At 43.7% G+C, this 144,179-nt stretch overlaps 2 protein-coding genes and 2 long non-coding RNA genes across 6 annotated transcripts; 1 reads left to right on the top strand and 3 right to left on the bottom strand.

Moving 5' to 3' along the window:
- Nucleotides 1-30,294: 30,294 nt before the first annotated feature.
- Nucleotides 30,295-81,902, bottom strand: LOC108443837 (cytosolic phospholipase A2 gamma-like). Of its 3 annotated transcripts, XR_001859182.2 has the most exons (16): nt 81,836-81,894; nt 80,631-80,672; nt 80,459-80,486; nt 42,457-42,568; nt 41,512-41,654; nt 40,463-40,664; nt 39,862-39,967; nt 39,606-39,746; nt 38,879-38,956; nt 37,676-37,825; nt 37,276-37,425; nt 36,257-36,343; nt 35,000-35,154; nt 32,687-32,849; nt 31,326-31,572; nt 30,295-30,313 (listed from the first exon to the last, which is right to left on the bottom strand). XR_001859182.2 is itself a non-coding variant. In XM_017724706.2 (15 exons), the coding sequence occupies exons 3-15, from the start codon at nt 80,482-80,484 to the stop codon at nt 31,397-31,399; spliced, it is 1,689 nt and encodes a 562-aa protein (XP_017580195.1). In that variant the 5' UTR covers nt 80,485-80,486; nt 80,631-80,669; nt 81,836-81,902; the 3' UTR covers nt 31,203-31,396. The 3 variants fall into 3 exon arrangements, 2 of the variants coding, with proteins under 2 accessions (XP_017580195.1, XP_017580194.1); XM_017724706.2 differs by lacking the exon at nt 30,295-30,313 and having other exon boundaries at nt 31,203-31,572; nt 80,631-80,669; nt 81,836-81,902; XM_017724705.2 differs by lacking the exon at nt 30,295-30,313 and having other exon boundaries at nt 31,203-31,572.
- Nucleotides 81,903-91,583: 9,681 nt separating this feature from the next.
- On the bottom strand, nt 91,584-105,620 carry LOC108443836 (cytosolic phospholipase A2 gamma-like). The gene is made up of 7 exons (XM_017724704.2): nt 105,609-105,620; nt 105,268-105,373; nt 104,992-105,132; nt 104,570-104,647; nt 97,003-97,157; nt 95,559-95,724; nt 91,584-92,868 (listed from the first exon to the last, which is right to left on the bottom strand). Exons 1-7 carry the CDS (start codon nt 105,618-105,620, stop codon nt 92,690-92,692), a joined length of 837 nt encoding a protein of 278 aa, XP_017580193.2. The 3' UTR covers nt 91,584-92,689.
- A 3,980-nt stretch (nt 105,621-109,600) lies between these two features.
- LOC119263883 lies at nt 109,601-112,236 on the bottom strand. The gene is made up of 4 exons (XR_005130603.1): nt 112,173-112,236; nt 111,023-111,064; nt 110,851-110,878; nt 109,601-109,687 (listed from the first exon to the last, which is right to left on the bottom strand). It is a non-coding gene; the product is annotated as an uncharacterized LOC119263883 (long non-coding RNA).
- Nucleotides 112,237-124,355: 12,119 nt separating this feature from the next.
- Nucleotides 124,356-124,934, top strand: LOC108440901. The gene is made up of 3 exons (XR_001858884.2): nt 124,356-124,426; nt 124,527-124,695; nt 124,809-124,934. It is a non-coding gene; the product is annotated as an uncharacterized LOC108440901 (long non-coding RNA).
- The last annotated feature ends 19,245 nt before the right edge of the window (nt 124,935-144,179 follow it).

Below are 144,179 nucleotides of genomic sequence, written 5' to 3' on the forward strand. Positions count from 1 at the left end.
AATATGAAAAGCATCCACCTGAGGAAAGATAGCCTGAAAGAAACATACATTATGCAAACAGATGGAGCCAGAAGCCAATAAGACAGAAATAAGTTATACCCAACAAGATCATGTTAACAAAGCAAAATGTCACCGTATTTCACTGCTAACTTAGTTTCATACTGAAAAAATGGCAAAAATTTTTAGAAAATTTGGGATGATTTTGTTCACTGTTTGAATTGAAGCAGCTTAGTGGAATGTATTATTTTGCCATGGAAGCTTTGAAACTGTCACATTCAAAAATGAAACTGTACTGCAGTCTTTAGCAAATGTGTATAACAGCACTATACAGTAAAAAAGGCTCATCAGTTGAAGCATTTGAACTAGACTAGTTTTAATAAAAACTCAAAAAACTACATTGAAAGAATCATTAGTTTAAATAAATCTAGTCAATTTACTTGCCAATAAATTAATTCATTTACTACCAACTGTAGTACAATTTTTTAACATTGCAGTCTTAAAGCTGCCATGATTCAACTCAAAAATGCCATCTGAGTGAATGAAATAAAAAAAACATTCGCTTTACTTGAGTAATATGCATTTTCTGGTATTTATATGTTAATCTGTACTGTTAAAAATGGTTCATAAATTCAATTTAAAAATAGTTTCATGTAGTAACAAGTACCTGCTTTATTCAACCTAAAGAAGTACCTTGAATAAAGAATAATTTGCATCAAAGTCATTTTTGAGTTCAATTACCAAGTCATTTTTTACTATGTGGATTTAATAATAATTTATCTGTTTTAAGAAAACAAAGTATCACTGATCGGACAGTTAGCATGCCATATTTGAAGAAGAGAAATCCTCAAAAAATATCAAAACTTACCAAGACTACCAAAAGCCAGATGGCAAAGTCAACAAAACAAAGAAGCTGGGAAGTTTATGATGTTGTGCTGCTGGTTAGAGCAAATACAACACTGTTGTGCTTTTGCTTTCCTCTCTCTCTCTCTATCTCTCTCTCTTTCATTTTCATCGTCACACGTCACACTGACATCTTTCTTGATTTGTTGATTGATTTACTAAAATATGTCAGTAACTTAAGATCCATAACAATTATAACACTATATGATTATATGATCTAATGAGTGATTCATTATTGCTTTACCTATACTCTGTAAGATTGTGAAAAATGGGAACAAATATCCGTTGTGGTGTAAAACAACCAGGCTGAGTTTTGGCAGTTTATTGGACGAAACCGCTGGACAAAACAATTGTATGATATTGAAAAAAAATACGGAAGATAAAAATCAAGACAAAAAAAATCATGCTAAATATGAAAAGTTTCGCAAAGGTGAAAGGAAAAAAATGACGTTGGCTTGAGAGCCTTTTTAAGCGCTTATCACCTCATCTGCTGCCCTTCCGTCCCTTCCAACCATTAGTCAGCATTAACCTCCCAAAACCACCACTCTCTGTCTCTCTGAATTTATAACTGGTGTATCCGAAATGGCCTCTTGGCCAATCGGCCACGAGACAAGCCCCTCATCGTCAAAGCAGATGAAATGTCAACTGAGGTGAAAGGTGCCCATGTAATCTGTATGTGCATGTGTGTGTGCGTGTGTGTGTGTGCGTGTGCGTGTGTGTGTGGCAGACCCAGCGGAGTCTCAAGGCACACAAAGAAACATCTAATCTAACACACAATAGCTGGCACATTGAAATTCATGCATATATGGACACTTAAAATAACACTCCTGTAATGATCATGTTTCTAATTCTTTTAATACCACTGGATAACATATAGCTGGATGGGCAAGTTCCCCAGATCACCTACAACTCTCTTAGCCCAGAGCAAGTAAACTGCTTGGCAGAAGAGTTCAAGCCTGGCATTCAGAATAATCAGGAAAATCAGTAAACTCAGCACATCACTGACAAAGTTTTACTGCATGGGGGCTAATCTGATTGTGTATCCAGCGAGGATATGATGAGCAGTAAAGTTTTCGTTGCTCAAAGAGCTGATGGTGAGACTTCACAAGCTGAGGTGGCCCAGCTGCACATAACTGCTGTGATACGGTGTCCCATGGAACAGGGAGTCTGCAAAGCCGGGGAACACATGGAAATGCATACCACTACTGGAGTCAAATGGGTCCTTGCATATGCAAAAAGGAGTTTGAGGCAAATAGTAAAGTGAGTTTAGGAGAAACTGCTAACAACTGTTAAAGCTTATCCAGAAAGTAAACCCAGTTTTTATAGTATTTATAGTCAACTACATATGATCTACACCACAGATTATTGTAACCAGTATTAGGTGTACAGTACGGTAAGTGCAGTTCTTAGATATAGCAAAGTATGTATATAAGAAATTCAATTGGGCCAATCAGAAGTTTCCTCACTAGATTTGACTACAGAGCCAGAGCAACCAAACCACTGAGACCACACTGGACTACTAAAAGTATAATTGGAAAAAGGAATTGTTCAATTTAATACAAAAAAAACACAATTCAATGCATACAAAACATGTTACCCGGGTAATTGTGAGAAGAGAAAAAAAACAAAGAAAATAATAAACACCGGTCACGTTCAGAAAATGGAAATTAGAGAATCCTGGGACTTAGACGTCCTTTAGTGTTCTGATTCCAATTGGAAATGTGTTCGCATACCACAGTCCATGTCCACAAAATTAAGTCGAGCGAATGTAGGATCCTGCGATTTGTGGGAGTGCAAGTTTAGCCTACCAAGCTCAGAAGTGAATAGGCTCAGTGTCAGTGTGAACGTGGAATCAGAGTTCAGTTCAGTTCGCTGCATGCAGTAAGGTTCCTTGGTTCAGATAGTCGGGCTCGGCTCGCCATCCAAATCACTGGAATTCAGTTCAACTTCACCTCTCTCAAAAAACCTGACTTTGTTTTATTTCCGATTAGCTGGAAAGATCTGAGCTCCAGGTGCTCGCTCTACCGCTGTCTGCCCTAGTGTGAGAAAAACGCCGGGAACCGCGTGTTCACCCGCCGCACACACCTATGTTGTGCAACCTCATTGGTCAACAAACCTCCCTAGGCCTGCAAGCCAATCAGAAACCAGAGATAAATCCCATAAAATAAAATAAAATAAACCATTTTTTTTTTCTTGTCATTTATTTAAAGTAAATATGTGTTTAACCTAGTTTCTTGTGCAAATAAATTATTTAATTATTTTTATTAATTCCACTATTGCTGTTCTTTCTAAAAGTTTAACAACTAAATGACTAAATTATTAGTCTGGGCTACACCCTCCCCTCTTGAAATCATGCACGTCCCTGTGCATGGGGGTGGCTGCTTGGTTGTAAGCTTAGGGCAGGAAGTAAGCAAATATTCTGAATCTTGGGCATCTTGCAGAACATCCGTAAAGGCTGTACTCAACCCTTGGAACAAGGACTGAACAATGGATATTAGTGGATGTCCCAGGCGTGAATACTGTAACCTGTCAGGTCTTTCTCTGTTTCTTGTCGATCGTCTAATACCATCAAGTGTTTCTGTGGCGGCATCGTCACTTGATACAGCATTGCTCTCTTCCAATGGGACGTTACTAACTTCCTCTGGTTGTTCATACATCCGGATGCTCTGTTCAGCCATTTCCTGAGGTTCAGCCTCATCTGCCGGCTCAGAAGAATTGGCATTGGAGTCTGCCTCGGCTGGTTCTGCAACATTTGTGTCAACTGCAAAAGTCAGATGAAGCGACTGACTTTCAGGCTGATCTTGTGTCTTTTCTCTCACAGGGGTACCTGGAGTTAGGTAGTCATCTTCCACTGGAACTACAACAGGTAGGTCATTTTTGTCTACAGGACCATCGGCAGGTAAGTTACTTTCATTCACAGGATCATCACCAGGTAAGTTACTTTCATCTCTCCTAGGTATCTCGTAGACAGCCGTAAATCTCGTGGGCGTCATGGCAGGCAATCTCCCATGTCTGTGAATCTCAAAGTCTTCCTCAAAATCAGAAAACACATCTTCTGTGTTGCACTCAGCAAACTGCCTTGTCTGGGGTCGGCGAGGACGTTGTGGTGTAACAGGCCTCCCCACACTCACTGGTAAAAAACTGCAAGGACGTAGGAGGTCTCTATGCAGAGTTCTCAAGGGACCATCATGATTTTCCGGCCTGACTGTGTAAACTGGGAGATCTCCTGCTTTCTTCACCACTACGTGGATGTCGGTTTCCCACCTATCAGCAAGTTTATGCTTGCCTCTCAGACGAACAGCTCGCACTAAAACTCGATCACCTGCTTCCAGCTTGGAGGCAGTTATGTGCGCATCGAACCTGGTTTTATTTGCTTTGGCATTCTTTTCAGAATTTAGGCTAGCTATCTTAAAACTATCTTCAAGGTGCGATTTGAGCTCTTGCACATATTGCGAATGGGACTTGCGCTGATCAGACTGCAATGGTAGACCAAATGCTAAGTCGACCGGCAGCCTCGGCTGTCGTCCAAACATTAACTCGTAAGGGGTGAACCCAGTTACATCGTTTCGTGTGCAATTGTAAGCATGTACCAGAGGCTTCACGAAATTCCGCCATCGGGATTTATCTTCGTCCCTCAATGTCCCAAGCATATTCAGAAGGGTCCTGTTGAAACGTTCCACAGGATTACTTCTGGGATGGTACGGTGTGGTATGAGTCTTACGAATCCCCATAAGCTGACATAGCTCTTTGATAACATGGGACTCGAAGTCTGGACCTTGGTCGCTATGCAAACATTCGGGAATACCATATTGAACAATTAAGTTATCCCATAGACATTTTGCGACAGTCTGGGCCTTCTGATTGGGTGTTGGAATAGCGATGGCGTATTTAGTGAAATGGTCTGTAAGGACCAGGACATCCTTAGTATTTTTACTGTCAGGTTCTATGGATAGAAAATCCATGCACACAAGCTCCAAAGGTCTGGTTGAGACAATGTTTGTCAATGGTGCAGCTTTCTCTGGTAAGCTTTTTCTTCGAACACATCTTTCACACGTCTTGACCTTCCTTTCCACATCATCTGCTAACTTTGGCCAATAGAATCTGGTTCTTATCAAGTCCATGGTGCGGTCTATACCCATGTGTCCCATATCATCATGGAGACTTTTCAGGACCACAGGGCAAAGTTCTTCAGGCAAAACAAGTTGATACGTTGGAGTGCTACCTTCTAAACGCCTACGATACAATATCTGATTGTGTAGACTAAGGCGGCTCAACTGACGTAACAGATAGGTAATCTGAGGAAGCTCTGTTCGGATTGCTGGAACTAACTTCTCACCAGTCTCTATCATACTGATAACCTCTCTGATACAGGGGTCAGCTCTCTGCTTGTCTCTAATTTCCTCCTCGGAAAAATGAGGAATGATGGGTAAACCACCATGTTGATCCTCACTAGCGAAGCTGTCTGGAATAGCATCAGAAGAAACTGCTAGTGACTGTACTAAAGCAACGGCACTATTTTCCTCACTAGTAACATTGTTAACTAGGTGTTTCTCACAGAGAGCATACACAGCATCTTTACTTACACTGACACTAGAATCATCTAGATGTGTGTGAGTGAACTGACAAATTCGCTCTCTTTCTTTCTGAGACATTACATCTTCAGTTAACCCTCCATGGGACCTTCTGGAAAGACCATCTGCATCAGAGTTCTGTTTACCTGCCCTGTACTTGAGTTTAAATGTGAAAGTTGACAGGGCAGCTAGCCATCTGTAACTAGTGGCATCCATCTTAGCAGTGGTTAAAATATATGTGAGGGGGTTACTGTCAGTTATAACAGTAAAATTACTCCCATACAAGTAGTCATTGAACTTTTCGGTTACAGCCCACTTTAATGCTAGAAATTCTAGTTTGTGAGCTGGATACTTTGATTCACTGCGTGACAGCCCCCTACTAGCATAAGCTATGACTCGCATAATACCCTCTTGTTCTTGGTACAGGGCTGCCCCTAACCCTGTGGTGCTAGCGTCGGTGTGCAGGACGTAAGGGATTTTGGAGTCTGCAAAGCCGAGAACAGGAGCCGTAGTAAGCTTTGTTATGATGGTGTTAAACGCAGTCTCGCATGCAGATGTCCATCGACCACCAAATGATTCCTTCGGATCATGGTACTGGCTGTCTTTTGCTTTGTGTTTGAAACTCTTTCGCAGTGGTGGGTACCCAGATGTTAGATCAGTGAGGGGCTTCACAATACTGGAGTAATCCTTGATGAATCGTCGGTAGTATCCCGAGAACCCAAGGAAAGACCTTAACTGCTTCAAGTTTTGCGGTCTGGGCCACGTCTTCAAGGCTTCCACCTTATCAGGGTCTGTCTCTACTCCACTCTGAGACACTATATGGCCCAGGTATCTGACGGAGGTTTGGAAAAACCTACATTTTGCCGGAGAAAGCTTTAATCCATACTCTTTCAGACGACTAAGGACTCGCATCAGCCTGATTTCATGTTCTTCCAATGTTTTTGAGAAAACAATTACATCGTCCAAAAACACGACTACTTCTCTCAAGTTCATATCGCCCACACATTTTTCCATTAGCCGCTGAAAAGTACTAGGAGCATTTGTGATCCCTTGTGCCATCCGGTTAAACTCCCAGAAACCTAAGGGACACACGAAAGCGGTCTTTGGTTTATCAGCCTCCTCCACTTCAATTTGATAATAGCCTGATTTTAAATCGAGCACAGTAAACCACTTGGATCCGGTAAGGGCGGAAAATGTCTCTTCCAGGTTTGGAAGTGCATATGCGTCCTTCACAGTCTGAAGATTTAACTTTCGATAGTCTACACAAAGACGTACTTCTCCGTTCTTTTTCCTTACCACTACTATGGGGGACGAGAATGGTGACTCAGATTCACGAATTATTCCAGCTTGTAGTAGCTCCTGAAGATGCCTACGAACTGCATCCAGGTCGTGTGGATGTATAGGACGTGCCCTGTGCTTGAAGGGAGTCTCATCAGAAAGCTTGATGTGATGCTTCACCCTGTCTGTTCTACCAAAGTCAATATCGCTCTGAGCAAAAACTTCAGGCATGCTGTTTAATTTCTTTGTAATTCGGTCCTTCCATTCAGCAGAAACGGGGGAATCGCCAAAATTAAAACTTAATTTGGGCTTTTCGTCAGAATTCACTTCTTCTGTATTTACACTTTGCTGCTGGGACAGAACTGTCTGAATGACACTGAGCTCAGCAAGAATGCATTTGGGAGGAATAACAATGTCACGTTCGGATTCATTCTTTAGCATTACAGACACCTTATAAGGTGGCTGACTTGGAACATCGATGAGGCAGGGTTGTACAAGTAACCCTCCTGGAAGAGAGGACCAAGTAGGATGTTCTAGAATTGCCTTAGTCTCATTGGTGTATTCCTTCACTACAGCACAACCGTTCACAACTACAAACTGTCCAGCAGAAATTAACTGTGGGGTTTTGTCATGTAGCTTAACAAGCCCAAAAGCACTGCCTTGGTGATGGCATTGTCTTAACTCTAGAACTTTAAGTACTGCTCTATAACCATACAAGGGTGACTCTGGGGTTGCAGCAGCAGTTTCACTGGCAGTCTCATACAGAACATCAAGTGTGTTAGTGCCAATCAGCACATGAGGTTGTGACTCAGAAGTAGTGTCTGGAACTACTAGAGCAAGTGTTGGGACTTCCACTTCTATGCCAGTGAACTCCTTTGGAAAAACAACACTCAGTTCCACATAGCCTAAGTAAGGTACGGACTGGCCATTTGCTCCCTCAACCTCTAGCAAGTCAGACAGTGAATTAATCTGATGGTCAGATAAGTTCTTCTGAAAGAATGAATGGGACACTGTGGTCACCTGAGATCCCGTATCTAATAAACAGCTTGTATGGGCATGCCCTATTTTTATCTGTGCTGTGCATTTTGTTCCTACTAAGCCTTTTGGCAACCCACGACAGTTCTGTTTCATGTGTGCTTGTTTCAATGTGGCATGCATTTTATTACCTTTCTTCAAGTTATTTTCATTGGGACTGTGATCAGCTACAGCTCCTGTCTGTCCCGTGACAGGAACTGACTTCAGTTTAAAGAAGACTTGGACTCGTGCTGAGTCTCCCACAGTTGCTGACGCTCTCTCAATTCTTTCCTTTTAGAAGCTACAAAGGCAGGATTTGCATCAAACTCACAAGTAGCAACAATGTGGCCATCTTGTCCACAGCGAAAGCAATACCAAGGTTTTGGCTTGGAGACGGGACAATGAAAGGTAGGTGACTTACATTCTTTCTTCACATGGTCAGGTTTTTGTGTTTCAGCTTTTTTCAGTTGTTCTCTTTTTGATGGTTCGGTTCTGGATAGCGCTTTTCTTTCTTGTTTCTTTGTCATCATCAAGGTCAATTGGCTCTTTAATTCTGCAACTTGTTTTTTTAATTCAATCATCTCACCTTGAGTGGAATTGGTGGGTGTTTCGTCACACTCACAAGCACTGTGCTGGTGCAGAGAAGCTTTGTGCTTTACAGCTCCAAGATGTTGCTTCATTCTCAGTGTCTTGGCCTCTTGCTTGTCCTCAGCTGTGCGCAACAACAACAGCAGTTCAGCAAATGGGGGAGGACTGTCCCTCTTGCACTCTAGCTGCAGATCAACTAGTAGGCTATTCTCCCAACAACCTCTACAAAACTGTTTTAGAAGGTGCTTGTCAGCATTGTCAGCTGAAACTCCACCTGCTCTCACTGCAAGACTCAACGCCAATTGGAGACGCTGCAAATAAGCAGAAGGTTTCTCTCCCATGTTCTGTAACGTGTTCATAAATCGAGCAAACAGTTCCTCTCCATCCTCAACTAAACCAAAGGCTGAATCTAGAAGCTGTAGATAGCATGTAGGAGAAGCTTCAGGGCCAAGGTGCCTGATGACATCAGTAGCGGGAGCTAGAAGACTTTCAATTATTTTTCGTGTTTTCTCAATCTCAGAGACTGAAGGGTCATTCATCATCAGATCAACATGAGAACGCCATGTGTCATAATCGGCTTCGCTGTATGGTCTAGGATTCTTCCCAGAAAAAGTTCTCAGCCTCAAGGATAAATGTGCATATGAAGATTTCTCCTCACTCCTCACTATATGTTCTACTACTAGCTTCTGGACTTCGGGAGGATTAATTGCACCAGGATCCAGTGAGGGAATCACTTTTTGCACAGGTGACAGTGGTGGAATTATCAATGGAGTTGTGTCGGTTTTGTAAGACTCAGGCTCACGAGGGATGTCAAGCAACAATAAAGGTGAACTCCCTAGTTGGCGGTACTCTTTGGACTGTTCAGGACTGAGTTTTTGGTCAGCAAGCTCAGAAGCTTCCACAGACTCACCTATTTGTGCTAGGGCTTCCTTCAACATCTCTTCGAAGTCCTTGCCACTTAGCTTGGCTACTCTTTTTAATTCACCCAGGTATGTCTGTGTAACACTACCCCCTACTTTTTGGCAATAGACATTAGCTAAAGCACTCACACAGTATCTACTGTTAGATTCATCTGACAGTGTCTGAGTATGAGGCAGCATGGGCTCTAGAATCTGCATGGCTGTACCATAAGTGTACTCTACTATTAAGTTTGAGTGGAGTTCTGATGTGGGATCATCTACCATAAAAGTTCTATTTATTGAACCATATTTCTTCAGAAAAGTAAGAACCTCTTCCTCTATGCTAGACCCAGCTATCCCACTGACTATAACTGAGTTTGGAACTTTGACACCAGATTGCTCGATAAATTCCATTTTGGGAGATTATCCTGTCCTAATTTAGGAATACAAACCAAGTTCAGTGTGTGTCTCAAACATAAGATTTAGTATAAAACTAGCTCCTGGCTGTCCTCGCCAACTTCTGTAACCAGTATTAGGTGTACAGTACGGTAAGTGCAGTTCTTAGATATAGCAAAGTATGTATATAAGAAATTCAATTGGGCCAATCAGAAGTTTCCTCACTAGATTTGACTACAGAGCCAGAGCAACCAAACCACTGAGACCACACTGGACTACTAAAAGTATAATTGGAAAAAGGAATTGTTCAATTTAATACAAAAAAAACACAATTCAATGCATACAAAACATGTTACCCGGGTAATTGTGAGAAGAGAAAAAAAACAAAGAAAATAATAAACACCGGTCACGTTCAGAAAATGGAAATTAGAGAATCCTGGGACTTAGACGTCCTTTAGTGTTCTGATTCCAATTGGAAATGTGTTCGCATACCACAGTCCATGTCCACAAAATTAAGTCGAGCGAATGTAGGATCCTGCGATTTGTGGGAGTGCAAGTTTAGCCTACCAAGCTCAGAAGTGAATAGGCTCAGTGTCAGTGTGAACGTGGAATCAGAGTTCAGTTCAGTTCGCTGCATGCAGTAAGGTTCCTTGGTTCAGATAGTCGGGCTCGGCTCGCCATCCAAATCACTGGAATTCAGTTCAACTTCACCTCTCTCAAAAAACCTGACTTTGTTTTATTTCCGATTAGCTGGAAAGATCTGAGCTCCAGGTGCTCGCTCTACCGCTGTCTGCCCTAGTGTGAGAAAAACGCCGGGAACCGCGTGTTCACCCGCCGCACACACCTATGTTGTGCAACCTCATTGGTCAACAAACCTCCCTAGGCCTGCAAGCCAATCAGAAACCAGAGATAAATCCCATAAAATAAAATAAAATAAACCATTTTTTTTTTCTTGTCATTTATTTAAAGTAAATATGTGTTTAACCTAGTTTCTTGTGCAAATAAATTATTTAATTATTTTTATTAATTCCACTATTGCTGTTCTTTCTAAAAGTTTAACAACTAAATGACTAAATTATTAGTCTGGGCTACATTATACATGGAAATTTCTGTGATTCATGGTAGACCAGTTATTTCATATATAATTGTATATTTAATATGGTTTAAACTTCAGTCTTTCATTCATTGTAAAACGGGGCTCATCAGATTTACTTAAAAAATTATTTCAAGTGGTAACAAGTAAATTAACTAGTTTTAGTCAACCTAAATAAATACTTTGAATGAACGATTCTTTCAATCAATGTATTTTTTAAGTAGAATAAAAGTAGTTCAATTGCGTCTTACCACATGAAGTAACTTTTAAGTAGATCTGATGAACCAGTTTTTACAGTGTTAAGAGTTAAGCAAAGTGTAGTGGAAACTTGAGTTGGCTTTACTTGAAATGTCAAATTGATTTCTCAAAGCGTCTACTCGGTATCTTGAGCTCAAGTAAATAAAATATTGAGTTAAACATGCAGGAGTTCTTTTTCCTGTTCACCCAAATGTGTAGGTCTAATTGATGTCATGATCTAATTTAACATCTACAGTTGAGTCTCAGCCTTTTATGCATGCTGATAGAAATTCATTTAAAGGGAGAGTTATTACAGATGTTATACCAAGGGGGAAAATTTGGGTATGTTTTACATTGCAAAGTGGTGCTATTCTGTAAAAAGTGGCTCATCAGATCTACTTAAAATAATTACTTCATGTGGTAACAAGTAATTTAACTAGTTTAATTCAACCTAAAATAAATAGTTGATCACACTGTATATCCAGATAAGTTTAATGTATCTAAAGAGGAAACTGCTTGCCTTAAAAGAGTTAAGCAATATGTAGCGATAAATTGAGTTAGCTTTACTTGAAATGTCAAGTTGTTATGCCTAAAATTCTACTTAGTATCTTGAGCTCAAATAAATAAAATATTGATCAGTAATATTCATGGAGAAACAGAAACAGAATGGCTCATCAGATCAACTCAAAAAATTACTTCAGGTGGTAACAAGTAAATTAAATAGTTTTATTCAACCTAAATAAATACTTTGAATGAACGATTTCTGAGCCCTTATCAGGTTTCTCAGTCAGTGTGCATAACGCTGGCATCACAATGTGTGTATGTATGTTTCCTCAAAGTTAGATTTGTCAATCTATATCTTTTTCCTGGTCTATAATATCTGCATCAATATCAACTCTCTATTGTCTGCACTGAGAATTCCTGTTAGCAAAGACTGCAATCCCAACTTAAACTTCGGCGACGCACTAGAACACTCTCTTTAACTGAGCTGTTAACCAGGTCACAAATGCAATGATGCCACCTATAGGTGTATTACATTAACAGCCATTAACCATAAGTATAAACAATACATACAAACATACATTTCCTCACCTTTACTGAAAAAATACACATCATATTTCATCAGTTTTAATGATATAGGGAAGAATAGATTCAATTAAATACCAGCAAATTCTGAAAACATATAGCTAGCACAAGTCTTGATCATGAAGAAATGTTTAGTTTTTATAGCTTTTTGGTTGATGGTTTGGTTAATCACCAAGTCATAAGCATTTAGGATTACGGAGAAAGTGTGTTGTAGTTGCCAGCACTCTTATAAACCTCTCAAAAGGCTTTGGGCCCAAAGATTTATTATGCACTTCTATAACTTAAGATTAGCTTAACTGTTTTGCACTTAAGACCCTGTAGTTAATGAATAATAAGCCTTTGTATGTAATACCCCTGGAATGTTTCACTGATAAGCTAATAGTCTTATCATTATTTGAATAAAAAGTTTTAATAATATTACAAATTGCCCTTTTGTAATACCTCAGCCCCCACCCTCGACAAAGTCTGTGCATGTCAGTGGTGGAGACACTAATATACAGAGCCACTTAGAGCCCAGTTTAAACAGCTGCTGGCAAAAGAAAATGGAGAATGAGGTAAATTTTCGCTTGAGAGCTGGACGTTTTGATTGAGGATTCAAGTCTTAGGTGATAAAAGCAGTTCCTTTAAAAGTTTAAAATGTTTAAATGGTTAAATATCATAAAGTAAAACTCCAGGTTGTTCATTTGCATGTCAGGTCTCAGGTGCGGTAAAACCTGAAACTTAGTGATGACATTATGTGCACATCCAAAGAGACTTTTGTGCTTCTGTGGGTGCAAAATTCATTAAGGCCAGCTTTTATTTAGTAAATCTGGCCCTTTGTTTGAATACTATACTACAACAAACACTACAACATTACACTCTGCAGTGTAGTATTATTGTTGTCATAGATAATTTCTTATTAAATGATAATAATAATAATAATCTTTTTTATATGGCACTTTTCTTGCCAGTGACAGCTAAAAGTGCTTTATGATTACACAAGAATAAACACATTATGAACAACTGCATCATTTTATGCATCTAGCAACATTTAATTCCTCATCATATTTTAGTGAAGAGCAATAGAAGCACTGCAGTTATTTGTTGTAAGTAGATGAGGTGTCTAACATCACAATGCTGGGCTCTAGTGGTCGTTTGAGAGTGATGGTTGGACTGCTGGGGTCACTGTGTCAGCTGAAAGAAGAAGGAATGCTGGACTGCATCATGTACCTGTGTGGAGTTTCAGGATCTACCTGGTACTGATCTACAACATATCAGATAATTACTTATTTAATTACTTATTCACACTAAACGCATTTATATTTATGCGCAGGCTTTATGATGTAGTTTACATGCTTTATGGTGGGAGTTGATGAAAGGTAATAGGCCTAACTGAAAGCTTAAAAAGTAAAAACGTTAAGATATATTAAAAGCCTTAAAATAAAATGCATTTTTATTTCAGACGCATAATCTCACACTCAAAATTTTAGAAAAAATGAACCTTTAACTCAAGTGAATTAAAAAAATCATTATTTTTCAGAAAATCACCTTTTCCACAATTACTGGCACCCATAACAATTCCTACAAAATTAATGTAATTGAAGCATTTCTGTCATTTCTACTGTAGTTCATAAAGTTGATCAGAGTATCTAACCTTTAATTAATAATTCATCACTTCCTCTTTCCCTGGTGTATAACTATGATGTGACACAGAGGCCTATTTCTCTTATCCACTCTTCCACATGGGAAAGACAAGAGAACACACCATTCAAGGCAGATGTGTGTCGACCTTCATCAGTCAGGCAATAGCTACAAGAAAATAGCCACTCGCCTACACCTGCCCATATCTACAGTCAGAGGAATCATCAAGAAGTTTAAAACAACTGGAACAGTGGTACACAAGCCTGGACGAGGATGCAAGCTTATCTTGCTACCACGCACAGTGAGGAGGACGGTAAGAGAAGTTTGGGTGGCATGCACAAAAGCCTTTTCTCACTTACAAGCATAAGTGTCTGGAGTTCGATAAGCGGTACTGGGACTTCAACTGGGACCGTTTGCTTTGGTCAGATGAGACCATGATAGAGCTTTTTTCAACAAACACTCTAAGTGGGTCTGGTGTAGCACAAAAGATAAGTATGCGGAAAAGCACCTCATGCCCACTGTGAAGTATGGGGGAGGATCGATGATGCTGTGGGCCTCCAAAGGCTCTGAGAACCTTGTTAGAGTGCATGGCATCATGATCTCTTTGAAATACCAGGACATTTTAAATCAACATCTGGTGGCCTCTGCCTGAAAGCTGAAGATGGGTCATCACTGGGTCTTTCAGCAAGATAATGACCCTAAACATGCGGAAAAATCTACACAATAATTGTTCACCAGATACAAAATCAGGCTCCTCCCATGGCCATCTCAATCCCCAAACCTCAACCCAATTGAAAACCTGTGGGGTGAGCTAAAGAGGAGAGTGCATAGGAAAGGACCCAGGACTCTGGACGATTTAGAGAGATTGTGCAAAGAGGAATGATCGAAGATCCCTCTCTCTGTATTCTCCCATCTTGTGAAATGTTATAGGAGAAGATTAAGTGCTGTCTTGTTAGTAAAAGGGGGTTGTACAAAGTATTAACATCAGGGGTGCCGATAACTGTGGCACAGATGATTTCATGTACCAAATATAATCTTAAGAGAATAAAAAAAGAAAATATAAGAATAACTGTAAAAACAGTGTGATGATGATATGTAGATAATATGATAATAATAGTAGACCATTCAACTACATCCTCAGAAGACACGTGCTTTACCGCGTTTTGACTGAGTTTTCTGTGAATACTCTTTCAATGCACTTGCAGTCATCAGATTCATCCACTCAGGGAAGGGGTGATAAATACAACCCATGATACAAAATGTTCTTCCACACATTCAGTCAGTTACACATTTCCATCTGAGAGGTCTCCAAATCCCTGAAACATATACACCTGGGAAACTTTGGGAAGTACCAGCCACTTCATTTAATCCTCAACATTGTTTCTGCACTCATTACCCATTTTATCAGCTCCACTTGTCATAGCAAGGAAAAACTGCAATGTACTGGTTGGCAGGCCACTTACAACACATTCTTAAATAGGAGCCATGGATCAGTTAAGATATCAGAATCAGAAGAAGTTTTATTGCCATTGTCAATGAACAGGATTCACAGACTAGGAATTTGCTTCGGCATGAAGGTGCAACATAAAAACAAGTAGTACTAGGCATGCAAAATTAAGTCCACATAAATAAATACTCTATGCAAATATATAGATAGAATGAATAAAAATAAAAATACAAAAGGCATGTACAACAGTACTATATACAACAGTGCAGGTGGAGTAGTGCAATTCAAGTAAAGTGACCAAGGCAGGGTTATAAAGAGGTAAGTGACGTGATTATATATTGTTCTTGAGTCCAATGGCAGAGGGGAAGAAACCTGTGGCGGGAGGTTCTGGTCCGAATGGTCCGAAGCCTCCTGCCCGAGGGGAGTGGATCAAATAGTCCGTGTGCGGGGTGAGAAGGGTCTGCTATAATACGATCCGCTCTCCCCACAGTCCTGGAGATGTACAGGTCTTGGAGAGATGGGAGGCTGCAGCCTATCACCTTCTCAGCGGAGCGCACAATGCGCTGCAGCCTTTGTCTGTCCCTGGCAGTGGCCCCAGTATACCACACTGTGATGGAGGAGCTGAGGATGGACTCGATGATGGCCGTGTAGAACTGTACCATCAGCTGGGCCGGCAGTTTGGCTTTCCTCAGCTGCATCCTCTGTACATCCTCTGCTGAGCCTTCTTGATGAGGGAGCTGATGTTCAGGGGGCTTGTGGCTTTCCTGAAGTACACAGTCATCTCCACTGTCTTCTGGGCATTGAGCACCAAGTTGCTGTTGCTGCACCAGGTCACCAGCCGGTCCACCTCCTTCCTGTAGGCAGACTCCTCATCACCGTCTGAGATGAGTCCAATGAGGGTGGTGTCGTCCGCAAACTTAATCAGTTTGACAGAGTCATGGATGGAGGTGCAGCAGTTGGTGTACAGGGAGAAGAGCAGGGGGGAAAGTACACAGCCGTGAGGAGATCCTGTGCTTAAAGTCCGCATGTCCGAGACAATCTTCCTCAGCCGTACTTGCTGACTGCGGTCTGTGAGGAAGTCTGTGATCCACCTGCAGGTGGAGTCGGGCACATGGAGCAGAGAGAGCTTGTCCTGGAGCAGAGTGGGAAGGATAGTATTGAATGCAGAGCTGAAGTCCACAAACAGGATCCTAGCGTAGGTTCTTGGGGAGTCCAGATGCTGCAGGATGAAGTGGAGGGCCAGGTTTATGGCATCATCTACGGACCTGTTGGCTCTGTAGACAAACTGCAGGGGGTCCAGAAGGGGGTTGGTGATGGACTTGAGGTGGGATAAAACCAGACGATCAAAGGTCTTCATGACTACGGACGTCAGGGCCACAGGCCTGTAGTCATTAAGTCCTGTGGTGCGTGGTTTCTTGGGGACAGGGACGATGATGGAGGACTTGAAACAGGCTGGGACATGGCATGACTCCAGGGAAGAGTTGAAGATTCCCGTGAAGACTGGGGCCAGCTCATCAGCACAGTGTCTCAAGGTGGCAGAGGACACGGAGTCAGGGCCCGAGGCCTTGTGTGGATTTAGCCTCTTAAACAGCCTGTTCACATCCTCCTCCTGGACTGAGAGGGCAGAGGGGGCAGATGGGCAATCCAAAGTGGTTGAGTGTATAGTGGTGTCGGGGGTGGAGGATGGGGGGTGTGAGTCCATGACTTCAAAACGTGAATAGAAGTCGTTAAGGTCGTTAGCCAGTTTGAAATCTTCTGAACAATGAGGTGCTCTGGGCCTATAATTGGTGATCTCTTTCAGCCCCCTCCATACAGTGGCAGAGTCGTTAGCATAGAACCGCTGCTTCAGACGAGCATTGTACTTGGATTTAGCCTTTAACAACTCCCTGCTAAATTCATACTTTGCACCTCTGTAGCTGACTCTGTCTCCCTCTCTGAAAGCAACCTCTTTCTGCTGGCGAAGCTGTCTGAGTTTTGGTGTGAACCAGGGTTTATCATTATTGAAAGTGATTCTGGAGCGTGATGGGATGATGCTGTCTTCACAGAAATGTATATATGACGTCACGGTATCTGTGTATTCATCTAAGCTGTCTGTAGAAGCCTTGAACATGTCCCAGTCTGTGGTGTCCAAACACATGCGTAGCTCCTCCACAGCTTCACTGGTCCACTTTTTATATGTCCTCACGACAGGTTTAGAGAGCTTTAGTCTCTGTCTGTACGCAGGAATCAGGTGAACCATGACATGATCTGAGAGTCCTAAAGCCGCACAGGGCACAGCACGGTAAGCACCACTCACTGTAGTGTAACAGTGATCCAACGTGTTCCCCTCTCTGGTCGGGCATGTGACAAACTGTTTGTATTTCGGTAGTTCATGATTAAGTTTCGCTTTGTTAAAATCTCCGAGGATTATAACAAGGGAGTCCGGTAACTCCTCCACCTTTCGATTTACCTCCGGCAAGTTCCCGTTGTCTGTCCGCGCGGAGGAGCTGGAATCCCTCAAGATGGAACGCACAGTCCGGGGTCTGTGTGTTCAACCACGTCTCGGTGAAGCACAACACACTAGAGGAGGAAAAGTCGCTGTTTCTTCTCATCAGCAGCGCTATCTCGTCCATTTTATTGGAGAGTGAGCGGACGTTGGAGAGGAAAATCCCAGGTAGGGGCGTGCGCGTCCCCTGTGTGTGAAGGCGCACGAGTGCACCAGCTCGCTTCCCTCTTCGGCGGCGTCTCACTTTTTTGTTTAAAAAGTGCACTAATAATGCAGCAGGCACTAGAAAAACTGGTGAAATGTCTGTAGGGGTTGTTGTTCTGATGTTTAGTAGCTCCTCGCGGCTGTAGGAGCACGAAGACACACGAATAACGCACAAAAACAAACAAAACAAAGAGCACCCGAACGCCAGGGCAGCCGTACGTGGCGCCATCTTGGATTCAGATGTCCGCTGTATTTGGCCCTTGGGGCTGAACATTGGACACGTACTCTGGACACTTGCTCTTACTGACAATTACACCTACTGTGTTTTTTTTTTTTTTACTTTTATTAAACTTCGTTCAGAAGAACTGATCACACGTATTAAACTCCCCATTTAACATTAAATTACAATCCCCATTTAAATTCAACTCCCCATTAATCTTCTTAATTACTGCTCTTTAATTGATTGTAAATCTTTGAAATAATGGGCACTAAATCAGGTTGTGTTTTGTAAGACTGGAGCAAGGTTTTAGCCTTCAACCATAACCATCGACCACTCACACAATGTGATATAATACAATTTAGAAAAAAAAAATAATGACAATAGAAGGCTTTTGGTTTTGGTTTGGTAGCAAATGTCTTGATAGCTTTTGCAGTTACTCAGTAATAATGCTGCATCACAATCATCATTAAATTGATTATTCATACATTTTGAATGGTAGATGATGCAAGTCAAAATAAAATGATGGATGTTGCTCATGCACTACATTCTCTCTGTCTTGCACAGACATGTTTTAAAAATGTGATAATGTAAGAGCAAAATTAAATTTGAATGATTTTTACATGACCTTTTTAGTTTTTAAGACTGGTTAACACTGGTCTTACCATGTTAAGTTTTACATCATTTTAAAGAACTGATGATCTTAGTTTGAGTGGTGTGTGTGCTGTATTTATTACTTTCGTCTGTTTTAGTGTGCACTACTGCTAAAAAATAGAAAGTTCCATACACACCTATACCTATACACACACACACACACACACACACACACACACACACATACACATATACACAACACATTTACTCAAAAAAATAGAAACATTTTTTATATCACTCTCAAAACACAAAGTTTTAGTCTATAGACAGAGTCTTATATTAGCCACAATCCTCTCACTCTAGCAAGTGAGAGTGCATCCCTGATTCTCACAGCCACATAGTGAGCAATTAAGTCTTGAAACTCTGAAAAGCAAAGTATAAATTTGGACTTGTCACTACTGAAACATATATTTTCTAAAATTAAGTAAATTAATTAACTTTTATTTAAAAAAAAAAAAAACAGTCATTAGGGGTGTACTTTGTGTACTTCTGGTGCCGGTCCCAAGCCCGGATAAATGGTGAGGGTTGCGTCAGGAAGGGCATCCGGCGTAAAACTTGTGCCAAAACTATCATGCGGATCACAAATATGATTGCCATACCAGATCGGTCGAGGCCCGGGTTAACAACGACCGCCTCCGGTGCTGTTGACCAGCAGGGTGCCGGTGGAAATTGGACTACTGTAGGTCAAAGACCATCAGAGAGGAGAGGAGGAAGGCGGGTTAGACGGCAGCGAGAGAGAAGGAAAGGCAGGAGTGTGGAGGTTAGAGTAGGGACTCTGAACATAGGGACAATGACTGGTAAAGGCAGAGAGCTTGCAGACATGATGGAGAGAAGAAAGGTAGATATTCTGTGTGTCCAGGAGACCAGATGGAAAGGAAGCAAGGCCAGGAACATTGGAGGTGGATTCAAACTGTTCTATCATGGTGTAGAGAGGAAGAGAAATGGAGTAGGGATAATCCTAAAGGAATAGCTTGTGAAAAGTGTTCTGGATGTAAAGGGAGTGTCAGACAGGATCATGAGCCTGAAGTTGGAGGTTGATGGTGTGATTTTGAAGGTGGTCAGTTCATATGCACCACAGTTTGGTTGTCAGTTAGAGGAGAAAGAGGAATTTTGGAGTAAGATGGATGAAGTGGTAGATGGTGTCCCTAGAGAGGAGAGATTGGTGATTGGTGCAGACTTCAATGGACATGTTGGTGAAGGGAACAGAGGGGATGAAGAGGTGCTGGGTATGTATGGTGTGAAAGACAGAAATGCGGAAGGTCAGATGGTTGTAAATTTTGCAAAGAGAATGGAAATGGCTGTGGTGAACACGTGTTTTCAGAAGAGAGAAGAACACAGGGTGACATACAAGAGTGGAGGGAGGTGCACACAGGTGGATTATATCCTTAGCAGGAGATGCCACCTAAAGGAGATTGGAGATTGTAAAGTGGTACCAGGGGAACATGTAGCAAGGCAGCATAGGGTGGTTGTCTGTAGAATGAGATTAGAAACAAAGAAGAGGAAGATAGTGAAGACAGAGCCAAAGATTATATGGTGGAAGCTGAAGGAGGAGGATGGTTGCAGGCAGTTCAGGGAAAAATTGCAACAGGCCCTTGGGGGCAGTGAGGAGCTGCCTGAGGACTGGGAAACTACAGCTAAGGTGGTGAGAGAAACTGGCAAGAATGTTTTGGGTGTTTCTTCTGGTCGGAGGAACGAAGACAAGGAAAGTTGGTGGTGGAATGAGGAAGTCCAGGAGAGTATTCAGAAGAAGAAGGCAGCTAAGAAAAAGTGGGATAACCAGAGAGATGAAGGAAGTAGGCAGGAGTACTGTGAGGCTAGTCGCATAGCAAAAAGAATGGTGGCAAAGGCAAAGGCTCAGGCCTATGATAAGCTGTATGAGAGGCTGGACAGTAAAGAAAGAGTAAAGGACATGTATCATTTGGCTAAACAGAGAGATAGAGCTGGAAAGGATGTACAGCAGGTTAGGCTGATAAAGGATAGAGAGGGAAATGTACTAGTGAGTGAACAGAGAGTGTTGAGTAGATGGAAGGAGTACTTTGAAGAACTAATGAATGAGGAAAACGAGAGAGAGAGGAGGACAACGGGGGAGAGATAGTGGATCAGGGAATTGGTAAGGTGGAAGTGAGGGCAGTTTTAAAAAGGATGAAGAATGGAAAGGCAGTTGGTCCAGATGACATACCTGTGGAGGTATTGAGATGTTTAGGAGAGAGGGCAGTGGACTTTTTAACCAGGTTGTTTAAATCCTGGAGAGTGAGAGGATGCCTGATGAGTGGAGAAGCAATGTATTGGTCCCCATTTTTAAGAACAAGGGTGATGTGCAGAGCTGCAGTAACTACAGGGGTATAATGTTGATGAGCCACACCATGAAGGTATGGGAAAAAGTTGTTGAAGCAAGGCTAAGGCGAGAGGTCCAGATCAGTGAGCAGCAGTTTGGTTTCATGCCCAGAAAGAGTACCACAGATGCAATTTTTGCATTGAGAGTGTTGGTAGAGAAGTACAGAGAAGGTCAGAAGAAGCTACATTGTGTCTTTGTGGATCTAGAGAAGGCGTATGATAGGGTGCCAAGAGAGGAGCTGTCGTACTGTATGAGGAAGTCAGGTGTAGCTGAAAAGTATGTTAGGGTGGTGCAGGACATGTATAGTGAGACAGTGGTGAGGTGTGCAGTTGGAGTGACAAATGGTTTCAAGGTGAAGGTAGGGTTACATCAGGGATCAGCTTTGAGCCCCTTCTTGTTTGCAATGGTGATGGACAGGTTGACAGATGCGGTCAGGCAGGAGGCTCCATGGACCATGATGTTTGCAGATGACATTGTAATCTGTGGTGAGAGTAGAGAGCAGGTGGAAGGTGGAATCTGGAGAGGTGGAGGTTTGCACTGGAGAGGAGAGGAATGAAGGTCAGTAGAGATAAGACGGAATACATGTGTGTGAATGAGAGGGAGGCAGGTGGAAAGGTGAAGATGCAAGGAGTAGAGGTCGTAAAGGTGGATGACTTCAAATATCTTGGGTCAACCATCCAGAGCAATTGACAGTGTAGAAAAGAGGTGAAGAAGAGGGTGCAGGCAAGATGGAGTGGGTGGAGACGGATGTCAGGGCTGATGTATTTCAGAAGGATAGCAGCAAGAGTGAAAGGGAAGGTTTACAAGACAGTAGTGCGTCCTGCTACGATGTATGGTTTGGAGACTGTGGCTCTGTCTAAAAGACAGGAGGCTGAGCTGGAGGTGGCAGAGATGAAGATGCTAAGATTTTCGTTGGGAGTGACAAGACTGGACAAGATTAGAAATGAGCAGATCAGAGGGACAGTGAAGGTGGAGCAGTTTGGAGATAAAGCCAGAGAGGCCAGGTTGAGATGGTTTGGACATGTGTTGAGGAGGAATAGTGGATATATTGGTCAAAGAATGTTGGAGATGGAGCTGCCGGGTAGAAGGAGAAGAGGTAGACCTCAGAGAAGGTTTATGGATGTAGTTAAGGTGGACATGGAGATGGTTGGTGTAAAAGTAGAGGAGGCAGTGGACAGGGCAAGATGGCGTCAGATAATCCATTGTGGCGACCCCTAAAGGGAGCAGCCGAAAGAAGAAGTAGAAGAAGAAGAAGAAGAAGAAGAAGAAGAAAACAGTTTTATTTACTTGTTACCACCTGAAGTAATTTTTTCAGTTGATCTGATGAGCCATTCTGTTTCTGTTTTTCCATGAATATTACTGATCAAAATTTTTTTTATTTGAGCTCAAGATACTAAGTAGAATTTTAGGCATAACAACTTGACATTTCAAGTAAAGCTAACTCAAGTTTTCGCTACATATTGCTTAACTCTTTTAAGGCAAGCAGTTTCCTCTTTTTTTTAGATACATTAAACTTATCTGGATATACAGTGTAATCAATTATTTATTTTAGGTTGAATTAAACTAGTTAATTTACTTGTTATTACATGAAGTAATTATTTTAAGTAGATCTGACAAGACACTTTTTACTTTTACAAAACTTGCTGGTTTGTTCATCCATGCTTACATTTTTAGGGCAATGGATTTGGGCATACATTGTGAAAATGGCTCATATCAACGTAATTGGGTTGGATCAGTCTCACCTAATGTTGTGCTGCTGATGTTACAAGTCACTTTGTACAGTGTCAAAAGACTTCATGTGGTAATAAGTCATCAAAATAGTTTTAGTAAACTCAAAAAAAATATATTTTGAAATAATTGTTCATTCACAGTATTTATTTTAGGTAGAATAAAAGTAGTTAATTTACTTGTTATCACATGAAGTAATTATTTTAAGTAGAGCTGATGAGCCACTTTTTACAGAGTAACATTGCTTTGCAATATAAAACATACCCAAATTTTCCCCTTTGGCATAACATGTGTAATAAGTCTCCCTTTAAATGAATTTCTATCAGCATGTATGAAAGGCTGAGACTCAACTGTAGATGAATTAGATTAGGAAAACCCTACACATTTGGGTGAACAGGAAAAACTGCATGTTTAACTTGGGAACATTGTCCTGAAGAATTGAACCAAGAACTACTGTAGCACAATAAATAATGCCTCGTCAGTTCAAGCTGACTTTGTGTGGTAACAAGCAATTGAACTAGTTGTAGTCAACCTCTATTAACACTCTGGATGAACAATTCTTTTAATCAAAGTAATCTTTTTTTTAATTGAAATAAAAATAGTTCATTTGCTTGTTGTCATTTTTTTTCATTGGGTGAGCCACTTTTTACAGTATAGTTTCTGTAGCATTTAGTCACAACAGAACAACACCCAGCAGAACGAAATGTGGTCATTCAACTCTTCAACACTGACTTTCAATCAGTGTACAAGTGTCTATTATCATATCTCTGCAAGACAATATGAATGTGTTAAAATGAGTGTAGCCTAGCAGCGAATTTAATTTACAGTTAATTGTATTGAGGTAGTACAGCTTAAACATAAGTCCCAAAAATACTGAATCATTTTATTATCAACCAATCAAATGGAGTCAGTACAATTTAATCAATTTACTTCTGTATACAGCAGTAAACATGTGTTTTGTTCATGCTCAGTTCAGGTAATTATGTATGGTCGAATGATTTGAGCTGTTGAACTTGAGGTACACTATAAAAAGTAACACATCTGATCCACCTAAAAAAATACTTAATGTGATTAAAAAGTACATTAAGTAGTTTTATTCAACCTAAATAAATACTTTGAATGAATGAGTTTTTTTAGGTTAAATAAGTTAAAACTAGTTAATTTATTAATTTACATGAAGTATTTTTAGATCTGACAAGCCACTTTTTACAGTGTAATTAGTTTCCTCAAATCATCAGAGCTGACTTAACTCATCAGGTTTTACAGTGTAGATAACATAATAATCAAAGTTCTTCCATGATTATTCTGTGGACTTTGATGCTTAACACATTAACATTAATCACGTTTGGCCGTGTTCAGCATTTTGATTTTATAAATAGATATCTCATTGTTTTGTTGTTGTTTGCAGTTTTTTCCTAAAAGGTTTGGTAAAAGTTTCACTTCTTCACCTGTAAGTGGGTAAAATGCCTGATATGATGATTCAGTTTTCTCCTTAATTCTGTCCAGCAGTGTGCAGAAGTGTTCCTTATCTTTTAACGTTCATTATTTGAGCTAAAGCCGAATACAACTTTCTTGTCCTGCTGAATTATTCCACTTTATGACGGCAGTTTTAAACATTGTGTTTAAGTAAATAAAATGGCAACGACATTCAAGAAATAATTAACGTTTCTCACATTTACTCTTTTCATCCCTTTCCTCACCAGGATCCTGGAGGGTGTGTGGGAGTTTGCCCAACCAGTCTACATGTGTTTTGTGGATTTTTGAAGGCATTTGACCGCGTCCCTTGGGGGATCCTGTGGGGAGTTCTCCAGGAGTACGGGGTGAGGGGCTTGTTGTTACGGGCCATAAAGTCCCTGCACAAACAGAGAAGGAGATTGGTTCATATAGCCACCAGTAAGGGAGTGAATTCTTGCCCCAAGTGGAGGAGTTTAAATATCTTGGGATTTTGTTCACGAGTGAAGGAAAGATGGAGCGAGAGGTTGACAGGCGGATTGGTGCGGCGTCTGCAGTAATGCGGACCCTAAAGCAGTCCGTCATGGTGAAGAGAGAGCTGAGCCAGAAGGCGAAGCTTTCAATTTACCGGTCAATCTATCTTCTGACTCTCACCTATGGTCACGAGCTTTGGGTAATGACCGAAAGAACGAGATCACAGATACAAGCGGCCGAAATGAACTTTCTCCACAGGGTCGCTGGACTCTCCCTTAGAGATAGGGTGAGAAGCTCGGCCATCCGGTAGAGGCTTGGAGTAGAGCCGCTGCTCCTCCACGTTGAGAGAGCCAGCTGAGGTGGGCATGTGGTAAGGATGGCCTGTGGACGCCTCCCTAGGGAGGTGTTCCAGACATGTCAGACGGGGAGGGGACCCCGGGGAAGACCCAGGACACGCTGGAGGGATTATATCTCTCGACTGTCTTGGGAACCCCTCGGTATCCCTCCGGAAGAGCTGGAGGAGGTGGCGGGGGAGAGGGAGGCCTGGACTTCTTTGCTTAGGCTGCTGCCCCGCGACCCAGACCTGGATAAGCGATGGATGGATGGATGGATGGATGGATGGATCCCTTGGATTTCCTTTGATAGACGGGCCAAATCAGAAGTAGTCAAGGGTATTTGTTTCCCTTTTTAAAAATTTCTTTTCACTGTTTGGTGTGATGCACATATTTGAAATGTATTTGTGTAGTGTAGTGTGTAGTGTGTCTAGCTGTGAGGTGAGAATTGGTCACTCTCTGAATGAAGTGGAGACGCAGCATTTGGCCAGAAGAAGAAAGACCATTCTGCAGTGCCTGAAGCAGAATTTTCCAACTCAAAAAATGACTTTGATTGAAATGATCATTCATTCAAAGTATTCATTTAAGTTGGAAAAAAACAGTTAAGTAGTTTACTTGTTACCACAATAAGTAATTTCTTCACATAGATCTGATGAGCCGCTTTATAAAATCATGATAGGGATACATTACTGCTTCCCTCTGGCAAATATAGATTTGTTCCACTTGGTAAATTATGATGATGCACCATTACATTTCTCTTATTATAGATTTTTAATCTAATCATACTATCCAAGTATGATCTCCAAGAGAATAATCACGTTTGATGTGGTCGACTAGTACTGCATATACATACACATTACATCCATGCATAGATAAATGTCTATGAAGATTTAAAGCATTACTTTACCCTGTTCTCTGATGGATAAAGATGTATCTAATTGATTTGTCATGTAAAGTTGGCCGTGCAAACTGTTGAACTCATTATTTTTTTTGTGTTTATATCTGTCCAGGATGAAAGTTGCTGATTTTGAGACCAGTTTGTATGGAATCCCTGTTCCACTTTTTAAAACATTTTTTCTGCCTGTATACACTGTAAAAAGTGGATGAGATCTACTTAAAAAATTACTCGATGTAGTAACAAGCAATAAAACTACTACGTTTTATTCAACTTAATAAACTAAACTGAAACTGTTTATTCAAAGTATTTATTTAGGGGTAATAAAACTAGTTCATTTACTTGTTACCACATTTAGCAATTCTTTAAGTAGATCTGATGAACTGCTTTTTACAGTGTAACATACCAAAAACAGGCAAATAAATATTTGTAGCATCACAATTTCAACCATCAAGAAAAGTCCCTCCAGTTGTTTCCACTCATGTTTTTTCCTCCTTATCACTCAGAGACCACAGGACCACATCATCCAGTATTTTATGTATTATTTTATTTCTCATATGTTACTTGTCTGGGCCACCTCACTAGTGAAAAAAATGTGCAGGGGATTTTTTTTCAACGTCTTTCTTGTTTTAACATGTTTCTTATCAGTATGTTTTTGGCAGTTGTTTTTCACCCATGGCACTAAAAGCACCTGCAGCTCTCTACCCGGAGTGTCCCACATTTTCTGATCCAATCAGGCAGAGATGGGGCGGAGTAATGTGGCATAGGGTCTTATAAAATGATTTACAGGAGGTCTAAACACAGACAAGCCCTCTGCTCCACCCTGCAGTTTCCCAAACAGAGTTTCTCAGGCACGTAATACACTTGTGCTGATGTCATAAAATATTTTTTTCCAGGTTATTTGTACTTGTAATAAAAGAAATACACTGACTTATTCACCTTTAATCTTTAACACAAGCAAAACCATTGCACTTTGCAGCCTTGTTAAAATGTAACAGCATTTCACTGAATTGTTGGTTTGGATAGTAACACCTGGACTGTCTGTGCTGCACAGTAACAAACTGGCACCTGGAACAGTTAACAGTGACTAGTCCAATAAACACATGTACACTTTATCCCAGCATCTCTGGTGTTCGTCTTGAACATGGAACATAACAATTCATGGACACATACTAACAAACCTCAATTTAAAGAGATATTTTTCACAGTTCACTTTCTGTGGAGTCTTTTTTGTTTGGTCAAATCTTCCCTCAATCGACTTGTGAAGTCCAAACTGATGATTTAGCATTTTTGTATTTTGGCTGTTGATGACTGTTTATTTATGTATTTGTTTAAATTAAAACACTGTCTTGTTCAACTGTTCTCTGAAGGTGCATGGCATCATTATACAAAGAACCAGACTGGTCAACCAAATTGGACTTGGTGAAAAACGACATTGTCCAAAGGCTTGCTGATGGCAGCGTGAGTTTGAAGGAAATGGGTCAAAAGTTGGCAAAATACTATTCAGAAAAAGACCACTTCAGCCTGACAGATGTGTGGTCGGCACTGATTGTGTCTAACATGGTGAATGAGGTAAGAATAATTGATACTTCTAGCCACACTTTCACAATTTCAAACAGATCACGCTAATTTGACATTAAAAGAGGTTCAGCATTCATTTCTAGCATATACCTGTGCTGCACATACATTAGTGAAGTTTAGAAATACTGGTTCAAGTATAATAGGTACTAAACTATATATATAAACTATATATACTGTAAAAAGAGATCAGAGGAAAAGTTGAATGCATCTGGTTTAGAGATTTGAATTTATATTGATTTTGCAGAGGAAAGTCTCAGTATGCTCTTAAAAACTGGCAATACTTCACAAAGAGTGGTGTGAGCAAACAGTCTTTATAGGAGTCTATGGAAGGAACAGGTGGGACAATCATTATTGAGGTGAAGCTGATCTCTGAAGCAGTTCGTGTTTTGTGGATGGTGTCACATGATCTCCCAGTGGATTCTGGGAGTTGGAGTCCATAGTATTAGTCTGCAGTACTGGCGTGACAAGTAAAAATGTGTTTTGCATCATTTTAGTTTAAATATTTAGGTTGAATAAAACAAGGTAACTGGCTTGATACCACATCAAGCTCTTTTAGGTGATGATTTTTACAGTGTAAATATAATCTGTCTGTAGATATTATTGTTATCATCTGGAACATTTTACATTGTCACAAATTAATTGATAATTATATGCTAATTAATAACATAACATATTTTTTCTATGTTAATTAACTGTTAGTTACGCAGTAGTTATTGCTTTGTTACTGATTGTCTGAAGTAATTTGCAGTTGAATAACTGATCATTTAGTTTTACATTAATTCGTTCCTTTATGTGCACTAGCTGCTGTTTATTACACTGTTGATGAGCTGATAAGTGTGTTTACTCATATAAAGAATAATTGTTTTGAGTCCCCTCAAGTGATGTGGAATACCATGCAGGGATTGGGAACAATTCATTTATTATTAGTAGTAGTATTACACTTAAACAAGTCCTTCACACTCGTACATCTTGAACGTTTGGACATCACTTGTCGGTGGAGACCACTGGAAGTGCTGCAGGACTTTATACCAATCCTGATTCTTCTTTGAGATTTGTTTAATCAAATAAACAGGAAAGAAAACGTTTACAGCGATCCTTTGATGAAACATCTAAATACTGAGTTAGTTTGTATCTCTACATACTTGCTATTAAATACTAGAAAACTATATACTCTTAATGTTGTTGTTGATACAGGCAAACCTGTGAAAGCTGCATGCTACTAAAGCTTTTCTGGTGCTGGTAAATTCTATTTTAAACTGATCTTCCTATTCTCATAACTTCATTATTAACTGGATTGAGTGTGTTTTTTGTTTTTTTGGGGGGGTTTGTTTTTGTCATTTGATCATGTGAGCATGTACCAGCTACTCTTTTCACTGCAGTGTTTAATGAAAAAGTTTACCTTTATAAGTAGAGCGTGATATGTTATCTGCTATAATGATGCTGATCATTGTTACATTAGTGCCATAACAACACATTCACTGGGTTTCTTACCACTTTTAGCAGCTTTGTCAGCTTTTAAAAGCTGGGAAATGGTGAAAACTTTGAATAGGATACGTTCTTGGGTTATGTATACCCATTAGATGGAGATGAGGGGAGCTTTTTCACTTTAAAAGTCTCAGCCAGTGCTAGCTGCTCTGGGGTAATAGTGGCCTCTCTCTCTCTCTCTCTCTCTCTCTCTCTCTCTCTCAGCAGTGGCAGAAAAGAAAATTGAGCTGTTCTGTTTAGATGTATAGCCATTTTAAACATTCATGTCTACAAGCATTCTGATTTGGTCTATAGGCTACTTAATCATGAGCTCATAGTACAATTAGTACATTAGTAGGGAAAACCATCACTTGTATTGGAGGGGCACACAAAATAGTAATAAATGGTGAAGTAATATGAAATAAGAAGCTATTAATGGTGAAAATGTAAAGATAACTCGGAGGTTAACAAGCTTAATATATGGAGGTGAAGGAAAATGTCTACAAAAGCCAAAAGACTGTGTTCCACACAGCACTGCACAGTGGAGGAAAATGTAATGATGAATCACACAATAACAGATAACTAAGGGCACTAACACAGAAGTACATTTCAGTTCTCCTGTCACTGCTTCCTATGAGTAAACTCACTTATCTATGACACTCCTAGCTTCAATTGCAACATTATTAATAATATATAGCATATACACACTGTAAATAAAATAGCTCTTTAGATCAACCTAAAATATACTTAATGTGATAAACAGTCAATTATAAATACACCTAAATAAATGCTTTAAATGAATGTCATTTTGAGTAGAAGAAAACTAGTTAAGTTTGCATGTTACTAAATTCATTATTTTCTTTTAGGTTGATCTGATGAGCCATTTTTAAATTTTTTAATCATAAAGGATCACAACCTCACAAAGGGTACAGTAAAGGTTATCACAAACCTCTTCATGAGCACTGATGTAGTGATGGCATGTTTGTGTGTGTTGCGCTAGTATGAGGGGATCAGATACAGTGTTGCTGGAGTTTTTAAACACTGTTCACTTCTTACTAAATACTCCAACTTTGCTGGTGCTCCTTGTAGAAGTACAGTCAAAGTGACTCCTCTATTGCTGCACTTTCCTCTAGTCCTTCAACAGTGGTTACAGGGAGCTGTTGGCTGAATGGTTTTGGGTAGAGGACTATTTTGCCCAGCAGTGACTCTGAGGTGTTTAAAACTCCAGCAGCACTGCTGTATCTGACCCAGTCACACCAGCACAACACACACTAACATGCACAAGTCAGTGCTACTGCAGCGCTGAGAATGATGCAGTCCCCAAATAATACGTGCTCTGTGAGGGTCCATGGGGTCCTGACCACTGAAGAACAGGGTAAAAGGGAGTAAACAAAGCATGCACAGAAACGGATGGACTACAGTCAGTAATTGTAGAACTACAATGAGCACCTATGTGGTAAGTGGAGCTGATAAAATGGACAATGAGTAGAAGCACTGAGGTGTTTTTAATGATATAGTCCATTGGTGTATGTTAACCTGTGCTCTTGTTAATGTGGGCATATTCTTGCTGTTGTTTTGTCTCGATGGGGGAAAAAAAATTATTAATTTGCCCAACACTGCGGTTTATGTGCTGCCATTTTAATGCTGCCTAGGCCGTGTGTAACCTGCTATGATTAAAAAAAAAGTGCCGTATTTCACGAGTTAAGGATTGCTGCAGCCCTGCGAGAGGCTCCTTGGTCACAGGACCTGAGGTTCCTCATTCAAGCACCAGATGCAAGACATTTGACTACAGGACTTGTGCAGGGCTGCAAAGTACAACATACTACAATTTTTATTACTTCATAATAAACACTGATCATGCATTTGAAAAAGACTTGGTGACTTTTGCTTGTTAAGTGATTTTTAATAAGGAATTTTTATGTCATGTAGTAAAAGTAAAAACACAGAACAATGCATATAAAAACTAAGATCATGCTAACTCTTTGGAAGCAGATAAAAGTCAATCATGACATTTAGTTCCAGTGTAGACCCACAAATACATTGTACACATGCATACACATACAATACAATAAAAACAAATAATAATAATAATAATAAAATGAAAAAAAAAATAATGTATTGGTGATTATGGGCTTATTTTCAGTTATATTTTAGTATTTTTAATTGAACTAATGTTTAGTTTATAAGTCATTTATATTTATAATCTTTTAATGAGATAACAAAAGGAACAGTCAAGAAACAAGAAAAAAAGACATAATCGCTTCAGATTATTTCAGAAAAAAGAACAGTTACCAAAAAGTTGGTTAATAATTCAGTAACTGTAAATCATCTATAGCGGATTATCAAAATAAAGCATGATTGAATGAACTACCTACCCAAATCCAAAATGATGGATATTTGGATTGTTGTTTGGAATTATTTGTATGGATGTGTTTTACTTCAATCTTCATATATTTCCACAAGTTTTCTTCTTCTCTGAAATGATGTTCTCAATCTCCTTGAGCAAGTTCTCCTTGTTGTTTTTGATGTTTTCAGCTGCTTTCTCCAGAAGATCTGCGATCATTTTGTCAGAGTAGCTCATTTGAAAGGTTGGATATTTTTTCTGCCATTTCTCAACTTCTCCTGAGGAAACAGACATTTAGAGCATTCTACATTTCTGTTACTTCACAGTACATGCAGTCCAGCCAGTGGTGAACCCTCAAGGCCTTCTAGACTGTCAGAGAAAGCCTAATGATTTCTGAGAACTAAAAAGTGCATGTGAGCAATTTTGGTTCATTTTTATTTGATAGAATTATGCGTGTATTTAAACTCTGCATGTATTAGAATACTACTCCTTTTATTGTCAGCTATCTTTTATTGCTGGTAAAGTTGCAAGCAGGGAGTTCCGCCTTGTTGTGGAAATATACACATGCGCAGTAATCAGAAGCTGAAAAACTGTTTTCTGAGCATTATTAGCGTTAATACTCTTTTTGTTTCAAATATCTTTCAAATTTTTGAAACATAACTTTAAATTTTGCTTTTATGGGTCTTTCCAAATTCAAAGACATAGCCATAGTCCTGGTATGATTGGAATTAACTGCCTGGGGATGTAACTAAGATGGCTGTTGAGTTAACAGACTTTCCAATACTGATTTTGATATAATAGGTGAGCTCTCCTACTGGTTACGACTTCAAGAACTGAAAGGAAGTTCTAACACATTGGATTAACCATCACAGTAATTGGAAGTGGCAGAGGACCATTTGTGAGAAAAAAAAATCACTCTAATACTTCTGGACGTCCTAGACATGTCACTGACTGAATACAAGTGGCAGCCTAATCCGTGGGCTGTTAGAAATGGAAAACTGAAAGAGTGACTGTGAAACCACTAAACGTAAACTATATATCTTGGTCCCATGTCTTTCACAACCTTCAAGTTAAACATGGAATGTCTTGTAGAAGCTTCAAATGTCTGTGTTTAATCTAGAACTTGCTGTTTTGAGGATTCCATCCCACTTTAAATGCTTCAGCAGTTACATTATGGTGTCTAAATTGTCAAACAAGAAGCCAACAAACTGCTAAAATCCTATAGGGTGTCAAGCAGAAGTTAGCATTACTGTTGAGGTACATGTTTTCCTTGTGTTTTGGCCAAGTTGAAGGCCTAGCTCTAATGGTCACAGTTCACCACTAAGTGGAGTATACTATTACAGCAAAGCCAACTATATACAAGAATCATTATTTTCAGTAACCTGGAGTTACCTTTGCAGTTAACAGCATTGAAAAGAGGGATGTGGATCACAGTTGGAGCTTTGCTGTGTCCTCTAAACACATAGAAGTCCAGTGGTTCCACATCTTCACCTGGTACAACTTCAGGGAAAGGAATCTGAAGTTCTTCGCATATTTGAGCAGTTTTAACCACACTCTGCCAAAAAAAGTAATTCTCTATTAAATATTAAACTCCTGTAAATACACTGTGATACAATGATATGAACCCAAGAACATGGTTTTATTTGTCAACCCAGGTAAAATGTATTAACACATGAATGAATGACTTGTTTACTGTCAAAAAGGAACAGAGCAGAAATTGATTTGAAGTGTTGTTGAACTGTAAAGTATTGCTTTTGTTAATCTGAGTTTAATTTTGTTTAATAAAAACAGTTAAATTCCTTATTACCACATGAAGTAATTGTTTTAGGTTGAAATGTCTGAAACTGGTTTTTACTGATGGAATTATATTTACTGTTTATTTTGAGTCCATGGTCTTAGCCTGGAAAAGGATGGCATGCCCACTCCAGGTAAGGGGAAAGGACCTGCCCCAGGTGGAGGAGTTTAAGTATCTCAGGGTCTTGGTCACGAGTGACAGGAAGAGGGATCGTGAGATCGGCCGCAGGCTGGGATAGGCGGCAGCAGTAATGCGGTCACTGTACCGGACTGTAGTGGTGAAGATGGAGCTGAGTCATAAGCGAAGCTCTCTGTTTACCAGTCGGTCTACATCCCGACCCTTACCTATGATCATGAGCTGTGGGTAATGACCGAAAGAATGAGATTGCGAATACAAGCAGCGGAAATTAGCTTTCTTCACAGGGTGGCGGGCTACACACTATTTGATAGGGTGAGGAGCGCAGCCATCCAGGAGGAGCTCAGAGTGGAGATGCTATTCCTCCGCATTGAGAGGAGCCACCTAAGGTGGTTTGGGCATCTGATTCGGATGCCGCCTGGACGCCTCCAGGTGCGGTGTACCAGGCACGGCCTCCCAGCATAAGGCCCCGGGGTCGTCCTAGGACCCGCTGGAGGGATTACATCTCCAAGTTGGCCTGGGAGCAGCTTGGGGTCCCTGAGAATGAGCTGGAGGAAGTTGCAGGAGACAGGGTCATCTGGGATTCTCTGCTGTCCCAACTGCTACCACGAGCCTATCTGGATTAAGCAGTCAGTGACTTTGCTGGTGCATTATCCAGAAGCATATTAATAAAATTTTTTCTTGTAATACTTCATGTTTTTCATTTTTACTTGTTTTTTTTTTTACTTTTATTACTCTAGTTACAGCCCCATGTTAAATGCATGAGTTATAAAGAACAAAAAAAACACTGATATCGGATTGGAACTCTGTGATAGATTTCCTGTGGCAGATTCCCAGAGCTCAGGTATCGGAAACAATATTGTTGAAACCCGGGATCAATGCATCTCTACATGTAACCTCCATGAGGTGCAAATCAGCCAAAATCAAAGGAAGCAGGTCAAAAAGAAACATTATTTAAACAATTCTTAACAATGCCAGACTAACCCATAAGACACTGAATCATGACATCACATTCCCAACCATATATGAACAGGATTATGTAAAATGATACTTTCTCTGTGCACTGAAAAAAACAAAAAATCAGAAGGCAACTTATTACATTGCTTTTCTTGAATTAACTCGACTTGAGGTCTCTGGAGTTCAACCAACTCAAGCTTCTTATTAAGCCAAAAGTTCTCCTACCTCTTAATTCTAGATTTTCAATAAAGTAAACAACATAGAATTTGTTTTTAGCTTTGTTCCCCCTCTGTATTTTCTCTTCCCAATAAGGACAGCTGTGGGATTACTGAGATTCAAATTCACAATCTGCTGATGTTTGAAAGTTAACACAGTATTTTAGTCATGTAAATTAAACATTTAAGGAGACAGAAATCTGAGTAATTTAAAGAGCTTGTGAGCTTTAAAATGGACTAAGCATTTACCACCACCAGGAGGTTGTGAATTTAAACCACCAGAGTCCTGGCTAGTGAGGGAATTAAGTGAAAAACATACACTCCATATTGTTTACCTAACTGAGATGCAGACAAATAATATTAGGAGTTAGGAGAACTTCTGACTAATCTAAGAAGTTTAAGTTAGGAAAACTAGTGTTTTTAGGTAAATTCAAAAAAAGGGGTGAGTTACCTGGCTTCTAATTTTTACAGTGTATGTGTGTGTGTGCGTGTGTGTGTGTGTGTGTGTGTGTGTGTGTGTGTGCGTGTGTGTGTGTGTGTGTGTGTGCGTGTGTGTGTGTGTGTGTGTGTGTGTGTGTGTGTACGTGTGTGTGTATATAGTACCTCAAAGGGATCTCCTACACCGAAGTCAAGGGAAATGATGAGGTCGATTTTTCGTTCTTGTCTCAGCACTGAGAAATAGGGTGAGTTGAGTAACGCTGCTGTATCTTCGTATTCCCTTGTCTTTGAGTGAAGGATGCTGGGATCTATGTCTTTCACTGATAACAAGGTAAAACAGTACTTTATAATATAATATAAAAATACACATATTTCTCCCTTTACCTTCTCAGCTTCATATAATTCCCTGTGTTTTTTGAAAGAAATCTGTGATGAGTGGGGCAACCTATATATTCTCATCTGTGATAAAAGAGCCATTTTCTGGTTATTGCTTCTATATCCAAATGATAAGATTGTCATTGGTTGACTCAGCTCAGTGTTGTGATCATCAGTCCACTGTTGTGTGATTTGTGATTGGGGCCTGAGTTTGACTTTGTGGCCTGCATGAGTTAAAGCTGAACTCAATTTCAATTTCACAGACATACACTATGTTTCCAATAGTATTCACTGACTCATTCAAATAATTGAATTCAGGTGTTGCAGCTTCTATGGCCATGGTCCTGACCTTAACCCGATAGAACACCTTTGGGATGAATTAGAGTGGAGACTGTGAGCCAGGCCTTCTTGTCCAACGTCAGTGTCTGACCTCACAAAAGCACTTCTGGAAGAATGATTTAAAATTCCCGTAAACACACTCCTAAACCTTGTGGAAAGCCTTCCCAGAAGAGTTGAAGCTGTTATAGCTGCAAAGGGTGGGCCGACATGATATTAAACCCTATGGATTAAGAATGGGATATCAGTCAATTTCATATGCGTGTGAAGGCAGACGAGCGATTACTTTTGGCAATATAGTGTATTCTTGTTTAAGTCTCACTTTGGCAGGCAACTTGACCTTACATGTTTCCAGATATGAAAACAGTTTACAAAGCATATCAATTTTACAACCACATGAAATAAAACCCTTAATGACTTTCTTTTCCATCATTAAGGCATAGCTATCCTGCTGAGCCAGTTGTGCAAACTATCATATGAACTCAAAATACTGTGCATAGCCATATTACTACTACTCCCTGAGGCAGCAGGCTACTGTATATACTAAAGTAGTGTACTTACCCAAAGTACCCTAGAAGCAATACCTATTATGTAATATTAATTTGCACTAGTTATATTTATTGGTATGACTCAAGCCCAAGACAGGGAGACCAGCAGAAAGCAGCTTAAATAAATGACCTGAAGAACATTTTGATATACTTCCTTTCCCACCTGTCATTCCATAGAGGTAGTCATAAGTCGTTCCCCAGATCCAGTGCACAATCCTTTCTATGGCTCTCACAATGGCAATCCAAATTTCTGACAAAATAAAATTACAATAAAATAATAGGTTGACTCCAGATTTCTAATACAGACTCTGTTTAGACTACAAAAACTGATAAAGTCAATGAAAAGATTCTGAGAACTGAGATTTTTAGAATGCATTACTGACAGTACAGTTACTGTTACTTGTTATATAGTAGTTTTGCTGTTTTCTTAAATTACAGCAGTGTATTGTATTTCTAGAGTGTATCACAGCACTTGATTACAGTAGTTTCCCTTTACTTCTGTGTTTCTAATGTACCACTCATATGAGCTGTAATGTGCTCCCACAGCTGTGTTAAGAATCCTTAGTTTTGTTACAACATACAAATATATAGACCATTGTCTGGCTGCATTATGCAAAGTGTAAAGTTTGGTGGAGGGGGGATCATGGTGTGGGGTTGTTTTTCAGGAGTTGGGCTCAGCCCCTTAGTTCCAGTGAAAAAAACTCTTAATACTTCAGCACCAAGAGATTTTGGACAATTTCATGCTCCCAACTTTGTGGGAACAGTTTGGGGACGGCCCCTTCCTGTTCCAACATGACTACCTGCCAGTGCACGAACCATGAAATGCAAGTCAAACTTCTATTCACAAATGCTTGAATGTAGGCATAGTATAGACACACAACAGTTATACCAGCACCAGTTTTTAAGACTACAAAGGCGGACAGTAACTGAATGTCTCTCTTATTTTAAACTTACAGGATAATATTAATTAACCGAAACACATGCTTGGGATTATAAAAAACACAAATAAAATGCAATCAAATGTATACATCTTTTTCAGGAAAAGGCAGATACAGACAATTTAGTATTAATTACTTTAATACAGTATAATAAAATCAGCAGAAGAATCTGAGGTTTTAATTGTTTTAAACATGTTGTTTAACATTGTTTTAAAAATGCTTCAGTAGAAGATGCTCTACTCACCATCCCAAAAATCCTGCTTCGTAAACAAGTCAGTGATATAACTGCATACTTGCAGGGTGTATTCATTTAACTCTTCCTTGGAAATCGTCTTTTCCGATGTGACCTTGTTCTCTAGACGAACAGTCATCCTTTCTATTTCATCATGCTTATCTAATGAAAGATTTTTCTCAGTACATATACACGTACACACACATACACATACATATACAGTGAATTACAGAATTATTGGCACCCCTCAAGAAACTGGGAAAATACAAAAATCTGGATTTGACTATATATATATATAGTTACACGTACAAACTAGTGATAAAAGTTAGTTAGTTACAAAACAGTCTGTTTTATGTTGGAGTAGTTGAAATGTCATGTACTTTGCATTATGGGATATGTTAGTGAATACTACCTTTCAGTAGGCCCTTCATTTTTTGGAGGTAATCTGTAGGATCCTCCTTTCTTAACACACAAAGGTTCAGTTCCACAAGTTGTAAGAGGACCTGGTAACCGTTCTGCACATCTAGTGATGTTTGACTCTCTTCTGTGCTTCCTATTTTGTCTGAAAAAAATTATGAAAGAAGTACAGAGACATTAAGTTTGCCCCTTTCTTGCCAGATCTGAACACAAGTGTCACGCTTCCTGGTTCTCAGTTGGACACTCGCACCATCAAGGACTCCACTTCCCAGAATCCTTCTGTCAGTCATGACACTTCTTCAACCAATCACAAACCACTCAGCAGATCACCCTCACCTGAATTCGAATCACTACCACCTGTTGAGCTTTGTATATACACTAGTTTGTTTGGTCCACCTCTTTGAGAAGTATTGCCCTTGCTTAGCCGTTTAATTATATCTGACTTCTGTTCTGTGTTTGACCTCGTTTTTTCTCCATTAACAGTTCCAGCTCCTTTTTTGGCTTTGTTGTTTTCTCGTATGTGTTTTCTTTGGTTACAACCCTCGCCTGTTTTTTCGACCCCACTTCGCCTACTCCTATGTAATTTGTCTTGCTATTCTGGTTCTTGGCCTGGTCTGTTGTTAACCCTGTTTATCTCCATTTGAATAAATCTTCCAGGCTAATTTTTAACTGCGTGTGTCTGATTTGCAAACCCAGCATTACACAAGAAACTTCTTGTGTGATTATGATGCACTGCAAATACACATCATTTAAACTAAAAGAATCAGTTCTTTACAATGAAGATAAACTCAGTGTGGTCATTTAAGCCCAGTATTTACTAATCTTTTAAAAGGCTAAACTTAAAAATACCTTTATTATTCAATTACAGTTAGAAATGCAATTTTGTTTTTAAAATATCACATCAGAATGGACGCATTATCTATCATTTAAGTTATTCTGACTGTGACACACAATTTTTTATCAGTAATTTCAAAAGCCATCAAAATATGTTACCAATTCAACAGCGAAGCCTCATCTTTCATCAGTCTTTAACTCTCAAATTGTATGATAAGTGGGTTCTTCAGTGGTTAAATGTTGCAAAAATGTTTTTGTCCAGAATTTGCACAGCATAACCTGATTCAGTAGCGATTATCTAAAAGATTTACACTCAGTAAAGGTGAAAAAATGAAAGGATTGTTAAACCAATAGAGGGTCATACTTATCATCAAGTGTTTTAGTGCCTCAAACAGGTACTCAATGATGTCTTCCATATCCGCAATGGCACTGCCACACAGGCCTGTACAAATTCCAAACAAATAAAAATCAGTAAGATTACAGCATTGAGAAAGCATGGAGAAAATGTTTCCCCGGGACATTCATGACCAGTGAACATACTCTTAGCATGAATATTTGATGATTCACCCACCAAATTACAGTAATGTGCAAAAAGCTTGTGCATCCTTAGTCAAATTACTTGTATTTTTGTAAAAATGTTGTTTTTTTGTTTTTTTTCAAGTGAAAATAGGTTAACACGTCATCAATAAAGAGAATACTTATTTTCAATCACAACTACTGTTTATTTCCATTTTTAACATATTGGAAAATTAAACATAAAACATGGCCTATGCAAAAGTTATAGGAAAAAACAGTGAAAATGTGCACAGGCTTGAGATCTCTGAACAGGGCTGCTGGAGCCATGGGGCAAGCGGCTTTTGAGCCACCATGTTTTCAAAATACTGGTGCAAAGACCCACCACCTTCTGGTTGAGTTCAGGAATATTATGTCATAAAGAAGTTAAACTACATGAAACACTGACCAATCTGTGAAATGATGCAAAGCTTTGTGAAGTTAAAATGATGTTGGATGTCGGGTGTGTAGTATAATATTTTAATCCAGAGTATTTTTACCTTGTTACTGAATTGCTTTGCTTTTTAATGTGATATTACCTTGTAGGTACAGCATATCAATCTCAGGCTGTTCTTTAACCTTCTTTCCATTCTCAAACTGACATTCCAAACAGGAGGAATCCACAAAGGCTCCAGGGAGAGAATAACCTGACTCATCAGGAGTGATCTCAAACCAGACATCTGCAAACAGAAATCATGGTAGGTTTTCCCTTTTCACACACACACACACACACACACACACACACACACACACACACACACACACACACACACACATATGCACATACAAATTTACCTGCATTCAGTCTGTCATATTTACACTGCTTGTCAATCACAGTGTAAATGGGATACGGGTCATTGGTGTAATTGGCCCTCTGCTCTGTGAGTTTGTGTTCATCAATCTGTGAAATATAGAAAATGCAGACTCCTACAGTGATGTCCAGAAATCTGAGACCACCAGTGAAAATGCTTCTACTATGCATTCTCTTCTAATTTCTAAAATCACAATGCTGAGCACAACGATTTGAGAGAATAGAAATCTTTGAAATTCCAACATGAATTTCATATTGTATGTGTATGGGCACATATGCATGATCCCTTCTTTCTGTCCACCCCCCCCCCCCCCCCCCACCACCACAGATGCAGTGTAACTTCATTTTACAAAAGTGGTTGATGCCATTAACTCAGACTTAGATATTCAGAATAAAACAGTAAAACAAGATGAAGAAAATCAACATAAATTTAAATCTCAAATCCAATTCCAATCAACTTTATTTCTAAACTTCACTATAATATTTACAACACAGTCAATAATGAAGCTAAATTTCAGATTATCTTTTAAAACTGTGTTATATGATTTGTGTGCATTTGTATGAAATAGCATAAATTATTCTCACCTCATTCACCATATTAGACACAATCAGTGCTGCCCACACATCTGTCAGGCTGAAATTTTCTTTTTTTGCATAGTAATTTGCCAGTTTTTGACCCATCTGTGACCAACTGACTCTGCCTTCAGCAAGCCTTTGGACAATGTTCTCTTCCACAGTCTTCAGTTTGGTGGACCAGTTTGGTTCATTGTATAATGATGCCATGCACCTTTAGAGAACAGAAGGACAAGACAATGTTGTAATTGATTAAACAACAACAACAACAACAATAATAATAATAATAATAGAGGTTATTATTAATCAATATACAAGAACGTATATATAGAGAGCCATTATTGACAAATGGAGAAAACTTGGAACAGTGGTAAACTTTCCATGGAGTGGCCAGCCTAGCAAAATTTTACCAAATGTGCATCAACGACTCATCCAGGAGGTCAAAAAACGGATGCAGACAAACTTCTCAAGAACTGCAGGCCTCACTTGCATCAGCTAAGGTCAATATACGCGATTCCACAATAAGAAAGACACTGGACAAAAATGGCATCCATGGGAGAATTGCAAGGTGCAAACAACAGCTGACCAAACAGAACACAAACGCCCAAGGCTTTTGGGACAGTATTCTGAAAAAGACATGGATCCTATGGGTGTAAAGCTAACACTGCATTCCACCATAAGAACATTTTATCAACAGTCAGACATGGTTGTGGTAGTGTGATGTTCTGAAGCTGCCTTACTTCTGCAAAAGTATACTAGTAATAATACTAGTATACTGTATCAAACGCCCATGCAGGATCCAACTTCCATGGTTTTTCAAACTTTCCAGTCCACCTTTAATGATGCTTTAGAGGTAACATTTGCCTCAGCTTATAGCAAAGATGTGCATGTACATCGCTGGATTTATACTTTCTAAGCTTTTTATTGTTATTACCTTCTATCATCACTGCACCATAAAGCACATAAACTACATCATAAAGCCAAGATAATTCTGCCTATGAATATAAGTGTGTTTAGTCTTCTGGAAGACATTAAATATCTGGTATGGTCTAGATCAGTACCAGGTAGATCCTGAAACTCCACTCAGGTACATGATGCAGTCCAGCAGTCCCTCTTCTTTCAGCTGACTCAGTGAACCCAGCAGTCCAACCATCGCTCTCAAACCACCTCCAGAGCCCAGCACTGCGATATTGGGCATGTCATGCTGCCAGCATTCAAACACAAATTTTAAACACTTGAATGAACTGTTGTTTTCCTATTGCATCACTGAAACTTGATGTCGTATGAAATGTCTTGTTAGATACAATAATGCAGTGGTTCATAATGCATCTGCCACTGAGTCATCTTAAATAATTAAATAAATTATTTATGACAATAATGATAGCATTACACTAAGCTACAGTGCATACTGTAGTACAGTGTATTGTAGTATAGTTTTCTAAGTAAAGCCCAGTTTTACTAAACATTTGCAGTGGCCCTCTTCTGCCAATGAACCACTGAGCTTCAGGTTTTAGTGCTGACTCACCTGGATATACATTTTAAGGGAGAAGATTAGGAAAATTAAAAACTTAAAACAATTTAGTAATGTAACTGTAGGGTGAAGGGTGAAGGCTTCAGGTTGCAGGGTGAAGGACACACAAGAACTTTGAAAATTTCCAGCACTCAATGTAAGTGAGGATTATAGGAACCACAAACCATTCTATAAAAGCCTCATATTTCAGACTATAACTCTTTGTGTGAAGAGTTCAGGAAAAATGTTATTAACTTTTAATGGAAGTGCTGATCTTTTGGCTGCTGGGATTCATCGCCATCATGAAAATTTCCACCTATTTTATAGAGAATTTCTTCTTTCTCTCTTTACTTTTGTCAGCATCAGTTTGAGGGTAAAATCTTTTAAATGGCAAGTTACAGTAACTCAATTACAACCTTTTAGTACATGCTGTAGCTTTTGCACACTTCTTAGTAAAACTGGCCCTAAAGCTTACATATTAAAGAATAGAATTTACCTCACTGCAGGATATATCATGTTGATCCAGGCAGTCTAGAACAGTCTTTGTCCTTCTGGCCAAATGCTGCCTTTCCACTTCACTCAGAGAGTGATCAATTCTCACCTCGCTGCTACACACATTACACAGGAGTGGTTTCAGTAGTAGAACTGTGTTATAACAGTAATAAACAGGTAATACCTTTCATTCATTTAGAATATCTGCATGTACTGAGATTCAAGCCTTTCATTCTCAGTTTTCTACACCTGTAGAGTCAGGGGGACGGTGAAAATCCCTACCACATTCCAAACAGGAATTCTATGAGGATGACAAATTTTAGATATCCATTGCTTGAGTCTGAACTCCCAACACTTAGGCACAATTAAAGAGACCTAACGTTTGTTAAATTTAAGGCATGTTGTATGTATTGATGCTTTGGTTTTAAGCAACTTTGTTAAGATCATCTAAACTCAGAGAAACATCAGTTATATCTTAGCATTATCCCACCTTTATAAAGCTACACTTTTGTTTTTAAGCAGGGTTGATTCTCGGCGCACTGCATGCGTTTAAATGGAGACATTGGCTTTGTTCTAGCATGGACTAGAACAAAGGGTCAGCTGTTCTCATTAATGAACAGTGAAACTGCCTGCGTACTACGTTTGAAAATGGAAATGTTTTTTTAATCTCTGTTCAGAGAACGAAGTTAGTAACACTCCTTCTTCTCTTACATAATCACATGATCAAATATGCATTCTCTAGCTCTCTCACTCGTGCACATGTAGGCACTCTCTAGCTCTCTCGCTCATGCACACGTAGGCACTCTCTAGCTCTCTCGCTCATGCACACGTAGGCACTCTAGCTCTCTCGCTCATGCACACGTAGGCACTCTAGCTCTCTCGCTCATGCACACGTAGGCACTCTCTAGCTCTCTCGTTCATGCACACGTAGGCACTCTCTAGCTCTCTCGCTCATGCACACGTAGACACTCTCTAGCTCTCTCGCTCATGCACACGTAGGCACTCTCTAGCTCTCTCGCTCATGCACACGTAGACACTCTCTAGCTCTATCGCTCATGCACACGTAGACACTCTCTAGCTCTATCGCTCATGCACACGTAGGCACTCTCTAGCTCTCTCGCTCATGCACACATAGGCACTCTAGCTCTCTCGCTCATGCACACGTAGGCACTCTAGCTCTATCGCTCATGCACACGTAGGCACTCTCTAGCTCTCTCGCTCATGCACACATAGGCACTCTAGCTCTCTCGCTCATGCAAACGTAGGCACTCTAGCTCTATCGCTCATGCACACGTAGGCACTCTCTAGCTCTCTCGCTCATGCACACGTAGGCACTCTAGCTCTCTCGCTCATGCACACATAGGCACTCTCTAGCTCTCTCGCTCATGCACACGTAGGCACTCTCTAGCTCTCTCGCTCCTGCACACGTAGGCACTTTCTAGCTCTCTCGCTCATGCACACATACGCACTCTCTAGCTCTCTCGCTCATGCACACATAGACACTCTCTAGCTCTCTCGCTCATGCACACATAGGCAATCTCTAGCTCTCTCTCTCACGCACACGTAGGCACTCTCTAGCTCTCTCGCTCACGCACACGTAGGCACTCTCTAGCTCTCTCGCTCATGCACACGTAGGCACTCTCTAGCTCTCTCGCTCATGCACACGTAGGCACTCTAGCTCTCTCGCTCATGCACACGTAGACACTCTCTAGCTCTCTCGCTCATGCACACGTAGGCACTCTCTAGCTCTCTCGCTCACGCATACGTAGGCACTCTAGCTCTCTCGCTCATGCACACGTAGGCACTCTCTAGCTCTCTCACTCATGCACACATAGGCACTCTCTAGCTCTCTCACTCATGCACACATAGGCACTCTCTAGCTCTCTCACTCATGCACACATAGGCACTCTCTAGCTCCCTCGCTCATGCACACATAGACACTCTGTAGCTCTTTCACTCATGCACACATAGGCACTCTCTAGCTCTCTCGCTCATGCACACATAGGCAATCTCTAGTTCTCGCGCTAATGCACATGTAGGCACTCTAGCTCTCTCACTCATGCACACGTAGGCACTCTCTAGCTCTCTCGCTCACGCACACATAGGCACTCTCTAGCTCTCTCACTCATGCACACGTAGGCACTCTCTAGCTCTCTCGCTCATGCACACGTAGACACTCTCTAGCTCTCTCGCTCATGCACACGTAGACACTCTAGCTCTCTCGCTCATGCACACGTAGACACTCTCTAGCTCTCTCGCTCATGCACACGTAGGCACTCTCTAGCTCTCTCGCTCACGCACACGTAGGCACTCTAGCTCTCTCGCTCATGCACACGTAGGCACTCTCTAGCTCTCTCACTCATGCACACATAGGCACTCTCTAGCTCTCTCACTCATGCACACATAGGCACTCTCTAGCTCTCTCACTCATGCACACATAGGCACTCTCTAGCTCTCTCACTCATGCACACATAGGCACTCTCTAGCTCTCTCGCTCATGCACACATAGGCACTCTCTAGCTCCCTCGCTCATGCACACATAGACACTCTGTAGCTCTTTCACTCATGCACACATAGGCACTCTCTAGCTCTCTCGCTCATGCACACATAGGCAATCTCTAGTTCTCGCGCTAATGCACATGTAGGCACTCTAGCTCTCTCACTCATGCACACGTAGGCACTCTCTAGCTCTCTCGCTCACGCACACATAGGCACTCTCTAGCTCTCTCACTCATGCACACGTAGGCACTCTCTAGCTCTCTCGCTCATGCACACGTAGACACTCTCTAGCTCTCTCGCTCATGCACACGTAGACACTCTAGCTCTCTCGCTCATGCACACGTAGACACTCTCTAGCTCTCTCGCTCATGCACACGTAGGCACTCTCTAGCTCTCTCGCTCACGCACACGTAGGCACTCTAGCTCTCTCGCTCATGCACACGTAGGCACTCTCTAGCTCTCTCACTCATGCACACATAGGCACTCTCTAGCTCTCTCACTCATGCACACATAGGCACTCTCTAGCTCTCTCACTCATGCACACATAGGCACTCTCTAGCTCCCTCGCTCATGCACACATAGACACTCTGTAGCTCTTTCACTCATGCACACATAGGCACTCTCTAGCTCTCTCGCTCATGCACACCTAGGCAATCTCTAGTTCTCGCGCTAATGCACATGTAGGCACTCTCTAGCTCCCTCGCTCATGCACACATAGACACTCTGTAGCTCTTTCACTCATGCACACATAGGCACTCTCTAGCTCCCTCGCTCATGCACACATAGACACTCTGTAGCTCTCTCACTCATGCACACATAGGCACTCTAGCTCTCTCACTCATGCACACATAGGCACTCTCTAGCTCTCTCACTCATGCACACATAGGCACTCTCTAGCTCCCTCGCTCATGCACACATAGACACTCTGTAGCTCTTTCACTCATGCACACATAGGCACTCTCTAGCTCTCTCGCTCATGCACACATACGCACTCTCTAGCTCTCTTACTCAGGCACACATAGGCACTCTCTAGCTCCCTCGCTCATGCACACATAGACACTCTCTAGCTCTCTCGCTCATGCACACATAGGCACTCTCTAGCTCTCTCTCTCACGCACACGTAGGCACTCTCTAGCTCTCTCGCTCACGCACACGTAGGCACTCTCTAGCTCTCTCGCTCATGCACACATAGGCACTCTCTAGCTCTCTCGCTCATGCACACATAGACACTCTCTAGCTCTCTCGCTCATGCACACATAGGCACTCTCTAGCTCTCTCGCTCACGCACACGTAGGCACTCTCTAGCTCTCTCGCTCACGCACACGTAGGCACTCTCTAGCTCTCTCGCTCACGCACACATAGGCACTCTCTAGCTCTCTCGCTCACGCACACGTAGGCACTCTCTAGCTCTCTCGCTCACGCACACGTAGGCACTCTCTAGCTCTCTCGCCCATGCACACGTACGCACTCTCTAGCTCTCTCGCTCATGCACACGTAGACACTCTCTAGCTCTCTCGCTCATGCACACGTAGGCACTCTCTAGCTCTCTCGCTCACGCACACGTAGGCACTCTCTAGCTCTCTCACTCATGCACACATAGGCACTCTCTAGCTCTCTCACTCATGCACACATAGGCACTCTCTAGCTCTCTCACTCATGCACACATAGGCACTCTCTAGCTCCCTCGCTCATGCACACATAGACACTCTGTAGCTCTTTCACTCATGCACACATAGGCACTCTCTAGCTCCCTCGCTCATGCACACATAGACACTCTGTAGCTCTTTCACTCATGCACACATAGGCACTCTCTAGCTCTCTCGCTCATGCACACCTAGGCAATCTCTAGTTCTCGCGCTAATGCACATGTAGGCACTCTCTAGCTCCCTCGCTCATGCACACATAGACACTCTGTAGCTCTTTCACTCATGCACACATAGGCACTCTCTAGCTCCCTCGCTCATGCACACATAGACACTCTGTAGCTCTCCCACTCATGCACACATAGGCACTCTAGCTCTCTCACTCATGCACACATAGGCACTCTCTAGCTCTCTCGCTCATGCACACATAGGCACTCTCTAGCTCCCTCGCTCATGCACACATAGACACTCTGTAGCTCTTTCACTCATGCACACATAGGCACTCTCTAGCTCTCTCGCTCATGCACACATACGCACTCTCTAGCTCTCTTACTCAGGCACACATAGGCACTCTCTAGCTCCCTCGCTCATGCACACATAGACACTCTCTAGCTCTCTCGCTCATGCACACGTAGGCAATCTCTAGCTCTCTCTCTCACGCACACGTAGGCACTCTCTAGCTCTCTCGCTCACGCACACGTAGGCACTCTCTAGCTCTCTCGCTCATGCACACATAGGCACTCTCTAGCTCTCTCGCTCATGCACACATAGGCACTCTCTAGCTCTCTCGCTCATGCACACATAGGCAATCTCTAGCTCTCTCGCTCACGCACACGTAGGCACTCTCTAGCTCTCTCGCTCACGCACACGTAGGCACTCTCTAGCTCTCTCGTTCACGCACACATAGGCACTCTCTAGCTCTCTCGCTCACGCACACGTAGGCACTCTCTAGCTCTCTCGCTCACGCACACGTAGGCACTCTCTAGCTCTCTCGCTCATGCACACGTAGGCACTCTCTAGCTCTCACACTCATGCACACATAGGCACTCTCTAGCTCTCTCGCTCATGCACAAGCAGGCACTCTCTAGCTCTCTCGCTCACGCACACGTAGGCACTCTCTAGCTCTCTCACTCATGCACACATAGGCACTCTCTAGCTCTCTCACTTATGCACACATAGGCACTCTCTAGCTCTCTCACTCATGCACACATAGGCACTCTCTAGCTCCCTCGCTCATGCACACATAGACACTCTGTAGCTCTTTCACTCATGCACACATAGGCACTCTCTAGCTCTCTCGCTCATGCACACATAGGCACTCTCTAGCTCTCTCGCTCCTGCACACGTAGGCACTCTCTAGCTCTCTCGCTCATGCACACATACGCACTCTCTAGCTCTCTTACTCAGGCACACATAGGCACTCTCTAGCTCCCTCGCTCATGCACACATAGACACTCTCTAGCTCTCTCGCTCATGCACACATAGGCAATCTCTAGCTCTCTCTCTCACGCACACATAGGCACTCTCTAGCTCTCTCGCTCACGCACACGTAGGCACTCTCTAGCTCTCTCGCTCATGCACACATAGGCACTCTCTAGCTCCCTCGCTCATGCACACGTAGGCACTCTAGCTCTCTCGCTCATGCACACGTAGACACTCTCTAGCTCTCTCGCTCATGCACACGTAGGCACACTCTAGCTCTCTCGCTCATGCACACGTAGGCACTCTCTAGCTCTCTCACTCATGCACACATAGGCACTCTCTAGCTCTCTCGCTCATGCACACATAGGCACTCTCTAGCTCCCTCGCTCATGCACACATAGACACTCTCTAGCTCTCTCGCTCATGCACACATAGGCAATCTCTAGCTCTCTCGCTCACGCACACGTAGGCACTCTCTAGCTCTCTCGCTCACGCACACGTAGGCACTCTCTAGCTCTCTCGTTCACGCACACATAGGCACTCTCTAGCTCTCTCGCTCACGCACACGTAGGCACTCTCTAGCTCTCTCGCTCACGCACACGTAGGCACTCTCTAGCTCTCTCGCCCATGCACACGTACGCACTCTCTAGCTCTCTCGCTCATGCACACGTAGACACTCTCTAGCTCTCTCGCTCATGCACACGTAGGCACTCTCTAGCTCTCTCGCTCACGCACACGTAGGCACTCTCTAGCTCTCTCACTCATGCACACATAGGCACTCTCTAGCTCTCTCACTTATGCACACATAGGCACTCTCTAGCTCTCTCTCTCATGCACACATAGGCACTCTCTAGCTCCCTCGCTCATGCACACATAGACACTCTGTAGCTCTTTCACTCATGCACACATAGGCACTCTCTAGCTCCCTCGCTCATGCACACATAGACACTCTGTAGCTCTTTCACTCATGCACACATAGGCACTCTCTAGCTCTCTCGCTCATGCACACCTAGGCAATCTCTAGTTCTCGCGCTAATGCACATGTAGGCACTCTCTAGCTCCCTCGCTCATGCACACATAGACACTCTGTAGCTCTTTCACTCATGCACACATAGGCACTCTCTAGCTCCCTCGCTCATGCACACATAGACACTCTGTAGCTCTCCCACTCATGCACACATAGGCACTCTAGCTCTCTCACTCATGCACACATAGGCACTCTCTAGCTCTCTCACTCATGCACACATAGGCACTCTCTAGCTCCCTCGCTCATGCACACATAGACACTCTGTAGCTCTTTCACTCATGCACACATAGGCACTCTCTAGCTCTCTCGCTCATGCACACATACGCACTCTCTAGCTCTCTTACTCAGGCACACATAGGCACTCTCTAGCTCCCTCGCTCATGCACACATAGACACTCTCTAGCTCTCTCGCTCATGCACACATAGGCAATCTCTAGCTCTCTCTCTCACGCACACGTAGGCACTCTCTAGCTCTCTCGCTCACGCACACGTAGGCACTCTCTAGCTCTCTCGCTCATGCACACATAGGCACTCTCTAGCTCCCTCGCTCATGCACACATAGACACTCTCTAGCTCTCTCGCTCATGCACACATAGGCAATCTCTAGCTCTCTCGCTCACGCACACGTAGGCACTCTCTAGCTCTCTCGCTCACGCACACGTAGGCACTCTCTAGCTCTCTCGTTCACGCACACATAGGCACTCTCTAGCTCTCTCGCTCACGCACACGTAGGCACTCTCTAGCTCTCTCGCTCACGCACACGTAGGCACTCTCTAGCTCTCTCGCCCATGCACACGTACGCACTCTCTAGCTCTCTCGCTCATGCACACGTAGACACTCTCTAGCTCTCTCGCTCATGCACACGTAGGCACTCTCTAGCTCTCTCGCTCACGCACACGTAGGCACTCTCTAGCTCTCTCGCTCATGCACACATAGGCACTCTCTAGCTCTCTCACTTATGCACACATAGGCACTCTCTAGCTCTCTCACTCATGCACACATAGGCACTCTCTAGCTCCCTCGCTCATGCACACATAGACACTCTGTAGCTCTTTCACTCATGCACACATAGGCACTCTCTAGCTCTCTCGCTCATGCACACATAGGCACTCTCTAGCTCTCTCGCTCAAGCACACGTAGGCACTTTCTAGCTCTCTCGCTCATGCACACATACGCACTCTCTAGCTCTCTTACTCAGGCACACATAGGCACTCTCTAGCTCCCTCGCTCATGCACACATAGACACTCTCTAGCTCTCTCGCTCATGCACACATAGGCAATCTCTAGCTCTCTCTCTCACGCACACATAGGCACTCTCTAGCTCTCTCGCTCACGCACACGTAGGCACTCTCTAGCTCTCTCGCTCATGCACACATAGGCACTCTCTAGCTCCCTCGCTCATGCACACGTAGGCACTCTAGCTCTCTCGCTCATGCACACGTAGACACTCTCTAGCTCTCTCGCTCATGCACACGTAGGCACACTCTAGCTCTCTCGCTCATGCACGCGTAGGCACTCTCTAGCTCTCTCGCCCATGCACACGTAGGCACTCTAGCTCTCTCGCTCATGCACACGTAGGCACTCTCTAGCTCTCTCGCTCATGCACACGTAGGCACTCTAGCTCTCTCGCTCATGCACACGTAGACACTCTCTAGCTCTATCGCTCATGCACACGTAGGCACTCTCTAGCTCTCTCGCTCATGCACTCGTAGGCACTCTCTAGCTCTCTCGCTCATGCACACATAGGCACTCTAGCTCTCTCGCTCATGCACACGTAGGCACTCTAGCTCTATCGCTCATGCACACGTAGGCACTCTAGCTCTCTCGCTCATGCACACATAGGCACTCTAGCTCTCTCGCTCATGCAAACGTAGGCACTCTAGCTCTATCGCTCATGCACACGTAGGCACTCTCTAGCTCTCTCGCTCATGCACACGTAGGCACTCTAGCTCTCTCGCTCATGCACACATAGGCACTCTCTAGCTCTCTCGCTCATGCACACGTAGGCACTCTCTAGCTCTCTCGCTCCTGCACACGTAGGCACTTTCTAGCTCTCTCGCTCATGCACACATACGCACTCTCTAGCTCTCTTACTCAGGCACACATAGGCACTCTAGCTCTCTCGCTCATGCACACATAGGCACTCTCTAGCTCCCTCGCTCATGCACACGTAGGCACTCTAGCTCTCTTGCTCATGCACACGTAGACACTCTCTAGCTCTCTCGCTCATGCACACGTAGGCACTCTCTAGCTCTCTCGCTCACGCACGCGTAGGCACTCTCTAGCTCTCTCGCCCATGCACACGTAGGCACTCTAGCTCTCTCGCTCATGCACACGTAGACACTCTCTAGCTCTCTCGCTCATGCACACGTAGGCACTCTCTAGCTCTCTCGCTCATGCACACGTAGGCACTCTAGCTCTATCGCTCATGCACACGTAGACACTCTCTAGCTCTATCGCTCATGCACACGTAGGCACTCTAGCTCTCTCGCTCATGCACACGTAGACACTCTCTAGCTCTATCGCTCATGCACACGTAGGCACTCTCTAGCTCTCTCGCTCATGCACACGTAGGCACTCTAGCTCTCTCGCTCATGCACACATATGCACTCTCTAGCTCTCTTACTCAGGCACACATAGGCACTCTCTAGCTCCCTCGCTCATGCACACATAGACACTCTCTAGCTCTCTCGCTCATGCACACGTAGGCAATCTCTAGCTCTCTCTCTCACGGACACGTAGGCACTCTCTAGCTCTCTCGCTCACGCACACGTAGGCACTCTCTAGCTCTCTCACTCACGCACACGTAGGCACTCTCTAGCTCTCTCGCTCATGCACACGTAGGCACTCTAGCTCTCTCGCTCATGCACACGTAGACACTCTCTAGCTCTCTCGCTCACGCACACGTAGGCACTCTCTAGCTCTCTCGCTCACGCACACGTAGGCACTCTAGCTCTCTCGCTCACGCACACGTAGGCACTCTCTAGCTCTCTCACTCATGCACACATAGGCACTCTCTAGCTCTCTCACTCATGCACACATAGGCACTCTCTAGCTCCCTCGCTCATGCACACATAGACACTCTGTAGCTCTTTCACTCATGCACACATAGGCACTCTCTAGCTCCCTCGCTCATGCACACATAGACACTCTCTAGCTCTCTCGCTCATGCACACATAGGCAATCTCTAGCTCTCTCTCTCACGCACACATAGGCACTCTCTAGCTCTCTCGCTCACGCACACGTAGGCACTCTCTAGCTCTCTCGCTCATGCACACATAGGCACTCTCTAGCTCCCTCGCTCATGCACACGTAGGCACTCTAGCTCTCTTGCTCATGCACACGTAGACACTCTCTAGCTCTCTCGCTCATGCACACGTAGGCACTCTCTAGCTCTCTCGCTCACGCACGCGTAGGCACTCTCTAGCTCTCTCGCCCATGCACACGTAGGCACTCTAGCTCTCTCGCTCATGCACACGTAGACACTCTCTAGCTCTCTCGCTCATGCACACGTAGGCACTCTCTAGCTCTCTCGCTCATGCACACGTAGGCACTCTAGCTCTCTCGCTCATGCACACGTAGACACTCTCTAGCTCTATCGCTCATGCACACGTAGGCACTCTAGCTCTCTCGCTCATGCACACGTAGACACTCTCTAGCTCTATCGCTCATGCACACGTAGGCACTCTCTAGCTCTCTCGCTCATGCACACGTAGGCACTCTAGCTCTCTCGCTCATGCACACATATGCACTCTCTAGCTCTCTCGCTCATGCACATGAAGACACTCTAGCTCTATCAGTCATGCACACATAGGCACTCTCTAGCTCTCACACTCATGCACACATAGGCACTCTCTAGCTCTCTCACTCATGCACACATAGGCACACTCTAGCTCTCTCACTCATGCACACATAGGCACTCTCTAGCTCTCTCGCACATGCACACATAGGCAATCTCTAGTTCTCGCGCTAAAGCACATGTAGGCACTCTAGCTCTCTCACTCATGCACACGTAGGCACTCTCTAGCTCTCTCGCTCACGCACACGTAGGCACTCTCTAGCTCTCTCGCTCATGCACACGTAGGCACTTTCTAGCTCTCTCGCTCATGCACACATAGGCACTCTCTAGCTCTCTCACTCATGCACACATAGACACTCTCTAGCTCTCTCGCTCACGCACACGTAGGCACTCTCTAGCTCTCTCGCTCATGCACACGTAGGCACTCTCTAGCTCTCTCGCTCACGCACACATACGCACTCTCTAGCTCTCTCGCTCACACACACGTAGGCACTCTCTAGCTCTCTCGCTCACGCACACGTAGGCACTCTCTAGCTCTCTCGCTCACGCACATGTAGGCACTCTCTAGCTCTCTCGCCCATGCACACGTAGGCACTCTCTAGCTCTCTCGCTCATGCACACGTAGGCACTCTCTAGCTCTCTCGCCCATGCACACGTAGGCACTCTAGCTCTCTCGCTCATGCACACGTAGGCACTCTCTAGCTCTCGCGCTCATGCACATGCAGGACTAGAACAAAGGGTCAGCTGTTCTCATTACTGAACAGTGAAGCTGCCTGCGTACTACGTTTGAAAATGGGACTTTTTTTTTATCTCTGTTCAGAGAACGAAGTTAGTAACACTCCGTCTTCTCTTACATAATCACATGATCAAATGTGCACTCTCTAGCTCTCTCGCTCATGCACACGTAGGCACTCTAACTCTCTCGCTCATGCACACGTAGGCACTCTCTAGCTCTCTCGCTCACGCACACGTAGGCACTCTCAAGCTCTCTCGCCCATGCACACGTAGGCACTAGCTCTCTCGCTCATGCACACGTAGACACTCTCTAGCTCTCTCGCTCATGCACACGTAGGCACTCTCTAGCTCTCTCGCTCATGCACACGTAGGCACTCTAGCTCTCTCGCTCATGCACACGTAGACACTCTCTAGCTCTATCGCTCATGCACACGTAGGCACTCTCTAGCTCTCTCCCTTATGCACACGTAGGCACTTTCTAGCTATCTCGCTCATGCACACGTAGGCACTCTCTAGCTCTCTCGCTCATGCACACGTAGGCAATCTAGCTCTCACGCTCACGCACACGTAGGCACTCTCTAGCTCTCTCGCTCACGCACACGTAGGCACTCTCAAGCTCTCTCGCCCATGCACACGTAGGCACTCTAGCTCTCTCGCTCATGCACACGTAGACAGTCTCTAGCTCTCTCGCTCATGCACACGTAGGCACTCTCTAGCTCTCTCGCTCATGCACACGTAGGCACTCTAGCTCTCTCGCTCATGCACACGTAGACACTCTCTAGCTCTATCGCTCATGCACACGTAGGCACTCTCTAGCTCTCTCGCTCATGCACACGTAGGCACTCTCTAGCTCTCTCGCTCACGCACACATACGCACTCTCTAGCTCTCTCGCTCACACACACGTAGGCACTCTCTAGCTCTCTCGCTCACGCACACGTAGGCACTCTCTAGCTCTCTCGCTCACGCACATGTAGGCACTCTCTAGCTCTCTCGCCCATGCACACGTAGGCACTCTCTAGCTCTCTCGCTCACGCACACGTAGGCACTCTCTAGCTCTCTTGCCCATGCACACGTAGGCACTCTAGCTCTCTCGCTCATGCACACGTAGGCACTCTAGCTCTCTCGCTCATGCACACGTAGACACTCTCTAGCTCTATCGCTCATGCACACGTAGGCACTCTCTAGCTCTCTCGCTCATGCACACGTAGGCACTCTCTAGCTCTCTCGCTCACACACACATACGCACTCTCTAGCTCTCTCGCTCACACACATGTAGGCACTCTCTAGCTCTCTCGCTCACGCACACGTAGGCACTCTCTAGCTCTCTCGCTCACGCACATGTAGGCACTCTCTAGCTCTCTCGCCCATGCACACGTAGGCACTCTCTAGCTCTCTCGCTCACGCACACGTAGGCACTCTCTAGCTCTCTCGCCCATGCACACGTAGGCACTCTAGCTCTCTCGCTCATGCACACGTAGGCACTCTCTAGCTCTCGCGCTCATGCACATGCAGGACTAGAACAAAGGGTCAGCTGTTCTCATTACTGAACAGTGAAGCTGCCTGCGTACTACGTTTGAAAATGGGACTTTTTTTTATCTCTGTTCAGAGAACGAAGTTAGTAACACTCCGTCTTCTCTTACATAATCACATGATCAAATGTGCACTCTCTAGCTCTCTCGCTCATGCACACGTAGGCACTCTAGCTCTCTCGCTCATGCACACGTAGGCACTCTCTAGCTCTCTCGCTCACGCACACGTAGGCACTCTCAAGCTCTCTCGCCCATGCACACGTAGGCACTCTAGCTCTCTCGCTCATGCACACGTAGACACTCTCTAGCTCTCTCGCTCATGCACACGTAGGCACTCTCTAGCTCTCTCGCTCATGCACACGTAGGCACTCTAGCTCTCTCGCTCATGCACACGTAGACACTCTCTAGCTCTATCGCTCATGCACACGTAGGCACCCTCTAGCTCTCTCGCTCATGCACACGTAGGCACTTTCTAGCTCTCTCACTCATGCACACGTAGGCAATCTAGCTCTCACGCTCATGCACACGAAGACACTCTAGCTCTCTCGCTCATGCACACGTAGGCACTCTCTAGCTCTCTCGCTCATGCACACGTAGGCACTCTAGCTCTCTCGCTCATGCACACGTATACACTCTCTAGCTCTCTCGCTCATGCACACGAAGACACTCTAGCTCTATCACTCATGCACACAGGCACTCTCTAGCTCTCTCACTCATGCACACATAGGCACTCTCTAGCTCTCTCACTCATGCACACATAGGCACACTCTAGCTCTCTCACTCATGCACACATAGGCACTCTCTAGCTCTCTCGCTCATGCACACATAGGCAATCTCTAGTTCTCGCGCTAAAGCACACGTAGACACTCTCTAGCTCTCTCGCCCATGCACACGTAGGCACTCTAGCTCTCTCGCTCATGCACACGTAGGCACTCTCTAGCTCTCGCGCTCATGCACATGCAGGACTAGAACAAAGGGTCAGCTGTTCTCATTACTGAACAGTGAAGCTGCCTGCGTACTACGTTTGAAAATGGGACTTTTTTTTATCTCTGTTCAGAGAACGAAGTTAGTAACACTCCGTCTTCTCTTACATAATCACATGATCAAATGTGCACTCTCTAGCTCTCTCGCTCATGCACACGTAGGCACTCTAGCTCTCTCGCTCATGCACACGTAGGCACTCTCTAGCTCTCTCGCTCACGCACACGTAGGCACTCTCAAGCTCTCTCGCCCATGCACACGTAGGCACTCAATCTCTCTCGCTCATGCACACGTAGACACTCTCTAGCTCTCTCGCTCATGCACACGTAGGCACTCTCTAGCTCTCTCGCTCATGCACACGTAGGCACTCTAGCTCTCTCGCTCATGCACACGTAGACACTCTCTAGCTCTATCGCTCATGCACACGTAGGCACCCTCTAGCTCTCTCGCTCATGCACACGTAGGCACTTTCTAGCTCTCTCGCTCATGCACACGTAGGCAATCTAGCTCTCACGCTCATGCACACGAAGACACTCTAGCTCTCTCGCTCATGCACACGTAGGCACTCTCTAGCTCTCTCGCTCATGCACACGTAGGCACTCTAGCTCTCTCGCTCATGCACACGTATACACTCTCTAGCTCTCTCGCTCATGCACACGAAGACACTCTAGCTCTATCACTCATGCACACAGGCACTCTCTAGCTCTCTCACTCATGCACACATAGGCACTCTCTAGCTCTCTCACTCATGCACACATAGGCACACTCTAGCTCTCTCACTCATGCACACATAGGCACTCTCTAGCTCTCTCGCTCATGCACACATAGGCAATCTCTAGTTCTCGCGCTAAAGCACACGTAGACACTCTCTAGCTCTCTCGCTCATGCACACGTAGGCACTCTCTAGCTCTCTCGCTCATGCACACATAGGCACTCTCTAGCTCTCTCGCTCATGCACACGTAGGCACTCTAGCTCTCTCGCTCATGCACACGTATGCACTCTCTAGCTCTCTCGCTCATGCACACGAAGACACTCTAGCTCTATCACTCATGCACACATAGGCACTCTCTAGCTCTCTCACTCATGCACACATAGGCACTCTCTAGCTCTCTCACTCATGCACACATAGGCACTCTCTAGCTCTCTCGCTCATGCACACATAGGCAATCTCTAGTTCTCGCGCTAAAGCACACATAGACACTCTCTAGCTCTCTCGCTCATGCACACGTAGGCACTCTCTAGCTCTCTCGCCCATGCACACGTAGGCACTCTAGCTCTCTCGCTCATGCACACGTAGACACTCTCTAGCTCTCTCGCTCATGCACACGTAGGCACTCTCTAGCTCTCTCGCTCATGCACACGTAGGCACTCTAGCTCTCTCGCTCATGCGCACGTATGCACTCTCTAGCTCTCTCGCTCATGCACATGAAGACACTCTAGCTCTATCACTCATGCACACATAGGCACTCTCTAGCTCTCTCACTCATGCACACATAGGCACTCTCTAGCTCTCTCACTCATGCACACATAGGCACACTCTAGCTCTCTCACTCATGCACACACAGGCACTCTCTAGCTCTCTCGCTCATGCACACATAGGCAATCTCTAGTTCTCGCGCTAAAGCACATGTAGGCACTCTAGCTCTCTCACTCACGCACACGTAGGCACTCTCTAGCTCTCTCGCTCACGCACACGTAGGCACTCTCTAGCTCTCTCGCTCATGCACACGTAGGCACTTTCTAGCTCTCTCGCTCATGCACACATAGGCACTCTCTAGCTCTCTCGCTCATGCACACATAGACACTCTCTAGCTCTCTCGCTCACGCACACGTAGGCACTCTCTAGCTCTCTCGCTCACGCACACGTAGGCACTCTCTAGCTCTCTCGCTCACGCACACATAGGCACTCTCTAGCTCTCTCGCTCACACACACGTAGGCACTCTCTAGCTCTCTCGCTCACGCACACGTAGGCACTCTCTAGCTCTCTCGCTCACGCACATGTAGGCACTCTCTAGCTCTCTCGCCCATGCACACGTAGGCACTCTCTAGCTCTCTCGCTCACGCACACGTAGGCACTCTCTAGCTCTCTCGCTCATGCACACATAGGCACTCTCTAGCTCTCTCGCTCACGCACACGTAGGCACTCTCTAGCTCTCGCGCTCATGCACATGCAGGACTAGAACAAAGGATCAGCTGTTCTCATTACTGAACAGTGAAGCTGCCTGCGTACTACGTTTGAAAATGGGACTTTTTTTTATCTCTGTTCAGAGAACGAAGTTAGTAACACTCCGTCTTCTCTTACATAATCACCTGATCAAATGTGCACTCTCTAGCTCTCTCGCTCATGCACACGTAGGCACTCTAACTCTCTCGCTCATGCACACGTAGGCACTCTCTAGCTCTCTCGCTCACGCACACGTAGGCACTCTCAAGCTCTCTCGCCCATGCACACGTAGGCACTCTAGCTCTCTCGCTCATGCACACGTAGGCACTCTCTAGCTCTCTCGCTCATGCACACGTAGGCACTCTAGCTCTCTCGCTCATGAACACGTAGACACTCTCTAGCTCTATCGCTCATGCACATGTAGGCACTCTCTAGCTCTCTCGCTCATGCACACGTAGGCACTTTCTAGCTCTCTCGCTCACGCACACGTAGGCACTCTCTAGCTCTCTCGCTCACGCACACGTAGGCACTCTCTAGCTCTCTCGCTCACGCACACATAGGCACTCTCTAGCTCTCTCGCTCACACACACGTAGGCACTCTCTAGCTCTCTCGCTCACGCACACGTAGGCACTCTCTAGCTCTCTCGCTCACGCACATGTAGGCACTCTCTAGCTCTCTCGCCCATGCACACGTAGGCACTCTCTAGCTCTCTCGCTCACGCACACGTAGGCACTCTCTAGCTCTCTCGCTCATGCACACGTAGGCACTCTCTAGCTCTCGCGCTCATGCACATGCAGGACTAGAACAAAGGATCAGCTGTTCTCATTACTGAACAGTGAAGCTGCCTGCGTACTACGTTTGAAAATGGGACTTTTTTTTATCTCTGTTCAGAGAACGAAGTTAGTAACACTCCGTCTTCTCTTACATAATCACCTGATCAAATGTGCACTCTCTAGCTCTCTCGCTCATGCACACGTAGGCACTCTAACTCTCTCGCTCATGCACACGTAGGCACTCTCTAGCTCTCTCGCTCACGCACACGTAGGCACTCTCAAGCTCTCTCGCCCATGCACACGTAGGCACTCTAGCTCTCTCGCTCATGCACACGTAGGCACTCTCTAGCTCTCTCGCTCATGCACACGTAGGCACTCTAGCTCTCTCGCTCATGAACACGTAGACACTCTCTAGCTCTATCGCTCATGCACATGTAGGCACTCTCTAGCTCTCTCGCTCATGCACACGTAGGCACTTTCTAGCTCTCTCGCTCATGCACACGTAGGCACTCTCTAGCTCTCTCGCTCATGCACACGTAGGCACTCTAGCTCTCACGCTCATGCACACGAAGACACTCTAGCTCTCTCGCTCATGCACACGTAGGCACTCTCTAGCTCTCTCGCTCATGCACACGTAGACACTCTAGCTCTCTCGCTCATGCACACGTATGCACTCTCTAGCTCTCTCGCTCATGCACACGAAGACACTCTAGCTCTATCACTCATGCACACATAGGCACTCTCTAGCTCTCTCACTCATGCACAAATAGGCACTCTCTAGCTCTCTCACTCATGCACACATAGGCACACTCTAGCTCTCTCACTCATACACACATAGGCACTCTCTAGCTCTCTCGCTCATGCACACATAGGCAATCTCTAGTTCTCGCGCTAAAGCACACGTAGACACTCTCTAGCTCTCTCGCTCATGCACACGTAGGCACTCTCTAGCTCTCTCGCTCATGCACACATAGGCACTCTCTAGCTCTCTCGCTCATGCACACGTAGGCACTCTAGCTCTCTCGCTCATGCACACGTATGCACTCTCTAGCTCTGTCGCTCATGCACACGAAGACACTCTAGCTCTATCACTCATGCACACATAGGCACTCTCTAGCTCTCTCACTCATGCACACATAGGCACTCTCTAGCTCTCTCACTCATGCACACATAGGCACTCTCTAACTCTCTCGCTCATGCACACATAGGCAATCTCTAGTTCTCGCGCTAAAGCACACATAGACACTCTCTAGCTCTCTCGCTCATGCACACGTAGGCACTCTCTAGCTCTCTCGCCCATGCACACGTAGGCACTCTAGCTCTCTCGCTCATGCACACGTAGACACTCTCTAGCTCTCTCGCTCACGCACACGTAGGCACTCTCTAGCTCTCTCGCTCATGCACACGTAGGCACTCTAGCTCTCTCGCTCATGCACACGTATGCACTCTCTAGCTCTCTCGCTCATGCACACGAAGACACTCTAGCTCTATCACTCATGCACACATAGGCACTCTCTAGCTCTCTCACTCATGCACACATAGGCACTCTCTAGCTCTCTCACTCATGCACACATAGGCACACTCTAGCTCTCTCACTCATGCACACACAGGCACTCTCTAGCTCTCTCGCTCATGCACACATAGGCAATCTCTAGTTCTCGCGCTAAAGCACACGTAGGCACTCTAGCTCTCTCACTCACGCACACGTAGGCACTCTCTAGCTCTCTCGCTCACGCACACGTAGGCACTCTCTAGCTCTCTCGCTCATGCACACGTAGGCACTTTCTAGCTCTCTCAGTCATGCACACATAGGCACTCTCTAGCTCTCTCGCTCATGCACACATAGACACTCTCTAGCTCTCTCGCTCACGCACACGTAGGCACTCTCTAGCTCTCTCGCTCACGCACACGTAGGCACTCTCTAGCTCTCTCGCTCACGCACACATAGGCACTCTCTAGCTCTCTCGCTCACACACACGTAGGCACTCTCTAGCTCTCTCGCTCACGCACACGTAGGCACTCTCTAGCTCTCTCGCTCACGCACACGTAGGCACTCTCTAGCTCTCTCGCCCATGCACACGTAGGCACTCTCTAGCTCTCTCGCTCACGCACACGTAGGCACTCTCTAGCTCTCTCGCTCATGCACACGTAGGCACTCTCTAGCTCTCGCGCTCATGCACATGCAGGACTAGAACAAAGGATCAGCTGTTCTCATTACTGAACAGTGAAGCTGCCTGCGTACTACGTTTGAAAATGGGACTTTTTTTTATCTCTGTTCAGAGAACGAAGTTAGTAACACTCCGTCTTCTCTTACATAATCACCTGATCAAATGTGCACTCTCTAGCTCTCTCGCTCATGCACACGTAGGCACTCTAACTCTCTCGCTCATGCACACGTAGGCACTCTCTAGCTCTCTCGCTCACGCACACGTAGGCACTCTCAAGCTCTCTCGCCCATGCACACGTAGGCACTCTAGCTCTCTCGCTCATGCACACGTAGACACTCTCTAGCTCTCTCGCTCATGCACACGTAGGCACTCTCTAGCTCTCTCGCTCACGCACACGTAGGCACTCTCTAGCTCTCTCGCTCATGCACACGTAGACACTCTCTAGCTCTATCGCTCACGCACACGCAGGCACTCTCTAGCTCTCTCGCTCATGCACACGTAGGCACTCTCTAGCTCTCTCGCTCACGCACACGTAGGCACTCTCTAGCTCTCTCGCTCATGCACACGTAGGCACTTTCTAGCTCTCTCGGTCATGCACACATAGGCACTCTCTAGCTCTCTCGCTCATGCACACATAGACACTCTCTAGCTCTCTCGCTCACGCACACGTAGGCACTCTCTAGCTCTCTCGCTCACGCACACGTAGGCACTCTCTAGCTCTATCACTCATGCACACATAGGCACTCTCTAGCTCTCTCACTCATGCACACATAGGCACTCTCTAGCTCTCTCACTCATGCACACATAGGCACTCTCTAACTCTCTCGCTCATGCACACATAGGCAATCTCTAGTTCTCGCGCTAAAGCACACATAGACACTCTCTAGCTCTCTCGCTCATGCACACGTAGGCACTCTCTAGCTCTCTCGCCCATGCACACGTAGGCACTCTAGCTCTCTCGCTCATGCACACGTAGACACTCTCTAGCTCTCTCGCTCATGCACACGTAGGCACTCTCTAGCTCTCTCGCACACGTAGGCACTCTCAAGCTCTCTCGCCCATGCACACTAGGCACTCTAGCTCTCTCGCTCATGCACACGTAGACACTCTCTAGCTCTCTCGCTCATGCACACGTAGGCACTTTCTAGCTCTCTCGCTCATGCACACGTAGGCACTCTCTAGCTCTCTCGCTCATGCACACGTAGGCACTCTAGCTCTCACGCTCATGCACACGAAGACACTCTAGCTCTCTCGCTCATGCACACGTAGGCACTCTCTAGCTCTCTCGCTCATGCACACGTAGACACTCTAGCTCTCTCGCTCATGCACACGTATGCACTCTCTAGCTCTCTCGCTCATGCACACGAAGACACTCTAGCTCTATCACTCATGCACACGTAGGCACTCTCTAGCTCTCTCGCTCATGCACACATAGGCACTCTCTAGCTCTCTCGCTCATGCACACATAGGCACACTCTAGCTCTCTCGCTCATGCACACACGTAGGCACTCTCTAGCTCTCTCGCTCATGCACACGTAGGCAATCTCTAGTTCTCGCGCTAAAGCACACGTAGACACTCTCTAGCTCTCTCGCTCATGCACACGTAGGCACTCTCTAGCTCTCTCGCTCATGCACACGTAGGCACTCTCTAGCTCTCTCGCTCATGCACACGTATGCACTCTCTAGCTCTCTCGCTCATGCACACGAAGACACTGTATCTCTATCACTCATGCACACATAGGCACTCTCTAGCTCTCTCACTCATGCACACATAGGCACTCTCTAGCTCTCTCACTCATGCACACATAGGCACTCTCTAACTCTCTCGCTCATGCACACATAGGCAATCTCTAGTTCTCGCGCTAAAGCACACATAGACACTCTCTAGCTCTCTCGCTCATGCACACATAGGCACTCTCTAGCTCTCTCGCCCATGCACACGTAGGCACTCTAGCTCTCTCGCTCATGCACACGTAGACACTCTCTAGCTCTCTCGCTCATGCACACGTAGGCACTCTCTAGCTCTCTCGCTCATGCACACGTAGGCACTCTAGCTCTCTCGCTCATGCACACGTATGCACTCTCTAGCTCTCTCGCTCATGCACATGAAGACACTCTAGCTCTATCGCTCATGCACACGTAGGCACTCTCTAGCTCTCTCGCTCATGCACACGTAGGCACTCTCTAGCTCTCTCGCTCATGCACACGTAGGCACACTCTAGCTCTCTCGCTCATGCACACGCAGGCACTCTCTAGCTCTCTCGCTCATGCACACATAGGCAATCTCTAGTTCTCGCGCTAAAGCACATGTAGGCACTCTAGCTCTCTCACTCACGCACACGTAGGCACTCTCTAGCTCTCTCGCTCACGCACACGTAGGCACTCTCTAGCTCTCTCGCTCATGCACACGTAGGCACTTTCTAGCTCTCTCGGTCATGCACACATAGGCACTCTCTAGCTCTCTCGCTCATGCACACATAGACACTCTCTAGCTCTCTCGCTCACACACACGTAGGCACTCTCTAGCTCTCTCGCTCACGCACACGTAGGCACTCTCTAGCTCTCTCGCTCACGCACACATAGGCACTCTCTAGCTCTCTCGCTCACGCACACGTAGGCACTCTCTAGCTCTCTCGCTCACGCACACGTAGGCACTCTCTAGCTCTCTCGCTCACGCACACGTAGGCACTCTCTAGCTCTCTCGCCCATGCACACGTAGGCACTCTCTAGCTCTCTCGCTCACGCACACGTAGGCACTCTCTAGCTCTCTCGCTCATGCACACGTAGGCACTCTCTAGCTCTCGCGCTCATGCACATGCAGGACTAGAACAAAGGATCAGCTGTTCTCATTACTGAACAGTGAAGCTGCCTGCGTACTACGTTTGAAAATGGGACTTTTTTTTATCTCTGTTCAGAGAACGAAGTTAGTAACACTCCGTCTTCTCTTACATAATCACCTGATCAAATGTGCACTCTCTAGCTCTCTCGCTCATGCACACGTAGGCACTCTAACTCTCTCGCTCATGCACACGTAGGCACTCTCTAGCTCTCTCGCACACGTAGGCACTCTCAAGCTCTCTCGCCCATGCACACGTAGGCACTCTAGCTCTCTCGCTCATGCACACGTAGACACTCTCTAGCTCTCTCGCTCATGCACACGTAGGCACTCTCTAGCTCTCTCGCTCATGCACACGTAGGCACTCTAGCTCTCTCGCTCATGCACACGTAGACACTCTAGCTCTATCGCTCATGCACACGTAGGCACACTCTAGCTCTCTCGCTCATGCACACGTAGGCACTCTCTAGCTCTCGCGCTCATGCACATGCAGGACTAGAACAAAGGATCAGCTGTTCTCATTACTGAACAGTGAAGCTGCCTGCGTACTACGTTTGAAAATGGGACTTTTTTTTATCTCTGTTCAGAGAACGAAGTTAGTAACACTCCGTCTTCTCTTACATAATCACCTGATCAAATGTGCACTCTCTAGCTCTCTCGCTCATGCACACGTAGGCACTCTAACTCTCTCGCTCATGCACACGTAGGCACTCTCTAGCTCTCTCGCACACGTAGGCACTCTCAAGCTCTCTCGCCCATGCACACGTAGGCACTCTAGCTCTCTCGCTCATGCACACATAGACACTCTCTAGCTCTCTCGCTCATGCACACGTAGGCACTCTCTAGCTCTCTCGCTCATGCACACGTAGGCACTCTAGCTCTCTCGCTCATGCACACGTAGACACTCTAGCTCTATCGCTCATGCACACGTAGGCACACTCTAGCTCTCTCGCTCATGCACACATAGACACTCTCTAGCTCTATCGCTCATGCACACGTAGGCACTCTCTAGCTCTCTCGCTCATGCACACGTAGGCACTTTCTAGCTCTCTCGCTCATGCACACGTAGGCACTCTCTAGCTCTCTCGCTCATGCACACGTAGGCACTCTAGCTCTCACGCTCATGCACACGAAGACACTCTAGCTCTCTCGCTCATGCACACGTAGGCACTCTCTAGCTCTCTCGCTCATGCACACGTAGGCACTCTAGCTCTCTCGCTCATGCACACGTATGCACTCTCTAGCTCTCTCGCTCATGCACACGAAGACACTCTAGCTCTATCACTCATGCACACATAGGCACTCTCTAGCTCTCTCACTCATGCACACATAGGCACTCTCTAGCTCTCTCGCTCATGCACACATAGGCCCTCTCTAGCTCTCTCGCTCATGCACACATAGGCACTCTCTAGCTCTCTCGCTCATGCACACATAGGCACTCTCTAGCTCTCTCACTCATGCACACGTAGGCACTCTCTAGCTCTCTCGCTCATGCACACGTAGGCACTCTCTAGCTCTCTCGCTCATGCACACATAGGCACTCTCTAGCTCTCTCGCTCATGCACACATAGGCACTCTCTTGCTCTCTCACTCATGCACACATAGGCACTCTCTAGCTCTCTCGCTCATGCACACGTAGGCACTCTCTAGCTCTCTCGCTCATGCACACATAGGCACTCTCTAGCTCTCTCGCTCATGCACACGTAGGCACTCTAGCTCTCTCGCTCATGCACACGTAGGCACTCTCTAGCTCTCTCGCTCATGCACACGAAGACACTCTAGCTCTATCGCTCATGCACACATAGGCACTCTCTAGCTCTCTCACTCATGCACACATAGGCAATCTCTAGTTCTCACGCTAAAGCACACGTAGACACTCTCTAGCTCTCTCGCTCATGCACACGTAGGCACTCTCTAGCTCTCTCGCCCATGCACACGTAGGCACTCTAGCTCTCACGCTCATGCACACGAAGACACTCTAGCTCTCTCGCTCATGCACAAGTAGGCACTCTCTAGCTCTCTCGCTCATGCACACGTAGGCACTCTAGCTCTCTCGCTCATGCACACGTATGCACTCTCTAGCTCTCTCGCTCATGCACACGAAGACACTCTAGCTCTATCACTCATGCACACATAGGCACTCTCTAGCTCTCTCACTCATGCACACATAGGCACTCTCTAGCTCTCTCACTCATGCACATGTAGGCACTCTCTAGCTCTCTCGCTCATGCACACATAGGCACTCTCTAGCTCTCTCGCTCATGCACACATAGGCACTCTCTAGCTCTCTCGCTCATGCACACATAGGCAGTCTCTAGCTCTCTCGCTCATGCACAAATAGGCACTCTCTAGCTCTCTCACTCATGCACACATAGACACTCTCTAGCTCTCTCGCTCACGCACACGTAGGCACTCTCTAGCTCTCTCGCTCACGCACACGTAGGCACTCTCTAGCTCTCTCGCTCATTCACACAAAGACACTCTAGCTCTATCACTCATGCACACATAGGCACTCTCTAGCTCTCTCACTCATGCACACATAGGCACTCTCTAGCTCTCTCACTCATGCACACATAGGCACTCTCTAGCTCTCTCGCTCATGCACACGTAGGCCCTCTCTAGCTCTCTCGCTCATGCACATATAGGCACTCTCTAGCTCTCTCACTCATGCACACATAGGCACTCTCTAGCTCTCTCACTCATGCACATGTAGGCACTCTCTAGCTCTCTCGCTCATGCACACATAGGCACTCTCTAGCTCTCTCGCTCATGCACACATAGGCACTCTCTAGCTCTCTCGCTCATGCACACATAGGCACTCTCTTGCTCTCTCGCTCATGCACACGTAGGCACTCTAACTCTCTCGCTCATGCACACGTAGGCACTCTCTAGCTCTCTAGCACACGGAGGCACTCTCAAGCTCTCTCGCCCATGCACACGTAGGCACTCTAGCTCTCTCGCTCATGCACACGTAGACACTCTCTAGCTCTCTCGCTCATGCACACGTAGGCACTCTCTAGCTCTCTCGCTCATGCACACGTAGGCACTCTAGCTCTCTCGCTCATGCACACGTAGACACTCTAGCTCTATCGCTCATGCACACGTAGGCACACTCTAGCTCTCTCGCTCATGCACACATAGACACTCTCTAGCTCTATCGCTCATGCACACGTAGGCACTCTCTAGCTCTCTCGCTCATGCACACGTAGGCACTTTCTAGCTCTCTCGCTCATGCACACGTAGGCACTCTCTAGCTCTCTCGCTCATGCACACGTAGGCACTCTAGCTCTCACGCTCATGCACACGAAGACACTCTAGCTCTCTCGCTCATGCACACGTAGGCACTCTCTAGCTCTCTCGCTCATGCACACGTAGGCACTCTAGCTCTCTCGCTCATGCACACGTATGCACTCTCTAGCTCTCTCGCTCATGCACACGAAGACACTCTAGCTCTATCACTCATGCACACATAGGCACTCTCTAGCTCTCTCACTCATGCACATGTAGGCACTCTCTAGCTCTCTCGCTCATGCACACATAGGCACTCTCTAGCTCTCTCGCTCATGCACACATAGGCACTCTCTAGCTCTCTCGCTCATGCACACATAGGCACTCTCTAGCTCTCTCACTCATGCACACATAGGCACTCTCTAGCTCTCTCACTCATGCACATGTAGGCACTCTCTATCTCTCTCGCTCATGCACACAGGCACTCTCTAGCTCTCTCGCCCATTCATACATAGGCACTCTCTAGCTCTCTCGCTCATGCACACGTAGGCACTCTCTAGCTCTCGCGCTCATGCACATGCAGGCAGTCTCTAGCTCTCTCGCTCACGCACATGTAGGCACTCTCTATCTCTCTCGCCCATGCACACGTAGGCACTCTCTAGCTCTCTCGCTCACGCACACGTAGGCACTCTCTAGCTCTCTCGCCCATGCACACGTAGGCACTCTAGCTCTCTCGCTCATGCACACGTAGGCACTCTCTAGCTCTCGCGCTCATGCACATGCAGGACTAGAACAAAGGGTCAGCTGTTCTCATTACTGAACAGTGAAGCTTCCTGCGTACTACGTTTGAAAATGGGACTTTTTTTATCTCTGCTCAGAGAACGAAGTTAGTAACACTCCGTCTTCTCTTACATAATCACATGATCAAATGTGCACTCTCTAGCTCTCTCGCTCATGCACACGTAGGCACTCTAACTCCCTCGCTCATGCACACGTAGGCACTCTCTAGCTCTCTCGCTCACGCACACGTAGGCACTCTCAAGCTCTCTCGCCCATGCACACGTAGGCACTCTAGCTCTCTCGCTCATGCACACGTAGACACTCTCTAGCTCTCTCGCTCATGCACACGTAGGCACTCTCTAGCTCTCTCGATCATGCACACGTAGGCACTCTAGCTCTCTCGCTCATGCACACGTAGACACTCTCTAGCTCTCTCGCTCATGCACACGTAGGCACTTTCTAGATCTCTCGCTCATGCACACGTAGGCACTCTCTAGCTCTCTCGCTCATGCACACGTAGGCACTCTAGCTCTCACGCTCATGCACACGAAGACACTCTAGCTCTCTCGCTCATGCACAAGTAGGCACTCTCTAGCTCTCTCGCTCATGCACACGTAGGCACTCTAGCTCTCTCGCTCATGCACACGTATGCACTCTCTAGCTCTCTCGCTCATGCACACGAAGACACTCTAGCTCTATCACTCATGCACACATAGGCACTCTCTAGCTCTCTCACTCATGCACACATAGGCACTCTCTAGCTCTCTCACTCATGCACATGTAGGCACTCTCTAGCTCTCTCGCTCATGCACACATAGGCACTCTCTAGCTCTCTCGCTCATGCACACATAGGCACTCTCTAGCTCTCTCGCTCATGCACACATAGGCACTCTCTAGCTCTCTCGCTCATGCACAAGTAGGCACTCTCTAGCTCTCTCACTCATGCACACGTAGGCACTCTCTAGCTCTCTCGCTCACGCACACGTAGGCACTCTCTAGCTCTCTCGCTCATGCACACAAAGACACTCTAGCTCTATCACTCATGCACACATAGGCACTCTCTAGCTCTCTCACTCATGCACACATAGGCACTCTCTAGCTCTCTCACTCATGCACACATAGGCACTCTCTAGCTCTCTCGCTCATGCACACGTAGGCCCTCTCTAGCTCTCTCGCTCATGCACACATAGGCACTCTCTAGCTCTCTCACTCATGCACACATAGGCACTCTCTAGCTCTCTCGCTCATGCACACATAGGCACTCTCTAGCTCTCTCGCTCATGCACACATAGGCACTCTCTTGCTCTCTCACTCATGCACACATAGGCACTCTCTAGCTCTCTCACTCATGCACATGTAGGCACTCTCTATCTCTCTCGCTCATGCACACAGGCACTCTCTAGCTCTCTCGCCCATTCATACATAGGCACTCTCTAGCTCTCTCGCTCATGCACACGTAGGCACTCTCTAGCTCTCGCGCTCATGCACATGCAGGCAGTCTCTAGCTCTCTCGCTCACGCACACATAGGCACTCTCTAGCTCTCTCGCCCATGCACACGTATGCACACTCTAGCTCTCGCGCTCATGCACAAGCAGGCACTCTCTAGCTCTCTCGCTCACGCACACGTAGGCACTCTAGCTCTCTCGCTCATGCACACGTAGGCACTCTCTAGCTCTCTCGCTCATGCACACATAGGCACTCTCTAGCTCTCTCGCTCATGCACACGTAGGCACACTCTAGGTCTCTCACGCCCATGCACACGTAGGCACTCTAGCTCTCTCGCTCATGCACACGTAGGCACTCTCTAGCTCTCGCGCTCATGCACATGCAGGACTAGAACAAAGGGTCAGCTGTTCTCATTACTGAACAGTGAAGCTTCCTACGTACTACGTTTGAAAATGGGACTTTTTTTTATCTCTGTTCAGAGAACGAAGTTAGTAACACTCCGTCTTCTCTTACATAATCACATGATCAAATGTGCACTCTCTAGCTCTCTCGCTCATGCACACGTAGGCACTCTAACTCCCTCGCTCATGCACACGTAGGCACTCTCTAGCTCTCTCGCTCACGCACACGTAGGCACTCTCAAGCTCTCTCGCCCATGCACACGTAGGCACTCTAGCTCTCTCGCTCATGCACACGTAGACACTCTCTAGCTCTCTCGCTCATGCACACGTAGGCACTCTCTAGCTCTCTCGATCATGCACACGTAGGCACTCTAGCTCTCTCGCTCATGCACACGTAGACACTCTCTAGCTCTCTCGCTCATGCACACGTAGGCACTTTCTAGATCTCTCGCTCATGCACACGTAGGCACTCTCTAGCTCTCTCGCTCATGCACACGTAGGCACTCTAGCTCTCACGCTCATGCACACGAAGACACTCTAGCTCTCTCGCTCATGCACAAGTAGGCACTCTCTAGCTCTCTCGCTCATGCACACGTAGGCACTCTAGCTCTCTCGCTCATGCACACGTATGCACTCTCTAGCTCTCTCGCTCATGCACACGAAGACACTCTAGCTCTATCACTCATGCACACATAGGCACTCTCTAGCTCTCTCACTCATGCACACATAGGCACTCTCTAGCTCTCTCACTCATGCACATGTAGGCACTCTCTAGCTCTCTCGCTCATGCACACATAGGCACTCTCTAGCTCTCTCGCTCATGCACACATAGGCACTCTCTAGCTCTCTCGCTCATGCACACATAGGCACTCTCTAGCTCTCTCGCTCATGCACAAATAGGCACTCTCTAGCTCTCTCACTCATGCACACATAGACACTCTCTAGCTCTCTCGCTCACGCACACGTAGGCACTCTCTAGCTCTCTCGCTCACGCACACGTAGGCACTCTCTAGCTCTCTCGCTCATGCACACAAAGACACTCTAGCTCTATCACTCATGCACACATAGGCACTCTCTAGCTCTCTCACTCATGCACACATAGGCACTCTCTAGCTCTCTCACTCATGCACACATAGGCACTCTCTAGCTCTCTCGCTCATGCACACGTAGGCCCTCTCTAGCTCTCTCGCTCATGCACACATAGGCACTCTCTAGCTCTCTCACTCATGCACACATAGGCACTCTCTAGCTCTCTCACTCATGCACATGTAGGCACTCTCTAGCTCTCTCGCTCATGCACACATAGGCACTCTCTAGCTCTCTCGCTCATGCACACATAGGCACTCTCTAGCTCTCTCGCTCATGCACACATAGGCACTCTCTTGCTCTCTCACTCATGCACACATAGGCACTCTCTAGCTCTCTCACTCATGCACATGTAGGCACTCTCTATCTCTCTCGCTCATGCACACAGGCACTCTCTAGCTCTCTCGCCCATTCATACATAGGCACTCTCTAGCTCTCTCGCTCATGCACACGTAGGCACTCTCTAGCTCTCGCGCTCATGCACATGCAGGCAGTCTCTAGCTCTCTCGCTCACGCACACATAGGCACTCTCTAGCTCTCTCGCCCATGCACACGTAGGCACACTCTAGCTCTCGCGCTCATGCACAAGCAGGCACTCTCTAGCTCTCTCGCTCACGCACACGTAGGCACTCTAGCTCTCTCGCTCATGCACACGTAGGCACTCTCTAGCTCTCTCGCTCATGCACACATAGGCACTCTCTAGCTCTCTCGCTCATGCACACGTAGGCACACTCTAGGTCTCTCACTCATGCACACATAGGCACTCTCTAGCTCTCTCGCTCATGCACACATAGGCAATCTCTAGTTCTCGCGCTAAAGCACACGTAGGCACTCTAGCTCTCTCACTCATGCACATGTACGCACTCTCTATCTCTCTCGCTCATGCACACAGGCACTCTATAGCTCTCTTGCCCATTCATACATAGGCACTCTCTACCTCTCTCGCTCATGCACACGTAGGCACTCTCTAGCTCTCGCGCTCATGCACACGCAGGCAGTCTCTAGCTCTCTCGCTCACGCACACATAGGCACTCTCTAGCTCTCTCGCCCATGCACACGTAGGCACACTCTAGCTCTCGCGCTCATGCACAAGCAGGCACTCTCTAGCTCTCTCGCTCACGCACACGTAGGCACTCTAGCTCTCTCGCTCATGCACACGTAGGCACTCTCTAGCTCTCTCGCTCATGCACACATAGGCACTCTCTAGCTCTCTCGCTCATGCACACGTAGGCACACTCTAGCTCTCTCACTCATGCACACATAGGCACTCTCTAGCTCTCTCACTCATGCACACGTAGGCACTTTCTAGCTCTCTCGCTCATGCACACGTAGGCACACTCTAGCTCTCTCACTCATGCACACATAGGCACTCTCTAGCTCTCTCGCTCATGCACACATAGGCAATCTCTAGTTCTCGCGCTAAAGCACATGTAGGCACTCTAGCTCTCTCACTCATGCACACGTAGGCACTCTCTAGCTCTCTCGCTCACGCACACGTAGGCACTCTCTAGCTCTCTCGCTCATGCACACGTAGGCACTTTCTAGCTCTCTCGCTCATGCACACATAGGCACTCTCTAGCTCTCTCACTCATGCACACATAGACACTCTCTAGCTCTCTCGCTCACGCACACGTAGGCACTCTCTAGCTCTCTCGCTCACGCACACGTAGGCAGTCTCTAGCTCTCTCGCACACGCACACATACGAACTCTCTAGCTCTCTCGCTCACGCACATGTAGGCACTCTCTAGCTCTCTCGCCCATGCACATGTAGGCACTCTCTAGCTCTCTCGCTCATGCACACATAGACACTCTCTAGCTCTATCGCTCATGCACACGTAGGCACTCTCTAGCTCTCTCGCTCATGCACACGTAGGCACTTTCTAGCTCTCTCGCTCATGCACACGTAGGCACTCTCTAGCTCTCTCGCTCATGCACACGTAGGCACTCTAGCTCTCACGCTCATGCACACGAAGACACTCTAGCTCTCGCGCTCATGCACATGCAGGACTAGAACAAAGGGTCAGCTGTTCTCATTACTGAACAGTGAAGCTGCCTGCGTACTACGTTTGAAAATGGGACTTTTTTTTATCTCTGTTCAGAGAACGAAGTTAGTAACACTCCGTCTTCTCTTACATAATCACATGATCAAATGTGCACTCTCTAGCTCTCTCGCTCATGCACACGTAGGCACTCTAACTCTCTCGCTCATGCACACGTAGGCACTCTCTAGCTCTCTCGCTCACGCACACGTAGGCACTCTCAAGCTCTCTCGCCAATGCACACTAGGCACTCTAGCTCTCTCGCTCATGCACACGTAGACACTCTCTAGCTCTCTCGCTCATGCACACGTAGGCACTCTCTAGCTCTCTCGCTCATGCACACGTAGGCACTCTAGCTCTCTCGCTCATGCACACGTAGACACTCTCTAGCTCTATCGCTCATGCACACGTAGGCACTCTCTAGCTCTCTCGCTCATGCACACATAGACACTCTCTAGCTCTATCGCTCATGCACACGTAGGCACTCTCTAGCTCTCTCGCTCATGCACACGTAGGCACTTTCTAGCTCTCTCGCTCATGCACACGTAGGCACTCTCTAGCTCTCTCGCTCATGCACACGTAGGCACTCTAGCTCTCACGCTCATGCACACGAAGACACTCTAGCTCTCTCGCTCATGTACACGTAGGCACTCTCTAGCTCTCTCGCTCATGCACACGTAGGCACTCTAGCTCTCTCGCTCATGCACACGTATGCACTCTCTAGCTCTCTCGCTCATGCACACGAAGACACTCTAGCTCTATCACTCATGCACACATAGGCACTCTCTAGCTCTCTCACTCACGCACATGTAGGCACTCTCTAGCTCTCTCGCCCATGCACACGTAGGCACTCTAGCTCTCTCGCTCATGCACACGTAGGCACTCTCTAGCTCTCGCGCTCATGCACATGCAGGACTAGAACAAAGGGTCAGCTGTTCTAATTATTGAACAGTGAAGCTGCCTGCGTACTACGTTTGAAAATGGGACTTTTTTGTTCAGAGAACGAAGTTAGTAACACTCCGTCTTCTCTTACATAATCACATGATCAAATGTGAACTCTCTAGCTCTCTCGCTCATGCACACGTAGGCACTCTAACTCTCTCGCTCATGCACACATAGACACTCTGTAGCTAACTCACTCATGCACACATAGGCACTCTCTAGCTCTCTCGCTCATGCACACATAGGCAATCTCTAGTTCTCGCGCTAATGCACATGTAGGCAATCTAGCTCTCTCGCTCACGCACACGTAGGCACTCTCTAGCTCTCTCGCTCCTGCACACGTAGGCACTCTCTAGCTCTCTCGCTCATGCACACGTAGGCACTCTCTAGCTCTCTCGCCCATGCACACGTAGGCACTCTAGCTCTCTCGCTCATGCACACGTAGGCACTCTCTAGCTCTCGCGCTCATGCACATGCAGGACTAGAACAAAGGGTCAGCTGTTCTCATTACTGAACAGTGAAGCTGCCTGCGTACTACGTTTGAAAATGGGACTTTTTTTATCTCTGTTCAGAGAACGAAGTTAGTAACACTCCGTCTTCTCTTACATAATCACATGATCAAATGTGCACTCTCTTGCTCTCTCGCTCATGCACACGTAGGCACTCTAACTCTCTCGCTCATGCACACGTAGACACTGTCTAGCTCTCTCGCTCATGCACACGTAGGCACTCTCTAGCTCTCTCGCTCATGCACACATAGGCAATCTCTAGCTCTCTCGCTCACACACACGTAGGCATTCTCGAGCTCTCTCGCTCACGCACACGTAGGCACTCTCTAGCTCTCTCGCTCATGCACATGTAGACACTTTCTTGCTCTCTCGCTCATGCACACATAGGCACTCTCTAGCTCTCTCGCTCATGCACACGTATGCACTCTCTAGCTCTCTCGCTCACGCACATGTAGGCACTCTCTAGCTCTCTCGCCCATGCACACATAGGCACTCTCTAGCTCTCTCGCTCACGCACACGTAGGCACTCTCTAGCTCTCTCGCCCATGCACACGTAGGCACTCTAGCTCTCTCGCTCATGCACACGTAGGCACTCTCTAGCTCTCGCGCTCATGCACCTGCAGGACTAGAACAAAGGGTCACCTGTTCTCATTACTGAACAGTCAAGCTGCCTGCGTACTATGTTTGAAAATGGGACTTTTTTTTATCTCTGTTCAGAGCACTCTCTAGCTCTCTCGCTCATGCACATGTAGACACTTTCTTGCTCTCTCGCTCATGCACACGTAGGCACTTTCTAGCTCTCTCGCTCATGCACACGTAGGCACTTTCTAGCTCTCTCGCTCATGCACACGTAGGCACTCTCTAGCTCTCTCGCTCATGCACACGTAGGCACTCTAGCTCTCACGCTCATGCACACGAAGACACTCTAGCTCTCTCGCTCATGCACACGTAGGCACTCTAGCTCTCACGCTCATGCACACGTAGGCACTCTCTAGCTCTCGCGCTCATGCACCTGCAGGACTAGAACAAAGGGTCACCTGTTCTCATTACTGAACAGTCAAGCTGCCTGCGTACTACGTTTGAAAATGGGACTTTTTTTTATCTCTGTTCAGAGAACGAAGTTAGTAACACTCCGTCTTCTCTTACATAATCACATGATCAAATGTGCACTCTCTAGCTCTCTCGCTCATGCACACGTAGGCACTCTAACTCTCTCGCTCATGCACACGTAGACACTGTCTAGCTCTCTCGCTCATGCACACGTAGGCACTCTCTAGCTCTCTCGCTCATGCACACATAGGCAATCTCTAGTTCTCGCGCTAAAGCACATGTAGGCACTCTAGCTCTCTCACTCATGCACACGTAGGCACTCTCTAGCTCTCTCGCTCACGCACACGTAGGCACTCTCTAGCTCTCTCGCTCATGCACACGTAGACACTTTCTAGCTCTCTCGCTCATGCACACATAGGCACTCTCTAGCTCTCTCACTCATGCACACATAGACACTCTCTAGCTCTCTCGCTCACGCACACGTAGGCACTCTCTAGCTCTCTCGCTCACGCACACGTAGGCACTCTCTAGCTCTCTCGCACACGCACACATAGGCACTCTCTAGCTCTCTCGCTCACACACACGTAGGCATTCTCGAGCTCTCTCGCTCACGCACACGTAGGCACTCTCTAGCTCTCTCGCTCATGCACATGTAGACACTTTCTTGCTCTCTCGCTCATGCACACATAGGCACTCTCTAGCTCTGTCGCTCATGCACACGTATGCACTCTCTAGCTCTCTCGCTCACGCACATGTAGGCACTCTCTAGCTCTCTCGCCCATGCACACGTAGGCACTCTCTAGCTCTCTCGCTCACGCACACGTAGGCACTCTCTAGCTCTCTCGCCCATGCACACGTAGGCACTCTAGCTCTCTCGCTCATGCACACGTAGGCACTCTCTAGCTCTCGCGCTCATGCACCTGCAGGACTAGAACAAAGGGTCACCTGTTCTCATTACTGAACAGTCAAGCTGCCTGCGTACTACGTTTGAAAATGGGACTTTTTTTTATCTCTGTTCAGAGAACGAAGTTAGTAACACTCCGTCTTCTCTTACATAATCACATGATCAAATGTGCACTCTCTAGCTCTCTCGCTCATGCACACGTAGGCACTCTAACTCACTCGCTCATGCACACGTAGGCACTCTCTAGCTCTCTCGCTGACGCACACGTAGGCACTCTCAAGCTCTCTCGCCCATGCACACGTAGGCACTCTAGCTCTCTCGCTCATGCACACGTAGACACTCTCTAGCTCTCTCACTCATGCACACGTAGGCACTCTCTAGCTCTCTCGCTCATGCACACGTAGGCACTCTAGCTCTCTCGCTCATGCACACGTAGACACTCTCTAGCTCTATCGCTCATGCACACGTAGGCACTCTCTAGCTCTCTCGCTCATGCACACGTAGGCACTTTCTAGCTCTCTCGCTCATGCACACGTAGGCACTTTCTAGCTCTCTCGCTCATGCACACGTAGGCACTCTCTAGCTCTCTCGCTCATGCACACGTAGGCACTCTAGCTCTCACGCTCATGCACACGAAGACACTCTAGCTCTCTCGCTCATGCACACGTAGGCACTCTAGCTCTCACGCTCATGCACACGAAGACACTCTAGCTCTCTCGCTCATGCACACATAGGCACTCTAGCTCTCTCGCTCATGCACACATAGACACTCTCTAGCTCTCTCGCTCACGCACACGTAGGCACTCTCTAGCTCTCTCGCTCATGCACACGTAGGCACTCTAGCTCTCTCGCTCATGCACACGTAGGCACTCTCTAGCTCTCTCGCTCATGCACACGAAGACACTCTAGCTCTCTCACTCATGCACACGTAGGCACTTTCTAGCTCTCTCGCTCATGCACACGTAGGCACTCTAGCTCTCTCGCTCATACACACGTAGGCACTCTCTAGCTCTCTCGCTCATGCACACGTAGGCACTCTCTAGCTCTCTCGCTCATGCACACGAAGACACTCTAGCTCTCTCGCTCATGCACACGTAGGCACTCTCTAGCTCTCTCGCTCATGCACACGTAGGCACTCTAGCTCTCTCGCTCATGCACACGTAGGCACTCTAGCTCTCTCGCTCATGCACACGAAGACACTCTAGCTCTCTCGCTCATGCACACATAGGCACTCTAGCTCTCTCGCTCATGCACACATAGGCACTCTCTAGCTCTCTCACTCATGCACACATAGGCACTCTCTAGCTCTCTCACTCATGCACATGTAGGCACTCTCTAGCTCTCTCGCTCATGCACACATATGCAATCTCTAGTTCTCGCGCTCACGCACACATAGACACTCTCTAGCTCTCTCGCTCATGCACACATAGGCACTCTCTAGCTCTCTCACTCATGCACATGTAGGCACTCTCTAGCTCTCTCGCTCATGCACACGTAGGCACTTTCTAGCTCTCTCGCTCATGCACACGTAGGCACTTTCTAGCTCTCTCGCTCATGCACACGTAGGCACTCTCTAGCTCTCTCGCTCATGCACACGTAGGCACTCTAGCTCTCACGCTCATGCACACGAAGACACTCTAGCTCTCTCGCTCATGCACACGTAGGCACTTTCTAGCTCTCTCGCTCATGCACACATAGGCACTCTAGCTCTCTCGCTCACGCACACATAGACACTCTCTAGCTCTCTCGCTCACGCACACGTAGGCACTCTCTAGCTCTCTCGCTCATGCACACGTAGGCACTCTAGCTCTCTCGCTCATGCACACGTAGGCACTCTCTAGCTCTCTCGCTTATGCACACGAAGACACTCTAGCTCTCTCACTCATGCACACGTAGGCACTTTCTAGCTCTCTCGCTCATGCACACGTAGGCACTCTAGCTCTCTCGCTCATACACACGTAGGCACTCTCTAGCTCTCTCGCTCATGCACACGTAGGCACTCTCTAGCTCTCTCGCTCATGCACACGAAGACACTCTAGCTCTCTCGCTCATGCACACGTAGGCACTCTCTAGCTCTCTCGCTCATGCACACGTAGGCACTCTCTAGCTCTCTCGCTCATGCACACGAAGACACTCTAGCTCTCTCGCTCATGCACACGTAGGCACTCTCTAGCTCTCTCACTCATGCACACGTAGGCACTCTCTAGGTCTCTCACTCATGCACACGTAGGCACTCTCTAGGTCTCTCACTCAGGCACATGTAGGCACTCTCTAGCTCTCTCGCTCATGCACACATAGGCACTCTCTAGCTCTCTCACTCATGCACACGTAGGCACTCTCTAGCTCTCTCGCTCACGCACACGTAGGCACTCTCTAGCTCTCTCGCTCATGCACACGTAGGCACTCTCTAGCTCTCTCGCTCATGCACACGTAGACACTTTCTAGCTCTCTCGCTCATGCACATGTAGGCACTCTCTAGCTCTCTCGCTCATGCACACATAGGCACTCTCTAGCTCTCTCACTCATGCACATGTAGGCACTCTCTAGCTCTCTCGCTCATGCACACGTAGGCACTCTCTAGCTCTCTCGCTCATGCACACGGAGGCACTCTCTAGCTCTCTCACTCATGCACACGGAGGCACTCTCTAGCTCTCTCACTCATGCACATCTAGGCACTCTGTAGTTCTCTCGCTCATGCACATGTAGGCACTCTCTAGCTCTCTCGCTCATGCACACGAAGACACTCTAGCTCTCTCGCTCAAGCACACGTAGGCACTCTCTAGCTCTCTCGCTCATGCACACGTAGGCACTCTAGCTCTCTCTCTCATGCACACTTAGGCACTCTCTAGCTCTCTCACTCATGCACACTTAGGCACTCTCTAGCTCTCTCGCTCATGCACACGTAGGCACTCTCTAGCTCTCTCAGTCATGCACACGTAGGCACTGTCTAGCTCTCTCGCTCATGCACATGTAGGCACTCTCTAGCTCTCTCGCTCATGCACACGTAGGCACTCTCTAGCTCTCTCACTCATGCACACGTAGGCACTCTCTAGCTCTCTCACTCATGCACACGTAGGCACTCTCTAGCTCTCTCACTCATGCACACGTAGGCACTCTCTAGCTCTCTCGCTCATGCACACGTAGGCACTCTCTAGCTCTCTCGCTCATGCACACGTAGGCACTCTAGCTCTCTCACTCATGCACACGTAGGCACTCTCTAGCTCTCTCACTCATGCACACGTAGGCACTCTCTAGCTCTCTCGCTCATGCACACGTAGGCACTCTCTAGCTCTCTCGCTCATGCACACGTAGGCACTCTCTAGCTCTCTCGCTCATGCACACGTAGGCACTCTCTAGCTCTCTCGCTCATGCACACGTAGGCACTCTCTAGCTCTCTCGCTCATGCACACGTAGGCACTCTCTAGCTCTCTCGCTCATGCACACGTAGGCACTCTCTAGCTCTCTCGCTCATGCACACGGAGGCACTCTCTAGCTCTCTCGCTCATGCACATGTAGGCACTCTGTAGTTCTCTCGCTCATGCACATGTAGGCACTCTGTAGTTCTCTCGCTCATGCACACGTAGGCACTCTCTAGCTTTCCCTTGCTCATGTGTGCTTATCTTATATTCATTGTAAATACACAATTGATTGTTTCTATTCTATGATATTTGTGTCTTACATAAAATATTGTGTGCTAATAAATGTTTAATTTACTTTCACCAAGTTGTCTGTCTTCATATCTTCCAAATACTGGTTGCTATATACTGATACTAAGATCTTAATAAAATAAATCACATGTATTAAAACCTTCAGAAATCAAATCACTAGTTTGACTTTCCTTGGTTACAAATTAGAGGTGATATTCAGAACGTGATTATGTATGTTTGAAGAATTAAGGGACAGATTAATTAATGAGATTGATCCAAGTTTATGAGGCATGGCATACTAATATTATGTAACAAAACATACACTGTATGTAATTACAATCTCTAAAATTCTCTGGCTGAAGAATCATTTTAAAAATGGCAAAAAAAAATACCTTTCACAAGTTCTACTGGTGTCCATCTCTGAAAAAAATCCAATGTGAAAAGAGTAAATGTGAGAAATTATATTGTAATTTTCTTTTCAGTCACTGTTTAATCACTGCTACTGTCTAGTAGTTCTACAACAAAAGAAAGTTGCATTTTGTATTCTTATAGTGACATACTTACTCAAATTATGCAAGTTGAGTGAAGGATCACTTGCTCACACTGCTGGACAGTAAAAACAGAGAAATCTGAATCATCCTGTCAGATACTTTTACAGAACATGAAGTGAAACTTTCCAGCAGAGCAGGCTTTTAGCAATGAATGGTTGGTTGGGAGTCTGGTGTAATGACAATTATGTGGCCCATTCTCTTTTAACTGTCATAATGTAAAATCAACTAATAAATTCAATGGTAAAACACTGTCCAGAGACCAATTGTAAGAAGAAATTTTAAGAAACTTTGATTAGTAAGTGTTTTGATCTCAAATGTGAGCAAAAATAATGTTTTTTCTTTATCACCAAAATCTGGCTTGATTCAAGCTGAGCAGCTGCTCTTTATATAAACTACTCTATAGAGTTACAATTTACAACTTTTTGATAGGTGAACCTCATTTGACATCAAGTCATGAAGTGATCATTCAATGTGGATCTAATTTGATGTAAAAGAATAATGAATGCTTGGCTTTCCCATAATGTGCAACCAGTTCCTCAAAAGATCTCAGAGAATTGTTGCCACTGATGTCTCCAAGAACCCTTATACCTTTTTCTGCCCATCAGTTTTAGATAAAAGGTTTACTAAAAGTTTTTTGTGAAACCAGTTTGGAGATTTATGCCATTTAATATGTAACCCCAGGTACTTCTCTGCTGCTTTCAAGGTTTGAAGCAGAAGTCATTTAGACCACTTTTACTTCAGAGCAAAGAATGTAAAATCTTTATGTTCAATTTAAGAAAACATAGGATTTACTTACTGTTAAACATTTCAAACATTAGTAAGGTGTCATTATTCTTCATCAGTCACCCGCTACCTACCTACTATATTCACAACATGAATATGGAAAACATATTTATATAACTTTTTTAGTTTCTTCTTGCTCCTTGATTTTGTATATTGCTACATATAATCTACTTATTTACATTTTTTGCCATATTCTGTTTAATTTGTTTTGTTCTGCTGTTTTATTTACATAATTTGAATTTTTAAGGATGAAAGGTAATATAATAAAGCTATTCTAATACAAGGCAATAAAGTGCAATATACATCTAAGCTGAGTTTGCAGTATTTTAGCTGAAACTGATTATTTTCAGTAATTAACATGAATAATTTTAACTATATCAGTGTTGTACTTAGATCACAGCTGCTGGCATAAATTCTTTTCATGAAAGTACGTACCTGCACTTATAGATGCTGAAGTCCTTAAGAAGACTGCGAACAGTGCCGGTGTTATGGACTGTGAATTTATAGTGAATGTGCTTGGGGGCATGGCACAGGGAAGAAGGAAGTATTGGCATTGGACTGGGGTGGAATGTCACAATACCAGTGGTGCAGCTTTTTAATTTAATGTTCTTACAGTTTCATGGTTAGCCTGCACTGTGTGTGTTGGTGGGGGGAGGAAATTTGTTTGTAGCTGTCAAGGAACTACATATTTGTCACACTAGCTTGCATTTTTGAAATAAGAAAGAAGGGCTTTCATTAGAAGAAATGAGAGTAGATTTTTTTTTTAATCCTGCCAATCAGATATGAAGTTATCTGCACAACTTTGAACATGCTGAGTAACATTTTGTGTCAGGTTACGGGTGTAGGAGAAAATAAGAAAAATCAGAGAAGTATATGACATTGAAATAACCTTGCAGTGACAATGTTACACATCAGTTGTGTATTATGCAAATATGGAACAAAGCAACAAATTAGAGTTTGCATGTTCTCCCCATGTCTGTGTGGGTTTCCTCCCACAGACCAATGATATGTAGTTTACTTCCAGAATATACCACAATGGCATTCAACAGTTTGGGCACCCTTGGTCAAAATTTCTGTCACTGTGAATAGGTAAGTGAGGGAAAGATGATCTGATATTGAAACATAACATTAGATTTTAGGCAAGATTTAAAAAAAAAAAAAAGGAAATGGGTCAGAGGACGAGTTTGGGCACCCTATATGGTCAGTACTTAGTAAATATCACAGCTTGTAAATGCTTTGTGAAGTCAGCTAAAAGTATTTTTGTTCTTGTTAAGGGGATTTTTGCCCATTCTCCTTTGCCTTGTCTTGCATGCACTGCTCTTTTGAGGTCTATCTACAGATTTTCAATTATGATTAGTAGTCAGTTGTGGATTTTGAGGTGTTTAGGATCATTATACTATTGCAGAAGCCATTCTCTTTTTATCTGCAGAACTTGCTGGTATTTAATTGAATCCATTCTTCCGTATATCAATAAAATGTTTCCCATGCCACTGGCAACAAGACTCGCTTCATGAATTCATTTCAGGTGAAAATCCTCCAGCGTCTCTCTTGGTAAACCAGTCTTTTAATAGAACGTCATTAATTAGTGACGCTGACGTCTATTAAAATGATCATAAGCAGAAAACACTGAAGGTAAACAGTTTCCATCAGGGAGAACCGAGTGGCTCTGAAATCACTTTTTACTAACAAGCAAAGTTTCAGTTAAAGATTACTTTGTAAATTAGTTACAAGTTGAATAAAAACTGGCTTTAAACTCAGAATCACAAATAAGTTTTCCTTTACTGTGTTGATCTGTAGGTCTCTGTTCATAAACATAAACTAACCCAAACTAATTTACTATAAAATGAAAGTGTTTGTATGAATTCAGAAAAAAAGAAGCCTGCCAGTCACGACTGCATATGTGGACATATTTCTATATTGTGCTCTATTTACACAAAGTTAGGTTAGTTCATCATTTATAGACGTATGTGCTCCCAAATTTTTACGCTGCTGTGCTGACGTTGAACCGTGTGCTGCACTGGGTTGGTATGACCAACAGGTCAAAACAAGCTCAGAACAAAGTGACCGCTGTGCCCTGATTGGTGCTCTGGCCTTGTGGTTCTTTCGTTTTGACATGTTACGTTTTTATACACACAGAAACTGAAAGACTCTGAAATGTAGTGGAGTGAAAGTAAAAAGTCACCCAGAATGGAAAAACTTCAGTACAGATACACGAAAAAACTACTTAAGTACAATAACGAATTACATTTACTTAGTTACTGTCCACCACTGCAAAGTTTTGACATTGGCATCACCTGGCCTTTCCTAGGAATGATTGTTCACAGGCCACAGCCAAAACAAGTTAATTCATGTGTAAGACTTGAGTAAAAGTTATTTAACAGTGTTACGTTGGAACAGAGTTCAGACAAGTGCAGATCTAGATAAATGGTAGATTTAATACTAACTAGAGGAAAACCCAAAATCGTAGTCACAAAACAGTCCAAAGAGTCAAAACACGCAACAATCCAGACAGGCAACAGTACAAAAAGGGCAAGGCAAAAACTCAGAAAATGTGAAGGCAAGGCAATGGTCAAAATACACAAGAAGGCACACAAGAAGGCACACAAGAAGGCACACAAGAAGGCACACAAGAAGGCACACAAGAAGGCACACAAGAAGGCACACAAGAAGGCACACAAGAAGGCACACAAGAAGGCACACTCAGTCACCAGGATATAATGCCTTGCAACCCTAAAATACTAAGCCCAGGCTTAAATGCTATCTACCACAGGTGTTGTAAGTTAGTACTCAGGTGATCGTGAATGCTGATAGGTGGATTGAGTCCTTGGTCATGTGTGTTCCCTGGGACTCCTGGGAAATGGAGTCTGTGTCGGATTCCGGTTGTGACTGAGCAGTCACGTGATCTCCCAAGGGCTGCTGGGAAGTGAAGTCCGTGGAATGCGTGACAGACAGCAAAAATCTCTTGGGGTTCACAGGCTTTTGCATGGCACTACTTTTTTCACTTTAAACTGTACAAGACAAAAATGATACACTAATTTTAAAATGTTGAAATGAACTTTTAAACCATTTCATCTTCTACTCACTTAACTACTCAAAGTAACAGAAATTGACCAGGGGAGCCCAAACTGTTGAATGCCACTGTGGCACACATTGGTAGTAAAATAAGTTGTTGCTTTGTTCAGTATTTACACAAAACACAACTGTGTGAATGCGTGGCATTCGTACTGCAATGTCATCTACTTCTACTAAACTTCTACTACATCTATTAATTTTTCTTATCTTTTTTCCTCTCACACCCATAATGTAACAGGAGCATATCACTCATCATGCTGAAAGTTGCGTGAATTTCATATCTGATTGGCAGGGTTAAAAAAGCTAGACTCACCCATGTAAACACACACTAGCCTCGAAACTGTACAAACATTAAATAGCAATCCTTTTCCAAAGAAATTGGACTGAGGTGACGTTCCACCCACTCCAATGCAAACTATTTCCTTCTTCCTTGTGCCATGCTCCCAAAACACATTCACTTTGAATTCACGCCATACAAAGCCCTCACAATTTGAAGTTTCCTTAAGGACTTCAGCATCTACAACTGCAGGTATGTACAATAAGAACAGTACAGTACTCATATAAAATAATAATTACTCCTATTATTTACTTCGTATTAGATTGTCATGAAAGAATGCAGAGCATCCGCTTGCCTTTTTTCACCTTAAATAAAGTAGACTGTTAAAGCTCTCCTTTGATAATCATTCATTTTAGCCAGTAACACAGTCACTATGCCAATGTTTCTCTGGCTTCATACCAAGACACTTCCTAACATTGCAAATGATAAAAGGATGAATTAGGAAGAAGGAAGAATTTTTCCTTGTCTTTCTTCTCCAGAAAGTAGGGCAAGAAGTGCTGGGCTCTTTAGTCAATCTATTTAGTGATGTTTGCTGTTCCCGCTAATAACGATCTGCTCCACCCCTTCGCCACTTTGCAAAGCTTGTCACAAGTGGGGTCCTCAAGGTGATGTGGATGTTTTTTGGGGTAATACACTTTAACACACTTTAGTCATAACTTCGTGATAACAAGCTATTATTTTGATATAACCAGTCATCTTAAAACATTGTAAAACAAATTTTAACTTTCACCATATTACTCATGATTAACAGAGAAGGGAACAACAGGCCACTTTCTTCTTCCCTACTTGGTGAGAATAGACTCCTTAATTAATCTATGCTTCTGCATTTTGGCGTGCCTTGTTTCAGTTTGAATAAATACCATAGCAAATCTCACTGATCTCCATTATAGATTAGAGGCTTGTTTTACAGGAGGTTCAATAAATTACAGGATCAAAGAAACATTGTAATTTCATGTGTTGTTTATTCTCAGTTGTGTAGGTGGGGAGACGAAAGCTCTGTAGACACTGAATTTAAAACATGATCAACTTTATTTCAAATTAAAAGACAGCGCTAAAAGCCCTTGTTGCAGAGACCCAGAAGCCAATGTGGAATCTCTTCCAAGTCCAAGATGCTTCAGCTTTTTAAACAAAGTTTATGCATACACATAATGCAAAATCCATACATTAACATGTGAAAACATCTGGAAAGGCTTATTCTTACAGCTGACAAAGCAGCTAGGCAGCTATGGCCTCAACTCTCCCTTGGGATCCTAGAGCCCCAAGCTCGGGCTCCGTCGACGCACACAGAGCCTTCTCTTTTCAACCAGGGCTCCGTTGAAACATATGGAGCCTTCTGATAGTACTTTCAGACAGCAAACAGCTACATGTATATTGGAGCCCAATATCATATCAATATCATATATAACATTTTATCAAGCCTGATACACTTCACATGTTCCCACATGAGTCAAATTTTCATACACATAAAAAGTCCTCAGTTATATTGGAGAGGGAGAAAACTTTGCTCTACCTCCAATAAAACTGTGGATGCATATGCTGAACTTTTTTCGACTCCTCAGGCACTTATGCCTATAAGGCTACAATAATGAGTAATCTATTTAAAATTGAATAGGGGTTAGTATAAATGACTATAATGTACATTAAGAGTTAAATCATTAAACCCTTGCTGATTTTAAATGAAGTGCATTAGCTAGCTATTACCTTGGAGCATAGCTACAGTGGAGGAGAGTGTGTTTTGTTCTACATCAGAAAACTGCTTCTTTATAGCTGAGAGTAAAGTATGATTGATAAAATAAGATAAGATAGTAAATGACTCAGGAAAATAAGCAAGTAGAAGAGGATTAACAAGCAAGTAATTAACCTTGTTAATCACTTGACAAGGCTACAGTTGGTAACTTGTTACTATATAGACAATATACAGTGGATATAAAAAGTCTACACACCCTTGTTAAATTGCCAGGTTTTTGTCATGTAAAAAATCAGACCAAGATAATTCATTTCAGATTACATAAGATCACATAAGTGATGACCACATAAGTTTGTTCCATATATCACTGACATCGGAAAACAAAACCCCTTACCTCCAAAAAGAAAACTTTACAGGAGAAAGAAAAAAGATTTATTTCCACCTTCAATGTAACCCATAATCTGTACAAGTCCACTGAAAAACAAACTGAAGTCTGGTCTGATGAGACCAATGTTGAAATATTTGGCCATAATTCCAAAGGTATGTTTAAATCACTTTATTATGAACACCAAGCTAACACTGGGCAGGGCCTCAAAACAGCCTCAATTCTTTGTGGCATAGATTTCACAAAATGTTGGAATCATTCTTTTGAGATTCTGGCAAATGTTAACATGATTGCATAATGTACATTTTTCATAATATAAATTTTTCAAAAAAAAAAAAACAGTTTGAGGCAACTTTGTGACATGCTGTATTATCATATCACAAAGTTTGTTATCTACCTATTCTATATTTTGTGCATTCATAGGTTCTTTTCTGCCCAACAAAATTGTATAGAGTGGTTAGAGTTGCCAAAGCCCTTCTGTCAGCTCGCTCATGCTCTCATCAACAAGGCATTCCACAGAACTGTAGCACTCTGAGTGTTTTTTTTTATCTTTATTGCACCACTAGAGTGAACTCTAGTGACCGTTGTGCGAGAACATTTCAAGAGATCAGCATAATAGGAATACTCAAACCTGCCCATCTGGCACCAACAATTCTGAGGGTTGATGTAAACATCATCTGCATCATCTGCTGGCCCACATCTGCATGATTTTAAGAACACTGGAGTTTTCTTCCACTTATGACGACACTCAAAAAGACATACATTAATGCTCACATACACTACACAACCAAAAGTATGGGCACACCCAAACATCACATTAGTCTTGATAAATTGTGTACAGTAAACCATTGTTCGATCACGCCTCTTATCGGGCAGTTATTGATACTATTATGTGTGGGGTGTGGAAGTCAACTTACAGCACATTTCTCTAGTGAGCTGTTTCCACATGGCTGGATATTTAGCAATACCAAATTACCTGATTACCCATAGTGCTAGCAGACACCAAAGAAAATAATCATGTGTTTTGGTCAGACACTTTGATTTTTGTTAGAAACCAACTTTGTGCTTGATATGGTTTGGTTGATTTTGGGTATAGGTTTAATTAACCCCTTAAAACCCCTTAAAATTAACCCCTTAAAATTCTACATTTACAGCATTTAGCAGACACTCTTATCTAGAGCGACTTACAAGAAGTGCTTTGTCTATCTAGAGAAAGTATCTTCGCTGGTTACCAATAGGTTAGAGAGAAAGCTTGTCCTGAGGTCAGATACTGAGCTCAGATACCACTACTCCCAGGTTTATTTCAAAACTAAGGCTTATTATTCAGTAACTACAGGGACTTCAATGCAAACTGGTTCAGCTATTTTTAGCTTATAGAAGTGTGTAATAAAACTTTGGGACTTTTTTTTTTTTGTGGGAAAAGATCCAGGGGTGGGGGGTGTGTATTTATCACCATTGAGAAGGTGAGGGGGATATTGGGTTTGACAACTGTTAATTGTGTTTGACCACATAAGTTTGTTCCGTATATCACTGACATCAGAAAACAAAACCCCTTACCTCCAAAAAGAAAACTTTACAGGAGAAAGAAAAAAGATAATTTATTTGTAATGTAAGTCAATGTAACCAAACATTTTTCCAAGTAATTATGAGCCTTTGCACTGGTCCATTCATATTAACATTTTCACACATTTTGTGATTTTGTTATGCATTGTATGTAGTATATAATGTCTCTTCCATGTACATTTATCAATAGAAAATTGATCACAAAAACACAAGCTTCTTCTGTTAGTCCAGAATACCACAGCCAAAGTCAGTATAAAAACTAGAAAGTTTTCAATGCAGTTTTATCAACACTAAATAATAGATAGATATATATATATATATATAGATAGATAGATAGATAGATAGATAGATAGATAGATAGATAGATAGATAGATAGATAGATTTGGGTTACTCAATTAAATTCCACATCAAGTACAAAATTCTGCTACGACTGTTTTGTGTGTTTTTACGTGTAAAAGGGAAGATAATTAAAAGACAAACTCGGTTGTGTCTTTATGGCGAATGAAGAGTGGTACAGTGAGAGTGCCCCCTCTTGGCTGGCACAGGCATGAGCAATCAATCATCAAAAGTCTTTAAAATCCAGTATATAATCCAATACCCAAACACAACAAATCAGATTTTTTACAGGTACCAACATGTTCTGATAAAGGCCAATAGCCTTAAACCCCAAACTTTCCCATTTAGCTATCTGCCACAGACATAAAGAAAATACTGTATCAGCCACGAATAAGAATTAACACTTTAAACGTTTCCTATTACCACACTAATTTCTCATTGCACACAAACACTCCTGCGTGCATGACTAGAAATTGGCGTCTGGTTCAGATGAATTCAAAACTACAAAGTGCAGAAATAGATTGCAGAAGTTTAATCTGAGTTCATGGTGGGAATCAGGTCTGTGTAACTCTGTGCATTAGAACACATATTTACTGGTTACATGTTAGGAGAGAAAAATAGAAAAAAAGACCATATAGGGGTGCAACGATTATTTGACTTGGTCAACTATAGTTGTGCTGCTGGTAAAGCCGACCTTAGCTGGCTATGGGAGCGCATCCTCCATGTTGGTGCATCTGAAGTGGAAACTCCTCAGCCATAAACGTTCGTCACTTTGCGTCTCCTCTGTTGTGGGGAATATCAGATCACAGAGGAGAGCGAGACTCTCACAGGAGCATAGAGAGATGCTGACTTACCTCCATTTCATTAAAGATCTGTTATTGTAGAGTTTAGTTTCAGCACAATGTAGACAATCCACAGAATGTAGAAAGCAGAGACTGCACTGTTTTGTCTAAATTTAATTTTAAATTTTTGAACAATTAAAGGTAAAGTGAATTATTGTTATTTTTTTGCTGCTACTTTTCACTTCCTTGGTTTTAAAGTTTGACAGGAAAAAGTTTTATTTATCTTTTCTATTAGCTGGAAATTTCATTATAACAGTGAGTTTTTCAATGTTATTCATCTTTATTGTCATCATTGTTAGCTAGCAAACTGCTGCTGTCAGAAAAAAAAACCTTGTATTTCCAAAATAGTAACTTTACAGGAGAAGGAAAAAACGTGCTTTAACGTAAGTCAATGGTACCAGACTTTTTGTCCAAGTAATTTTTAGTTTGTTTCTATTGGTCCATTCATTTTTTTTCTACTGAGAAATATAATATTCAGTGTCCAGTACTGTTTTGACAAAAATATGGACATTTGAACATTGAAAAATTAGTACTTTTATTGTCAATACCATAACAAGACACAAAGCAATTAATTAATAAATAAAATTAATAAATAAAAAAAAGATCAACATGTGTCACCAACAAAAAAGAAAGCAGGTAAATTGAACAGGAAAGTGAACATCAAGCTGTAGAGTGTAAAACAATTTTGCTCATGTTTCAGATGTAGATTTTTAGAGGAATCATCATGTACATGTAGTTGTACCCTAAACTAAAGCTTGAAGATCATTTATGGACTTACTTTTCATGTGATCAGTGCGTCGAGGTAGGCATTTGCTTCAACATTCTGACAATGTCCATTTTAACATTGTGGTAGAACATCATTATAAGTACCAAATTCGCAGGTAACAAATTGTAATATTTTGGTTTTGGATGGGTAGAAATGGGGCAAATTCTGCTTTATCAGGGATAGCATCTCACTTTCACAGATCCTCCGAGAACAAACAGAAGCCTTGAGGTAGTGGTGGACAGCAACTGCTGCTAGACGGTGATTGGAGGACTGGGAAAATAAGGCAGAGCTTTGCAGAGAGCAAAATGCTTTTGATTGGTGACAAAAACAAATCAAATTTCTTTTTCTTACAAAATGGAACTTAACACACATTCTGAGCACCACTAGTGCTCAACTTTATCAGGGTTAAGCTTTAGAAAACTGCTATGAATCCATGACTTAACTATTAAGTGGGTTCAAGGTGGATGGCCTGTCAGGCTTTGTACACATGTAAATTTGGTTTACACTGGTATGCCGATGAATGATGCAATGAGTGGGAGCATATAAATACGTAATGAAAGTGATCCAAGTACTGTCCCCTGTAGAATACCGTACGTGGCAATACTGGGGACTGACTGCATCTCAATAGCTCTCACAGATTGCTTTTGATCATTTAAATAAGACTGAATCCATGACACTCCAAGGCTAGTAACATCCAAAATCTAAAGCCCTATTGAAAATTTGAGTCAAAATGCTTATGAAATGTAAAATTATTTAGTAGTTGCATGAGGACAACTTTACTTTAGTAGTCCGTAGTTACTGAATAATAAGCCTTTGTAATGAGCAAGGCATTTTAAGGAGTAAAACTTCCTGCTGTGTAGTTTTCTTTCACTGCCTGCACACACATGCTACATAAGTGCTTCTGTAATATTGTTGTGTTAGTACATACATAGATGTGTGTCACTCTGGAGTTCTTGGCACAGCAATGAGCTTTCATCATTAGCAACCACAAAGGGCTCGTGTGTGTGAGAGAAATCTGCATTTGTAAATTTAATAGTAAATAACGAAATGCTCACCAACACATCATCCATATATTTTCTTTATTTAGCAGTGGCACAACAAGAAGAAACATTACAATCAGATAACCAAATACTAATGGCAGAGCTCTAATCACAGCAGGGTTCCTTTTTGAATTTCATCCTAACACAGCACTGAAATGGTAACCAGAATCACACATGCCTAATGGAATGAAATTAAATAAAAATTAATGTCAGACTTCAGACTTTTATCAAACCCACAATGCCATTACCACGATTTGGACGCCACTGTTGTAGGGTCATATGGGAACACTATTACTGTTATCCTCACTTTTCTTTTTATTTATGTACCATCCATCTTTCTACCAAAGCTAGTTATTGTGAAATGTCTTGTGAAGTAAATAATTCATGAGACATAAAAAGGAATTTAACATGCAATATTTATAGTAAAAACAGAATATTGCTCATAAAAATCAAGCACATGCTAACTGTTGTAAAGCAGATATAAGCCAAGCATAAAATTCAATTAAACATAGGCCCCCAACTACATCATACACACCTTATACAACAAGTAACTGACAGATATTGAGTTGTTTTTCGATTTCCAAACAGAAAAAAAAATCTAGGAATTTTATTGGCTATTGTGGACTTACTTTTAGTTATTTTTAAAGGATTTCTAATTAATGTTTAATTTATAAATCATTTATGATCATAATCTTTTAATGAGACACCAACTGAACAATCTCAAATGCATACAAGACAGAAAGACACAATCCACACTTCAGATTTGTTTAGACAAAAACTGAAAGTCACAGTTATGATTTCAAAACAACAGACAAATGTGGCTATTCTGTACTGATATTCTGACATTTGATCCTCCACAAAAGTGATTACTACTTCATTACACACAAGACAATGATTATTTATTAGTTTTCTGACACATTAAAAGAACGTACTTTCACATTATTTTGATGACCCACTGTAGATGCTTTATAGAGGCTCAGTCTGTCTTTAACTAATGTTTATCTAAATATCTATTAACTGAAATTGTGTTAGATTCTATTAAATCTAACCCTAAACTAATTCTACTCTTAACCTGAACACTTACTCATAAACCTAACCATATTGTCGTTAATAATCAATTCAATATCATGAGTAAATATGCAAAATATCTGTAGAACATCTAGAGGGAACATCAAAATAAAGTGTGACCAAACTTACTGACTACCCAGATCCTAAAATGTCTTTTTGAAGTATTAATGTTGATGTGTTATACTTCACTCATCATATCTTTCCATGCTTATAAGTTTTCTTCTCTTGAATTATTTTTATAATCTCCTTGAGCAGTTTCTCCTTGTTGTTTTTGATGTTTTCAGCTGCTTTCTCCAGAAGATCCGTGATCATTTCATGAGTGTAGCTCATTTGAAAAGTCTTATATATTTTCTCCCACTTCTTAATTTCTCCTGAGGAAACAGACATTTTCTTTTTAGAGCATTGCTGCACTCCACATCATACACAGTACAATCAGAGGGGATCCCTGAAGGCCTTCTAACTTCTAATTTCCCATCTTTATTCTATAGAATCAGGCTCATATCTATTGGCGTGTATAGGATGGAAAGGAAAGAGTATGTTTCTTCAAATGCCGAGCAGAAAATTGTCCAATCATGAATAATTTTTCTCAGTCAGAGTACAAAGGAGGAGATGGGTCACTGGTTGGAAAATGAAGGGGAAATCTTGTAATGCTCAATATGTCTGCTGTCACGATTGGCCCCTCCCAGTCCGGTCCATGTGCGTTTGTTTTGGTTTGGCCCATGTGTTTTTGTTTTAGTTTCTAGTCCAGCCCCCTCGTTTCATGACTCCACACCCGATTGTCTCCACCTGTTTCCTGCCTGTCCCTTGTGTACCCTGTGTTATTTAAGCCCTGTGCTTTGCCCTTTGTTTGGCTGGTCTTTGTACTGTTTGAACTGTTGTTTGGATGTTTACGCTTTGAGTTGTTTGTGCTGTTTGAGTTGTACTTTCGCTATTAGTTCTTTGTGTTTAGCCTGTGTTTATTTTGTCATGTCAGTCCCTCCTGCTCTCTGTATTGGCTATTTGAACCTGGACCATATTGACCATGACTGTCACATTTGGCTCCTCCCACTCCATGTGCATTTGTTTTTGTTTTGTAACTCCGCCCTTGATTGTGTTCACCTGTCCCTCATTGTCCCGTGTATTTAAGCCCTGTGTTTGCCCCTTGTGTTTGCCGGTCTTTGTTTGATGTCTCGGTCTTGGTTTGCTGGTTATTCCGGTTTATGTCATGTCTGTCCTCCAATCTGTCCGTCTCGGCTATACGAACCTGGACTGTCTCGACTATGACCCTGGATTTGCCACTAATAAATCTCAGCACATGCGTCCGCTACCGCGCTCCCCGTTACATAAAGACCGGCAAACACAGGACGCAGCAGGTAAGCGAGACTCCGGCATGTGGTTGTTCCGTTGGGACGAAACTCCGGCTGTTTCTAAGCAGCCCGAGTTCGACATGTCCCAACGCCACCAAGCCGGAGACAGCAAATCCCTTGGCGCTCGTAAGAAGGCAAAGGACCTTCCCGCCTTGTGTTTTGCCGACGAGAGCTCAGGTAAGCACCTTGGATCTGCCCGTCTTGAGCGCCACTGCAGGGAGGAGCGACCTGCAGTGCAAGACAGGGTCAGACGGATGGAGCATTCAGATAACCCATGCTATGGTACTTGGCTCGTTTTCAAGCACCACTGCGAGCTGCCAAATGCTCGAGTGAGCCTTGGGAGCAGCCGAGTGGGTCCTGTGTCTGTCTGTTCCTCCAGGTTGGAGCCGCTGTCCCCAGCCGGAGCTCCTGATCCCGTGGCCTTTTGTTTCTGTTTCTGTACCCGTTTCCGTTCCTGTGTCTGTCTTGGTTCCTGTTGCCCTGTCTTTTGCGTGGTCTGTCTTGCGTTCTTGTTTCCCTCGTCCTGTGTCTCCGGTCGTCTGTCATTCGGCGTCGTTTTGTGTTGTGCCTCCTCGTCCTCCCTCCGTTTTTCGTCCTCGTTTTGTTTCGTCTGTTCTTGTGTCTGGTGTGTCTCCGTCCGTGTCTGTTCCTGTTGCCCGCTCTCAGTCGGTGTCTGTTTCCCGTTCTGTTTCCCGTTCTGTTTCTGCCTCTGTGCCCGTTTCTGCCTCTGTGCCCGTTTCTGCCTCTGCGCCCGTTTCTGCCTCTGCTCTGGCTTCTGTGTCCGTGCCTGTCCTTGTTTAGTTTGGTTCTGTCTTTGTTTTTGGGTTTTGCTTTCTTGTCGGTTTTGTTCTGTTGGGCAGGCCCCGGTGTGCGTGCCTTTGGGGGGGTACTGTCACGATTGGCTCCTCCCATTCCATGTGCATTTGTTTTTGTTTTGTAACTCCGCCCTTGATTGTGTTCACCTGTCCCTCATTGTCCCGTGTATTTAAGCCCTGTGTTTGCCCCTTGTGTTTGCCAGTTATTCTGGTTTATGTCATGTCTGTCCCCAATCTGTCTGTGTTGGCTATACGAACCTGGACTGTCTCGACTATGACCCTGGATTTGCCCCTAATAAATCTCACTTATCTCAGCACATGCGTCCGCTACCGCGCTCCCCGTTACAATGACCCTGGATTTGCCCATGATAAATGTCGCTTGTCTCCGCACATGCATCCACCTCAACCTTGCTGCACGTTACCTCTGCTTACGAGAAATGTTCTGCCCTTCACAAAAACGAGCCAGTCAGCTTGCTGTCAAAATTTCCCTTTCCCTGATTTCAAGGTCACTACCTGGATATGAATGGCAGCCTAATCAACGTTATTTTAGAAATAGAAAACAATAACAACAACCCAATTAGATCTCACTTCTGAAAGAGTTCCTGTGAAACTGCTACAGGTAAAGTTTATGCTAATAAACTTTGAAGTAAAAGTTTGAAATAAAACATGGAATGTCGTATAGAAACTTCAGATGTCTGTGTTTGATCTAGAAATGATCTTCCACCCTATTGCTGCAGCATTTAGGCACTGCTGCACCGTTTAAGATAGGACTGAAAATTTAAAGAAGAAGCCAACTTCAGCCTCATAGTGACGATTCACCACTGAGCCCAGTATACTAGCATTACAGCAAAAACAATTATATATTATACAACAATGTTATTTTCAATAATCTGGAGTTACCTTTGCAGTTAACAACATTGAAAAGAGGGATATGAATCACAGTCGGAGCTTTGCTGTATCCTCTAAACACATAGAAGTCCTGTGGTTCTGTATCTTCAGCTGGTACAACAACTTCAGGGAAAGGAATCTGAAGGTGTTTGCACATTTTAGCAGTTGTAACCACCGTCTGCAAAACAAGAAGCAATTCTCTTTGCAGTATTAACTCCAGTAAATATGCTGTGATACAGTGCTATGAAAACAAGAAAATGTATTAACACAAATGAATGACTTGTTTACTGTCAGTGAAATAAGGCAGAGTGTGGTTAAAATGTGAAGTATTGCTTTTGCACTAAATTTTTGTTGAATAAAACCAGTTAAATTGTTTTAGGTTGAACTGCCAGTTTTTACTGTTGTCATTAAGTGACTGATTTGTTTGTGTCACTATGCACTCTATAGTCCTTTAACACTTCTATTGGAAGCTGCCGCAATTGTTCACTGTAATTTTAGTGATATATAGCTTAAAATGAATAGCAGCTGAAATTATAGTAGGTGTGGATATAATGACAGATCTCTAGAGGAGTAGATTCCTGAGAGGTTCCTGCCCGGGACAGACACTTTTAATAATACATATAGTGTGCATGCCTATTTACAAAATATTAATTTATAATACCTATTTGATTTTCTTGGGGAAAAGTCAGCAATTTCTCATCAAAATGCTGTTCGTATTTAATTTTGTAAACACCATAGTATTTAAAAAGTAGTATAAAATCATAAAAGCCTTCACATTTGGATTGTAAGGCTTTCAACTTTGCAACTGATGCTGGCTGAACAATCAACAGTCGCAAGTAAATAAACAGACTGCAAGTTTTCAAGGCCAGGAAGGATTTTTCTGCTTTAACATGACACCTAAACCTAGGAATTAATAGATGCATTGAACCCAATGTGAATTATTGTTTGTTTAAAATGACAAAGAGTAAATAATTTTTTATAGCAAACATTCTGACTCTGTCAGTGTGTTAGCCAGCTATATCCTTGTGAAATTACAACACACTTTTCACCTCATGCTTCATTGCATTTTAAAAGGTAAATGTTGTTTGTTGATCGTTAGTGATTTTATTAATGCACGCCTCACTACAAAGCTGAGTTTTCCTCTCTGCTCTCCTTAATTTTGCTCTGATCTTTACTTGCAGTCATGCATGTGATGTAGATCAGTCAAAATCAAGGAAAGCAGATATGAAAAGTTCTTTAAACTGTTCTGACCTAGCCTAAAGTTCTCTTATTTCTAGTTTCTCAGTTAAGAAATGAATTTGTTTCCTGCTCAGTTTCGCACTGACTCTGGCCTCTGAGATGTGGACAGCTATGCGATCAGTGGGGTTCAAACTCTCTATGTCCTAATGTTGAGTTGAATGAAACCTAATGTGTGTATGTGTGTGTGGGGGGGGGGGCATGCATGCATCTGTACTACCTCAAAGGGATTTCCTGCACTGAAGTCAAGGGAAATGATGAGGTCAATGTGTCGTTCTTTTCTCAACACTGAGAAATAGGGTGAGTTCAGTAACAGTCCAGCATCCTCATATTGTCTCGTCTCTGAGTCAAGGACACTGGGGTCGATGTATTCCACTAATAACACAGGAACAAACAATACCTTCAACTTATGTAGACTGTGTCTTAATCTAGAAATCTCTCATCTGTGATGAAAGGGTTGTTTTCTATATTCAAATGAGAAGGTAGGGTAGGGGCTTCATTTCACTGTTGTGTATAGTTCAAAAAGTTCATTTTTCCACTCTACTCATTCAAATGAAATGAAATGATGCTTTCACTAATCAAACTTTATAACCAGTTACCTACTTTCATATACTCACTGTTTACAAGCTGAATGATATGACGTGAAAAATGACTAGGTTAGTAATGTTAGCGGAGGTAACAAACCTTTAGCCTTCACCTTTTTTGTGTGTTTATTCGAAAGACTGGCTTCCCTTCCTTGTGTACACTGGAAGCTACATGTGATCCACTGTGGCTTTCTGTGGTCTCAATATGGTACTGATTTTATGTAGGTACTATTTGGGTGGTGGATACTTCTCAGCACTGCAGTAACACTGAAATGGTGATGGTGTGTTGCACTGATCTGAGTGGATCAGACACAGCAGTGCTGCTGGAGTTTTTAAACACTTCAGTGTCACTGCTGGACTGAAAATAGTCCACCAAAATATCCAGCCAACAGCGTCCTGTGGGCAGTGTCGCGTGACCACTGATGAAGGACTAGAGGATGACCAACACGAACTGTGCAGCAGCAGATGAGCTACTGTCTCTGACTTTACATCTACAAAGGTGGACTGACAATGTAGGAGTGTATAATAGAGTGAAAAGCAAGTGGAGTGTTAGCGAGGGCCCATGGGGGTCCTGACCACTAAAGAACAGGGTAAAAGGGGCTAACAAAGTATCAGAGAAACAGATGGACTACAGTATGTAACTGTAGAACTACAAAGTGCAGCTATAGCTGATATATAGCTGATAGTGGAGCTGATAAAATGGACAATGAGTGTTGAAAAAAGAAGGTGCTCATAATGTTAGTCTCATCGGTGTGTGTATATACATATATATATATATATATATATATATATATATATATATATATATATATATATAATGGCAGTGCAGTCACACATCTGCAATAACATGCACTGTTAGGGTGAAATAAGATCAAGTGGCAAGGATGTCCACACAGCACGTTACAGCCGTGTCCTGCCCGCTTACTTTAGTGATTTTTTAAGTTCAGGGGGTTCCTGTGTGAGTAAAATATTTTGGAGCCTGGAGGCTGAATCTCAGTTCCAAACTGTGCAGCATAGTGTGAAAGCCCTGGTTTTCAACGACTGAGAAGCAGACTCGCCAGTAGCGAACGAAAAGACAAATATTTAGAGATGAATGGACTTATTCGCATTTATATGCGCAGTTGCTTTTCTGGTGCGTTTAATCTGCAGTGAGAGACGGGATCTCTCTAAAAACTTGCAAAGATGACGTCACTTCTGTTTCACATTTTCCTGATACACCTTAAATGGTGCAGTAGTTACATTCGCCACCTCAGGCAGAATTTAAGGTGGAGATGTGAACGAGAAGATGACGAATGAGAAGTGACGTTAGCCTCGTAAAACAGCCAAACATTGAGAGACATTTTACAAGAAGCTGTTCTAGTTTTGAGGAAAGGCTTTCTGGGAGAGATGGAAGGAAAATTATAACTGAGCTAAAACTTAAAGCAGAGCAAATTAAATCTGCGCGATCGTTTATATTTTTAGTCTATACTAGAACATTATCACACTCAGAGACATATTGGACATTAAATGTCTCCCAAGGTGGTTTGACATTTATGAATCGATTCAGAATCGTTCACGTCCACATCTTGATGCATCTAAGAAGTGCACCCCTAATATATATATATATATATATATATATATATATATATATATATATATATATATATATATTTATTATCTCACAAAATTAGTACACCCCTCACATTTCTGCAAATATTTTATTATATCTTTTCATGGGACAACACTATAGAAATTAAACTTAAAACTTATAACTTAAAGTAGTCTATGTACAGCTTGTATAGCAGTATAGATTTACTGCTTGTGTTGCCAGCTATTTAGACATGAATGGCTGTGTGTTGAGTTGTTTTCAGAGGACAGTAAATCTATACTTCTATATAAGCTGCACACTGACTACTTTAAGTTATATCCAAGTTTCATTTCTAAAGTGTTGTCTTGTGAAAAAAGATATGAAATTTTTTTTGCAGAAATGTGAGGGCTGTACTGTGTATGTGTGTGTGTGTGTGTGTGTGTGTGTGTGTGTGTGTGTGTGTGTGTGTGTGTGTGTGTGTGTGTGTTTGTATTTGTATATAGCACATACTTTGTTTTAGTTATAGTCAACTTCCCACCTTGCATTCTGTAGAGGAAGTCATAAGTTGTCCCCCAGGTCCAGCTCGCAAGCAGTTTCAAAGATCTTACAATGGCCTTCCACATATCTGACAAAATAAGATTAAGTGAAAAAAATGAGGCTGACTCCAGATTTCTAATACAGTCTGGGTTAAACTACAATAACTAGTACAGACATTAAAAAATATTCTCACAACTAAGATCTTTATAGTGAATTAGCAAGCAAGCAAACTTTATTTATATAGCACTTTTTACAACAGGTGTTGTCACAAAGCAGGTTTACAGAACAATCAGTATTACAGAAAGAAAAAGAAAAGAGAAAATCTGGGTCCAAGCCCCCATGAGCATGCCAGTGGTAACAGTGGCAAGGAAAAACTCCCTAAGAGGAAGAAACCTTGAGAGGAACCAAGACTCAGAAGGGGAACCCATCGTCCTCTGGTCAACACTGGATAGCAAACATTGTTAGTATTGTAGCGAATCTGCAGTATTGTTCTGTGTTTATTGACTGTTAGATGCACTGCTGTGTTTAAGGTATGAGGCAAGCATGTGATTGGAGGAGAGCGTAGGGGGGCCGGGGGTGAGAGAGCGCAGGCACGGTGTGAGAGGTGCCAGAGAGCGGCTGCGGTATGTGTGTGCGTTCAGCTCGTATGCTAGCGTTGCGTTGTTATGTTGGCGTGGTTGTAGCCGATAGCAACCAGTGTAGCTCCCGCAATAAAGGTGACGACTGTTCATTGCAACGTCTCTCTCGACCATCCTTCAACACGTCCAGCAGGACGTTACAGTATAAAGTATTATAGAACAAAGCATATAAACCAGGTGGGGCAGTGGTTCATTTGATTAGGTTAAGGTTATGCAGTGGCAGCAGCAGCATCTGAAGGTGAAGATTGCACGGGTTTTACGGCAATCACTTTAGCATGTGCCGTAATGTGGCGCCTAATATCACCTTCAAAATAAAAGTTCCCCTTTAACAAATACATATGTAACAAAAAAAAAAAACAATTTATGCTATCAATCATTAAACTATTAATAAATGAAACACATGTCTTTAGTACACCTTTGGGGGTTATTTACATGCAGGAAGGCTGTTCTAGTAATATTAGTTATATATGCGTCGAAGGACAGATCAGGGTCTGTCACGACACCCAGATTCTTCACAAATAAGTTTGATGCAACTGAGAAATGGTGCCCAGTGGTAGCATATATATTGTGAATAATATAGGTCCTAAAACAGAGCCTTGTGGAACACCATACTTTTCTTTTGCAAGGACAGATGATCCACCGTTTACATTAACAAACTGATAGCAATCAGTGAGGTAGGACCTGAACCAGGAAAGAGCTGTTCCTGTTACCCCTACAAGGTTTTTTAGTATATCTAGTAAGACAGCATGGTTTACTGTGTCAAATGCTGCACTAAGATCAAGGAGGACTGGCAAAGACACATTTCCTTTGTCACAGAATAATAAAAGATCATTCACAATTTTTACTAGTGCTGTTTCTGTACTGTGATGTGGCCTAGAAACAGACAGATTTTTTTATGTATATGATTCCTATATAAATAGAAGCTTAATTGTTTTGCTACCACTTTTTCCAAGATGTTAGATATAAAGGGGATCTAATTGCTGCTAGTTAAAACGTTTTTGGGATCTATCCAAGGCCAACACAGGAGTTTATTATTGACAGAATAGGCTTGGTTATTTCTGGCCGAATTTCCTTGAGTAAACCTGTAGGAATCAGATCATACAACATATAACATACAAATAGGACTTTTTGTGGAAGAAACAAACAATTCCAGCCTCTCTGCAGTGATTATAATATTCTCAAGATTTAGACTGGCATTATAAGACAGCAGGTTTGTAGAGTTTAATTGTATATTCTGAATTTTCTGCCTATTTTATCACTAAAGAAATTCATAAAATCATAATAATGGCATCTGGGGTTCAGTAACTGTTCACTATTATTTTAGAAATTGTGCTAAATAGTGGTCTAGGATTATTCTTATTGTTTTCTATGAGAGAGGAGAGCTAGACTGAGCATGCTGCAGTAAGAGCTCTTCTATAGTCTACAAGGATCTCTTTCCAGGCGGACTGGGACACTTCTAGTTTAGTCAGGCACCATTTTCACTCTAGTTGTCTGGCAGTCTGTTTTAAAGCTTGACTATGATCGTTTCACCAAGGGGCGAGTTTTTTCTGCCGTACTATTTTACACTATCTAGAGTAGATCGAAAAGTATCCTCCACGAACTTGGTCATAATATCTAACTCGGTTGGATTAGATGGACAGCTGACAGATGCTGATAATTGAGGAAGGTTTCTGATAAAGCTGCCAGCTGTGGAGGAAGTTATAGTCACTTAAAATCATTAGAGACATGATTAGAGAATTAGAGAAAGTACAGTTAGCAGTAGACTATTGAAAATGTTACTGTTTCATTAAATAACTGTACTTAAATGTATTTGAAATCTAGGTCAAACTTCCAGTCACAAATGCCTGAATGTCGATGATGTTTAAAGAAGGATTATTGCACTGCATTAACAATCATATACAAAGCATGTCATCACAACAGTTACAGCAGCACGAGGCAGACAGTAACTGAATATCTATCATATTATAACCTTATAGGATAGTACTAGTTAACTGAAACACAGAACACTGTCAAGGTTTTTTTGTGTGTCAGGTGCAGCCACCGTCAGAGCCTGGGGGACAGGCACCTTGCACAGCATGCAAATGTGTAAATCTGTTTCAGGAAAAGGCACAGAGCACAGGCTTGTGACTTAGTATAATTTAATCAGCAGAGGAGTGCATTGTTTTAAAAATGTATCAATAGAAGGGTTCTACTCACCAAACCAAGAACCCTGCCCCCGAAACAGGTCAGTGATAAAGCTGCATACACCCAGGTTGTAATTCTGTAACTCTGTCTCTGTGATTTTCCCTTCTGATGTCATCATCTTCTTTAGACGCAAAGTCATCCTTCCAATTTCATCATATTTATCTAAAGAGATTTTTCAGTGTATGCCCACACACACACACACACACACACACACACACACACACACACACACACACACACACACACACACCAGAATTATTGGCAACCCTTAAGAAACTACTGATGATTTAATGATGTAATTGTTTCTCATAGATATTTGGAAAAAGTGCTTTCCATTTATCTCATAGAAACCATTCCTACAATAGTGTTGTACTTTAAGAACGGTGTATTCTTTTTTCTAAAGAATATTTTAAATATAAGCCAAGAAATTAGCATTTTTTGTGGAAAAAATTCCAGGGACACTGTTGTTACCTGTGACTATTTCCTGTTCCCTGAGCTTTAAACACAGGGTAACCCCATATAAAATAATTTGGTGTTTAGTTTGAGCAAAACTAAAGAGCTGTCAACTCAAATCATTATAAAATTGTGCTTAGGTCATATTGCGCACAAAATAAACAAAAAGGTTTCAAAAAAGAAGCCTTTCAAAGGAAAAGCCACCAAATGCTGCCTGGACCTTGTGATTGGAATGGAATCTCATAATATAATCATATTTAACCAAATTTTTGGTCAAGCGCACCATCGTCACATGGGACACCTACGATGATAAGCACTTGATCCCCACCATCAAATATGGTGTAGGATCATTCATGCTTTGTTGCTGGAGGTCCAGGGGCTTGTGTGAAAATCAGTGGCATAAAAATTCTACTAACTACCAAAGAAAATTAACATAAAAATCTGTCTGCCTCTGCCAGAAGGCTTATGACTGCAAACTCACATAGAAATGGTTGCAGAAAAACAAGATTTGACTCCGAGTGAAAACCTCTGGTGCATATTATGGAGGGTGGTCCACAAGTAAAGACCCACCTCAAGGAACTGGAAATTGTTCTACATGATGTGTGTTTGTGTGTGTTGGGGTAGATGGTGTAGTCATACTGGCATGTGTTTTTCGGACAAGTATGTTGGTGAATAAAACCTTTCAGTAAGTCCTCTGTGGTATTGAGGTAAATTCTAGGATCCTTCCCTCTGATCACACTAAGATTCAGTTCCACAAGTGCTAAGAGTGCCTGCTGTCCTTTCTTCACATCTGGTATTTGTGATGTATGGCATTCTTCTGTGTATCCAAATATGTCTAGTTAAGGAAAAATAATGAGGAAGTACAAAGAGAAACATGAACCCTTTTTGAGTAGAAAACAAATACAACAAACATACTATTTAAAGAAAATCAGTTCTTTAAAGCTGAGTATGGTAATTTATGCCCAGTATTAACCAATCTTTTAAAAAAAGTTAACTTCACGTGACTTTATCATCAAAACATAATTTTGTTCTTAAAACATCCCTTTTTATCCAATTTCTGTGCAAGATGGAGAAACACAGAATATATGAAACATTATTTTGTGACTCATTTAACATAAAGTGAGTGGTTGTGTCACGTGTCCCTCCAGCTCTGAAGCCTCCTTGGACTACATTTCCCATTTACAGCATTTTGGCTGACACTCTTATCCAGAGCGACTTACAATTTGATCTTACACAGGTAGGCAAAGGTAGTGTTAGGGGTCTTGCCCAAGGACTCTAATTGGTGTAGTGTAGGGGGGGATTGAACCCCAGTCTACAGCATAGAAGACAGACGTGTTACCCACTACACTATCCCACAACCCTCTGGGGAATTACATGACTCCTGATCCTTCTTCACGCTCCAGTCATTGCTCACAATCTCCTGAATACTGATTTGTTTCACTATTGCCATTAATTAGTGTTATTATAAAGTTTTAGCTTTATTCATTATAGTGAATTGCTTCTTTTCATAGAGCTACTGAGTGTTTCACTCCTTTGTTGTGTATTTCTGGTTCTGACTATTTTCCTGTTTTTCAACTCTGCCTTTTTGCCTGATCCATTTTGGACTGTTTGCTGTGTATTGACTATGGTTCTGGATCTCAACTCAACAGTAAAGCCTCTCTTTCCCTTTTTACTCGCATGCGTCTGACTCATTCTGTCACATTAGTCAACTATGGTCTAGTGGTTGAAGGTTGCTCAACATAATCTGATTACCCAGTAAATAAGAGTTACACTCAATAAAGGAGGAATAAATGAACAGATTAATAAACTGAGAGGGGTTCATACGTTCAATCAGCTGTTTTAGTGCTTCATAGAGGAATTTTTTGTTCTCTTCCATATCTGCGATGGCACTGCCACAGAGTCCTGTACAAATTCCAAAAAAAAAAAAAAACAGTGAGATTACAGCACTGAGAGAAAAGGTCAGGGTCTTCACAACATGACTACAAACTGAACAAACTTTTCCTGGCTTCCAGCAGTTACTGTGCATATGTGATGGTATTTCAATCTTGTTGTACGTGGGCAATAAGGACTGCGTTATGAGCTAATGCCAACTTCTTGGTTAGCCATTGCTAGGGGTTCCATAAATACTGATGAGAGTGGACATCCTTGTCTAGTACCACAAAACAGGGCAAAGCTTTATGAAGTTATATCATTAGTGATAGATGCCAATTTACCTTGTTACTGTATTTTTTACATGGTTTTGTTACCTTGCAGGTACAGCATGTCAGTCTCAGGCTGGTCTTTTATCCTCTCTCCACTCTTAAACTGGCTTCCCCAACAGGAGGAATCCACAAAGGCTCCAGGGAGAGAATAACCTGACTCATCTGGAGTGATCTCAAACCAGACATCTGCAAATAGAAATCATGGTAGGTTTTCCCTTTCCACACACACACACACACACACACACACACACACACACACACACACACACACACACACACACACACACACACACACACACACATATGCACATACAAATTTACCTGCATTCAGTGTATCATATTTACACTGCTTGTCAATCACAGTGTAAATGGGATACGGGTCATTGGTGTAATTGGCCCTCTGCTCTGTGAGTTTGTGTTCATCAATCTGTGAAATACAGAAAATGCAGACTCCTACAGTGATGTCCAGAAATCTGAGACCACCAGTGAAAATACTTCTACTTCGCATTCTTTTCTAATTTCTAAAATCACAATGCTGAGCACAACGATTTGAGAGAATAGAAATCTTTGAAATTTCAACATGAATTTCATATTGTATGCATTAATGACAGTGTGCACATATGCATGAACCCTTCTGTCTGACTAGTATAAATTATTCTCACCTCATTCACCATATTAGACACAATCAGTGCTGCCCACACATTTGTCAGGCTGAAATTTTCATTTTTTGCATAGTAATTTGCCAGTTTTTGACCCATCTGTGACCAACTGACTCTGCCTTCAGCAAGCCTTTGGACAATGTTCTCTTCCACAGTCTTCAGTTTGGTGGACCAGTTTGGTTCATTGTATAATGATGCCATGCACCTTTAGAGAACAGAAGGACAAGACAATGTTGTAATTGATTAAACAACAACAACAACAACAACAATAATAATAATAATAATAATAATAATAATAGAGGTTATTATTAATCAATGTACAAGAATATAAAGTTATCAAAAGTTATATCAGACTCCACACGTTGCTTGAAGGCAAAAACCAGGAACTAAAAAATGAAGATGTACAAGTCTCTTTTAAAAGATTTACAGTTATGGAGGGTAAAATGTGAAACGTATTTACGGTTTATGCTTTGTTTGTATGTGGCCATGATAAAGTATTTGCTCTCTTCCCAATCTCTTCTTTTTTTGCATATTTGTCAGACTCTAATGTTTCAGATCATCCAATAACAACAAAATGGTGTTTTTAAAGATGTTCAAAGTATTGCTAAAGATCGGGATTCCAACAAACAACAGTGAGAGCCATTATTGACAAATGGAGACAACTTGGAACAGTGGTGAACCTTCCCAGAAGTGGCCAGCCTACCAAAATTTTACCAAACGTGCATCAACGACTCATCCAGGAGGTGAAAAAAAGATGTAGGCAAACTTCTAAAGAACTGCAGGCCTCACTTGAATCAGCTAAGGTCAATGTACATGATTCCACAATAAGAAAGACACTGGGCAAAAATGGCATCTATGGGAGAGTTGCAAGGTGCAAACTACAACTGACCAAACAGAACACGAACCCCCAAGGCTTTTGGGACAGTATTCTCTGGACTGAAAGGTCTTAAGTGGAACTTTTTTGAAAAAGACATGGATCCTATGGGTGTAACGCTAACACTGCATTCCACCATAAGAACATCTTATCAACAGTCAAACATGGTCGTGGTAGTGTGATGTTCTGAAGCTGCTTTGCTTCTGCAGGATCTGGATGATTGTCATAATCGATGGAACCATGAATTTCTGTACTGTGCTGTGTTAAATTCCTGACTTGAATCCCACCGAAATGCTGTGGCAAGACTTTAAATGGGCAGCTCATGCTAAAAATCTTCCAACGTAGCTGAATTAAAATAATTCTCCAAAAGGAGGCAAATACGTGGTGGTGATATACACATGGGTGATATAGGTGTTGAAAATATCTTTATCTTCAGTAAATGGAACAATCATTTAAAAGCTGCATTTCAAGTTCACTCATGTTGTCATTATTTTATAATAAAGAGTAGTTGGATTATCTGAAACATGTGACCAAGTAGTAGAAATAGAAGAGACCAGGTAAGGGGCAAATGCTTTTTACAGCACTGTATGTTCCATGTTCAAGATGAACATGAGAAATGCTTGATGTGCTTCATTACATTCTTGGCTGGAGCTTCACCTCCCCACCTGCAGAGGTCATTCTCCTGAATGTCTATCACCTGAAGCTTGTTTTCCCATTACTCTCTATTTATAGCTTGTATTTTGGCAAAAGTCTTGCCAGATAATACTAAGCCTTATTACTTGTTATTGGTGTTTTTCATGTTCTTTGACCCATTGTGTGTCTACTGTTTTTTTTTTTCTGATTTTTGGGTTTTGTCTTTGACTTGGTTGCCTCAGACTGTTTCTATTGCTCTTTGTCTGTGATAAACTCAGTTCATGCCTGGATCCACTTTCGACTCTATCCTTTGGTGTTAATGCTTATGTGTTTATCATATTTCATCCATTTCAATTCATTTTAATTGATGCCCACTTTTTTAATGCTGGACCTGTTTTTATTCCCTTAACTGTTCCAGGTGCTTTTATTCAAATACTCAAAAAACACCATTCGGGTGTTTATAGTGCATCACAGAAAGTCAATGGGTTGTCCACAAACAATTCAGTGAAAACAGCAAGTGGAGCAGATGTTTAGTCTGCGTTTATTCTGTGTTTAGACTGACCTTTCGTCAGTTATTTTATAAGACCCACTCCTACACCACATCACTGCATCCCCATTTCTGTCTATTCTTAGAATCTTTGAATATGTGGCAGAATCTGGTTAGTGACCTGTGCCACCAGATCATACTACTGTGGAAAAAAAACACACTGTGCTGCAATACGTCTTTATAAGACACATGCTAGAATAAGAATCTACAAGTAATGGATGAGCCATCTTCTTTTCAAACTTTCCAGTCCACCTTTAATGATGCTTTAGAGGTAACATTTGCCTCAGCTTATAGCAAAGAACAGCAGGAAATCTGGCTCTTCTTATGCAGCCAATCAATATGAACCAAATGAAACATGTACATATGTTTGGAACTTCACAATCCCCTGGACAAAAGCTCACTCTAGCCAATGCAACACATTTTGAGGATAATCGGTTAGCGTGATTAGAAGAACAATGGTTTATGTTGTACTTTCAGTCCGTTCTTTACACATGGCAAGCACTGATTCTCATCATCATCACAGCTGTGGTTAGCTCTAATATTAGTGATAGCTCATTAGCTCGTCTGAAGCAGCATGTTTTTAAAAGTACACCTCTGTGAGCTGCTAAATGTTTATATGAGGGAGTTCTTTTTTATCCTGCAGTTCAGTTCATGTTTGTGTGTTATTTCTGTTTAAATGTTAATATTAGGCAATAAGCACATTTGGCCTCTATTCAATGATTCTTCTGACATCCGAAATTCTGATATCATTAACTCTTCTAGATACTCAAATATCAAAATTGGTCTGAATGTACAACGCTGGATTTATACTTTCTAGCCTTTTTATCGTTATTACCTTCTATCATCACTGCACCATAAAGCACATAAACTACATCATAAAGCCGAGATAATTCTGCCTATGAATATAAGTGTGTTTAGTCTTCTGGAAAACATTAAATATCTGGTATGGTCTAGATCAGTACCAGGTTGATCCCGAAACTCCACACAGGTACATGATGCAGTCCAGCAGTCCCTCTTCTTTCAGCTGACTCAGTGACCCCAGCAGTCCAACCATCGCTCTCAAACCACCTCCAGAGCCCAGCACTGCGATATTGGGCATGTCATGCTGCCAGCATTTAAAAAACACAAATTTTAACCACTTGAATAAACTGTTGTTTTCCTATTGCATCACTGAAACTTGATGTTGTATGAAATGTCTTGTTAGATGCAATAATGCAGTGGTTCATAATGCACCAGCCACTGAGTCATCTTAAATAATTAAATAACAAATTATTTATGACAGTAATGATAGCATTACACTAAGCTACAGTGCATACTGTAGTACAGTGTATTGTAGTATAGTTTTCTAAGTAAAGCCCAGTTTTACTAAACATTTGCAGTGGCCCTCTTCTGCCAATGAACCACTGAGCTTCAGGTTTTGGCGCACCTGACTCACCTGGATATACATTTTAAGGGAGAAGATTAGGAAAAATAAAAACTTAAAACAATTTAGTAATGTAACTGTAGGGTGAAGGGTGAAGGCTTCAGGTTGCAGGGTGAAGGACACACAAGAACTTTGAAAATTGCCAGCACTCAATGTAAGTGAGGATTATAGGAACCACAAACCATTCTATAAAAGCCTCATATTTCAGACTATAACTCTTTGTGTGAAGAGTTCAGGAAAAATGTTATTAACTTTTAATGGAAGTGCTGATCTTTTGGCTGCTGAGATTCATCCCCATCATGAAAATTTCCACCTATTTTATAGAGAATTTCTTCTTTCTCTCTTTACTTTTGTCAGCATCAGTTTGAGGGTAAAATCTTTTAAATGGCAAGTTACAGTAACTCAATTACAACCTTTTAGTACATGCTGTAGCTTTTGCACACTTCTTAGTAAAACTGGCCCTAAAGCTTACATATTAAAGAATAGTATTTACCTCACTGCAGGATATACCATGTTGCTCCAGGCACTCTAGAACAGTCTTTGTCCTTCTGGCCAAATGCTGCCTTTCCACTTCACTCAGAGAGTGATCAATTCTCACCTCGCTGCTACACACATTACACAGGAGTGGTTTCAGTAGTAGAACTGTGTTATAACAGTAATAAACAGGTAATACCTTTCATTCATTTAGAATATCTGCATGTACTGAGATTCAAGCCTTTCATTCTCAGTTTTCTACACCTGTAGAGTCAGGGGGACGGTGAAAATCCCTACCACATTCCAAACAGGAATTCTATGAGGATGACAAATTTTAGATATCCATTGCTTGAGTCTGAACTCCCAGCACAATTAAAGAGACCTAACCTTTGTTAAATTTAAGGCATGTTGTATGTATTGATGCTTTGGTTTTAAGCAACTTTGTTAAGATCATCTAAACTCAGAGAAACATCAGTGATATCTTAGCATTATCCCACCTTTATAAAGCTACACTTTTGTTTTTAAGCAGGGTTGATTCTCGGCGCACTGCATGCGTTTAAATGGAGACATTGGCTTTGTTCAAGCATGGACTAGAACAAAGGGTCAGCTGTTCTCATTACTGAACAGTGAAGCTGCCTGTGTACTACGTTTAAAAATGTGACTTTTTTTTTATCTCTGTTCAGAGAACGAAGTTAGTAACACTCCTTCTTCTCTTACATAATCACATGATCAAAAGTGCATTCTCTAGCTCTGTCTTACACATGCACACGTAGGCACTCTCTAGCTCTCTCGCTCATGCACACGTAGACACTCTAGCTCTCTCGCTCATGCACACGTAGGCACTCTCTAGTTTTCCCTTGCTCATGTGTGCTTATCTTATATTCATTGTAAATACACAATTGATTGTTTCTATTCTATGATATTTGTGTCTTACATAAAATATTGTGTGCTAATAAATGTTTAATTTACTTTCACCAAGTTGTCTGTCTTGATATCTTCCAAATACTGGTTGCTATATACTGATACTAAGATCTTAATAAAATAAATCACATGTATTAAAACCTTCAGGAATCAAATCACTAGTTTGACTTTCCTTGGTTACAAATTAGAGGTGATATTCAGAACGTGAGTATGTATGTTTGAAGAATTAAGGGACAGATTAATTAATGAGATTGATCCAAGTTTATGAGGCATGGCATACTAATATTATGTAACAAAACATACACTGTATGTAATTACAATCTCTAAAATTCTCTAGCTGAAGAATCATTTTAAAAATGGCAAAAAAAAATACCTTTCACAAGTTCTACTGGTGTCCATCTCTGAAAAAAATCCAATGTGAAAAGAGTAAATGTGAGAAATGATATTGTAATTTTCTTTTCAGTCACTGTTTAATCACTGCTACTGTCTAGTAGTTCTATAACAAAAGAAAGTTGCATTTTGTATTCTTATAGTGACATACTTACTCAAATTATGCAAGTTGAGTGAAGGATCACTTGCTCACACTGCTGGACAGTAAAAACAGAGAAATCTGAATGATCCTGTCAGATACTTTTACAGACCATGAAGTGAAACTTTCCAGCAGAGCAGGCTTTTAGCAATAAATGGTTGGTTGGGAGTCTGGTGTAATGACATTTATGTGGCCCATTCTCTTTTAACTGTCCCAATGTAAAATCAACTAATAAATTCAATGGTAAAACACTGTCCAGAGACCAATTGTAAAGTTTTTTCTTTATGACCAAAATCTGGCATGATTCAAGCTGAGCAGCTGCTCTTTATATAAACTACTCTATAGAGTTACAATTTACAACTTTTGATAGTCTTTCAAGGGTGAACCTCATTTGACATCAAGTCATCAAGTGATCATTCAATGTGGATCTAATTTGATATAAAAGAATAAAGAATGCTTGGCTTTCCCATAATGTGCAACCAGTTCCTCAAAAGATCTCAGAGAATTGTTGCCACTGATGTCTCCAAGAACCCTTATACCTTTTTCTGCCCATGAGTTTTAGATAAAAGGTTTACTAAAAGGTTTTTGTGAAGCCAGTTTGGAGATAATTTATGCCATTTAATATGTAACCCCAGGTACTTCTCTGCTGCTTTCAAGGTTTGAAGCAGAAGTCATTTAGACCACTTTTACTTCAGAGCAAAGAATGTAAAATCTTTATGTTCAATTTAAGAAAACATAGGATTTACTTACTGTTAAACATTTCAAACATTAGTAAGGTGTCATTATTCTTCACCCGCTACCTACCTACTATATTCACAACATGAATATGGAAAACATATTTATATAACTTTTTTAGTTTCTTCTTGCTCCTTGATTTTGTATATTGCTACATATAATCTAATTATTTACATTTTTTGCCATATTCTGTTTAATTTGTTTTGTTCTGCTGTTTTATTTACATAATTTGAATTTTTAAGGATGAAAGGTAATATAATAAAGCTATTCTAATACAAGGCAATAAAGTGCAATATACATCTAAGCTGAATTTGCAGTATTTTAGCTGAAACTGAATATTTTCAGTTATTAACATGAATAATTTTAACTATATCAGTGTTGCACTTAGATCACAGCTGCTGTAATAAATTTTTTTCATGAAAAGTACGTACCTGCACTTATAGATGCTGAAGTCCTTAAGAAGACTGCGAACAGTGCCGGTGTTATGGACTGTGAATTTATAGTGAATGTGCTTGGGGGCATGAAACAGGGAAGAAGGAGGTATTGGCATTGGACTGGGGTGGAATGTCACAATACCAGTGGTGCATTTTTTAAATTTAATGTTCTTACAGTTTCAAGGTTAGCCTGCACTGTGCGTGTGTGCGTGTGTGTGTGTGTGGGGGGGGGGGGGGGGGCGGGGTGTAAGGAAATATTTTTGTAGCTGTCAAGGAACTACATATTTGTCACACTAGCTTGCATTTTTGAAATAACAAAGATGGGCTTTCATTAGAAGAAATGAGAGTAGAATTTTTTAAATCCTGCCAATCAGGATAATCTGCACAACTTTGAACATGCTGAGTAACATTTTGTGTCAGGTCACGGGTGTAGGAGAACATAAAAAAAATCAGAGAAGTATATGACATTGAAATAACCTTGCAGTGACAATGTTACACATCAGTTGTGTATTATGCAAATATGGAACAAAGCAACAAATTAGAGTTTGCATGTTCTCCCTGTGTCTGTGTGGGTTTCCTCCCACAGACCAATGATATGTAGTTTACTTCCAGAATATACCACAATGGCATTCAACAGTTTGGGCACCCTTGGTCAAAATTTCTGTCACTGTGAATAGGTAAGCGAGGGAAAGATGATCTGATTTTGAAAAGCCATAACATTAAAGCTGACAAGTTTCTCTAAGATTTTAGACAAGATTTAAAAAAAAAAAAAAAAAAAAGGAAATGGGTCAGAGGACAAGTTTGGGCACCCTATATGGTCAGTACTTAATAAATATCACAGCTTGTAAATGCTTTGTGAAGCCAGCTAAAAGTATTTTTGTTCTTGTTAAGGGGATTTTTGCCCGTTCTCCTTTGCCTTGTCTTGCATGCACTGCTCTTTTGAGGTCTATCTACAGATTTTCAATGATGATTAGTTTAAAAAAGGTAGTCAGTTGTGGATTTTGAGGTGTTTAGGATCATTATCCTATTGCAGAAGCCATTCTCTTTTTATCTGCAGAACTTGCTGGTATTTAATTGAATCCATTCTTCTGTATATCAATAAAATGTTTCCCATGCCACTGGCAACAAGACTCGCTTCATGAACTCATTTCAGGTGAAAGTCCTCCAGCGTCTCTCTTGGTAAACCAGTTTTTTAATAGAACGTCATTAATTAGTGACGCTGACCTCTATTAAAATGATCATAAGCACAAAACACTGAAGGTAAAATGTTTCCATCAGGGAGAACCGAGTGGCTCTGAAATCACTTTTTACACACAAGCAAAGTTTCAGTTTAAGATCCATCCATCCATCCATCCATCCATCATCTTCCGCTTCTCCGGGGTTCGGGTCGCGGGGGCAGCATCCTGAGCAATGAAGCCCAGACCTCCCTTTCCCCAGCCACTTCCACTAGCTCCCTGGGAGGGATTCCGAGGCGCTCCCAGGCCAGCTGGGCGATATAGTCACGCCAGCATGTCCTGGGTCTTCCCCGGGGTCTCCTCCCCGGTGGACTTGCCTGTGACACCTCCCAAGGGAGGCGTCCAGGAGGCATCCTAACAAGATGCCCGAACCACCTCAACTGGCTCCTCTCGACGTGAAGAAGCAGCGGCTCTACTCCGAGTCCCTCTCGGATGACCGAACTTCTCACCCTATCTCTAAGGGAGAGTCCAGCCACCCTGCGGAGGAAACTCATTTCAGCCGCTTGTATTCGCGATCTCGTTCTTTCGGTCATTACCCAAAGCTCATGACCATAGGTGAGGGTGGGAACATAGATCGACCAGTAAATCGAGAGCCTTGCCTTATGGCTCAGCTCTTTCTTTACCACAACAGACCGGTAAAGAGCCCGCATCACTGCTGACCCAGCACCAATCCGCCTGTCAATCTCCCGCTCCCTTGTACCATCACTCGTGAACAAGACCCCGAGATACTTAAACTCCTCCACTTGAGGCAAGAGCTCATCCCCGACCCAGAGAGGGCTCTCCACCCTTTCCCGCGTGAGAACCATGGCCTCGGATTTGGAGGTACTGATCCTCATCCCGGCCGCTTCACACTCGGCTGCAAACCGATCCAGTGAAAGCTGAAGTTCACGGCCTGATGTCCCCAATAGGACCACATCATCTGCGAACAGCAGCGATGTGACCCTGAGGTCACCAAACCGGACACCCTCCATCCCCTGACTGCGCCTAGAAATTCTATCCATAAAAATTATGAATAGAATCGGTGACAAAGGGCAGCCCTGACGGAGTCCAACTCTCACTGGGAAAAAGTCTGACTTACTGCCGGCCATGCGAACCAAGCTCCTGCTTTGTTTGTACAGGGCCTGAATGGCTCGTAGCAAAGAGCCATGTACCCCGTACTCCCGAAGCACCTCCCACAGAATACCCCGGGGAACACAGTCGAATGCCTTCTCCAAATCCACAAAGCACATGTGGACTGGTTGGGCAAACTCCCATGAACCCTCGAGAATCCTGGAGAGGGTAAAGAGTTGGTCCAGTGTTCCACGACCAGGGCGGAACCCGCACTGCTCCTCCTGGATCTGAGGTTCGACTATAAGCCGGACTCTCTTCTCCAGTACCCTTGCATAGACCTTACCAGGGAGGCTGAGGAGTGTGATTCCCCTGTAGTTGGAACACACCCTCCGGTCCCCCTTTTTAAAAAGAGGCACCACCACCCCAGTCTGCCAATCAAGTGGCACCACCCCCGATGTCCACGCAATGTTGAAAAGGCGTGTCAGCCAAGACAGCCCCACAACATCCAGAGCCTTGAGGAACTCGGGACGGATCTCATCCACCCCTGCAGCCCTGCCGCCAAGGAGCTTTTTAACTACCTTAGCGACTTCGGCCTCAGTAATGGACAAGCCTATTCCCGTGTCCCCAGACTCTGCCTCCTCACTGGAGAACATGTCGGTGGGATTGAGAAGGTCCTCAAAGTATTCCTTCCACCGCCCAATGACGTCTTCAGTCGAAGTCAGCAGCACACCATCTCCACTATATACAGTGCTAGTGGCACACTGCTTTCCCCTTCTGAGTCGCCTGACGGTTTGCCAGAATCTTTTTGGAGCCGACTTAAAGTCACTTTCCAAGGCCTCACCGAACTCTTCCCACACCCGGGTTTTTGCCTTGGCAACGACTGAAGCCGCAGATCGCTTGGCCTGTCGATACCTGCCAGCTGCCTCTGGTGTCCTACAGGCCAACCATGTCCGGTAGGACTCCTTCTTCAGCTTGACGGCATCTCTCACCTGGGGTGTCCACCACCGGGTTCGAGGATTACCGCCCCGACAGGCACCAACTACCTTGCGACCACAGCTACAGTCAGCCGCTTCAACAATGGAGGAGCGGAACATGGCCCATTCTGAGTCAATGTCCCCCACCTCCCCCGATATCTGGTCAAAGTTCTGACGGAGGTGTGAGTTGAAGATCAATCTGACAGGTTCTTCTGCCAGACGTTCCCAGCAAACCCTCACTATACGTTTGGGTTTGCCTGGTCTGACTGGCATCTTCCCCCACCACCTGATCCAACTCACCACCAGGTGGTGATCAGTTGACAGCTCAGCTCCTCTCTTTACCCGAGTGTCCAGTACACATGGCCGCAAGTCCGCTGACACGACTACAAAGTCAATCATTGAACTGCGGCCTAGGGTGTCCTGGTGCCATGTGCACTTATGGACATCCTTGTGTTCAAACATGGTGTTCGTTATGGACAAACTGTGGTTTGCACAGAAGTCCAAAAACTGAACACCACTCGGGTTCAGATCAGAGAGGCCATTCCTCCCAATCACACCCCTCCAGGTCTTACTGTCGTTGCCCACGTGAGCGTTGAAGTCCCCCAGTAGGACAATCGAGTCTCCAGGAGGAGCACTTTCAAGCACCCCTTCCAAGGACTCTATGAAGGCTGGGTATTCTGAACTGCTGTTCGGTGCATAAGCACAGACAACAGTCAGGACCCGTTCCCCAACCCGAAGGCGTAGGGAAGCTACCCTCTCGTCCACCGGGGAAAACCCCAACATACAGGCGCCGAGTCGAGGGGCTATGAGAAAGCCCACACCTGCCCGCCGCCTCTCACCATGGGCAACTCCAGAAAAGAAAAAAGTCCAGCCCCTCTCAAGGAGATTGGACCCAGAGCCCAAGCTGTGTGTTGAGGTGAGCCCGACTACATCTAGCCGGTATCTCTCGACCTCGCGCACCAACTCAGGTTCCTTCCCCGCCAGTGAGGTAACGTTCCAAGTTCCAAAAGCCAGTTTCAGCAACCGAGGATCAGAACGCCAAGGCCCACGCCTTCGGACTCTGCCCGATCCACAATGCACCGCACCCCTACTACTGCCCCTCCCATCGGTGGTGGGTCGATGGGAAGCAGTTTAAGATTACTTTATAAATTAGTTACAAGCTGAATAAAAACTGGCTTTTCCTTTACTGTGTTGATCTGTAGGTCTCTGTTCATAAACTAACCCAAACTAATTTACTATAAAATGAAAGTGTTTGTATGAATTCAGAAAAAAAGAAACATGCCAGTCACGACTTCATATGTGGACATATTTCTATATTGTGCTCTATTTACACAAAGTTAGGTTAGTTCATCATTTAGGTGACGTACGTGCTCCCAAATTTTTACGCTGCTGTGCTGACGTTGAACCGTGTGCTGCACTGGGTTGGTATGACCAACAGGTCAAAACAAGTTCAGAACAAAGTGACCACTGTGCCCTGATTGGTGCTCCTTAAGGACTTCAGCATCTACAAGTGCAGGTATGTACAATAAGCTCAGTACAGTACTCATATAAAATAATAATTACTCCTATTATTTACTTCGTATTAGATTGTCATGAAAGAATGCAGAGCATCCGCTTGCCTTTTTTCACCTTAAATAAAGTAGACTGTTAAAGCTCTCCTTTGATAATCATTCATTTTAGCCCGTAACACAGTCACTATGCCAATGTTTCTCTGGCTTCATACCAAGACACTTCCTAACATTGCGAATGAGAAAAGGATGAATTAGGAAGAAGGAAGAATTTTTCCTTGTCTTTCTTCTCCAGAAAGTAGGGCAAGAAGTGCTGGGCTCTTTAGTCAATCTATTTAGTGATTGCTGTTCCCGTTAATAACGATCTGCTCCACCCCTTCGCCACTTTGCAAAGCTTGTCACAAGTGGGGTCCTCAAGGTGATGTGGATGTTTTTTGGGGTAATACACTTTAACACACTTTAGTCATAACTTCGTGATAACTTATTTTGATATAACCAGTCATCTTAAAACATTGTAAAACAAATTTTAACTTTCACCATATTACTCATGATTAACAGAGAAGGGAACAAGAGGCCACTTTATAGACTCCTTAATTTATCTATGCTTCTGCATTTTGGCGTGCCTTGTTTCAGTTTGAATAAATACCATAGCAAAACTCACTGATCTCCATTATAGATGAGAGGCTTGTTTGACAGGAGGTTCAATAAATTACAGGATCAAAGTAACATTGTAATTTCATGTGTTGTTTATTCTCAGTTGTGTAGGTGGGGAGATGAAAGCTCTGTAGACACTGAATTTAAAACATGATCAACTTTATTTCAAATTAAAAGACAGCGCTAAAAGCCCTTGTTGCAGAGACCCAGAAGCCAATGTGGAATCTCCTCCAAGTCCAAGATGCTTCAGCTTTTTAATCAAAGTTTATGCATACACATAATGCAAAATCCATACATTAACATGTGGAAACATCTGGAAAGGCTTATTCTTACAGCTGACAAGGCAGCTAGGCAGCTAGGGCCTCAACTCTCCCTTGGGATCCTAGAGCCCCAAGCTCGGGCTCCGTCGACGCACACAGAGCCTTCTCTTTTCAACCAGGGCTCCGTTGAAACATATGGAGCCTTCTGATAGTACTTTCAGACAGCAAACAGCTACATGTATATTGGAGCCCAATATCATATCAATATGATATATAACATTTTATCAAGCCTGATACACTTCACATGTTCCCACATGAGTCAAATTTTCATACACATAAAAAGTCCTCAGTTATATTGGAGAGGGAGAAAACTTTGCTCTACCTCCAATAAAACTGTGGATGCATATGCTGAACTTTTTTCGACTCCTCAGGCACTTATGCCTATAAGGCTACAATAATGAGTAATCTATTTAAAATTGAATAGGGGTTAGTGTAAATGACTATAATGTACATTAAGAGTTAAATCATTAAACCCTTGCTGATTTTAAATGAAGTGCATTAGCTAGCTATTACCTTGGAGCATAGCTACAGTGGAGGAGAGTGTGTTTTGTTCTACATCAGAAAACTGCTTCTTTATAGCTGAGAGTAAAGTATGATTGATAAAATAAGATAAGATAGTAAATAACTCAGGAAAATAAGCAAGTAGAAGAGGATTAACAAGCAAGTAATTAACCTTGTTAATCACTTGACAAGGCTACAGTTGGTAACTTGTTACTATATAGAAATATACAGTGGATATAAAAATTCTACACACCCTTGTTAAATTGCCAGGTTTTTGTCATGTAAAAAATCAGACCAAGATAATTCATTTCAGATTACATAAGATCACATAAGTGATGACCACATAAGTTTGTTACATATATCACTGACATCGGAAAACAAAACCCCTTACCTCCAAAAAGAAAACTTTACAGGAGAAAGAAAAAAGATTTATTTCCACCTTCAATGTAACCCATAATCTGTACAAGTCCACTGAAAAACAAACTGAAGTCTGGTCTGATGAGACCAATGTTGAAATTTTTGGCCATAATTCCAAAGGTATGTTTAAATCACTTTATTATGAACACCAAGCTAACACTGGGCAGGGCCTCAAAACAGCCTCAATTCTTTGTGGCATAGATTTCACAAAATGTTGGAATCATTCTTTTGAGGTTCTGGCAAATGTTGCATAATGTACATTTTTCAGGTTCTACTCCACCCCCCCCCCCCCCAAAAAAAAAAAAAAAACAGTTTGAGGCAACTTTGTGACATGCTGTATTATCATATCATAGCATATCTGTGTTATCTACCTATTCTATATTTTGTGCATTCATAGGTTCTTTTCTGCCCAACACAATTGTATAGAGTGGTTAGAGTTGCCAAAGCGCTTCTGTCAGCTCGCTCATGCTCTCATCAACAAGGCATTCCACAGAACTGTAGCACTCTGAGTGTTTTTTTTTATCTTTATTGCACCACTAGAGTAAACTCTAGTGACCGTTGTGCGAGAACATTTCAAGAGATCAGCATAATAGGAATACTCAAACCTGCCCATCTGGCACCAACAATTATTCTATGGTAAAATAATCACTGAGATCACATTTTTCCCCCATTCTGAGGGTTGATGTAAACATCATCTGCATCATCTGCTGACCCACATCTGCATGATTTTAAGAACACTGGAGTTTTCTTCCACTTATGACGACACTCAAAAAGACATACACTAATGCTCACATACACTACACAACCAAAAGTATGGGCACACCCAAACATCACATTAGTCTTGATAAATTGTGTACAGTAAACCACTGTTCGATCACGCCTCTTATTGGGCAGTTATTGATACTATTAACTGTGGGGTGTGGAAGTCAACTTATAGCACATTTCTCTAGTGAGCTGTTTCCACATGGCTGGATATTTAGCAATACCAAATTACCTGATTACCCATAGCGCTAGCAGAAACCAGAGAGAATAATCATGTGTTTTGGTCAGACACTTTGATTTTTGTTAGAAACCAACTTTGTGCTTGATATGGTTTGGTTGATTTTGGGTATGGGTGTAATTAACCCCTTAAAACCCCTTAATATTAACCCCTTAAAATCCTACATTTACAGCATTTAGCAGACACTCTTATCTAGAGCGACTTACAAGAAGTGCTTTGTCTATCTAGAGAAAGTATCTTCGCTGGTTACCAATAGGTTAGAGAGAAAGCTTGTCCTGAGCTCAGATACTGAGCTCAGATACCACTACTCCCAGGTTTATTCAAAACTAAGGCTTATTATTCAGTAACTACAGGGACTTCAATGCAAACTGGTCCAGCTATTTTTAGCTTATAGAAGTGTGTAATAAAACTTTGGGACTTTTTTATTTTTGAGGGAATAGATGGGGGGTGTGTATTTATCACCATTGAGAAGGTAAGGGGGATATTGGGTTTGACAACTGTTAATTGTGTTTGACCACATAAGTTTGTTCCGTATATCACTGACATCTGAAAACAAAACCCCTTACCTCCAAAAAGAAAACTTTACAGGAGAAAGAAAAAAGATACTTTATTTGTAATGTAAGTCAATGTAACCAAACTTTTTCCAAGTAATTATGAGTTTTCCAAGTAATTTTAGGATATTTCTATTGGTCCATTCATTTTTTTCTACTGAGAAATATAATATTCAGTGTCCAGTACTGTTTTGAAAAAAAATATGGACATTTGAATGTTGAAAAATGAGTACTTTTATTGTCAATACCATAACAAGACACAAAGCAATTAATTAATCTGATCTTCATAAGATCCGTGCTTAAAATCTGTGACTATGCCCTGTACACTTGTGCATTGTGGTCTCTGAATCTTCTTCTTCTTTCGGCTTCTCCCTTTAGGGGTCGCCACAGCGGATCATCTGCCTCCATCTTGCCCTATCCATTGCCTCCTCTACTTTCACACCAACCATCTCTATGTCCACCTTCACTACATCCATAAACCTTCTCTGAGGTCTACCTCTTCTCCTTCTGCCCGGCAGCTCCATCTCCAACATTCTTTGACCAATATATCCACTATTCCTCCTCAACACATGTCCAAACCATCTCAACCTGGCCTCTCTGGCTTTATCTCCAAACTGCTCCACCTTCACTGTCCCTCTGATCTGCTCATTTCTAATCTTGTCCAGCCTTATCACTCCCAACGAAAATCTCAGCATCTTCATCTCCGCCACCTCCAGCTCAGCCTCCTGTCTTTTAGAGAGAGCCACAGTCTCCAAACCATACATCTTAGCAGGACGCACTACCATCTTCTAAACCTTCCCTTTCGCTCTTGCTACTATCCTTCTGTCACACATCAGCCCTGACACCCATCTCCACCCACTCCATCCTGCCTGCACCCTCTTCTTCACCTCTTTTCTACACTGTCCATTGCTCTGGATGGTTGACCCAAGATATTTGAAGTCATCCACCTTTCGACCTCTACTCCTTGCATCTTCACCTTTCCACCTGCCTCCCTCTCATTCACACACATGTATTCCGTCTTGTATCTACTGACCTTCATTCCTCTCCTCTCCAGTGCAAACCTCCACCTCTCCAGATTCTCTTCCACCTGCTCTCTACTCTCACCACAGATTACAATGTCATCTGCAAACATCATGGTCCATGGAGCCTCCTGCCTGACCTCATCTGTCAACCTGTCCATCACCATTGCAAACAAGAAGGGGCTCAAAGCTGATCCCTGATGTAACCCTACCTTCACCTTGAAACCATTTGTCACTCCAACTGCACACCTCACCACTGTCTCACTATCCTCATACATGTCCTGCACCACCCTAACATACTTTTCAGCTAGACCTGACTTCCTCATACAGTACCACAGTTCCTCTCTTGGCACCCTATCATATGCCTTCTGTAGATCCCAAAGACACAATGTAGCTTCTTCTGACCTTCTCTGTACTTCTCTACCAACACTCTCAATGCAAAAATTGCATCTGTGGTACTCTTTCTGGGCATGAAACCAAACTGCTGCTCACTGATCTGAACCTCTCGCCTTAGCCTTGCTTCAACAACTCTTTCCCATACCTTCATGGTGTGGCTCATCAACTTTATACCTCTGTAGTTACTGCAGCTCTGCACATAAAAATGGGGACCAGTACACTGCTTCTCCACTCATCAGGCATCCTCTCACTCTCCAGGAGTTTGTTAAACAACCTGGTTAAAAAGTCCACTGCCTTCTCTCCTAAACATCTCCATACCTCCACAGTTATGGTCATCTGGACCAAGTGCCTTTCCATTCTTCATCCTTTTTAAAGCTGCCCTCACTTCCACCTTACCAAATTCTCTGCACTTCCTGATCCACTATCTCTCCCCCCATTGTCCTCCTCTCTCTCTCATTTTCCTCATTCATTAGTTCTTCAAAGTACTCCTTCCATCTACTCAACACTCTCTGTTCACTCACTAGTACATTTCCCTCTCTATCCTTTATCAGCCTAACCTGCTGTACATCCTTTCGAGCTCTATCTCTCTGTTTAGCCAAATGATACATGTCCTTTACTCTTTCTTTACTGTCCAGCCTCTCATACAGCTCATCATAGGCCTGAGCCTTTGCCTTTGCCACCATTCTTTTTGCTATGCGACTAGCCTCACAGTACTCCTGCCTACTTCATTCATCTCTCTGGTTATCCCACTTTTTCTTAGCTGCCTTCTTCTTCTGAATACTCTCCTGGACTTCCTCATTCCACCACCAACTTTCCTTGTCTTCTTTCCTCTGACCAGACGAAACACCCAACACATTCTTGCCAGTTTCTCTCACCACCTTAGCTGTAGTTTCCCAGTCTTCAGGTAGCTCCTCACTTTTTTGCAATTTTTCCCTGAACTGCCTGCAACCATCCTCCTCCTTCAGCTTCCACCATCTAATCTTTGGCTCTGTCTTCACTCTCTACCTCTTCTTTGTTTCTAATCTCATTCTACAGACAACCACCCTATGCTGCCTTGCTACACTTTCCCCTGGCACCACTTTACAATCTCCAATCTCCTTTAGGGGGCATCTCTTGCTAAGGATATAATATACCTGTGTGCTCCTCCCTCCACTCTTGTATGTCACCCTGTGTTCTTCCCTCTTCTGAAAATACATGTTCACCACAGCCATTTCCATTCTCTTTGCAAAATCTACAACCATCTGACCTTCTGCATTTCTGTCTTTCACACCATACATACCCAGCACCATCAACCTCCAACTTCAGGCTCATGATCCTGTCTGACACTCTCTTTACAACCAGAACACTTTTCACAAGCTGTTCCTTTAGGATTATCCCTACTCCATTTCTCTTCCTCTCTACACCATGATAGAACAGTTTGAATCCACCTCCAATGTTCCTGGCCTTGCTTCCTTTCCATCTGGTCTCCTGGACACACAGAATATCTACCTTCTTTCTCTCCATCATGTCTGCAAGCTCTCTGCCTTTACCAGTCATTGTCCCTATGTTCAGAGTCCCTACTCTAATCTCCACACTCCTGCCTTTCCTTCTCTCTTGCTGCCTTCTAACCCACCTTCCTCCTCTCCTCTTTGATGGTCTTCGACCTACAGTAGTCCAGCAGCCCACAACTTGACACACACTGGGAGGACAACTTTGAAATTCCATGGACTAAATTTCCAGAGGAACTGATGCAACCTTTGGAGAGGGGGAAAAGGCCAGGCCCAAAACTCAGGAGACAGATGGTCCGGATTTTTGTGACTGAGATGATGGAAAAATGCCCTCACGTAGGTAAAAAGCATTGAACCGGTGTCGCAAAAAAATGGTGTCAAAATACCGCAAATCTTTACAAGATATCATAGAAGGAGACATTGTAGGCACAGGCTACCATTCCCTTGTCAAACAGTTGCAAAACAGAATTGAAAATGTGAGACGCACTTCAACACCCAAAATAAGAAAAAGAAAACATGAGAGTAACTCAGACGACACAGATGAGATCCCATTAGAAGAGAGAGCAGCAATGCAGGACACTTACGGATGCATTAAATGGAATGTACAATTCCTGCCTCGTGAAGAAACTCAAGAAAGCCAGCAGCAAAAGATGGAAAAACTCAAGGAGATGTTTCAACAGTCTGATGCCAATCCAGAGGAGGTGAAGGGTCTTATGAAGTCCACCTTTTACACACAGCGCCAACATGTCAACCAGGGTAAAAGTATCAAGTGCCTCAGAGAGGACTGGCCATTTTTGTTTGATGAAATTGGTATGTCAGTCCACTTCAAGGAACTCACTGGGATCAACCTCAAAGAGACATTTATACGCAATTTGGATTTAAAGGGGAAAAGGCTCCTCAACTACCTGACCACTGTTTGTGTCAAGAAGAATAAGAAGTTCCTTCAGACCTACGCAAGACTTCAGAGGATGCGGGGACAGCAGAGTGGCTGCTCAGAGGATGTGAAAGAGATGGTCCTGCTTCTCCTCAACTACTTTGATGAGAAGGAGGAGTCCATATTCTTGTTGTAGATGAAACAAGTCTGGCAGAAGATGTGCAACTGGAGCAGGTGTCTCTAACACCAGCCATCATTGTCTGTGGTAAGTCTGCTTCATATCTAATTTGTTAAATTGTACTACTAATGGATTTTATCATGTGAGTGTAGCACATAATATATCTTGTTCAATGATTTTTTTATAGGACAATCATGCTATTCCTCAACAAGGTACATGCTGAGTCTCGATCAGACCCTTATCAACACAAACATCCCCTCCTTCATTTCTGCGTTGTGCCTGATGTTCGGGAGCTACTACTGTTTTAACATCCATTATCCATCTGAGCTGGCTTCAACTCTGGAATTTCTTCAAAGGTGAGTAAATATGGCTTGCTTTTAATTCGTAATACTATAAAATTATTTATATTTTACTTTAAACTAAAACTTCAAAATACTTATAATCTTTTTTTTTCCTTTTTTTTCAACAGGTGTTTTTTCACGATAAATCCAGAAAAGGGAACCAAAGTGGAGAATAAAAACTCAAAGCGTCGTCTCAACCTGAACCCCCGAGTCCTCACCCTGATACAGGAAATCACCGATCACGAGTGGTGTGACACCTAAATAAGGACTCTCTGTGGACTCTTACTGTTCATTGAAGATGTACTGGAAGTTTTCATTTTGTGGACTGTTCGTAGGATAAAAAGTACTTGAAGTTTCTGCTTTGCAGACTGTTCATTGGAGAAATATTGCAAGGTTTTGTTTTTTGGACTGTTTTGTTGAAGAAAAGGTACTACAAGTTGTTGCTTTGTGGACTGTTTGTTGAAGTACTGCACTTTTTTTGCTGTTTGTGTTACGTAATTACGGCAGTTTGGATATGTTTTTTGATTTGAAGTGTTAAGATAACTTGTGAACATTTTATATTTAATCTGCTTTCAGTTTTTTGCCTGGCACTTGAAAATTTTGTAAATTTAAAATCTTTCTGATTTAAAGAAGCTAATCTGCAGCTTTTCATTTTGGATTAAGTCATAGTCACAGAATACATTGGCCTACTGACTTGTTAACAACTGAGGAAAATAAAGTTTTCAAAAAAGTGATATGATCCTCTCATTCCATAATGTTACTTTTTGCATGGTAGTAGTAGTAGTAGTAGTACTGGTAATTATTTTTATTTACTGTTATTTAACCAGGCAAATCAGGCAAAAAATGGAGATTTCCAGGTTTAAGAAGTAACTCTTACAGTGTAATCTTATTACTAATGATGAACAAAATACACAAAATATCTTTTATTTTAAATACAAAATTTTACTGTGGTTTTACTAGTTTAAATTAGTTTTTTGTTTGATATTTCCCTGTTAATTTTGCCAGTTGTTGAAGTAGTAAAGACGTTTATTAGAGGTAAAAAATACAGGAAAGGGTATTTTTATGTAGAACACTGCTATGCAAAATTAACATTTAATTTGTGTAAACTTGACAGATTATTACTGTAATTTAGCAGTGATTTAAATCACTGTAAATTAATTTACATTTTTTTTCAGTAGAGCTGCCAGCGTTTTCCTGTAAAAACTACAGGGTTTTTTTTTACAGTGTATATATATCAGTGTTCATTCTATATATATCAATGTTCATTCCATATATATCAATGTACATTCTATATATATATATACAGTGAGTCCAAGAAGTATTTGATCCCTTGCTGATTTTCTTTGTTTGCCCACTAATAAAGACACTATCCTTCTGCACTTTTAATGGTAGATATATTCTAACATGGAGAGACAGAATATCAAGACAAAAATCCAGAATATAATTTTAAAGAATATATTTTAATTAATTTGTATTTCAATGAGGAAAATAAGTATTTGATCCCTCTTGCCAAACACACTCAATACTTAGTGGCAAAGCTTTTGTTTGCAAGCACAGCGGTGAGACGTTTGTTGTAGTTAACCACAAGTTTAGCACACACACCAGGGGGAATTTTGGCCCACTCTTCTTTGCAGATCCTCTCTAAATCACGAAGGTTGGTGGGCTGTCGCTTGGCAACTCTGACCTTCAGCTCCCTCCATAGATTTTCGATCGGATTGAGGTCTGGCGACTGGCTGGGCCACTCCATGACCTTAATGTGATTTTTCTTGAGCCAATCCTTTGTTGCCTTTGCTGTATGTTTAGGGTCGTTATCATGTTGGAAGACCCAACCACGGCCCATTTTCAGATCCCTGGCAGAGGGGAGGAGGTTGTCCCTCAGGATTGTGCGATACATGGCTCCATCCATCTTCCCAGTGATGCGGTGAAGTAGCCCTGTACCCTTGGCAGAGAAACACCCCCAAAACATTATGCTTCCACCTCCATGCTTGACGGTGGGCACAGTGTTCTTGGGGTCATAGGCAGCATTTTTCTTCCTCCACACATGGCGGGTGGAGTTGAGGCCAAAAAGTTCAATTTTGGTATCGTCTGACCACAAAACCTTCTCCCAATAACTTGGTTCATCTTTCAAATGATCATTGGCATACTTGAGGCGCGCCTCCACATGTGCTCCCTTCAGCAGGGGTACCTTTCGGGCACTGCAGGATGTGAATCCATTGTTGCGCAAAGTGTTGCCAATTGTTTCCTTGCAAACTGTGGTCCCAGCTGCCTTCAGGTCATTTGCTAACTCCTGCCGAGTGGTTGCAGGACGATTTCTGACCGTTCTCAGCATCATTGCCACCCCACGAGGCGAAATCTTCTTTGGAGCAACGGGCCGAGGTCTGTTGATTGTCATGTTATACTCTTTAAACTTTCTGATAATTGCACCAATAGTTGTTACTTTCACATCCAACACCTTACTAATCTTTTTGTAGCCCATTCCAGCTTTGTGAAGGTCAACAATTCTGACTCTGAGGTCCTGTGACAGCTCTTTGGTTTTACCCATGTTGGAGACTTGAAATCTGTGTGATCTGTCTGATTCTGTGGACAGGTGTTTTTCACACAAGTGATTAGTGAGAACAGGTGGCTTCAGGTCAGGTAACAAGTTGATTGGGAGTGTCTAACTGGTCTGTAAAAGCCAGAACTGCTAATGAATACTAAGGGATCAAATACTTATTTCACTCCATGAAATACAAATCAATTAATATATATTCCTTAGATTTATTTTCTGGATTTTCTTTTTAATATTCTGTCTCTCCATGTAAGAATACATCTACCATTAAAAGTATAGAATGATCATGTCTTTATTAGTGGGCCAACGAAGAAAATCAGCAAGGGATCAAATACTTCTTGGACTCACTGTATATATATATATATATATATATCAATGTTCATTCCATATATATCAACAGTCATTCTATATATATATCGGTGTTCATTCTATATATATCAGTGTTCATTCCATATATATCAATGTTCATTCCATATATATCAACAGTCATTCTATATATATCAATGTTCATTCCATATATATCAGTGTTCATTCTATATATATATATCGGTGTGCATTCCATATATATCAATGTTCATTCTATATATATCAGTGTTTATTCCATACATATAAATATACATTCCATATATATCAATGTCATTCCATAAATATCGGTGTTCATTCCATATATATCAATGTTCTTGCATATATATCAACATTCATTCTATATATATCAGTGTTCATTCCATATATATCAACAGTCATTCTATATATATCAGTGTTCATTCTATATATATCAATGTTTATTCCATATATATCAGTGTTCATTCCATATATATCAATGTTCATTAAATATTTCCTGTTTGGCTTGCCATAATACATATGTATGTATATATATATATATATATATATATATATATATATATATATATATATATATATATATATATATGTGTGTGTGTGTGTGTGTGTGTGTGTGTGTGTGTGTGTGTGTGTGTGTGTGTGTGTCTATAATGCAGCATCAGATCATAAGAAAAATTTGGGTTCAAGCCCGCATGAGCAAGAAAATGGAAACACTCACAAGGAAAAACTCCCTAAGAACAACAGAAAGAAACCATGAGTGGAACAAAGTCTCAAAAGGGGAATCCATCGTCCTCTGGTTGACACCAGATAGCAAACAGTTTTGGTATAAAATGTTAGAATACAAAATGTGGAAAAACAGGAGGAGCAATGGTTCATTAAATAATATGAGTTTATGCAGCAGCATCATCATCATGGTGGGTCAGCTCCTGCCGGTCAGGTTGGCACTGCGTTGTACAGTGTGAAGCTCCATGGTGGTCAAAACGGTCCAGAAGGCTGAAACGGTCCAAAAGGCTGGTGAGCAGTGGGCACCCGATCAAGGCAGAAGAAGCACCAGCATCAGATGAACAGGATGGGAAGCTGTTCAACTTGGCAAAGAAAAAGAAAACACAGAGAGTTAGTTCTGTAAAGAGTCACTGATCACAGATTACGGTGTTAACAGAGTGCAGCACAGACTCCAGCAGGTGTAGCTATAACAGCCTAATTAAAAGGGAGAAACCAGAAAGGTAACAGCATCCCTCTGTGCAACTGTCAACAAACTTGAGTGAGTGCGTGAGACCAGCGGGATGACAGCACCAACACTCCCAGTTTACCATAATTTAATAATAATAATAATTCTTTATTTTTATATAGCGCATTATTAAGGACCCAAAGATGCTTACAATTCAAAGTACATAAATAACACACTAACACAGACAACAAGAGCACAATACTACAAACAAAAAGACAAGGCAGTATATGGGAGGTCATATGAAAGAGCATAACAGATTGAGGGCAGGTTATGAGTGTGGTGGGGCAGACCAGTTATATAAGAAATGCTGGATAATGACAGGGTCAGACATTGAAGGCATGAGGGAGGTTATAAGCAAGTGCAAAAAGATAAGATTTCAGGTTAGACTTGAATAGGGAGAGTGAATTGGATTGTCTGACCAGTAGTGGAAGAGAGTTCCAGAGTCTAGGGGCAGATCTGGAGAAGGCTCGGTCACCAAAGCTTTGGAGGTTAGATGGAGGGACGGTAAGTAGTCCAGCTGAAGATGACCTGAGAGAGGGGGGTTTATAGGGAAGAAGAAGATCAGACAAGTAAAAAGGGGTAAGACCGTTAAGAGCTTTATAGGTGAGGAGAAGAATTTTGAACTGTATGTGATATTTCACAGGAAGCCAATGGAGACGTTGGAGAACAGGGGTAATGTGATGAGTGTGGGTGAGGAGACGGGCGGCAGAGTTCTGAACCATTTGAAGTTTGTGAGTGGAGGAAGAGCTGATTCCTGCTAGAAGAGAGTTACAATAGTCGAGACGGCTGGAAATGAAAGCATGGATAAGGATTTCTGCAGCTGACTGAGAGAGGGATGATCTGATTTTGGCAATATTGCACAGATGGAAAAATGAAATTTTGACAATGGAGTTAATATGAGCAGTGAACGAAAGAGTTGAATCAAGGATGACACCCAGATTTTGGATCAGTGGGGAAGGAGAGATAACTACATCATCGATGCAAAGTGTGAGAGGTGGAGTTTTTGTGAGGGTGGATTTGGATCCAATGAGAATGAGTTCTGTTTTGCTACTATTTAACATAAGAAAGTTATGTTTCATCCAACTCTTGATTTCAGATAAGCCGGTTTCTAAGTGAGAGAGGGGTGGATTATGAAATGATTTGGTGTTGAGGTAAATCTGGGTGTCGTCTGCATAACAGTGAAAATCAAGATTGTATCGACGTAGTATGTGACCAAGGGGAAGGATATATACAATGAAAAGAGAGGTCCAAGGACAGATCCTTGTGGGACCCCTTGTGAGACAGAAGAGGTAGAGTAAGTATGACCGGAGAGGGTGATAAACTGCTGCCTATTGGTCAGGTAGGATGTAAACCAGTCCAGGGCAGTACCGTCAATGCCCAGTTCATGCAGCCTTGACAGGAGAATGGAATGACTCACTGTGTCAAAGGCTGCACTTAAGTCAAGCAGTAACAAGATGTTTAAAGCACCAGCATCTGCAGACATAAGGAGATCATTAGTGACCTTAATTACAGCTGTTTCAGTACTGTGGAATGGACGGAAACCAGACTGGAAAGGTTCAAAGAGATTATTAGATATTAGGTTCTTGCAGCTGACTGGAAACAGTTTGTACAAGAACTTTGGACAGAAAGGGAAGGTTAGAGATAGGATGGTAATTATTTAGGTCAGACGGGTCAAGGCCTGGTTTTTTAAGGATGGGTTACTGCGGCAATCTTATAGATTGAAGGAACCTGGCCTAGGAGCAATGATTGATTAATAATGATGGTAAGGTGAGGGACCAGGACAGGTAGACTGGCTTTAGTTAAGGTTGTAGGAAGTGGATCAAGAGAGCAGGTTGTGTTCTTGGAAGTAGTTATGATGTTAGCAATGAAGGAAGAGTTGACAATGTTAAAGGCAGAAAGAGAGGAAGAGAATGGTTTATAGCCAGGAGACATAGTAGAAGGAGAAGATCGAAAAGGGATATCAGCAATAGTGATTGCCAGGGAGCTATTAATGTTTGCAATTTTACCTTCAAAGAAATGTAGGAATGTGTTGCAAAGTTCAGAAGAAGCAGCTACAATGCCATCAGGGGGTTTAAAAAGCTTGGTGACTGTAGAGAAGAGGTGACGGGAGTTTGTGCTGTGTTGATTGTTAATGAGGCTAGAAAGATAAGTTGACTTAGTAGTACGTAAGGCATCTCTGTAAGTAGATATGTGTTGTTTATAAGCCTCACCATGAACAGTGAGCTTTCGACTTCTTATAAAGTCGCTAAAGATGGCGACCAACCTAATTCATAGTATGGAGCTCACCAGTATACCAAGGAGCAGGAGTGGAAAAAGACACAGTTTTGGTCTTCAGAGGAGCTAGTGCATTTAGAGACTCACAGAGAGCCTCATTTAATAACATAGCATGAGCTTCAGGAGAAGAAGGAGCAGAGTCAACAGGAAAGGCAGAAGAAATGGACTGGATAAGACGGAGAGGATCAACAGACTTGAGTTTTACGGAAGGAAATACTCTTTTGAGTGGATTGACAGGGCACAGCCAGAGGAGTAGTAAACAGAATCAGCTTGTGATCAGAGAGCGGGAACAGCAGAGGATGTGGATTAATAACAGATAAGGAGGAAGAACAGACTAAGTCAACGGTGTGACCTTTGTCATGGGTGGGAAAATTTACATGCTGCGCAACATGGAAGCAGTCAAGAATTGCAGTAAATTCCTTAGCATATTTACAGTCATGAGAGTATTATACCATAATACTTTATGTCCATTAACCCCCAGATATGCACCTTTTATCTAACAGGGAAAACTAATTACCAAAGGCTTGACTAAACAAGTAGGTTTTCAGCCTAGACTTAAAGAGTGAGGCTGTGTCTGAGTCCTGAACATTTCCTGGAAGATTATTTCAAAGCTGGGGGGCTTTACATAAGAAGGCTCTCCCCCTGACCTAACTTTATTAATTCTAGGTACTAATAGTAAGCCAGCACCTTGTGATTTAAGTAGCCAAGGAAAGTGGTAACCTCAGCCCCTGTGTCTACAAGAAATGAAAAATTCTGTACATCAACAAAAAGACGATTCTCAAAAACCTTACTGATAGCACACAGGTGGGTTAAAGTGGCTGGGAAAATTTGTTTTAAGCTGGCACAGAGCTGGTGACACCTCTGTAAATTCTTGGACTGCCTTGATAAGCATAGACAAATGGTCGGGTGAAATACCCTGGACAGACTTCCCTGTTGTATTCTCATGTGAAAACCCTTCAGAAGACTTGACTACAATGTTGTTCCTCATCTTTGGACTCCTTTTGTGAATATCTGTCTGTTTCGTATGACAATCTCTTGCAAAATGACCAGTTTTATGACAGTAATGATACTCGTCATTCTGAACGTCTGATTAGAGGTTAAAAGCAGAACCTCTGTTTTATCTGAGCTAAACAGTCATCCAGTCTTTTACATCTTTTCTACAGTCCTCAATCTCGTTAAATTGAAGGTTGTCATCTGGTTTGCTTGATATACACTACATTTCCAAATGTATTCACTCTCCCATCCAAATAATTGAATTCAGGTGTTCCAATCACTTCCATGGCCACAGGTGTATAAAACCAAGCACCTAGGCCTAAAGACTGCTTCTACAGACATTAGTGAAAGAATGGGTCGCTCTCAGGAGCTCAGTGAATTCCATCATGCTACCGTGATAGGATGCCACCTGCGCAGTCCAGTTGTGAAATTTTCTCATTACTAAATATTCCACAGTCAACTGTCAGTGGTATTATAACAAAGTGGAAGTGATTGGGAACAACAGCACCTCAGCCACAAAGTGGTAGGCCATGTAAAATGACAGAGCAGGGTCAGTGGATGCTGAGGTGCATTATCCGTGCAGGTCGCCAACTTTCTGCAGAGTCAATCGCTACAGACTTCCAAACTTCATGTGGCCTTCAGGTTAACTCAAGAACAGTACATACAGGGTTTCGTGGAATGAGCTTCCAAGGCCAAGCAGCTGTATACAAGCCTTCATCACCAAGCCACCACTAAACTCTAGAGCAGTGAAGCTGTATTCTCTGGAGTGAAGAATCACACTTCTCCATCTGGCAATCCGATGGATGACAGGGTTTGGCGGTTGCCAGGAGAACGGTACTTGTAAGTGTAAAGTCTGGTGGAGGGAGATTATGGTGTGGGGTAGTTTTTCAGGCTTTGTGCTCTGCCCCTTAGTTCCAGTGAAAGGAACTCTTAATGCTTCAGCAGACCAAGAGATTTTAGACAATTTCATGCTCCCAACTTTGTGGGAACAGTTTGGGGATGGCCCCTTCCTGTTCCAACATGACTGCACACCAGTGCACAAAACAAGGTCCATAAAGACATGGATGAGCGAGTTTTGTGTGGAAGAACTTGACTGGCCTGCACAGAGTCCTTTACCCCTGGAGATTCTCCTTTCTCCTCCTCACCTCAAGAGGTCACCGAAAAGCTCTTACTAAAGTCTTGGTTGTTTGTACTTTAGAGTCTGTGCCTTATTTTGTGGTAGTTATCTTGGTTAATGTCCTCTGCGCCTTGCTTTATGTGTTTTCTCCATGAATAAAGTCATGTTGTCCAGCCCTTCTGATATCATTGATATCACCTTCTTGCAATGCAAACATTGATACATTTCTGTTTTCACTGCTTTTAAGTAATCCATCTTGTCATCTTCCTTTCAGAAATCTGTTTATTTGCTTTTTTTTTTTCCAAAGGGTCAGTGTATAAATTGACAGAGTAGAGCCCACTTTGATCACGTATATGTTGTACATATCAAAAACGTTCAGATCTGGTACACTTTGACTATTTAACATAATTATAATGTCTAAAGTCCTCTCCATGGATCACCACCTTATCGTGGTGGAGAGGTTTGTGTGCTTGAAGGACCCTAGGAGCTATGTTGTCTGGAGCAAAAGCTCCTGGTAGGGTCTCCCATGGCAAACTGGTCCTAGGTGACAGGCCAGACAAAGTGTGATCCATAACCACCCCTATGAGGACAACAAAGCAGGACTTGTGTACCCTGCCCAGATCAGGGTTACTGGGGCCCCACCCTGGAGCCAGGCCTGGGGGAGGGGCTCGCCAGCGAGCGTCTGGTGGCCGGGCATTCACTCATGGTGCCCGGCCGGGCCCAGCCCGAAGGAGCTACATGAGTCCCCCCTCCCATCGACCCACCACCGATGGGAGGGGCAGTAGTAGGGGTGCGGTGCATTGTGGATCGGGCAGTGTCCGAAGGCGTGGGCCTTGGCGTTCTGATCCTCGGTTGCTGAAACTGGCTTTTGGAACTTGGAACGTTACCTCACCGGCGGGGAAGGAGCCTGAGTTGGTGCGCGAGGTCGAGAGATACCGGCTAGATATAGTCGGGCTCACCTCAACACACAGCTTGGGCTCTGGGTCCAATCTCCTTGAGAGGGGCTGGACTTTTTTCTTTTCTGGAGTTGCCCATGGTGAGAGGCGGCGGGCAGGTGTGGGCTTTCTCATAGCCCCTCGACTCGGCGCCTGTATGTTGGGGTTTTCCCCGGTGGACGAGAGGGTAGCTTCCCTACGCCTTCGGGTTGGGGAACGGGTCCTGACTGTTGTCTGTGCTTATGCACCGAACAGCAGTTCAGAGTACCCAGCCTTCATAGAGTCCTTGGAAGGGGTGCTTGAAAGTGCTCCTCCTGGAGACTCGATTGTCCTACTGGGGGACTTCAACGCTCACGTGGGCAACGACAGTAAGACCTGGAGGGGTGTGATTGGGAGGAATGGCCTCTCTGATCTGAACCCGAGTGGTGTTCAGTTTTTGGACTTCTGCTCAAACCACAGTTTGTCCATAACGAACACCATGTTTGAACACAAGGATGTCCATAAGTGCACATGGCACCAGGACACCCTAGGCCGCAGTTCAATGATTGACTTTGTAGTCGTGTCAGCGGACTTGCGGCCATGTGTACTGGACACTCGGGTAAAGAGAGGAGCTGAGCTGTCAACTGATCACCACCTGGTGGTGAGTTGGATCAGGTGGTGGGGGAAGATGCCAGTCAGACCAGGCAAACCCAAACGTATAGTGAGGGTTTGCTGGGAACGTCTGGCAGAAGAACCTGTCAGATTGATCTTCAACTCACACCTCCGTCAGAACTTTGACCAGATATCGGGGGAGGTGGGGGACATTGACTCAGAATGGGCCATGTTCCGCTCCTCCATTGTTGAAGCGGCTGACTGTAGCTGTGGTCGCAAGGTAGTTGGTGCCTGTCGGGGCGGTAATCCTCGAACCCGGTGGTGGACACCCCAGGTGAGAGATGCCGTCAAGCTGAAGAAGGAGTCCTACCGGACATGGTTGGCCTGTAGGACACCAGAGGCAGCTGGCAGGTATCGACAGGCCAAGCGATCTGCGGCTTCAGTCGTTGCCAAGGCAAAAACCCGGGTGTGGGAAGAGTTCGGTGAGGCCTTGGAAAGTGACTTTAAGTTGGCTCCAAAAAGATTCTGGCAAACCGTCAGGTGACTCAGAAGGGGAAAGCAGTGTGCCACTAGCACTGTATATAGTGGAGATGGTGTGCTGCTGACTTCGACTGAAGACGTCATTGGGCGGTGGAAGGAATACTTTGAGGACCTTCTCAATCCCACCAACACGTTCTCCAGTGAGGAGGCAGAGTCTGGGGACACGGGAATAGGCTTGTCCATTACTGAGGCCGAAGTCGCTAAGGTAGTTAAAAAGCTCCTTGGCGGCAGGGCTGCAGGGGTGGATGAGATCCGTCCCGAGTTCCTCAAGGCTCTGGATGTTGTGGGGCTGTCTTGGCTGACACGCCTTTTCAACATTGCGTGGACATCGGGGGTGGTGCCACTTGATTGGCAGACTGGGGTGGTGGTGCCTCTTTTTAAAAAGGGGGACCGGAGGGTGTGTTCCAACTACAGGGGAATCACACTCCTCAGCCTCCCTGGTAAGGTCTATGCAAGGGTACTGGAGAAGAGAGTCCGGCTTATAGTCGAACCTCGGATTCAGGAGGAGCAGTGCGGGTTCCGCCCTGGTTGTGGAACACTGGACCAACTCTTTACCCTCTCCAGGATTCTTGAGGGTTCATGGGAGTTTGCCCAACCAGTCCACATGTGCTTTGTGGATTTGGAGAAGGCATTCGACTGTGTTCCCCGGGGTATTCTGTGGGAGGTGCTTCGGGAGTACGGGGTACATGGCTCTTTGCTACGAGCCATTCAGGCCCTGTACAAACAAAGCAGGAGCTTGGTTCGCATGGCCGGCAGTAAGTCAGACTTTTTCCCAGTGAGAGTTGGACTCCGTCAGGGCTGCCCTTTGTCACCGATTCTATTCATAATTTTTATGGATAGAATTTCTAGGCGCAGTCAGGGGATGGAGGGTGTCCGGTTTGGTGACCTCAGGGTCACATCGCTGCTGTTTGCAGATGATGTGGTCCTATTGGGGACATCAGGCCGTGAACTTCAGCTTTCACTGGATCGGTTTGCACCTGAGTGTGAAGCGGCCGGGATGAGGATCAGTACCTCCAAATCCGAGGCCATGGTTCTCACGCGGGAAAGGGTGGAGAGCCCTCTCTGGGTTGGGGATGAGCTCTTGCCTCAAGTGGAGGAGTTTAAGTATCTCGGGGTCTTGTTCACGAGTGATGGTACAAGGGAGCGGGAGATTGACAGGCGGATTGGTGCTGGGTCAGCAGTGATGCGGGCTCTTTACCGGTCTGTTGTGGTAAAGAAAGAGCTGAGCCATAAGGCAAGGCTCTCGATTTACTGGTCGATCTACGTTCCCACCCTCACCTATGGTCATGAGCTTTGGGTAATGACCGAAAGAACAAGATCGCGAATACAAGCGGCTGAAATGAGTTTCCTCCGCAGGGTGGCTGGACTCTCCCTTAGAGATAGGGTGAGAAGTTCGGTCATCCGGGAGGGACTCGGAGTAGAGCCGCTGCTTCTTCACGTCGAGAGGAGCCAGTTGAGGTGGTTCGGGCATCTTGTTAGGATGCCTCCTGGACGCCTCCCTTGGGAGGCGCCTCGGAATCCCTCCCAGGGAGCTAGTGGAAGTGGCTGGGGAAAGGGAGGTCTGGGCTTCATTGCTCAGGATGCTGCCCCCGCGACCCGAACCCCGGAGAAGCGGAAGATGATGGATGGATGGATGGATAATGTCTAAAGTCAATAAATTGTTTCGCATTATGTTCATTCTTTTCTAAGTTATTTCAGGATGGATAAACTTTAGGCTGTTGTGAGCCTCGCTCTACTTCTCTCTTGTGGTGAGTTACAATGATTTTACTATGATGTTACACATCAGAGCTGCTAGAATTCATTCCAGAGAAGTGTTACAGTAGCACATATCAGGGGTTATGCTCACACTATAATCTTTTCACTATAGATGATAATGAAATAAAAAAATCTTCATAAATATTTAGATGGATTATAGAAGAGTGTGGATTAGAAACTAGCTAGTCAAATATAGTTCATGAAACATGCAGGTGGACAATAAAATTCTCATTTTTCCCACTGAAAAGTACTTTAGTCGGCAATCCCCGAACCCTTTGGTGGACACCTCAGGTAAAGGAAGCCGTCAAGCTGAAGAAAGAGTCTTATCGGGCCTGGTTGGCTTTTGGGACTCTGGAGGCAAAAGGAGGAGGAAAGGAGCCTCAGGAGAGGAAAGCAGTTCCCGACCAACACTGTATACAGTGGGGCTGGGGGGGCTTCGACTGGGGACATCATTGGATGGTAGAAGGAATACTTCAAGGATCTTCTCAATCCCACCAACGATCCTTCCTCAGAGGAGGCAGAGCTTGGAGATCCGAGCGAGGGTCTGTCCATCACTTGGGCTGAGGTAGCCAAGGTGGTTGGAAAACTCCTTGGTGGCAGAGCACCAGAGGTGGATGAGATCCGTCTGGAATTCCTGAGGGCTCTGGATGTTGTAGGGCTGTCTTGGCAGACATGCCTCTGTAACATCACATGGACATCTGGGGCTGTCCCCTGGAATGGCAGACCGGGGTGGTGGTCCCGCTTTTTAAGAAAGGGGACCAGAGGGTGTGTTCTAACTACTGGGGGATCACACTTCTCAGCCTACCTGCTAAGGTTTATGCAGGGGTACTGGAGAAGAGAGTCTGACCAATAGTTGAATCTTAGCTACAAGAGGAACAATGCGGGTTTCGCCCAGGTCATGGAACACTGGACCAGCTTTTTATCCTCACCAGGGTCCTGGAGGGTGCGTGGGAGTTCGCCCAACCAGTCTACATGTGTTTTGTGGATTTGGAGAAGGCATTCGACTGCGTCCCTCAGAGGATCCTGTGGGGAGTGTTCCGGGAGTACAGGGTAAGGGGCTTGTTGTTACGGGCCATTCAGTCCCTGTACAAATGAAGCAGGAGCTTGGTTAGCTGGCAGTAAGTCAGATCGGTTTCCAGTCAGGGTTGGACTCCGCCAGGGCTGTCCGTTGTCCGTTTCCCAATTCTGTTCATAGCTTTTATGGACAGAATTTCTTGGAACAGCCAAGCGGCGGAGGGTGTCCAGTATGGTGGCCTCAGAATTTCACGTCTGCTTTTTGCGGATGATGTGGTCCTGTTGGCGTCATCAGGCCGGGACCTCCAGCTCACTCTGGACCAGTTTGTAGCTGAGTGTGAAGCGGCTGGGATGAAAATCAGCACCTCTAAATCTGAGATCATGGTCCTCAGTCAGAAAAGGGTGGAATGCTCTGTCTAGGTTGGGAGTGAATTCTTGCCCCAAGTGGAGGAGTTTAAATGTCTTGGGATTTTGTTCACGAGTGAAGGAAGTATGGAGCGAGAGGTTGACAGGAGGATTGGTGCGGCGTCTGCAGTAATGCGGTCCCTTATACTGGTCCATCATGGTGAAGAAAGAGCTGAGACAGAAGGCAAAGCTGTAAATGTACTGGTCAATCTACATTCCAACTCTTACCTATGGTCATGAGCTTTGGATAGTGAACAAAAGAACGAGATCACAGATACAAGCGGCCGAAATGAGCTTTCTCCGCAGGGTCTTCTTTAGAGATAGGGTGAGAAGATTGGCGATTCAGGTGAGACTGCTGGTCCTCCATGTTGAGAGAAGCCAGTTGAGGTGGTTCGGGTATTGGGTATCCCACACCCTAGGGAGGTATTCCAGACATGTCCAACGGGGAGGAGACCCCGAGGAAGACCCAGGACATGTTGGAAGAATTAAATCTGTTCTGGGAACGCATCGGTATCCCTCCGGAAGAGCTGGAGGAGGTGGCGGGGGACAGGGAGGCCTGAGCCTCTTTGCTGGCAGTTGAGGATTGGTGGATAGATGGATGGATGGTTATGATTACACATCAGATGAAATGAAAACAGTGAATAATGCACCATCATAGTTACACCAACCTCTCCTCAGCAGAGAAGCTTGGATGTGATCCATCCATGCTGCTGTTGCAGGAGCATCACTGACAGTACTGTCTCACTGCAGTCTGCAGTACTTGTCTGGCTAATGTATAAAATAAAAGGAAGTAGAGCACTGAAAGTACGATTCCATTTAAAGTGTATCTTGATTACAGTAAGGAAATTGATCTGGGGGGTGCTAAGGTGTCAAAACAATGCACAGATTTAAAGGTTACATGTACATAAATGGTACCTCTACAAATGGTTTGAAAAGTGTAGTTTGCACAGCTATCCATAGTTTCAGTAGAGAAATGCTTACATTCTCTATTATGTTCCCACATAATAAAACATGGAAAACTACCCACACTACACAAAAATAAAGCACATAACATGCATGGCACACTCAAATTACACATCAGTCTTCAAGTGAATAGAAATTACATTTATCACACTCACTATTAAAAAGTACTTGAATGAATGCACGAATGAATGAATGTATTTTACATGTTTTATTCAAACCATAATGCATAATAATAACATAACGTCTGGTTATTGTCAGCTCTGCAGTCTTTATAGAATTATTCAAAATTATTAAATAAGGGCAATGCACTCAAAAAAAAAGAAAGGTGTTGGATTTATTTCAACATTTTATATCAAGTTGTTCCACATAACGCTATTAAATAGCTTCTAAGATATTGATTGGGTAACATGACTAATTCAAGTAAATTACACAAAAGTGATTTGGAAAATTCTAATTAACTGGACAGATATTTTAATGTATTACCCCAAAACTAAATGGTGGATTTACTTAATGTCAGAATCTCAAATAATGTCAAGTGGTTCCAATTTTTAAAACAGTAAGCAGCTTTTAAGATACTCAAAATGTGTACTAGATTAGCCACATTAAAATGCCAGAAAAAATTCCCTTTTAAGCGAACACACTGAAACCCGTGTTTCACTATTCGCTATTTATAATGTTCATTTGTATTTATTTTTTTAGAAAATAAACATTTCCTGTCCAGATAAAAAGTTTTACATGTAATTTTCCCAGGTGTTCTAAAACTTTTTCACAGTACTGCGAGCAGAAGGCATTCAAATAAAGCTTAAAGAAATACAGTTGCCATTGATTTGAAGAAAACAGCCACCAGGAGGTGCACTTCCCTCACCTTTTCAAGACACGTTTGCATTTTACCAGCATCATATAACAGCTTTTATTCAGGTAATTCAGTGCTTTAAGAGTGGCCTTTCTTTTAAGCTTTTACATTAAAATAACTCTAAATAGCTCTAGTTACAGATATGGCTGAAGTTTTGATACTGGACCATTCCTTAAGTGCTCTGATGTTAAAGTGCATGTTCTGAACAACAATCAGATTAATCCAAACATATAACTCAATTTTCTATTTCAGATTGTATCAAAACAGTTCAGTGACATTATACTTATTTATTGTAAACTATTTTAAGTAAAATAAATAAAGTCTATCCAATAGACTGCCTGTGAAAAAGTGACCTTTCTTCTTTTAAAATTTGCAGCGTAATGTATGATTTTCCCTGTTACTTTTCAATTAAGTAAGAAAAGAAATCTTTAAATGGTTTATTGATCACAAATCAGCTACATGCTAAGCTGAAAAACAGGTTTTGCATTAATAATGATTTACCAAGGTGGAAAGTAATTACATCTACTCTTATCCATGTACTTTAGTACATTTTTACTTGTAAGGGTACTTTTTGTATAAATTAATCATTATAATTCAATCATTATACTTCTTTGTTTCTTTCAGTGAAGTATTTTTATTCTCTGGTTTAATTTGTCCTCTCCTTGGATCACCACCTTATCGTGGTGGAGGGGTTTGTGTGCTTGAATGATCTTAGGAGCTATGTTGTCTGGAGCAAAAGCTCCTGTTAGGATCTCCCATGGCAAACTGGTCCTAGGTGACAGATCAGACAAAGTGTGATCCATAATAACCCCTATGAAGACACAAAAACGGGACTTGTGTACCCTGCCCGGAACGGGGTTACCGGGGCCCCACCCTGGAGCCAGGCCTGGGGGAGGGGCTCGCCAGCGAGCGTCTGGTGGCCGGGCATTTACTCATGGTGCCCGGCCGGGCCCAGCCCGAAGGAGTTACATGAGTCCCCCCTCCCATCGACCCACCACCAATGGGAGGGGCAGTAGTAGGTGTTCGGTGCGTTGTGGATCGGGCAGTGTCCGAAGGCGTGGGCCTTGGCGTTCTGATCCTCGGTTGCTGAAACTGGCTTTTGGAACTTGTAACGTTACCTCACTGGCGGGGAAGGAGCCTGAGTTGGTGCGCGAGGTCGAGAGATACCGGCTAGATATAGTCGGGCTCACCTCAACACACAGCTTGGGCTGTGGGTCCAATCTCCGTGAGAGGGGCTGGACTTTTTTCTTTTCTAGAGTTGCCCATGGTGAGAGGCGGCGGGCAGGTGTGGGCTTTCTCATAGCCCCTCGACTCGGCGCCTGTATGTTGGGGTTTTCCCCGGTGGACGAGAGGGTAGCTTCCCTACGCCTTCGGGTTGGGGAACGGGTCCTGACTGTTGTCTGTGCTTATGCACCGAACAGCAGTTCAGAGTACCCAGCCTTCATAGAGTCCTTGGAAGGGGTGCTTGAAAGTGCTCCTCCTGGAGACTCGATTGTCCTACTGGGGGACTTCAACGCTCACGTGGGCAACGACAGTAAGACCTGGAGGGGTGTGATTGGGAGGAATGGCCTCTCTGATCTGAACCCGAGTGGTGTTCAGTTTTTGGACTTCTGCTCAAACCACAGTTTGTCCATAACGAACACCATGTTTGAACACAAGGATGTCCATAAGTGCACATGGCACCAGGACACCCTAGGCCGCAGTTCAATGATTGACTTTGTAGTCGTGTCAGCGGACTTGCGGCCATGTGTACTGGACACTCGGGTAAAGAGAGGAGCTGAGCTGTCAACTGATCACCACCTGGTGGTGAGTTGGATCAGGTGGTGGGGGAAGATGCCAGTCAGACCAGGCAAGCCCAAACGTATAGTGAGGGTTTGCTGGGAATGTCTAGCAGAAGAACCTGTCAGATTGATCTTCAACTCACACCTCCGTCAGAACTTATCCAGAACTTGACCAGATATCGGGGGAGGTGGGGGACATTGACTCAGAATGGGCCATGTACCGTTCCTCCATTGCTGAAGCGGCTGACTGTAGCTGTGGCCGTAAGGTAGTTGGTGCCTGTCGGGGCGGTAATCCTCGAACCCGGTGGTGGACACCCCAGGTGAGAGATGCCGTCAAGCTGAAGAAGGAGTCCTACCGGGCATGGTTGGCCTGTGGGACACCAGAGGCAGCTGGCAGGTATCGACAGGCCAAGCGATCTGCGGCTTCAGTTGTTGCCAAGGCAAAAACCCGTGTATGGGAGGAGTTTGGTGAGGCCTTGGAAAGTGACTTTAAGTCGGCTCCGAAAAGATTCTGGCAAACCGTCAGGCGACTCAGAAGGGGAAAGCAGTGTGCCACTAGCACTGTATATAGTGGAGATGGTGTGCTGCTGACTTCGACTGAAGACGTCATTGGGCGGTGGAAGGAATACTTTGAGGACCTTCTCAATCCCACCGACACGTTCTCCAGTGAGGAGGCTGAGTCTGGGGACATGGGAATAGGCTTGTCCATTACTGAGGCCGAAGTCGCTAAGGTAGTTAAGAAGCTCCTTGGTGGCAAGAAGCTCCTTGGTGGATGAGATCTGCCCTGAGTTCCTCAAGGATCTGGATGTTGTGGGGCTGTCTTGGCTGACACACCTTTTCAACATTGCGTGGACATCGGGGGCGGTGCCACTGGATTGGCAGACTGGGGTGGTGGTGCCTCTTTTTAAAAAAGGGGACCGGAGGGTGTGTTCCAACTACAGGGGAATCACACTCCTCAGCCTCCCTGGCAAGGTCTATGCAGGGGTACTGGAGAAGAGAGTCCGGCTTATAGTCGAACCTCGGATCCAGGAGGAACAGTGCGGGTTCCGCCCTGGTCGTGGAACACTGGACCAACTCTTCACCCTCTCCAGGATTCTGGAGGGTTCATGGGAGTTTGCCCAACCAGTCCACATGTGCTTTGTGGATCTGGAGAAGGCATTCGACTGTGTTCCCCGGGGTATTCTGTGGGAGGTGCTTCGGGAGTACGGGGTACATGGCTCTTTGCTACGAGCCATTCAGGCCCTGTACAAACAAAGCTGGAGTTTGGTTCGCATAGCCGGCAGTAAGTCAGACTCGTTCCCAGTGAGAGTTGGACTCCGTCAGGCCTGCCCTTTGTCACCGATTCTATTCATAATTTTTATGGATAGAATTTCTAGGCGCAGTCAAGGGATGGAGGGTGTCCGGTTTGGTGACCTCAGGGTCACATCGCTGCTGTTTGCAGATGATGTGGTCCTATTGGGGACATCAGGCCGCGAACTTCAGCTCTCGCTGGATCGGTTTGCAGCCGAGTGTGAAGCGGCGGGGATGAGAATCAGTACCTCTAAATCCGAGACCATGGTTCTCAGGCGGAAAAGGGTGGAGAGCCCTCTCTGGGTCGGGGATAGGCTCTTGCCTCAAGTGGAGGAGTTCAAGTATCTCGGGGTCTTGTTCACGAGTGATGGTACAAGGGAGCGGGAGATTGACAGGCGGATTGGTGCTGGGTCAGCAGTGATGCGGGCTCTTTACCAGTCTGTTGTGGTAAAGAAAGAGCTGAGCCATAAGGCAAGGCTCTCGATTTACCGGTCGATCTACGTTCCCACCCTCACCTATGGTCATGAGCTTTGGGTAATGACCGAAAGAATAAGATCACGAATACAAGCGGCCGAAATGAGGTGTCTGGACTCTCCCTTAGAGATAGGGTGAAAAGTTCAGTCATCCGGGAGGGACTCGGAGTAGAGCCGCTGCTTCTTCACGTCGAGAGGAGCCAGCTGAGGTGGTTCGGGCATCTGGTTAGGATGCCTCCTGGACGCCTCCCTCGGGAGGTGTCACAGGCGAGTCCACCTGGGAGGAGACCCCGGGGAAGACCCAGGACACGCTGGCGCGACTATATCGCCCAGCTGGCCTGGGAGCGCCTCGGAATCCCCCTTGGAGAGCTGGTGGAAGTGGCTGGGGAAAGGAAGG

The sequence above is a fragment of the Pygocentrus nattereri genome, chromosome 1 (genome assembly GCF_015220715.1).
Source record: "Pygocentrus nattereri isolate fPygNat1 chromosome 1, fPygNat1.pri, whole genome shotgun sequence".
Taxonomy (NCBI): Eukaryota; Metazoa; Chordata; class Actinopteri; order Characiformes; family Serrasalmidae; genus Pygocentrus; species Pygocentrus nattereri.

Excerpts from the sequence above, each read along its gene's own strand:
- LOC108443837 (XM_017724706.2), bottom strand. The coding sequence starts at position 80,484 with ATGGACACCAGTAGAACTTGTGAAAG. Across the intron at positions 38,957-39,605 it reads TGATATGCTGTACCTACAAG|GCCTGTGTGGCAGTGCCATT; the intron begins GTAATATCACAT and ends GAATTTGTACAG. Across the intron at positions 32,850-34,999 it reads GTGTAGGAGATCCCTTTGAG|AGTGTGGTTAAAACTGCTCA; the intron begins GTACTATATACA and ends TTTTTTTGGCAG.
- LOC108443836 (XM_017724704.2), bottom strand. Across the intron at positions 104,648-104,991 it reads TGACATGCTGTACCTGCAAG|GACTCTGTGGCAGTGCCATC; the intron begins GTAACAAAACCA and ends GAATTTGTACAG. Across the intron at positions 92,869-95,558 it reads CAATGTTGTTAACTGCAAAG|GAGAAATTAAGAAGTGGGAG; the intron begins GTAACTCCAGAT and ends CTGTTTCCTCAG.